The sequence below is a fragment of the Elephas maximus genome, chromosome Y, assembly GCF_024166365.1.
Source record: "Elephas maximus indicus isolate mEleMax1 chromosome Y, mEleMax1 primary haplotype, whole genome shotgun sequence".
Classification (NCBI taxonomy): Eukaryota; Metazoa; Chordata; class Mammalia; order Proboscidea; family Elephantidae; genus Elephas; species Elephas maximus.
The window spans coordinates 11655884-11777779 of NC_064847.1; the positions used below are offsets into that span (position 1 = coordinate 11655884).

The following is a 121896-nucleotide window of genomic DNA, read 5'->3' on the forward strand; positions in this document are numbered from 1 at the left end:
CCCCCCTAACACTTAACTGCCATTTCAGGGACTCCTGTAGAGAGCATTTTCTCTTTCTTTTTCTCAAGTGTGAGCTCTCCTCTTCCGCCTTATATCATCCATTTCCTCCCTTACTTTCTGGAGTACAAGTTCTCCCTCTTACATCTTTCCCCCCTCAAGTGCCATTCTTCCAAATCTCTGGAGTTGTTGAAAGGGTGTGGTCTGTCTTCTGTAGTTACTTCCTGCTTTTAATGGGGCATTAAGCTGGCCCTAGGAGAGGCATTTGTTCCCTAATTGGAAGCCCGCTTGACTTCAGTTGCTGAGAATGGAAGCATTGGGCAGCTTGATCCAAAGGGCTTTCCGGAATTGTATTACCTGATGATGTCTGAATTGTAGCCATTTGCAACTGAAATTTTGTAACCTGGAGGATACAAAATGAGTTAATATTTTAAGGAGTCAGAGTCCAAACAGTAAATGAGGAGTCAAAGACATTAAAGGTCAAGAAACGGTATCAGCCAAGATCCCCACAACCAGACGCATGATCAAGAGCTCCATTCTTGTTCGGCTTGTGTTTGGAGTTGTCTGGCCTTATCTAAAAAGTGGTGGATATGTTCTTGGACTTGGCCGTTTTGGTTCACCCAAAAGCAGCATTATTCACCTAGCATGGCACATATACCCCCATGGCTAGCTGCCAACATGTCTAATCCTCTTCGATTTTGCAGTACTACAGCTGCCAAATAATTTATTTTGGTTTGTAGAGTAGCTATAGAGCCTGCTACCTGGGTATTGAGCTGGGCTAGTTTAAGTGAGAGGTTTGCATTAACTTGAGCAGTTCCTAACACCCTAGTGGTTCTGCCTACGAGCCCAGCTGGTCCTATAAGACTGCTAAGTCCTGTTAATACGGGAATTAGGGGCTCTACTTTTTTGGCACTTTCCATCTCCTGTTCTATATTGAGGCTATGTGGTATTACAAAAGAAGAATAATCTCTTTTTATTCAGGGTTTGAGGGCCCAACCTGTCTCAGTTTTTGAGGGTACATCCCAGAGGTGAGGCTGGTGGTACTGAGTTTTGGTTTCCCATCTGGAAAGGAACAGAGTGAGTCATAGGAGGTAGGACATCTCCTTTACCCTCCTATGTTAAATCACTGCCTGGAGAAGGCACCACTTCTCAGGCCAGGGCTCCCAGAATTATCTAATCTTACCATGTAGCCCGCATCTGAAGTTTCTTGCCTAGAAAGTTCCTACTACCTCTGTCCTAGGGGTCCTTGCTCTTGTTCACATCTGCAGTTTTGGCAGGACATGGGCCTATATACTTGTTGATGTCCTGTTCTGCCAAGAAACAGATTATTGTACACCCTGCCAGCCATTTTAGGGTGGGGGTCCTTTGTGCCTCTGTCTGGTAAGTCTTCATTCCATTGGCAAACTTTGCTATCCATTGAAGCTGACACCTTGATTGCCTCGTTCCATGACACACTGCATAATCCTGAGGGTCCCTTTGAATTGGGCATAGGAGATGATTTAGCATTTGTGGGAGCCCCTCTTCTGTCCATACCTAAGAGGGGTAGTCTTATTATTCTCTGGGCCCCTCTCTTCTTTTTCTCTGCAGGAGCAACAAACCTGTTCCTCATGTCTGTCCCTCTCTGTATACTTTATGATTTGTTTCTGAACACTAAAAGAGGGACTCGGGGCACGGAGGCTGTCATAAGTAGACTCCTGCAGCCCGCTTCTTTGTATACTCTTGGACATTCATATTCTTTGCAAGGGGGGTAACAGATACAACTTTAGTTAGTCTAATGAATAACCTTAAGATTCTCAATTTGATAAGGTGGACTAGTGTGTCCCTATTCATTCTTTTATAATATGAAAGGAGGAGGAGCTGATCAAGGAAAGGCCTCCTGTGTTTGCTTCACAATGGTGGTATAAACAGGAAAGAGAGGGAGGTCCCTCGCTGGAAAAATTATTTCTTTGCCCATTACAAATACAGCACTGATTTCCTTTGCAAAGCGCACATGGGGGATATAGATGTAAGTATGTTAGCCAGAAGTTGTTGATGGGGCCGAGAGGTAAAAAGGTAGATGGATGGCTGGTGTCTTAAGGAGATTTGCCAGCTTGGCATGACTATTGCTGGGGTTAGTGGGGTCAGGTGTTCTGGGCTGAAGATGTGCTACTTTGTGAGTGGGAGTCCTAGACAGTGTGACCCCTCTAATCAGCCGAAGCTTCTTTTATGTGTCTCTGTTCCTCTCCCAGTTGTCTAAGACAGTCAGGAGGGCTCGGAGCAGAGGGCAGCCAACCCTTATGTGTGTAATTCCCGACAAGCCTGGTTGTTAATTAAGGGGAATTTGAAGCCCCTGTGAGGCCCCTGCAGGTCTAGGGTTTGACCCAGACACCTCTGCAAAGCAGAGGAAGGAAGTGCCTCTTTTCTTCGGAGTTTGAAAGAGCCAGACACTTATTATTACCATTTTCTTGTTAATAGACCAAGCCCCAAAAAATCCTTCTATCACCTTTCAGACCTCCCCCCTAAGAAGAAACAAAACACACATGTAGAACCAGGGGTACCTCAGCACTGGGCTGGAGAGGACAAAGGAGCCTATGCTCTGAGGTGGACTTAAAACCACGTTCCAGATGAAGGAGGAGGAGGTTTTTGATCCGAATCACAGCACCGGTAACCAGTCATGTTACTGGGTAGAATCCCCTTGGTTCTTGTATTCGGAGTAGGAAAGAATTCAAACACTGAGACAAATAGTGCCAAGCAAGCAGAGGTTTATTAGCTAGCAGAGGGTTAGTAGCGAAAGTACACTTGACCAGGGAGTGTCAAGCGGGCTACTCAGAGAGAGTCTGAGTGCCCTGATACAGTTGTTTTCTTAGGGCTTTATACCCTTTTCTCTTATCTCCCACTGTTAACTTTTAGCTTCCAAGTTAGGGACCCCTGTAGAAACCATTTCCTCTTTCTCTTTCTGAGGTGCAAGGTCTCCCCCTCCCCCTTATATCATCCATTTCCTCTGTTTCTTTCCTGACTGCAAGCTCTCCCACTTACATATGTATTTGTTAAAACATTGCAATAGTATAGTACAGATTGTTGAATAAAACCCTGCAATATGTCACTTTAACTTATAGAGTCTAGACTTCATAATTCCTTTAAAATAGGAAAGGAAATTAATTTAAAAAAGAAATTCAGGTACTTAATAAAATTAAAATATTCAAGGCGTTTTACAAAAAAGGATATGCATATGGCCATTGTGTACAAAGAAAATGCTCAACATCATTTATCATCATGAAAATAACAAGTAAGCCATAATGAGATAGCGGTATATGCACACAACAGTTGCTAAAAACAAACAAACTGAGAATCTTTGCCAAAATTTAGTATTAGGAACAAAAGGAACTTGGTATTTGTTAGTATTCCCAAGTGCTGAAGCTGAACATTGTAACACTCTATGACCTAGCAGCTGTACTCCTAAGCAGACATGCAATGAGATAAAATAAATAAAAACAGGCAACCTAGAATGAGAGAACTCAGAATGGTAGTTACCTTTGGGGAGGCGATAAATATGGAAATAGTGTTTGACAGAGCCTTCTGGGATGCTAGTAATGCTATACAGGTTAAATTTATATGTAAAAATTGAGGTGTGCACTTAGGATTTGTGTATTTTACCATCTGTAAATAATACCTTAAAAATAAAAAAAAAAAGACTTGGGGGTATTTTAGACAACTCTGAGTTTTTCATTAGTAGGGATGAATCAGTGACTGGAGGGGAGGTAGAACTACTATATATCATTGAATATTAAAATTCCACCAAATCCAAGATATACCATTTTTTGTCCTTTTTTTTTTTTTTTAAGAAAGCAAAAACACTGCCCATTGAACTAAGAAATGCCATCAATGGTAAGACTCACTTTGATTTCAGAGCTGTTAAAAAGAGAAAGAATATCTTATCAATGAAATACAGTAGGTAAAATGATAGAGGGAAAAAAAAATTATGTTGAAGTTCCACAGGAAAAATAATAGTTAAACAAGGTCAGGAATGAAGAGGTTACTGTTTTTAAAGAGTTTAAATCACTTTGTATCTCTTAGAATGACCAAAAAAAAAAATCAAATATACAAAAAAATCTTGATGAAGATGCAGTGCAACTGGAACTCTACATTATTGGTAGGAATTCAGTACAGTATAGCCTCTGTGGGAAAAGTGACAATTTTTTTTATAACAGTAAACATTATCTAGCAATGCTACTCCAAGTTATATGCCCTAAAGGAAATGAAAATTTAATTTTCATACAAAAACTTGTCCATTATGTTCATAGCGGCATTATTCATTATTGCCAAAAGTTGGAAATAACTCATATTCTTCAACTAGTGAATACATAACCTGTGGTACATACTTACAATGGCATACTAATGAGGAGTAAAAAGGAATGAACTGCTGCTTTATACAACAGCATAGATGGCTGTTAAATGAGTGTGCTAAATGCCAAAAAGTCAGTCTGAAAATCATACACACTGTATCACTCTATTTATTACACATTCTGGAAAAAGCAAGATAGGAATCAAAATAAAATCAGAAGTTGCCAGGGATTAGGTAGGGGTGAGAAGGTTTTGTCTACAAGGGGGCACATTTTGAAAGTTGGTGATATGGTTCAATATGCTCCCTGCCCCCACAAAAAAAAAAAAAAAGTAAACTTTTCTTTGTGTAAAAAAAGAATTTTTTTTTTTTTTTTTAAAGAGAGCAATACTTCATATATATATATTCTAACCATATATATTATATATATTAAGTTTTGCAAGCTTGGGAGTTTTAAAGTCTTGTGTTATTGATATATATTTTGCCTATTTCATGTCCTCATTTTTCCTAGTTGGTAATCAATGACGTGTAATGTAATATAGTAGCTATAATTAGAGAGAGCCACATAGTCATATACATTTGGCTTTATTACCAGCATTTAATGTTCTTATTTTCAGCCATTTCCAAAGCAGCCAGAATTATCAGGCAGTTATCTTTTTACCTCACTGTCTATATCCTATCACGTCACTCTCCCTCTGTGATGTAGAGTCCCCAGGTAAGATATTAGTTATCTCCTTGTTTCATTCCACTTTTAACTTTAAAACAAAGTCAAAAAGCGCAATAAACTGATAGGCTTTAGAGTATTTTTTTTTCCTGGACTGTAGATATTAGCAACGTATTCGTCTTGGCAGGATTGTGAATGTGTGATAGTGATTCTGCAGCCCTTTAAAGGATTTTAATTTAATGTGTCACTCACATCATGGTCTATGAGAATACTGCTACCTAAATTATGTGGTACATACTCTGTTCATTTAGGCAAAATGGGTATGGAGAGCATCTTTAAATTTACTGTAATGTTGCTTGAGAGTGCCAAAGTTTTACTTTAACACTTTAAAGGTAATGTTACCTATTGTGCACTTACTTTGTCTCAAGCGCACAGTTCCAGCAATGCAACAACGAACAAGTTATCATCACTTTTCCCTCACTTTCTTTATATCTTAGTCAGCTGTCTTTTTTTTTCCGTGAGGTCTTCAGTAAATTGAATTGCTTAATATGACATAATCTTTTTAATTCCCACCAAAGGACTGGGTGGGAATATGCACATGAGGTGCTTGTGGCCCACCAAGTGGATTGGAGGCTGTTCTGATGAAAGAACTGTGTTCTGAGTGTTTCTAAACATGTTTTCCCTCCCTGTTCTGGTACTCCAATCATTCATAGGTTATTTCTCTTGATAGAGTCCCACATGATTATTAAGGCTTCTTTATTTAAAAAAATTCTTTTATCTGATTTTTCTTCAAATACATTAGTGCCAAGTGATTTACCTTCGAGTTCAGAAATTCTAGCTTCTACTTGCTCAATTCTGCTCCTCTGACTTTCTACTGAGTTATCTAATTCTGTAATTTTATTGTTAATCCTCTGAATTTCTGATTGCTGTCTATGGATTTTCCCAGCTAATTAAAATTTTCATTATGTTCCTGAATAATCTTTCTAATTTCTTCAGTTCCTTTTAACTGTGTGTTCCTTGGCTTGTTCTGCGTATTGCCTCATTTCCTTCCTGATGTCTTGAAGGGTTCTGCATATTAAACTTTTGTATTCTGCATCTGGTAATTCCAGGAATGCACTTTCATCTAAAAGATCCCTTGATTCTTTGTTTTGAGAGCCTGTTGAGGTGATCATGGTCTGTTTCTTTATATAACTTGATATTGACTATTATCTTTGAGCCATCTATAAGTTATTGTATTAGTTTATGCTTGCTTACTGTGTCATAGCTGCTTGCTTTGTTTTGTTTTGGTATACCAAAACAATGGGTTGCTTGAGTGAGCTAGCTTCATTATTTTTGCCTTTGGAGCTCTGGTGTCCTGTCCCCAGTTGGCTAGAGCTGTTATCAGGTATCCTAGTCTGGGAGTCCATTCAGTTTTCTTGTATAAATTCAGCTCAGGTTTCCAGGTAGCTGATATCAAGTGTGTGGTACAGGCTCTGTCATACAGTCTTAGAGGGGCAGGGGTGATTGCAACAGGGGGTCATGCTCTGAACAAGGCAGGGGGGTGAGAACCGACCCCCAAGTGTCTCTGAGGAAAATGCGTATCTTTTCCCTAGAGCGTGCTGGTGGGTGGGTTGTCCCGAGGGACCATGGGCACCCAAAGTTTTTGGTTGTAAGGATTGGGAGGTACGAGTTACCTTTGGACCCCTGTTGTGGGTGGCTAGGTGACCTGAGTGGAGCTATCAGTCTTTAGGTCCCTGATATGGGTAGGTGAGGACCTTGTTTAATAGGCAAAGCAATGTCAAATGTCAAACACCCACCTCTCCATCATGCAGCTGAAATGATTGGAGTTTGCCAACAAGGGCCTCACAGGTCCATGCAGAAGGGAAGGTGCTCAGGGTCCACGGACTCTTTATGCCCAGACAGGAGCTGCTTCTGTCCTGAGCTCCCCCAGTTAATGGAGCTAGCAAATTCTCTGTTCCCCCAATTGCAAATTTTTTCCTTCTCCAAGGCTGGGAGGATGGCTCTAGGTGCTCACCAGGGTCTATCTGAATTCTGGCTGAATTCCTGGGTCTATCTCAGGCTCAGGAATTCAGCTACTGAAGCCAGCTTGGAGGTGGGGGGGTAGGTGGGCACAGTAAAATATATGCAAGTACTTAGCTTTTGCCAAGAGCGCTGTTCTTCTCAGGTTCCGGAGGTGTGAGTAGACTGTGTGGCTGGCTGCTTCTCCCTGAGAAACTGTGGCCGAATGCTAGTACCAGCCCGCTGCTGCCTCCGCCGCTGCCTCTGCCGCTGCTCTGAGAATGGTGCCTGAGGGCTCCCTGTGATTCAGGTCCAGTAACTCCTCTCCACTTCTGAACAGCCTCTTCCTTCCCTTGCCCCTCAGTTCGTTGTCTAAGCTTGCCTTTGATGCTCAGGGCTCCCAGCTTGTCACAAATATACTCGTTTCACTTGTTTTTTGGGGGTCTTTGTTGTAAAGAGGGCTCGATGGAAGCGTCTGTCTATTCCACCATCTTGGCTCCACCTCAGTGTTCCTAAACCTGAATTGTGACCTTTTACTTTGCTAATAAGCCCCATAATTGTGAGTATTGCCTGTGAGTTCTGTGTGACCATTGCAATGAAATATCAAACCCAGCAGAGTAGTAAAGAGTGCTGTGGTAGGGATTGTTGGTGTTAGAACTGGTAAACGTTGGAGGCTGGAGGTAAGTCTAACCTCCACGTTATAGGAACCAGGCTTGCGCTTTTGATCTTGATTCTCCTTCCCCTTTATAAGTTTGCAGAAAGTCAGACACCACTGCCACACAATTTTACAGTTGATGTCAGCAGTGCTATTTGTTGCAATGGCTGCAGATTTGTGGAAGCATAGAGCTTTGTAAGAGAAAGAACAAAGGAGTGTGGGAAGTGAAACTTTGAATCTTAGATGGTTACTTTGGCGTCTTAGTCATCTAGTGCTGATATAAGAGAAATACCACAACTGGATGGCTTTAACAAAGAGAAATTTATTTTCTCACAGCAAAGTAGGCATAAAGTCCAAATTCAGGGCATAAGCTCTAGGGGAAGGCTTTCTCTGTCTGCCAGCTCTGGAGGAAGGTCCTTCTCATCAATCTTCCCCCAGACTAGGGTGTGCTCTTCCTTCTTGGTGGTATGATGTCCCACCTCTATCTTTGCTCACTTCTCTCTTTTATATCTCAGAGAGATTGTCATGAATATAACTGCCACTAATCCATCTCATTTTGTCATAGTGATAGGATGTGCAACACATAGGGAAATCACATAAAATGGTGGACACACACAATACGGGGCCTAGTTAATTTGAAAGATATTTTTGGAGGACACAATTCAATCCATGACATTTGGTTATTGTGACCTATAGTGGCTGAAAGTAAATTAAGAGATGCTATGCTGCAGCTGATGAAGTCGGGGGTGGGGGGGTGGAGTGGATAAGCTACATCTGAAGTGGCCTGGGGCAAAAACCATGCTGATTAAACAAAATGATTGATAGGAGGCCACAGTCTACTGGTTCCACCCATTTAGAGGCCTGTGGACACATGCATATGAATGGGAAGATAATCACTGGGTGGCAAATGTGAAACTGGAATGTTTTAAAAAGGTTATGTGTTATTTGAATGTACTATGGATATTGAATGTTTCTCCTACCTTATGTTGCAAAACAGACCTCAATGTATGACAGAAATGAATATTGACTATTATATATTACAGAGAGCATGTAACTCCACCTTCAGCCAGTACTTGGTTGGATATGTTAAAAGGGAACTAGAATTTGCCCTAAAGAAACACAGGGTGTTCATTTCAATGCAGTAGGCCTGTGTATAACAGAAGCCCACTCTGTCTCTTCAGGGAGTCAAGATACTTGCATTTGTAAAGAAGTGAAGATCCACCCAGAGCTTTTGAGAATGCAGGAGATTTATATTTGAAGGAAGGGCCTGCAGAAGAAAAAAATGACTGTTTTGCTTTTTGAATTTGAATATACAGTTAGCCTTTGGATGCACCAAAGCAGGAAAATCAGTGCCCATCAGAGAAGCCCATTTCTAGAACTGGAAGTTAAAGGGAGCCAGCACATAGACAGCTTGGTATGCTTGCTTGTGGTCGCCAACTGGGTCCACTCAATGAGTGGAAGTGGGGAAAGCACAGCAATGAAGAGACAGGCTGAGTTTGGACATGTTCTATTAGCACTTGTTGACCTAGTCCATGAGAGTTAGGGATGAAAGAGAAAAAGTGCTGGCTGATGGGAAGTACAAGGAATTTTATGGACTCTTGAGTTTACGGGCGGTGCCCATTGACCTAGTCCATGGGGTTAAGGATGAGAGAGAAAGGGGGCTGACTACTCTGAAGTGTCAGTAAGTGTGCAGACTCCCAAGCCTATGGCTGGTACCCCTTGTGACCTAGCTTGGATGACTAGGGATGAGCTGACAAGAACCCGACCAAATGAAGAGAAAGATGTTTGCCACTGTAAACTGGTGTAAATTGATGCATTTTGATGGATTGCTCTGGACTGGACTTTGCTTATGAAAGCAGATGCTCAGAATTCCAACTGGAACAGAAGATTCTTCACCAAGGAACATGTTTGTCTTCTCAGAATACTGGTGTGATACTGATAGGCCATTTAAACATTGGCTATCTTAAATGGAGGGAGATAAGGCATGAAGTTAGCTTACACAATTTTGTATGTGTGTTTACACTCAAAATGAGGGAGACAGGGGAAGATACCCACTGAGTAGATTCCTCTTTTCCTGATGGGTCTGGGGATGAGAGAGTGGGGGCTGATGCTGGCAGGATTATATGATTCAACTTTGAGCGTTGATTATTAACAAGGTTAATTGTGATTGTAAAAATTGAAATTGTAGAAACTGCAAAACAGTGAGGCACTACTGGACTGGAGTAAAGAGGCTGAACTGAAAGTCCCTTAAAGGTTTTACTATGCTGATATCTTGTGAGACTTAGAGCAAGGGAATGATCTTCTCTCAAACCTGTTGCCACTGAGTCAATTCACACTTGCAGCAACTTTAAAGGAAAGTGTAGAACTGCCTGACAGGGTTTCCAAAAAATGGCTGGTGAATTTGAAATGATAGTCTTTTGGTGAGTAGCTGAGCTTTTAACTATTGCACCACCAGGGCTGTCAGTTAAATTTTATCAGACAGTAGAAAAGGTAAAGCCAAGATGAAATGCAGCAAGCCTGAATGGCTAGTACCTGAACAATCTTACTCTTTGCCTTACTGAAGGACTAATTATTAATGACTGTTTTGGACTCGTAAGATGATTTGGAGGGAAAGTTAATCTTCAAGTATGAAAGGGCCCCTGGTTAGAAGAGCCAGGGGTGGCCAACAGTGTAGTGAATTAGTGAATATGGTCTTTCAAGACATATTCTTTGTAACTCCCAAAATGACTGTGTGGGACTATGCAAATGAGGAGCTTGTTACCCATTAAGGGATTGATAGCTTTCTAATAATGTAAATAAGATGCATGGCATCCTTGTGGCGGTGGGATCATGCAATAAGGTGCATGGAACCCTAATAAGGGGACTGGTCAGTTTTGCCATCCTATTGGGTTTAAAATGAACCATCCCAGAAGTGAGAAGGGAAGATAACACCACCACTAAGAAAGACAAGTCACAAGTGGAATGTGTCTCTTGGACCTAGGATCACTGCACTGGGAAGTTCCTGGACCCAGGGGACAGAGAGAGAGAGACAGAGAGAGAGCTGTTAACGCTGAAGACAGTGAGAAATGGCATCAGAGAAACAACACAGCAGATGCAAGACACTAGTAGGAGACCAAAAGGATATGGTGCAGTGGGCTTCCTGGCCCATGGAGCAAGAAAACTGAGCGCCTTCAGTCAGGAGCCTTGCTGGTGGAGTAAAGGTGCCTCCAGGCACTTGGTGGAGCTAGGTTTGCTGAACTGTGTAGCTACAGCTGAGTGCCATTGGGCTGAGGCTTACTGGTAGAGTGGGATGCCTCAATGCTAAACCCAAAACCAAACCAAACCCACTGCCGTTGAGTTGATTCCTACTCATAGTGACCCTATAGGACAGAGTAGAACTGCCCCATAGAGTTTCCAGGGAGCATCTGGTGGATTTGAACTGCTGACCTCTTGATTAGCAGCCGTAGCACTTAACCACTGAGCCACAAGGGTTTCCTCAGGGCTAAAAGTGGTTTGTAATACTTTTCCAAGCAGGGTAGAGGTCGAGGGTCCAGAGACAGGCATGGCTCTGAGTATGGGTGTCCTGGTTGAAGAACCATATCCTGAACATCCTGAACCTGAATTGTAACCTGTTACTTCCTTAGTAAACCTCGTAATTGTATCACCAGAGTTCTTTGTGGTCATCGCAATGAAATGTCATACTCAGCAAAGAAGTAGAGAAATCTGTGGGAGGGACAGTTGGTGTCAGCATTGGTAAAGATTAGAGGGTGGAGGCATGTTTGACCTCTTCCTCATAGCTCTCAGCCTTTGGCTTTTGATCGTGATTCTTTTTCCACCTAGTAAGTTAGATGAGGTCAGACACCTCCCTCCATTACCTTGTATACAGACTGCTTAAAACAAATGAGTTTTGCTCTTTGACTACTACTTTCTGTTTATTCTCCCTTTCCTTCTTTGTTTCTCTGCACACATTGATACACACACACACACACGCCTTCAGGAATTGACAGAACACCAATTGAGATGTTTCAACAAACAGGTGCAGCTTGAAGTACTCATCTATTCCAAGAAATTTGGAGAACAGCTACCTGATCAACTGACAGGAAGAGATCCATATTTGTATGCATTCTAAAGAAAGGTGACCCAACAGAAGGCAGAAATTGTCTAACAAAATCACTAATACCACACCCAAGTAAAATTTTGCAATTGCAACAGCACATTGACAGGGAACTGCCAAAAATTCAAGCAGGATTCCGAAGAAGATGTGGAACAAGAGATATCACTACTGATGTCAGATAGGTCTTAGGTGGAAGCAGAGAATACTAGAAAGATGTTTACCTCTGTTTTATTGACTATGCAATGGATTATAACAAATTATGGATAACATTGCAAAGAATGGGAATTCTTGAACACTTAATTGTACTCATGAGGAAGTTGTACATATGTCAAGAGGCAGTCACTCGAACAGAACAAGGGGATATTGGGTGGTTTAAAGTCTCAAAAGATGTGTGTCAGGCTTGTATCCTATAACCATACTTATTTAAGATGTTTGATGAGCAAATAATCTGAGAAGCTGAACTATATAAAGAAGAACGTTGCATCGAGATTGAAGGAAGACTTACTAACAACCTGTGATATGAAATATGACACAACCTTGCTTGCTGACAGTGAAGGGTTCTTGAAGCACTTACTGATGAAGATCAAAGATCAAAGCCTTCAGTATGGATTACTCCTCAACATAAAGAAAACAAAAATCTTCACAAATGGGCCAATAAGGAACATCATGATAAAAGGATGAAAGATTGAAGTTAAGCATTTCATTTTACTTGGATCTACAATCAACACCCATGGAAGCAGCAGTCAAGAAATAAAAAAATGCATTGCATTGGGCAAATCTGCTGCAAAAAATCTTTTAAAATAAAAAACAAAGACATCACGTTAGGGACTAAAGTGTGCCTGAACCAAGCCATGGTGTTTTCAGTTGCCTCATATGCATGCAAAAGTTGAACAATGAATAAGGAAGATTAAAGAAGAATCGATGCATTTGAATTGCAGTGTTGGTGAAAAATTGAATAACAATGGACTACTAGAAGAATGAACAAATCTGTCTTGGAAGAAGTACAACCAGAATGCTCCTTAGAAGCAAGAGTGGTGAGACTATGTCTTGCATACTTTGGATATGTTATCACAAGGGACCAATCCTTGGAGAAGGACATCATGCTTGGTACATTAGAGGGTCAGTGAAAAGAGGGGAGACTCTCAATGAGATAAACTGAAACAGTGGCTGCAACAATGGGCTCAAGCATAGCAACGATCTTGAGAATGGCAGTATTTCATTGGTTGTACATTGGTTGCTATTGCAGAAGGCGAGAAGCAGTGGAAGAGAATCAGCATCAGCAGAGAACCAATAGCAACAGAGAACCAACAGCAGTAGAAATGGAAGACCAATGCAACACAATGCTGGGGCCCTCTCATGGAGCAAAAGAGTTGAGTACCTTTTTGCAGGAGGCTTGCTGGTGGAGAGGGATGCCGCTGGGTAGGTATTGTGGAGCTAGGCTTGCAGACCTATGGACCAAGAGAGATGAGTGCCTTCCAGCCCAAGTTTATTGGTGGAGCAGGGTGCCTCCAGGCACAGGAAGCTGAGCTGCCTCTGTCTCAAAGGAGTTGCCACTCAAATAGACTAAGACAATGGGGCTGTCCATAGCTGCAGTAGCAGAGTTGCCATTCCAGTGGGCCTGGAATTCGAAGCTGAAGCCCAGGGCTGAGGGGCTTCCGGTCAGAATCTGGAGAGTGTAGGCAATATCTACAGCCTGGAAGGCAGTGCCAATGTGTATCATTTTTAAGCCTTGAGGGCTAATGTAATGTGTTCTGCTGATATGATTGGTGCCTGTTGCTCCTTCTTTCCCTCCAGTTTCTCCCATTTGTAAAGGAAACATCTAGCTTGTGCCTTTGCCAACATTGTACTTGAGCAGCAGGTAATTTGTATTTCAGGTTTCACGCATGAAGAGGAATTTTTGAATTTTGGACTTGGAGTTAAGACTTTTGCTGTGATGGGGTGAAGGTGTTTTACATGTGGCAAGGACATGAATTTTGGTGGGGGCAAAGGGTGGAATGACATGCATTGAACTGTGTCTCGCAAAAGTATGTGTCACCTCAGCTAGGCCATGATTCCCATTATTGTGCTTTTGTCCACCATTTTGTCATCTGATGTGATTTTCCTACGTGTTGTAAATCCTATCTCTATGATATTTAATGAAGCAGAATTAGAGGCAGTTATGGTAATGAGGCAGGACACAATCTACAAGATTAAGTTAGGTCTTGAATCAATCTCTTTTGAGATATAAAAGACAGGAGTGAGCAAAGAGACATGGAAACATTATACTAAAAGAAAGTAGAGCCAGGAGCACACATCCTTTGCACCCCAGGCCTCCGCATTGACAAGTTTCTAGAGCAGGGTAAGAATGATGACAAGGACCTTCTACAAGAGCCAGCAAAAGAGAGAAGTCCTTCCCTTTAAGCTGGCCCCAGAATTTACACCTTTATCCTCTTAGACTATGAAAGAATAAATTTGTCTTTGTTAAAGCCATCCATTTGTGGTATTTCTGTTATGGCACTGCTAGATAACTAAGACAGTACCTAGCACCTGCAATAGTTTATACTGATATTTATTTATTAGTTACTTATTGTCATCATTCTTATCCTGATAGAATTTAAGATTCATAGCGTCAGGAATTTTTGTTTTGATAATTGATTAGAACAGTGCATGATAATTGTTCATTTATGTGTTCAGTGACAGAGCCATTAAGCAAAAATAGTACACAGGATATTAAAAACCAATCAGTCAATGCAGGACCTGGAATTTGGATTTCATAGAATTGATCTCCTCTCTCACATGTCTGTCAGTTTGTTGTACTGTGGGGGCTTGTGTGTTGCTGTGACGCTGGAAGCTATGCCACCAGTATTCAGATACCAGCAGGGTCACCCATGGAGGATAGATTTCAGCTGAGTTTCCAGACAAAGAGAGACTAGGACTAAGTAGACTGGGTCTACTTACTAGACTAAGTAGACCCAGCAGTCTACTTCTGAAAAGCATTAGCCAGTGAGAGCCTTATGAATAGCACTGGAACATTGTCTGATATAGTGGTGGAAGATGAGCCCCCCAGGTTGGAAGGCACTCAAAAGGTGACTGGAGAACAGCTGCCTCAAGGTAGAGTCGACCCTAATGATGTGGATGGAGTAAAGCTTTTGGGACCTTCATTTGCTGATGTGGCACAACTCAAAATGAGAAGCAGCAGCTGTAAACATCCATTAATAACCAGAACCTGGAATGTACGAAGTATGAATCTAGGAGAATTGGAAATCATCAGAAATGAAATGGAACACATAAACATAGATATCCTAGGCATTAGTGAGCTGAAATGGACTGGTATTGGCCATTTTAAATCAGACAATTATATAGCCTCCTATGCTGGGAATGACAACTTGAAGAGGAATGGTGTTGCATTCATCGTCAAAAAGAGCATTTCAAGATCTACCCTGAAGTACAACGCTGTCAGTGATAGGATAATATCCATACACCTACAAGGAAGACCAGTTAATATGACTGTTATTCAAATTTACACACCAACCACTAGGGCCAAAGATGAAGAAATAGAAGATTTTTATCAGCTGCTGCGGTCTGAAATTGATTGAATATACAATCAAGATGCATTGATAATTACTGGAGATTGGATTATGAAAGTTGGAAACAAAGAGGAAGGATCAGTAGTTGGAAAATATGGCCTTGGTGACAGAAACAATCAGGAGATTGAATGATAGAATTTTGCAAGACCAACAGCTTCTTTATTGCAGATACCTTCTTTCACCAACATAAATGGCCACTATACACATGGACCTTGCCAGATGGAACACACAGAAATCAAATTGACTACATCTGTGGAAAGAGACGATGGAAAAGCTCAATATCATCAGTCAGAACAAAGCCAGGGGCCAACTGTGGAACGGACCATCAACTGCTCATATGCAAGTTCAAACCGAAACTGAAGAAGATCAGAGCAAGTCCACGAGATCCAAAATATGACCTGGATTATATCCCACCTGAACTTAGAGACCATCGGAAGAATAGATTAGATGCATTGAACACTAGTGACCAAAGACCAGAAGAGTTATGGAATGACAGCAAGGACATCATTCATGAAGAAAGCAAGAGGTCATTGAAAAGACAGAAAAGAAAGAAAAGACCAGGATGGATGTCAGAGGAGACTCTGAACTTGCTTTTGAATGTCAAGCAGCTAAAGCAAAAGGAAGAATTGATGAAGTAAAAGACCTGAAGATTTCAAAGGGTGTCTTGAGAAGACAAAGTAAAGTATTATAATGACACGTGCAAAGAGCTGGAGATGGAAAACCAAAAGGGAAGAACATGGTCAGCGTTTCTCAAGCTGAAAGAGCTGAAGAAAAAATTCAAGCCTCGAGTTGCAATAGTGAAGGATTCTATGGCAAAAATATTAAACGACGCAGGAAGCATCAAAAGAAGATGGAAGGAATACATGGAGTCATTGTACCAAAAAGAATTAGTCGATCTTCAACCATTTCAAGAGGTGGCATATGAGCAGGAACTGATGGTACTGAAAGAAGTCCAAGCTGCTCTGAAGGCATTGGCAAAAAACAAGGCTCCAGGAATTGATGGAATGTCCATTGAGATGTTTCAGCAAACAGATGCAGTGCTGGAGGTGCTCACTCACCTATGCCAAGAAATATGAAAGACAGCTTCCTGACCAACTGATTGGAAGAGATCCACATTTATGCCTATTCCCAAGAAAGGTGATCCAACCGAATGTGGAAATTATAGAACAATATCATTAATATCACACAAGGAAAATTTTGCCAAAGATAATTCAAAAATGGCTGCAGCAGTATATCGACAGGCAACTGCCAGAAATTCAGAAATTCAGTTTCAGAAGAGGATGTGGAACCAGGGATATCATTGCTGATGTCAAATGGATCCTGGCTGAAAGCAGAGATACCGGAAGGATGTTTACCTGTGTTATATTGACCATGCAAAGGCATTCAACTGTGTGGATCATAACAAATTATGGATAACTTTGCAACGAATGGGAATTCCAGAACACTTAATTGTGCTCATGAGGAACCTTTACATAGATGAAGAGGCAGTCGTTTGGACAGAACAAGGGGATGCTGATTGGCTTAAAGTCAGAAAAGGTGTGTGCCAGGGTTGTATTCTTTGATCATACCTATTCAATCTGTATGCTGAGCAAATAATACCAGAAGCTGGATTATATGAAGAAGAATGGGGCATCAGGGTTGGAGGAAGACCTGTTAACAACCTGTGTTATGCAGATGACACAACCTTGCTTGGTAAAAGTGAAGAGGACTTGAAGCTCTTACTAATGAAGATCAAAGACCACAGCCTTCAGCGTGGATTGCACCTCAACATAAAGAAAATAAAAATCCTCACAGCTGGACCAATGAGCAACATCATGATAAACAGAGAAAAGATTGAAGTTGTCAAGGATTTCATTTTACTTGGATTCACAATCAACAGCCATGGAAGCAGCAGTCAAGAAATCAAGACGCACTGTATTGGGTAAATCTGCTGCAAAGAACCTCTTTAAAGTGTTGAAGAGCAAAGATGTCACCCTGAAGACTAAGGTGCACCTGACCCAAGCCATGGTATTTTCGATTGCATTATATGCATGTGAAAGCTGGACAATGAGTAAGGAAAGCTGAAGAAAAAATGACACCTTTTAATTGTGGTGCGGTTGAAGAATATTGAATATACCATGAACTGCCAAAAGAACGAACAAATCTGTATTAGAGGAAGTACAACCAGAATGCTTCTTAGAAGCAAGAATGGCAAGACTGTGTCTTACATACTTTGGACATGTTGTCAGGAGGGATCGGTCCCTGGAGAAGGACATCATGCTTGGCAGAGTACAGGGTCAGTGGAAAAAAGGAAGGCCCTCAACAAGGTGGATTGACACAGTGACTGCAACAATGAGCTCAAGCATAACAATGTTTGTAAGAATGGCTCAGGACCAGGCAGTGTTTCGTTCTGTTGTGCATAGGGTTGCTGTGAGTTGGACCTGACTTGACGGCTCCTAACAACAACAACTTTTTTTTTGATATTTTGATAAAAAAAAAGTTTTCATTTTTTTTTCTTGTCCTATTTATGAGAATTTTACTACTTGTTTCTTTAGTGAGTACAGGGATTCTTAATCTAAGGTCACTGGACAGGACATTTTATGTGTCCTGAAATATCATCTGTAATTATTTGCCTTTACTAGACATCTGCATTTTACCGGTGGCACTTTGAGAGCTCCATCACCAGCATCATTTGTTTCTTACATGGAATCACAGTGAGACCAGGAGCCAATATTTCTGGCCCACTTTTTGAGTCTTTATATGGAAATCAATATAGCAATAAGAGCTAGATACGAAAATAATTTTTGTTAAGTAATATTTTTTCTTATTCCAAGAATATCAGGTGTTCTTTTGAGGGAAAAGAGCAAAATTATTATTGGGGGACAGAATGAAAATAAATTTTCTATATTTTCATCATGCCGACATTCCTACCAGGAGAATTCTGTCTCTGCTTGTCAGAATTGTGTGTTCTTTTTCTTATTCTCACGGTCTTATCTTTCTGTCTTTCATGTACTCACTTCCTGTTGCCGGTGCATAGCTCTCTTGTTCTCTGCCTATATCTCTCTCAATCTCTGTTTTACCTCCAAGTCACTTTCCAAAAAATATGAATTATGCTATTTGTATTGTTTTGAGATTTGTTTTTTTTAATGGAGGAGGGGAGGAAAGCTTATTTTTATTTTTCACTTTTTTTAAAATTGTACTTTAGATGAAGGTTTACAGAACAAACTAGTTTCTTACTACACAGTTAGTACACATATTTTTTTTGTGTGGTTAACCCCTCGACGACATGTCAGCACTCTCACTTCTCGACCTTGGGTTCCCTATTATCAGCTTTTGTGTCCCCTCCTCCCTTCTGGTCCCTGCCCCTGGGCTGTTGTGCCCCTTTAGTCTTGTTTTGTTTTATGGGCCTATCTAATCTTTGGCTGAGGGTGGATGCCAGGAGTGACTTCGTTACTGAGGTAAAAGGCTGTCTGTGGGCCATACTCCCGGGGTTTTTCCAGTCTCTGTCAGGCCAGTAAGTCTGGTTTTTTGTGTGTGTATTAGAATTTTGCTCTGTATTTCTCCCCAGCTCTGTCTGGGACCCTCTGTTGTGATCCCTGTCAGAGCAGTCAGTGGTGGTAACTGGTTACCATCTAGTTGTAGTGGACTTGGTCTGGTGGAGGTTGTGGTAGATGTGGTCCATTAGCCCTTAGGACTAATCTTTCCCTTGTTTCTTTAGTTTTCTTCATTCTTCCTTGCTCCTGAGGGGTTAGACCAGTGAAGTATGCTAGATGGCCACACACAGGCTTTTAAGACCCCAGACGCTACTCAGCAAAGTAGAATGTAGAACATTTTCTTCATAAACTGTGTTATGGCAGGGGATGTTCGCCCAAGGCCATGGTCCCCAGAGCCCTCCGTCCAGCAATTCAGCCCCTCAGGGAGTTTGGATGTGTCTTTGAAGCTTCCATGACCTTGCCTTGTACAGGCTGTGCTGGCTTCCTGATTGTGTACTGTCTTACCCTTCATCAAAGTTACCACTTATCTATTGTATATTTAGTGTTTTTCCAGTGAGATTTGCTTTTAAGCTTTTAACTCAGAAAGTCTGTTTTTAATATTTGTTCCTAGAGGCATTTAGAATTGTTGACTTCTTATGTATACTTGCAGAGATATTTTATGCATAAACAAGCAGATATATGTAATTGTTCTTCCTTTTTCACACACACAATAGCTTACTATATGGAATGTTTAATGCCTTTTTGTTCAATATAGAATCAATATCATAGCATAAAGAGATTTCTCATTTTTATCAGCCATTATATGTAAATTTACTTTTTACTTGCTAATATTTGCAGGAACATTTCTGTCATTAAGAACCATATATCATCTTATAAATTGGCTTCACACTATTCCCTTGTCTGGGAGTACTATAATTTAACTGCTCTCCTTATACATTTAGGATGATTTTATTTTTTCACAGTTGAAATGGTCCCATCTCTGTTTATTTCTAGAAGGGAAATTGCTGATTTAAGGATTTGAGAAATTCTAAGATGCTTCAAGTATATCTCAAATTACTTCTCTGAAGGACTTATACCAGTTTCCACAAGTATCATATAAAAATGGCTGGTTTTCACATCGTTTCCAACACTGGGCATTTGTGTCTTTAAAAATCTTGTCCATTTTGGTGAGTGACAACATGCTAATTGTTTTTTTTTTATTACTAATAATGTTTTAGTTTTTTTAATGATGGTATATATACATGCCATTAATATTTCTTACTTTATGTAATATCCAATTTACATTCTTTATCTATCTTATAATGTGATTATCTTCTTTGTCTAATTGATTTTTAGAATATTTTTGTAATAAAACTATTTCCCCTGAAATATGGTTAAAACATGAAGTACATTTCTGCTCTTATTTGAAATTGTTTGATGCATGTTTTGAAAGATTTTTTTGCTTGTTATATTACTTAAAGGCTGACGAGACATGTTTGCAGGTTTCAATGTACCTTTCAACATATCTTTTCACAGACTTCACTTTTTGAATCTTGTATCATGTGAAATGCTAAAGTACATAAACCATGCAAAAGATATTTAGATGTAACATGTTAATAAAACGTAACATGTTATTACAGGTGACGAATCTCTGGAGAAGGACATCATACTTGAAAAAGTTCAGAGTTGGTGAAAAGAGGGAGGCCCTAAGTGAGATGGATTGACACAGTGGTTACAACAATGGCTCAAGCATAGCAACAGTAGTAAGGATGGCACAGTATTATGTCAGCTACATATAGAGATAATATGACTTATTTCTTTACCTGGTGAATATCTTTTACTTCTTTTTCTTTCCCCCTAATTGTTCTGGTTAGAACTTTTTCTCTAATGTTAAATAGCAGTGGTGAGGGTGGGCATCTGGGCTGTATTTTTGATCTTAATGGTAAAGTGCTCATTGTTTTCTACATTGATTATATTAGGTCTGGGTTTTGCATAAATACCTTTTAGTATATTGAAGAATTTCCCTTTTATTCCTAACTTGCTTAGTGTTTTTATCATGATTTTGTCAAGCGTATTTTCGATATAATTTGAGGTGACTGTGGTTCTTTTCCTTTGTGCTATTAATGTGGCGTTTTTACACTGATTTAGATCCTCGTGGTATACCACTCTTTCATTCCTCAGATAAATCCCACTTGATCATACTGTATGTCTTCATTATAAAGTGCTGCTGCCATGGGATGAATTGTGTCCCCCAGAAATATGTGTCAACTTGGTTAGGCCATGATTCCCCGTATTGTGTGGGTATCTTCCATTTTGTGATGATAATTTTATGTTAAAGAGGATTAGGGTGGGATTGTAATACCCTTAATAAGGTCACATCCCTGATCCAATGTAAAGGGAATTTCCCTGGAATGTGGCCTGTACCACCTTTTATCTTACAAGAGATAAAAGTAAAGAGAAGCAAGCAGAGAGAGTGACCTATTACCAACAAGAAAGAAGCACCAGGAGCTGAGCATGGCCTTTGGACCTGGGGTTCCTGTGCAGAGAAGCTCCTAGTCCAGGGAAAGACTGACAAGAAAGATATTCCTCCAGAGCCCACAGAGACAGAAAACTTTTTCTTGGAGCTGATGCTCTGAATTTGGACTTCTAGCCTACTAGAATGTGAGAAAATAAATATTTCTTTGTTAAAGCCACCCATTTGTGGTATTTTGGTTATAGTAGCACTAGATGAGAAAGACAGCTGCTAACAGAAATGTCACACGTGGGTAGTTTTAACAAAGCGAAATTTATTTTCTCGCAGTCTAGGAAGCTAGAAGTATCAATTTAGGATGCCATTTCCAGGGGAAGGCTTTCTCTCTCTGTGTCAGCTCTGGAGAAATGTCCTTGTCATTAATCTTCCCCCAGTCAAGGAGGTTCTCAGTGCAGGGGTACCAGGTCCAAAGATGTGCTTACCTCCTGGCTGTTTATTCTTAGTGGTATGGGGTCCCTCTACTTTCTGCTACTTTTTTTTATTTTTAATATCTCAAAAGAGATTGACTCAAGATATGACCTAATGCTGTAAATTGTCATGCCTCACTAACATAATTGCCTCTAATCCAGCCTCATAACGTCATAGAGGTTAGGATTTACAACACGTAAGATAATCTCATGAGATCACAAAATGGTGGACAACCACACAATACTGGGAATCATGGCCTAGCAAAGTTGATACACATTTCTGGTGGACACAGTTCAATCCATAACACTGTATAATCTTTTAAATATACTGTTGGCTTTGGTTGTTAATATTTTGATGAGGAGTCTTGCATTTATATTTATAAATGAAGTTTTCTTGTAGTGTCTTTTTCTGGCTTTGGGTTTAGGGTAATAGCGGCTTAATTTCTATTTCTATTTTTTCAGTGAGTATAAAAAGAATTTAAAGTCATCTGGTCTAGGAGTTTTCTTTGTTGGGAGGTTTTTAGTTAAGGATTCAATCTCTTGCTTGTTATGGGTCTATTGAGATTATTTCTTTTTGGCTTAAATGATGTTTCTAGGGATTTGTCTATTTCAGCTAGGTTGTCAGTTTGTTGGCATATGATTGTTTATAGTGTTCTTTTCTCTTTTTGTTTTTTTAATTTTATTGTGGTGAAAATATGTATAATGAAACACACTATGTCATCAATTTCTGTATGTACAATTTAGTAGCATTAATTACATTTTTCAAGTTGTGACGTCATTCTTGCTATGCTTTTCCAACTCATTCTACCACCATTAACTTAAACTCAATGCCTTCTAAGTGAACCTCTCCTTTACATCTTCTTGTCAACTGCTAACAAAATCTTTGGTTTCTATATACTGTCTTTATTTATTTCATGTAAGTGAGATTATATTTTTTATTTTGTAACTGGTTTACTTCATGATGTTTTCAAGGTTCATTCATGTTGTAGCAGGTCTGAGGACTTCATTTCTCAATAGCTGAGTAGTATTCCATAGTGTATATATACTATGTTTTGTTTATCCATTCATCTGTTAATATTTCAGTTGTTTCCACCTTTTGGCTATTGTGAAAAGTGCTGTAATAAACATTGGAGTACAGGTTTTTGTTTGTGTTTCTGCCTTCACTTGCAGGTACGTGCCTAGGATTGGGATTGTTGGGTCGTATGGTAATTCTATGTTCTACATTTTTAGGAAATACAAACTGTTTTCCACAGTGATTGTACAATTTTACCTTCTCTCCAGCAATGGTTGCGGGATCCAGTTAATCAACAATGTTGTCGATAGTTATTATTTCTTTTTTAATCATTCCCATTTATGATGGTATCTCATTATGATTTTGATTGCATCTCCCTTATGTCTAATGATGTTGAACATCATTTCATATGCTTGTTGACTATTTGAATATCCTCCTTGGTGAAATGTCTGTTCAGTTTTTGATTGGGTTGTCTTTTAGTTGTTAAGCTGTGGAAGTCTTATATAGATTTTGAATATTACACCCTTGCCAGATATGTTGTTGTGGTTTTTAGGTTCCGTCGAGTCAATTCTTGACTTTAGTGACTCCATATAACACAGCAGAACTACACTTTGGGATTTTCTAGGCTGTAATCTTTGTGGGAGCAGATTGACAGGTGTTTCTCCCTCAGAGCCACTGGGTGAGTTCAAACTGCCACCTTTTGATTAGCAGCTGAATGCTTAATGGCTGTACCACTAGAGCTCCTTAGTGCCTGATAGTTTTCTATCAAACTGTAGGTTATCTCCTCAGACTTTGTTGATTAAGTCATGTTGTTGTTAGGTGCCATCAAGTCTGTTCTGACTCATCGCCACCCTGTGTACAACAGAATGAAACACTGTCAGGTCCTGTGCCATTTTCACAATTGTTGCTACCCTTAAGCCCGTTGTTGTAGCCACTGTGTCAATCCATCTCACTAAGGGTATTTTTTTCACTGACCCTCTACTTTACCAAGCATGGTGTCCTTCTCCAGACACTGGACTTTCCTGACAACATGTCCAAAGTATGTGAGACGTAGTCTCATCATCTTTGCTTCTAAGGTGCATTCTGGTTGTACTTCTTCTGATACAGATTTGTTCATTCTTTTGGCAGTCCATGGTACATTCAGTATTCTTCTCTAACACCACAATTCAAAGGCATCAGTTCTTCTTGGTTTTCTTTATACATCGTCCAGCTTTCACACGCATAGGAGGCTACTGAAAACACCATGGCTTGGGTCAGGTGCACCTTAGTCTTCAGGTGACATCTTTGCTTTTCAACACTTTATAGATGTCTTTTGCAGCAAATTTGGCCAAAACAATGCATCTTTTGATTTCTTGACCGCCACCTTCTGTGGGTGTTGATTGTGGATCCAGGTAAAATGAAATCCTTGACAACTTCAATCTTTTCCCCATTTATCATGCTGTTGCTTATTGGTCCAGTTGGGAGGATTTTTTGTTGTTGTTGCAGTGTAATCCACTCTGAAGGCTGTGGTCTTTGATCTTCATCAATAAGTGCTTCAAGTTCTTTTCACTTTTAGTGAGCAAGATTGTGTCATCTGCATATCATAAGTTGTTAATAAGACTTCCTCCAATCCTGATGCCACATCTTCCTCATATAGTTCAGCTTCTCAGATTATTTGCTCAACATACAGATTGAATAAATATGGTGAAAGAATACAATACTGATGCCTGTTTTTTGTGACTTTAAACCACTCTGTGTCCACTTGTTCCATTTGAGTAACTGCCTCCAGATCTATATACAGGTCCCTCATGAGCACGATTAAGCAATTTGCAATGTTACCCATCATTTACTATGATGCACACAGTCAAACGCCTCTGCATATTTAATGAAACACAGGTAAACATCTTTCTGGTATTCTCTGCTTTCAGCCAGGATCCATCTGACATTAGCAATGATATGTCTGGTTCTGCATCCCCTTCTGAATCCAGCTTGAATTTCTTGAAGTTACCTGTCAATATACTGCTACAGCTGCTTTTGAATGATCAACAGCAAAATTTTACTTGTTTGTCATATTAATTATACTGTTTGATAATTTCCGCATTCTGTGGGATCATCTTTCTTGGGAATAGGCATAAATATAGATCTCTTTAGTAGTTTGGCCTGGTAGTGGTCTTCCAGATTTCTTGGCATAGACAAGTACTTCCATCACTGCATCTATTTGTTGAAACATCTCAATTGGTATTCCATCAATTCCTGGAGACTTGTTTTTCACCAATGCCCGCAGTGCAGCTTGGATGTCTTCCTTCAGTACCATTGGTTTCTGCTCATATGGTAACTCCTGAAATATATGAACATCAACCAGTTCTTTTTGGTGCATGTTGCTGGAAGTTATACCACCAGTATTCAAATACCAGCAGGGTCACCCATGGCAGACTAAGACAAGGAAGAAGAGCCTGACAGTCTACTTCTGAAAAGATTTAGCCAGTGAAAACTTTATGAGTAGCAGCCGAAAATTGTTTGATATAGTGCTGGAAGATGAGCCCCTCAGGTTTGAAGACGTTTAAAAGACATCTGGGAAAGAGCTGCCTCCTCAAAGTAGAGTCAACCTTAATGAAGTGAAGTAGTTTTGGGGACCTTCATTTGCTGTTGTGGCATGACTCAAAATGTGAAGAAACAGCTGCAAACATCCATTAATAATTGGAACATAGAATTATGAAATATGAATCTAGGAAAATTGGAAGTAATCAAAAATGGTTTAGTCATAGTATTCTTTTTTATTGTGCTTTATGTGAAAGTTTACAGCTCAAGTTAATTTCTCATAGTAAAATTTTGCACGTATTTTTATGCGACATTAGTTATGATCCCTACAATGTGACAGTACACTCCCCCTTTCCACCCTGAGTTTCTTGTATCTATTCAATCAGTTCCTGTCCATTCCTGACTTCTTATCCTGTCTCCAGACAGGAGCTGCCCATTCAGTCTCATGTATCTGATTGAACTGAGAACAATCCTCACTAGTATTAATTTATGTTTTATAGTCTAGCCTAATCTTTGTCTGAAGAGTGGGCCTCGGAAATGGCTTCAGTTCTGGCTTAGAAGAGTGCCAGAGGCCATGGTTTTGAGGGTTCCTCCAGTCTCTGTCAGACCATCAAATCTGGTCTCTATACATGAATTTGAGTTCCAATCTGCACTTTTCTTCCGCTCTGTCTGGGACCCTCTTGTGTTACCTGTCAGGGTGGTCATTGGTCGTAGCCAGACACCATCAAGTTTTTCTTGTCCCATGCTGAAGGAATATCTGGTTTATGTGGACCTTTAGTCTCTTGGGCTCATATTTTCCTTGCGTCTTTGGTGTTTTTCATTCTCCTTTGCTCCAAGTGGGTTGGGACGAATTGATGCTCACGAGTGGGTGCTCACAAGTTTTTAAGACACTAGATGCCACTCACCAAAGTGGGGGATGCAGAACATTTTCTTAATAAATTTTGTTATGCCAGTTGACCTAGATGCCCCTGAAACTGTGGTACCTGCCAAGCCCCAGCCCCAGCTACTCTGTCCATCAAAGTGTTTGGTTGTGATCATGAAAATTCTTAGCTTTTTTTTCGTCCAGTTATGCTGACTTTTCCTATATTTTGGGTTTTCCTTCACTTCTCCTAAGATGTTCCTTGTCTACTGTCTAATTACTGAATTCCCCTCCCCATACCCTTCTTGCCATTGTAACCATCAAAGAATGCTGTTTTCTGTGTTTAAGCCTTATTTTGAGTTCTTATAATAACGGTCTCATACAGTATTTGTCTTTTTGCAACTAATTTCAGTCAGCATAATGCCCTCCAGATTCATCCACGTTGTGAGATGTTTCACGGATTCAACACTGTTCTTTATCGTTGCTCAGTATTCCATTTGCGTGTGTACCACAATTAGTTTATCAGTTCGTCAGCTGATGGTCACCTAGGTTGTTTCCCTATTTTTGCTACTGTAAACAAAGCTGCAATGAACGTGGATGTGCATATATCTATTCTTGTGATGGCTCTTATTTCCATAGGTTATATACCAAGGAGTGAGGTTTCTGGATTGTATTGTACTTCTATTTCTAGCTTTTAAAGGAAGCACCAAATTATTTTCAAAAGTCATGGTACCATTTTATATTCACACTAGCGTTGCATAAGTGTTCCAGTCTGCCCACAACTCACCAACATTTAGTATTGTATGTTTTTTGGATTACTTCCTGCCTTGTTGCAATGAGATGGTATCTCATTGTTACTTTGATTTGTATTTCTATAATGGCTATTGATGGTCAGCATTTCCTCATGGGTCTTTTAGCTGCCTGAATGTCTTCTTTGGTGAAGTGTCTGTTCATATTATTTGGCCATTTTTTGAGTTATTTGTCTTTTTGTTCTGAGGTTTTTCAGTATCTTGTAGATTGTAAGGTTAGACACTTATCAGATGTGTCGTGGTCAGATTTTTTTTCCCAGTCTGTAGGTTCTCTTTTTACTCTTTTGGTGAAATCTTTTGATGAGCATAAGTGTTTGATTTTTAGGAGCTCCCAGTTACCTAGTTTCTTTTCTAGCGTTTGTGCATTGTTAGTTATGTTTTCTATTCTGTTTATGCCATTATGAGGGCTCCTAGCATTGTCCTTATTTTTGGTTCAATGATCTTTATCGTTTTAGATTTTATATTTAGGTCTGTTTGTTCGAGTTGTAGGGTTTATGTTTTGACTTTGGCCCTTTCTTCTTTTCAAATGTGTGCATTTATTGCTATAAATTGACTCTGAGCACTGCTTTTGCTCTTTCCTGAAAGTTGTGATAGGATGCATTTTCATTCTTCTGCTCTTTTTTGATTGTTGTTTGCTTGATATATTTTTCCCATCCTTTGCGTTTTTCTTTGTGTCTTTGAATCTAAGGTGTGTCTCCTGTAGGCCACATATAGGCAGGCCATGTTTTTGTATCCATCGTGCTACTCTCTGTCTCTTTATTTGTGCATTTAGTCCATTTACATTCAGCATTATTATCGATAGGTATGAATTTAGTGCTGTCATTTTAATGTACTTTTTTTCATGTTGTTGATATTTTCTTTGTTCCACTTAATTTTCTGTGCTGAATAATTTTTGTTATGTATTTTCTTTTCATCTTTTTCATTGTTGTTGATTTTGCACTTGCTGAGTATTTATGTTTTTCTTCTTTTTTATTTTTATGTGTAGGAATGTTAGTTTTTTTGTGTGTTTACCTTAATATTTACCTCTGTGTTTCTGAGTTTAAAACAATCTTTTATTTCTTTATATCACCTTCAATTCCTCTCCCTATGAAATATCTACGATTATATTATTTAGTCCCATTTTTTGTTTTGATGTTGTAATCTTTTACATATTGACATCTCTGTTTCCCTATTTTCAGCATTTTAACTTTATTTTTGTGACTTACCTATCTGGGTTGATATCTTGTTGTTCTTTCCTGTGTTCTAATCTTGAGTTATCAGAGGACTCCCCTTAGTATTTCTTGTAATGTTGCTTTGGTTTTTACAAATTCCCTAAACTTCTATTTATCTGGAAATGCCCTAATTTCCCCAACATATTTGAGAGACAGTTTTGTTGGGTATATAATTCTTGGCTGGCAGTTTTTTTCCTTCAAGGCTTTATGTATGTCATTCTATTGCCTTTGTACCTGCTGAAAAATCAGAGCTTATTCTTATTGGCTGTCCTTTGTTGATGACTTTTTGTTTATCCCTAGCCACTCTTCAAATTCTCTCTTTATATTTGGCTTTGGTAAGTTTGATTATAATACATCTTGGTGACTTTCTTTTGAGATCTACCCTGTGTGGGGTTTGATGAGATTCTTGGATAGATATCTTCCTGTCTTTGAAAATATCAAGCAAGTTTTCTGCTAACAAATCTTCAACAATTCTTTCTGTGTTTTCTGTTATTCTGTACCGCACTGCCCCCCATTCTGGTACTCCAATAACTTTTAGGTTATTCTTCTTTATAGAGTCCCACATAATTCTTAGGGTTTCTTCATTTTTAAAAATTCTTTTATCTGATTTTTTTCCTCAAATTGGTGTCAGGTGCCTTATGTTCAGTCTCACTAATTCTGGTTTTTATTACCTCAGGTCTGCTTCAGTGACCTTCTATTGAGTTGTCTAATTTTGAAATATTAGTGTTAATCTTTTGGATTTCTATTTGCTGTCCTTCTATGGATTCTTGTAGCCTGTTAAATTTGTCATTATGCTCTTGTATAACCTTTTTACGTTCCTCTGTTGATTTGTGTGTGCATTCCTTGGCTTGGTGTATGCATTGCCTGATTTTCTTCCTGATCTCTTGAAGAGCTCTGTATATTAATCTTTGAATTCTATATCCGGTAATTCCAAGAAATTATCTTCCTCTGGAAGGTTTCTTGGTTCTTCATTTTGGTTGCTTCCTGAAAACATCATGGTGTGCCTCTTTATGTGATTTGATTTTGACTTTGTCTCTGAGCTATCCATAAGTTATTATATTTATTTTATGTTTGCTTATTGTGTTCTAGCTTCTTGCTTTGTTTTGATATACCCAAATAAGCTAATCATATGAGTTACTTTGATTGCAGGTGTCTTTGAAGCTCTCTTGTCCTGTCACCAGGTGGTTGGAGCTGTTACTTTTCTTGTGTGGATTCAGCTCTGGTGACCAGGTCATCAGTTACTGAGTATGTGGTGTAGACTCTCATGTACAGTCCTAGGCGGGCAGGAGTGATTGGAGTATGTACAGGCTATCTGACTGCAGTAGGGCATCATGTGAACAAGGCAGGGGGATAATGGCTGCCTCTGAGTGTGAGGAAAGCATGTCCCTATTCCCTAAAGCACATAGGTGAGTGGGTTTTGCAGCTGGATTTGAGCACTCAATGCCATTGGTGTTAATGACTGGAAGGCACCACTTATTCCTAGACCCCTGTTGTGGGTGGCTATGTGGAGTGGGTGGAGCCACTAGCCCTCAGGCCCCTGATGTGGGTATGTGAGGAACCGGGCTTAATGGGCAGGGCAGTGTCAAATGTTACGAATCTGTCACTTCCCTGTATAGCCGATGGATTTGAAAATCAGCTTCAGGTATATACCCGGTTGTATATGAGGGCCTAATGATGGCCTTCACTTTTGAAATGGCACACACAGGTCTAGGCAGAAGTGAAAGTCGTTCAAATTCTGTGGACCCTTTATGCCTATGTCTAGGTAAAGGGTCTGTGCATGCCCCTGAGTTCCTGGTTTAGGAAAGCTGGCAGATTATTTTTTCTTCTTTGTTAAATTTATTCCCTCTCCAAAGCTGGGAGAGTGGCTCAGGGCATGCAAATGGTCCTACCTCTGGCACAGAGGCAAAGCAGTTGCTTAAATTGGATCAGGACCCAGAGCAGAGCAGGGAGGGGGCAGGTAAATGTGATAGAGGTTCTTCCCTAAAGGGGGGTTTTTTCATCCACATGGTGGATGAGACGCTTGTAATTATTTTTTGATAATTGAGCATTGCTTCTCCCTGCTTCTGGAGGCTTGAGTAGACTCTCTGCTGCTTGGTTTCTCCTGATGTGGAAACTGCTTCCTGAGCCCTACTTGTTGCCTCCACCTGTGCACACCAGCTGATCCAGCCTGCAGGGCACCGGTGCCATGTGGTTCAGGTCTGGTAAATCCTTGCTGCTTCTGAACTGAGTTTGACTCCTCAACTTTGTCTTTAATGTTCAGGGCTCCTAGGTTGTCATATACAATTGATTCACTTGTTTTTTTTTTTTTTTGATTCTTTGTTATAAGAGGGACCACAGGAAGTGTGTGACTACTCTGCCACCTTGGCCCCACCTCCTGTTTGCTTTGTCTTTATGCTTTTGTTCTTTTTTAAGTTTGGTGGGTAGATTTATTAGTTTCCTTTGTGGTTACCTGAATATTTTACCTTATTTTTCTAAGTTTAAATGATTATTTCTTGATATCACTTAACTTTTTCTCCATATGAAAGTGCTATGGCTACACTTTTTATTCCTTGCTTTTTGTTTTAATGTTGCCATCATTTACGTATTGACATCTCTATTTTCAGTCTTTTAGCTTTGTTCTTTTTTTTTTTTTCTTTTTTTGTGTGATGTCTGTGTCTGGGTTGATACCTGGTTGCTCTGTCCTGTGTTCTACTCTTGGGTTATTGTCTGATGTTGTTGGTTCTCTAGCCAGTGGGTGCTTTTTAGTATTTCTTGTAATTTTGGTTTGGTTTTTACAAATTCCCTTAACTTCTCTTTATCTGGAAATGCCCAATATTGCCTTCTTGTTTTTCATGATATTAGAAAGTTTCCTTCTTTTTTTGTACTTTTTTTTATACTTCAGAAGAAAGTTCACAGAACTAGCTTCTTATTGCACAGTTAGTATACATGTTGTTTTATGACATTGATTAATAACCCCATGACACGTCAACACTCTCCCTTCTCAACCTTGCGTTCTATATTATCAGCCTTCCTGTCCCCTCCTGCTGTCTAGTCTTTGCCCCTGGGCTGGTGTGCTCCTTTAGTCTCATTTTGTTTTATGGGCCTCTCCAATCTTTGGCTGAGCCGTGATTCTCCGGAGTGACTTCATTAATGAGGTAAAAGGGAGTCCAGGGGGCCTTATTCTTGGGGTTTTTCCAGTCTCTGTCAGGCCAGTAATTCTGGTCTTTTCATGTGTGTCTGTGAATTAGAATTTTGTTGTACAGTTTTCTTCAGCTCTGACTGGGACCCTCTATTGCGATCCCTGTCAGAGCAGTCAGTGGCAGTAGTTGGGCACCATCTAGTTGTGCTAGACTTAGTCTGGTGGAGACTGTGATAGTTTTAGTCCATTAGTCCTTTGGTCTATTCCTTCTATTGTGACTTTAGGTTTTTTTCTTCTCCCTTGCTCCTGAAGGTATGAAATTAGTGGATTATCTTAGATGGTCACTCAAAAGCTTTTAAGGCCCCAGACTCTATTCACCAAATTAGAATGTAGAACATATCCTTTATATACTATATCATGACGATTGAGCTAGACGTTCCATGAGACTATGGTCCCCACAGCCTTCAGCCCAGTTAATTCGGTCCCTCAGGGAATTTGCTTGTGTATATGGAGCTTCCATGAACTTTCCTTGGACAAGATGTTGTAGCTTCTCCAGTGGAGTGTACGATCTTACCCTTCATCAATGTTACCACTTATCTATTGTATATTAGGTGTCTTTTCATCCCCACTCCTCACCTCCCTTGTAGTCTTTAAAGATCTTTTCATGTGTAAACCTCATGAATTTTTATATTAGTGGTCTCATACAATATTTGTCCTTTTGTGATTGACTTATTTCACTTAGCACAACACCTTCCAGATCCATCCATGTCGTGAGATGATTTGCAGATTCAGCATTGTTCTTTATCATTGCATAGTACTCCATCATGTGTAAGTATCATAGTTTGTTTATCTATTCATATATTGATGAGCATCTAGGTTTTTTCCATCTATTTGGAACAATGCTGCAGTGAACACGGGTGCGCATATGTCTATTTGTGTGACAACTCTTATCTTTCTAGGATATGTTCTTAAGAGCGAGATTACTGGATCATATGCTATTTCTGTTTCTGGCTTTCTAAGGAACTGCCATACTGTTTACCAAAATGGTTGTACCATTTTGCATTCCTGCTAGCAGTTCCTCAGAATTCCGATCTTCCCAAAGCCTCTCCCACATTTGTTATTTTCTGTTTTTTTTTTGGATTCATGCCAGTAGTGCTGGGGTAAGATGGTATCTCATTGTCGTTTTGATTTGTATTTTTCTGATGGGTAGTGACCATGAGAATTTCCCCATGTGCCTGTTAGCTGCTTGAATGTCTTCTTTGGTGAAGTGTTTGTTTATTTCCTTTGCCCGTATTTTAATTGGATTATTTGTCTTTTTGTTTTAGAAGTGTTAGGTTTTTGTGTAGATTTTAGAGATTAGAACTTTGTTGGATTTGTCATAGCTAAAAATTTTTTTTCTCAGTCTGTAGGTCCTATTTTTACTCTTTTGGTGAAGTCTTTTGATGAACATAAGTTTTTAATTTTTAGAAGATTCCAGTTATCGAGCTTAACTTGTGAAGTTTGTGTGTTGTTAGTTATGGTTTATATCCCTTTAATGCTCTATATTAGGGCTTCTATTGTTGATTCCATTATTTTTGTTTTATATTTAGGCCTTGGATTCATTTTGAATTAGTTTTTGTGTGTAGTGTGAGGTATGGGTCAGATTTCATTTTTTTTTTTTTTTTACAGATGGACATCCAGTTTTGCCAGCACCATTGTTAAAAAGACTTCCTTTTTCCCATTTGATGGACTTTGGGTCCTTATCAAAGGTCAGGTGACCATAGGTGGATGGTTTTACATTTCGATGTTGTTCCACTGATCAGTGTATATGTTGTTGACCACTACCAGGCTGTTTTGACTACCATAGCTATATAGTAGGTTCTGATGTCAAAGAGTGTGAGTCCTCCCACTTTATTCTTCTTTAATAGTGCTTTACTTATCTGGGGCTTCTTCCCTTTGCATATAGAGTTAATGATTAGTTTTTCTGTCTCTGTAAAGAATGTTCTTGGTATTTGGACCAGGTTTACATTGCTTTGGGTAGAATTGCCACTTTCATAATGTTGAGTCTACCTATCCAAGAGCATCGTGTGTCTTTTTTTTATGTAGATCTCTTTGCGTTTCTTGCAGTAGTGTTTTGTAGTTTTCTTTGGATAGGTCTTTTACATCCCTGGTTAGATTTATTCCTGAGTATTTTATTTTTTTAAGGGGCTATTACAAATGGTATTGTTTTCCTGATTTCCTTTTCATCGTTCTCTTTATTGGTGTACAGGAATCCAACTGATTTTTCTATGTTTATCTATTATCCTGCTATTCTGGTGAACCTTTCTATTAGTTCCAGTAGTTCTCTGTTGGAGTCTTTTGGGTTTTCTATGTATAGTATCTTATCATCTGCAAATAGGGACAGTTTTACATTTTCATTACCAATTTGGGTGCCCTTTATTTCTCTTTCTTACCTTATTGCTCTAGCTAGTACTTCTAGCACAATGTTAAATAGGAATGGTGATAAAGGGCATCATTGTCCTGTTCCTGTTCCCAGGGGAATGTTTTCAGCCTCTCTCCATTAGGAATGATGTTGGCTGCTGGTTTCTTATGGGTGCCCTTTATTATGTTGAAAAATTTCCCTTCTATAGCTGTTTGAGAAGTTTTATCAGAAATGGATGTAAGACTTGGTTGAATAGTGTTTCTGGGTTGATTGAGATTATTATGTGATTTTTTTTTTTTTTTTAGTGGTGGATTACGGTTGATTGATTTTCTAATGTTGAACCTGGTATGAATCCTCCTTGGTCATATTGTCGTATTTGTTTGATATGATGCTGGATTTTATTGGCTAGAATTTTGTTGAGAATTTTTGTGTCTATATTCATGAGAGATATTTGTCTGTAGTTTTCTTTCTTTTTTTTATGGCGTCTTTGCCTGGTTTTTGTGTCAGGGTTATGCTGGCTTCTTAGAATGAATTCAGAAGCATCACTTCCTTTTCTATGTTCTGAACTATTTTGAGTATTACTGGTGTAAGCTCTTCTCTGAATGTTTGGTAGAATTCTCCAGTGAAGCCATCTGGGCAAGGGCTTTACTTTTTGGGGAGCATTTTTTATTACCTTTTCATCTCTTCTCTTGTTATAGCCTGTTCAGATTTTCATCATTATTTTGGGTTAGTTTGGGTAGGTAGTGTGTTTCTAGAAATTTGTCCATATCTTCTAGGTTCAAATTTATTGAAGTACAGTTTTGCATAATACTCTGTCATGATTCTTTTTATTTCAGTTGGGTCTGTTGTAATGTCCTGCATTTCATTTCTTATTTGGGTTATTTGCATCCTCTCCTGTTTTTCTTTTGTAAGTTCGGCCAGTGGTTTGTCAATTTTGTTGCTCCTTTCAAAAAATCAAATTTTAATTTTGTTGATTCTTTCTTTTGTCTTGGTGTTCTATATTTTATTTATTCCTGCTCTGATCTTTATTGTTTTCTTTCTTCTGGTGGCTGTGGACATCTTTTGGGGTTCTCCTTCTGTGTATTCAAGTTGTGAAACTAATGTTTTGATTTTGTCCCTTTCTTCTTTTTTTGATGTGCGCATCCATTGCTTTAAATTGACTTCCGAGCACTGCTTATGATGGGCCCCAAAGGTTTTGGCATGGTGTGTTTTCATTCTTATTTGATTCCAGTTTTTTTTTTTTTATTCCACCTTTGGTATCTTTTATTACCCAGTGGTTTTTAAGCAGGGTGCTATTCAGTTTTCATGTAATTGACTTAAAAAAATTTTTTTTTGCTTGCTCTTCCTGTTGTTAATTTTTACTTTGATGGCATGTGGTCCGAGAAGATACTTTGTGTTATCTCAGTGATTTGGATTTCACTGAGGGTTGCACTATGGCCTAAGGTGTGTTGTATTCTAGAAATTGTTGCATGTTCATTGGAAAAGAATGTGTATTTGTAGCTGTTGGGTAGAGTGTTCTATATATGTCTATGAGTTCATGTTGGCTGATTGTGTTGTTTAGATCTTCTGTATCTTTGTTGAGATTCTCTGTAGATGATGTGTCCTTTACAGAGAGCGGTGTGTTGAAGTCTATTATTATTGTTGAACTGTCAATTTCTCTTTTCAGTGTTGTTAGAGTTTTATGGGTGTGTGGATATTTATGGGTGTGTGGGTATTTATTAAGGTTATGTTGTCATGATCGATCTTTCCCTTAGTTATTGTATAGTGCCTTTCTTTGTCTTTTATGGTGTATTTTGTTTTAAAACCTATTTTATCTGAGATCAGTATTGCCATTCATGCATTTATTTGGTAGCTGTTTCCTTGATATATTTTCTTCCATCCTTTGATTTTTTAATAGATTTACGCCTTTGTTTCTAAGGTGCATCTCTTTTAGACAGCATGTTGATGGATCCTGTTTTTTTTTTTTAAATCCATTCTGTTATTGTCTCTTTATGGGTACGTTTTGGCCATTTACATTCAGTGTAGTTATTGATAGACGTGAGTTTATTGTCATCATTTTGTGGTGCTAACATTTTCTTTTTTCCTCTTATTGTCCTGTGCTAAATTGGTTCTGTTTGTGGATGTTTTTTTACTTCTTTTGTTTTTGTAGATTTTGTTTTTACTGAGACTTTATGGTTTTCTTCTTTATTTTAATGAGTAGGTTTGTTAACTTTCTTTGTGGTTACCTTATCTTCCTTGGTTTGAACCAGTCTATTATTACTTGGTGTCAACTTCCCTTTCTTTCCACTAGAAAGTTCTATATCTACACCATTTATTCTGCCATTTATTGTTGTAACATTTTTATCATTTACAGATTACTGTCTCTCATTTCCTGCAGTAAGTCTTTTAGTTTTGAATATTTTTTAAAATAGTTTTTATTGTGCTTTAAGTGAAAGTTTACAAATCAAGTCAGTCTCTCACATAAAAACTTATATATACCTTGGTACCTACTCCCAATTACTTTCCCCCAATGAGACGACCTGCTCCCTCCTTCTACTCTCTCTTTTCGTGTCCATTTTGTCAGCTTCTAACCCCCTCTACCCTCCCATCTCCCCTCCAGGCAGAAGATGCCAATGTAGTCTGAAGTGTCCACCTGATCTAAGAAGCTCACTCCTTATCAGCATCCCTCTCTAACGCATTGCCTGGTCCAATCCATGTCTGAAGAGTTGGCGTCGGGAATGGTTCCTATCCTGGGCCAACAGAAGGTCTGGGGCCATGACTACCAGGGTCCTTCTAGTCTCAGTCAGACCATTAAGTCTGGTCTTTTTATGAGAACTTGGGGTCTGCATGCCACTGTTCTCCTGCCCCCTCAGGGGTTCTCTGTTGTGTTCCCTGACAGGGCAGTCATCGGTTGTGCCTGGGCACATCTGGTTCTTCTTGTCTCAGGCTGATGTAGTCTCTGGTTTATGTGGCCCTTTCTGTCTCATGGGCTCATAATTACCTTGTTTCCTTGGTCTTCTTCATTCTTCTTTGATCCAGGTGGGTTGAGACTCATTGATGCATCTTAGATGGCCGCTTGCTAGCCTTTAAGACCACAGACACCACTCTTCAAAGTGGGATGCAGAATGTTTTCTTAATAGATTTTATTATGTCAATTGACTTAGATGTCCCCTGAAACCATGTTCCCCAAGCCTCTGCCCCTGCTACACTGACCTACGAAGCATTCAGTTTCTTCAGGGAAGGTATTTGCTTTTGGTTTAGTCCAGTTGCGCTGACCTCCCCTGTATTGAGTGTTGCCTTTCCCTTCACCTAAAGTAGCTCTTATCTACTATCTAATTAGTAAATACTGCTCTCCCACCTTCCCTCCGCGCTCTCGTAACCACAAATGAGTGTGTTCTTCTCAGTTTATACTATTTCTCAAGATCTTACAATAGCGGTCTTATACAATATTTGTCCTTTTGCAACTGACTAATTTCACTCAGCATAATGCCTTCCAGGTTCCTCCATGTTATAACACGTTTCACAGATTCCTCACTGTTCTTTATTGATGTGTAGTATTCCATTGTGTGATAATTTATTTATCCATTCATCCTTTGATGAGCACCTTGGTTACTTCCATCTTTTTGCTATTGTAAACAGTGCTGAAATAAACATGGGTGTGCATATATCTGTTTGTGTAAAGGCTCTTATTTCTCTAGAATATATTTCAAGGTGTAGGATTGCTGGATCTTATGGAAGTTCTATTTCTATCTTTTGAAGGAAGCGCGAAATCAATTTCCAAAGTTGTTGCACCATTTTACATTCCCACCACCAGTGTATAAGTGTCCCAATCTCTCCACAGCCTCTCCAACATTTATTATTTTGTGTTTTTTTGGATTAATGCCCACCTTGTTAGAGCGAGATGAAATCTCATTGTAGTTTTGATTTGCATTTCTCTAATGGCCAATGATCAAGAGCATTTCTTCATTTATCTGTTAGCCGCCTGAATGTCTTCTTTAGTGAAGTGTCTGTTTATATCCTTTGCTCATATTTTAATTGGATTGTTTGTCTTTTTGTGGTTGAGTTTTAGCAGAATCATGTGGATTTTAGAGATCAGGCATTGGTTGGAGATGTCGCAGCTGAAAATTTTTTCCATCTCTTTACTCTTTTGATGAAATCTTTGGATGAGCATACGTGTTTGATTTTTAGAAGCTCCCAGTTATCTGGTTTCTCTTTGGCATTTTTAGCGATGTTTTGTATTCTGTTTACGCCATGTATTAGGGCTCCTAATGTTGTCCCTATTGTTTCTTCCATGATTTTTATCGTTTTAGACTTTATGTTTAGGTCTTTGATCCATTTGGAGTTAGTTTTTGTGCATGGTGTGAGGTATGGGTCCTATTTCATTTTTCTCAGATGAATATCCAGTTATGCCAGCACCATTTGTTAAAAAGACTATCTTTTCCCCAATTAACTGACACTGGGCCTTTGTTAAAAATCAGCTGCTCATATGTGGATGGATTTATATCTGTATTCTCAATTCTGTTCCATTGGTCTATGTGTCTGTTGTACCAGTAGCAGAGTGTTTGACTGGTGGTATTATAGGTTCTAAAATCAGGTAGAGTGAGACCTCCCACTTTGTTCTTCTTTTTCAGTAATTCTTTACTTATCCGGGGCTTCTTTCCCTTCCATATGAAGCTGATGATTTGTTTCTCCATTTCATTAAAAAATGTTGTTGGAATTTGGATCAGAATTGCATTAAATCTATAGTTCACTTTTGGTAGAATGGACATTTTTACAATGTTAAGTCTTCCTATCCATCAGCAAGGTATGTTTTTCCACTTATCTAGGTCCCTTTTGGTTTCTTGCAGTAGTACCTTGCAGTTTTCTTTGTATAGGTCTTTTACATCTCTGGTTAGATTTATTCCTAAGTATTTTTTATTCTTGGGTATTGTGAATGGTATTGATTTGGTGATTTCCTCTTCAATGTTCTTTTTGTTGATGTAGAGGAATCTAACTGATCTTTGTATGTTTATCTTGCAACCTGATACTATGCTGAACTCTTCTATTAGTTTCAGTAGTTTTCCTGAGGATTCCTTAGGGCTTTCTGTGTATGAGATCATGTCGCCTGCAAATAGGGATAATTTTACTTTTTCCTTACCAATCTGGCTGTCCTTTATTTCTTTTTTCTTGCCTAATTGCTCTGGCTAGGGCCTCCAGCACAAAGTTGAATAATTGTGGTGATAAAGGCACCCTTGTCTGGTTCCTGTTCTCAAGGGGAATGCTTTCAGGGTCTCTGCATTTAGGATGATGTTGGCTGTTGGCTTTGTATAAAGGTCCTTTACTATGTTGAGGAATTTTCCTTTTATTCCTGTTTTGCTGAGAGTTTTTTATCATGAATGAGTGTTGGACTTTGTCAAATGCCTTTTCTGCATCAATTGATAAAATCATGTGGTTCTTGTCTTTTGTTTTATTTATAAGGTGGATTACATTAATTGTTTTTCTAACATTGTACCATTCTTGCATGCTTGGTATAAATCCCACTTGGTCAACGTGGTTTATTTTTTTGATATGTTGTTGAATTCTTTTGACTAGAATTTTGTTGAGAATTTTTGCATCTATGTTCATGGGGGATATAGGTCTGTAATTTTTTGTGCTGTCTTTAGCTGGTTTTGGTATCAGGGATATGCTGGCTTCATAGAATAAGTTAGGGAGCATTCCATCCTTTTCTGTGGTTTGAAATACCTTTAGTAGCAGTGGTGTTAACTCTTCTCTGAAGGTTTGGTAGAACTCTGCAGTGAAGCCGTCCGGGCCAGGGCTTTTTTTTTGAGGGGGAGCTTTTTGATTACCTTTTCAATCTCTTTTTTCGTTATGGGTCTGTTTAGTTGCTCTACTTCTGTTTGTGTTAGTTTAGGTAGGTAGTGTGTTTCTAGGAATTCATCCATTTCTTCTAGGTTTCTAAATTTGTTTAGAGTACAATTTTTTGTAGTAATCTGATATGATTCTTTTAATTTCTGTTGGGTCTGTTGTGATATGGCCCCTCTCGTTTCTTATTCAGGTTGTTTCCTTTCTTGTATTTCTTTGCTCAGTCTTGCCAATGGTTTATCAATTTTGTTAATTTTTTCAAAGAACCAGCTTTTGGCCTTGTTAACTCTTTCAATTGTTTGTCTGTTCTCTAATTCATTTAATTCTGCTCTAATTTTTATTGCTTGTTTTCTTCTGGTGCCTGATGGTTTCTTTTGTTGCTCTCTTTGTATTTGTTCAAATTGTAGGAACAGTCCTTTGATTTTGGCCCTGTCTTCTTTTTGTATGTGTGCTTTTATTGATATAAATTAACCTCTGAGCACTGCTTTCACTGTGTCCGAAAGGTTTTGACAGGAAGTGTTTTCAGTCTCGTTGCATTCTATGAATTTCTTTATTCCCTCCTTAATGTCTTCTATAACCCAGTCTTTTTTGAGGCGGTTATTGTTCAGTTCCTAAGTATCTGATTTCTTTTCTCTGGTTCTTCTGTATCGAATTCTACTTTTTGGCCTTATGGTCTGAGAAGATGCCTGGTGAATTGTCCCTTTAATCATTACGTAGCATCCGTCTTTATCCTTTGTGGTGGATTTAACTTTAGAGTCTATTTTGTCAGAAATTAATATTGCCACTCCTGCTCTTTTTTTGATTGGCTGTTTATTGCTGCATTAATCTATTTACATTCAGCATAATTATAGATAAGTATGAGTTTAGCGCTGTCATTTTGATGCCTCTTTTTGTGTTTTGACAATTTCATTTTTCCACTTAGTTTTTTGTGCTGAGAAGTTTTTCTTTGTAAATTGTGTGTTCCTCATTCTCATAGTAGTTGAATTTATTTCTGCTGAGTCGTTATGTTTATCCTGGTTTTTATTTTGAAGTATGGAATTGTTAGACCTCTTTGTGGTTACCTTAATTTTTACCCCTATTTTTCTAAGTAAAAACCTAACTTGTATCACCCTATATCACCTTGGTTTCCTCTGCATATGGAAGATCTATGCCTCCCGTATTTAGTCTCTCTTTTTTGATTATTGTAATCTTTTACATAATAACATCAATGATTCCCTGTTTTGAGCTTTTTAAAAAATTAATCTTTTTGTGTGTGTGTGATCTCCCTGTCTGAGTCGATATCAGGATGTTCTGTGACCTTGCGTTGTGTTGGTACCTGATATTATTAGTTTTCTGTCCAAAGAATTTCCTTTAGTAGTTCTTGTAGCTTTGGTTTGGTTTTTGCAAATTCTCTAAGCTTGTGTTCATCTGTAAATGTCTTAATTTCACCTTCATATTTGAGAGAGAGCTTTGCTGGATATATGATTCTTGCCTGGCAGTTTTTCTCCTTCAGTGGTCTATATGTCATCCCATTGCCTTCTTGCCTGCCTGGTTTCTGCGAAGTAGTCCGAACTTATTGATTCTCCTTTGTATGTGACTTTTAATTTATCCCTGGCTGCTTTTAAAATTTTCTCTTTATCTTTGGTTTTGGCAAGTTTGATGATAATATGTCTTGGTGATTTTCTTTTGGGACCTATCTTGTATTGGGTTTGATGAGCATCTTGGATAGATATCATTTCATTTTTCACTATACCAGGGAAGTTTTTTGCCAACAGATCTTCAACAATTCTCTCTGTATTTTCTGTTATCCCTCCCTGTTCTGGAACTCCAATCACATGCAAGTTATTCTTGACAGAGTCCCACATCATTCTTAGGGTTTCTTCATTTTTTAAATTCTTTTATCTGATTTTTCTTCAAATATTTAGGTGTCAATTGCCTTATCCTCAGTCTCCCCAGCTCTGCATTCCAATTTCTTGATTCTGCTCCTCCGACTTCCTATTGAGTTGCCTAGTTCTGTAATTTTATTGTTAATCTTTTGGATTTCTGAATGGTGTCTCTGTGGATTCTTGGAGCTTATTAAATTTTTCACTATGTTCTTGAATAATCTTTTTGATTTCTTCAGCTGCTTTATCTCTGTGTTCCTTGCTTTTTTTGTAGATTGCCTTATTTCATTTCTGAGGTCATCCCTGATGTCTTGAAGCATTTTGTATATTAGGTTTTTATATTCTACATCTGACAATTCCAGGAATGTATCTGCATCTGGGAGTGATTTTGATTCTTTAATTTGGGGGTTTGTAGAAGCAATCATGGTCTGCTTCTTTATGTGACTTGATATTGACTTCTCTCTCCAAGCCATCTATAAGATATTGTAATAATTTATTTTATATTTGCTCACTGAGTCTTATCTTCTTGTTTTGTTTCATTTCAATACACCCAGATGGGCTACTAGAGTATGCTAATTTGATTGTCAGAGGCTTTGAATCTCTTATGTCCTGTTACCAGCTGGTTTGGACCGTTACCAGGTGTATGAGCCCATTCACTATTCTTGAATAGAATCAGCTCAGGTGTCCTAGTTCTCAGGGTCACCTAGTGTGTGGTATGAGCTCTCACCTACTACCTTAGAGAAGTAGTGGTAATGGTTGTATGTGCCAGTTTCTAGTAGCAGCAGGAGGTCACACTCTGAGGAGGGCAGGATGCTGACAGCCTTCCCCTGGTGCCAGTGAAGTAGGAGTGTCTCTATTCTCTAGAGTACTCTGGTGGGTGGACTCTGCAGTTGTACCTTAGGCACGCAATGCTTGTATATCTAAAGATTGGTAGGCGTCACTATCCTCAGACCACTTTAGCAGGTGGCTAGGTGGTGTGGGTGGAGCCTCAGCCCTCAGTTTCCTGTTGTGGGTCAGTGAGGGCTCTGTTTAATAGGTATAGAGGTATCTGACCTCCAAAACTTGGCTTTCCACTGCTGAGCTAAAACAATTACAGTCATATCTTTGTCAGAATTGCCTTTGCATTATAAGAGCTACCTGTGTCTCTGTAGGGGTGAAAGCCAAAGACTGTTGATCTCTTATGCCTGGATGGAGCTGCTTCTGTATTGTTATTCCAGTTTAGGGGAGTCAGGGAAGGATTTTTTTCTCCTGATTGTTAATTGCTACTTTTCTCAGGTCAGGAGAATGGGTTAGAAAAAAAAAAAAAACACCCAGCAGAGCACTTCACTCTCTGGCCCATGGAATTCCAATGTTAATGAAGCTGATGGTGGTAGGGAGGAGAGGGATCAGATAGATAGGACAGAGTAGCATGGCAAGATAGACAAAGTTACTTATCTTGTTTAGCGAGGATTGTTTTATCTGAGATTCCAGAGGGGTGTGTATCCTGTGTGAGGTGGCTGGGTCCCTGCTGAGATTGCCCCAGAGGATTAGGGCTGCACCCCGTGCTTGCCCCGTCTCAGGAAGCCACGATCAGCCTCGCCGTGCTTAGTCCAAAGCCCAGCACCAAGGTCACCTGGCTGGGACACTGCAGTCCAGGGTCCGAAACCAGCCGCTGCTCCCAGTGGTTTCTCATTTCCCTGTCAGCTGTGTCAGTGTGCAGCCTGCATGCGCTGGGTGGCTCCCCGCTGAGGTTGCATCATGGGGTTAGGTCTGCGTCCTGTGCTTGTCCCAGCTCAGTAAGCTGCGATTAGCCCCACCAATCTGGCACCAAGGAACTGCAAGGGCTCAAGGCTGTGGCACGGCACGCCGGCTCTGGAAGCGGTTGCTAGTTCAGCGTGCTGCTTCTTGCTCCCCTGTCACTCAGGTCAACTCCTTAGTTCTGTGTTCGATGGTCTGGGTTCGTAGATTGTCATGTATGTAATCTATTCACTTGCTTTTTTGGGTCTTTTTTGCAAGAGGGATCAGCAGAAGCTTCTACCTAGTCAGCCATCTTGGTCCCAGCTCTGGTTTTGAATATTTCTTGAGAATTCACTCGCTAGGTTGGTATCTGGCTGGTGTGATCTTGCATCCTAGATTCAACCTGTTGTCTGATGTTTTTTGCTCTCAAACTGAAGGACTCTCTAATAATTCTTGTAGGTTTGGCTTGATTTTTTCCATATTCCCTTAATTTCTGTTCATCTGGAAATGCCCTAATTTCACCACATTTCAATGAGAGTTTTGTAGGATATATTATTCTTGGTTGGAATTTTTTTTCTTTCAAGGCTTTATATACATCATCCTGTTGCTTTCCTGTCTGCATGGGTTTGCCAAGTAATCAGAACCTAGTCTTACTATTTCCCCTCTGTATGTGGCACTTAATTTTTCTTGAGCTGCTTTCTTTCTTTGTGCTTGGTTTTAGTGAGGATGATTATGATATGCCTTGGTGATTTTCTTTTGTGATCTATTGTATATGGGGTTCGTTGAACTTCTTGAATGGTTAGCTTTTCATCGTCTTGACATTAAGGACATTTTCTGAAAGCAATTCTTCAAATATCTTCTCTGTGTTTTCTGTTTTCTCACCCCATTCTCTAACCTCTATCACTCACAAATTTTTGCTTTTGATTGTGTGGTTTTTCATTTTTCTTCATTATTTTTTCTGACTTTTCCCCAAAGTGGTACCCAAGTATTTGTTTTCAGTTTCGCTGATCCTGTCTTTCATTGTTTTGAACCTACTCCTCCGCCATTCTATGACACCATCCATTTCTGAAATCTTGTTTGTCTTTTTAACTTTTTTGTGTGTGTGATTTCTAGTTGTGGATTTATTTTTGAAATTTTGTGTCTGTATTATTTTCCTGAATTCTTCCATTGTTTTGTATGTTCCGTGAATTTGTCTTTTTCCTCATTTTTGTTCTGCTTTTTGCTTCAACTCTTTGACAGCTCTGAATATTGAAGATTTGAATTCCCAGTTACATAGTTCCAGTGCTTTTTCTTCTGCTGGAAAGTCATCAGGTGTTTTATTTTGAATGACTACTGGAACCATCCTGGCATGTTTTCTTAATATGTTTTGATATTGTTTTTTGGCTTCTGGACATTAAGTAGTTATTTTCCTCATTTATTGATTCACTTTTGTTTTGTTTCATCCTCCTTTTCTGTTTTATTCAGTTATGTCTGAGGAGATGGTCTGTGCATCCTTTGTTGCCTCATCTGTGGGTATGATATTTTTCACCTCCTTGTCCCATGGACAGGGCCAGTTGCTCAGCTATGGTGCAGCAGGGCAGGTCCAGCTGAAGGGGAGATGCTGGGATGGGTTGCTTGTGGCATGTACTGGAGCTGACAGGGTGGGCTGGGGGTCAATGTAGGACAGATTCCAGTAGTCTGTGGCTGTGATGCTCAGGGTGCAGTGTTCAGTGCACAATGTAGGTAGGCAGAAGGGAGGAGGGAGGTTTTGATGTGTGGAATTAAGATGGGAACGGGAGACATAAGAGAGGAAAGAGAAACAGGAGGGAAAAAAAGTGCTGGGGGAGTGTGTCATTTGAAACAGAGAAGTGATGAAAAACAAAAAAGGTAAAAAGAAAATAAATAATTAAAAAATAAGAAAAAAGAAATTCCCCTAGTGATCCCAGTGGTGACTGGGCAAGAGACTCTCAGGCCTTAGGGCACAGCCCATTTAGAAGATGTGGAGATGGCACATGGCACCAGGTATTTAGGAAACAGTAAAGAAGGAAAGTAGAGAAAAATGAGAGACTGAGACATGAAGAAAAACAAAATGGAAAAAAGAAATCTAGAAAAGAATAAATAAATAAAGAAGAAAGACCCCCAGCTATCCCACCAGCATAGGTTCACATACCAACCTGTGCAGTACAGCCTGGCTAGAAGGGATGGAGATGACAGTCATCACCAGGAAAAGAAGGTATGTAGAGAGAGACAAGAAAATGGAAAATGAAGAAAAACAAAAAGTTAAGAAGAAAAATTAAACAAACAAGAAACAAAAAGACCACAGGGTTCACACCAGTGTGTTGGCATGGACCAGGGAAGCCGCTCTCCAGGTGATGGGTGCTTCATAGCCTGTTAAGAAGAAGCAAAGATGGCAAAGAGAGTTTGAGAGAAAGGAGTGTGAGGAGGTGAGAGACAAAGAAGAAACCAAAGGAAGCCAAAAATAAAAGCAACACAAGCAACAGAGAAATAGCATTTAAGGAGCCAGCCGATGTGAATGGAGTGAATTCACGTGGCGTGGAGCCAGTGCTTCCTGGGCTACGGCTGCTCAGCCTGCAGGGAATTGACAAAGGCCAAGCAGGGGGAAGAAGTTGTGGGGTTTGGGAGATTTGTATTCTTGGTTAACAGGGGCTCTGTTTCCTGCTGGCAACTCTGGGAAGCTGGTTTCCTGTATTTCCTGTCCACAGATCTCAGACAGGAGTCCAAGATGGCAACTATGTGCTGTATTAACTGATAGGGGATCTCTGCTTGTATCTCTGCTTGCTGCCTGTTCTCTGTCAGGTTCTTATTCCGTTCAGTGCTTGGTTGAGTTCTTTATGTCTTCGTTTGACACTTACAGTTCCAAGACTGATGTTTGTCTCTGTTTCGCTTAATTTTTTCTGTCTGTAGTGCCATGTTAGCTCTACCTGTAAACCTCAGGGAAGTTTTTTGCCAGCAAATCTTCAACGGTTCTCTCTGTATTTTCCGTTATTCCTCATATTCTAGTACTACAGTCACATGTAAATTTTTCCTCTTGATAGTGTCATAATTCTTAGTGTTTCTTCATTTTCTTAAGTTATCTCATATTTCCTCAAATAAATTGGTGTCTTGGGTTTTATCCTCAATCGCACTGATTCTGACTTTCATTGCCCCCGTTCTGCTCCTATGACCTTCTGTTGAGTTGTCTAATTCTGAAATTTTATTGTTAATTGTTTGGATTTATATTTGCTGTCTCCCTAAGGTTTTTAGTAGCCTGTTAAATTTGTTCTGTTTTTGTACTGTTTTCCTCTTTTGCTTTGTCTGTGTGCTCCTTGGCTTGGTCAGTGTTTTTCTTACTTTCTTCCTGATCTCTTGAAGAGCTCTGTGTATTAATCTTTTGAATTGTAACTCTGGTAATTCCAAGAACTTCTCTTCCTTCAAAGGTTTCCTGGTTGTTTGTTTTGGTTGCTTTCTGGAGCTATTTTGACCTGCTTCATTCTGTGATTTGATATTGACTGTTGTCTCTGAGCCATCAATAAGTTATTATATTTATTTATTGTATGCTTGCTTACTGTGTCCTAGCTTTTCGTTTTGATATGCCCAGGAGGGCTCGGTGTATGGGCTAGTTTGTTTATTGGTGCCTTTCAAGCTTTCACATCTTGTCACCGGGTGGTTAGAGCTACTACTAAGTATAAGAGCCTAGGAATCTCTGTACTTTATTTGTGTGGATGCTGCTTAGGTGTCCAGGTCATCAATCGCCGAGTATGTGGTGCAGGCTCACCTATAGTCCTAGATGGGCAGGGCAATGCAGGGGTGATGGAAGCAGGCAAAGGTATCTGACTGCAGTAGGGGAGTATGTGTCGCAAAATGCAGGGGTCTGACAGGTGCCCTCAGTTCCTGGGTGATAGGTGTGTCCCTTTCCCCTAGAGCACAGAGATTTGTGGGTTTTGCAGCTGGACTTTGGGCACCCAGTGCTGTTGGCCGTAAGGGCTGGGAGGCACCCTGTATTCTCAGGCCTGTCGTGGATGGCTGGGTGGAATGAGTGAAATCTCTAGTCATCAGTACCCTGATGTGGGTGGGAGAGGTCCCTGCTAATGGGCAGGGTGATGTCAAATGTCATGAATCTGCAGCTCCCCCTTGGCTGCTGCATCTGAATATAGGACTTCAGGTGTGTACCCTGTTGTTCTAATGAGGCCCTACACTGTTGAATTGGCCCATACAGGTCTAGACAGGGTGAAGGGCATTTGAAGTCTATGGGCCCCTTATGCCAATACCTAGACAACGGAGCAGTGCCTGTCCTAAGTTCCCAGTTTTGGGAGTGTGGTGATTTTTTAAAGCCACAAGACTGGTTTTTGCGTGGATAGTTCTAAATCTCTGGCTTGGAGAGCTTGGCATTAGTGATGACCTGTGATGTTGAATCAGCCCACACAGTTCTAGGCAGGGCTGAAGGATGGTAACTCTTGTAGACCCCTTATGCAAGTGCCTCGGCAATGGGGCAGTGCCTGCACTGAGTTCCTGTCTTAAGGCTCGGTGAACTATTTTTGCTAAAGCCACCAGATTGATTTGAGTGCCATAGCTCTTAGTTCTGGCTTTGGAGGTGTGGCAGTTGTTGAATACTGCCAGACTGGTGTGGTAAGGGGGTTGGGTGAGGGGAATGTGGCACTTCTCTGCTGCAAAAGTCCCAGAAGGGAGGCGTTATTTTGATCCCGTGTGTAGGTTAGAGCTTGCACTTAACTTTCTCAGATCCAGCGCTGCTTTCTGGTGGCTCCAGAAGCTTATACAGGTTTTCTACCACCTGGTCTCTGCTGACATGGTGAAACCCATCTTTAGTGCTCCTTCTTGCCTCATCCAGTGTATGTCAGCTGACCCAGCCTACATGATGCCAGCTACCTCAAGAGTGGCACTTCTTTGCTGCTTCTGAACTGTCTCTCCCTTCTCCCTTCTGCTCAATCCAACTTCACAATTTAGTCTTTGATGCTCAGGCCTCTTAGATTGTCATATATAATTGATTCACTTGGTTTTTTTTGGTCATTGTTGTAAAAGAAATGACAAGAAGCATCTGAGTATTCAGCCATCTTGGCCCCACTTCCTAAAGTCAATCTCCTAATTCTTTTTTATTTCTGTAGGACAAATATAAATGTTTCCACTTGCATTTCTGATATTAATTATTCACATCTTCCCTCTATTTCTTTGTCAGTTTAGCTAAATGTTGATATTGCTGTTCTTTTTAAAGAACCAATTTCTGATTTCACTGAATCTCTCTTGGTTTTCTACTCCCTATTTCATTTATCTCTGCTGTGGTTTTTGTTATTTTCTTCCTTCTGTTAACTTTGAGTTTTGTTGCTCTTCATTTTTCAGTTCCTCAAGTTGTAAAGTTCTTGATTTCAGAGTTGTTTTTTTTTTTTTAAGGAGAACATTGACTGCCATGTTTACTTCTGTAAATTTCCCTCTGAACACTGCCCTGTGTGCATCCCACAACTTTTGGTCTGTGTGCTTCTGTTTTCCTTCATTGGTATTTTCTCATTTCTCTTTTGATATTTTCTTTGACCCATTTGTTTTCTAATAGAGTGTTGTTTAATTTTCACATATTAAATATTCTATATCTTTCCAGTTTTCCTTCTGTTACTGATTTCTACTTTCACTGTCACAGGATTAGGCAGTGTTTCGTCCTGTCGTACATAGGATTGCTAAGGGTCGGAGCTGACTCGGTGGCACCTAACAGTTTCATTCTATTGTAGTCAAAGAAGATACTTTGTGTGATTTCAGCCTTTTAAAAATTATTGAAATTTGTTTTATAACCTCTCATGTAGAATGATTCATATGCTTTGGGGAAGAATATATGTTGTTTTGTCACTGGGTGAAGTGTTCTATATGTCTGTTTCATCTAATTGGTTTATAATATTGCAGAAGTCCCTATGCCCCTAATAATCTTTCTAGATGTTCTGTTCATTATTAAAAGTGGTACATTGAGGTCTCCAACTGTTATTTTACAAATATCGATTTCTCCCCTCGGTTCTGTCAGTGTTCATTGTATATATTTTGTGGTATTTTGTCTGATGTTAGTACAGTTATCTGAACTCTCTTTTGGTTAATACATGTATGGAATGTTTTTTTCTTCTTTCACCTATAACCGTGTCCTTGGGTCTGTGCCTGGTGTCTTATAGACAGCATATAGATGGATAATGTTTTTTATTCATTCTCCAATCCTGCTTTTTGACTGGATAAATTATTTAATCTACATTTATTTACTGATAAGAACCACCACTTGTCTGTTAGTTTGCAATGGTATGGTGTTTTGTGTGTTGCAGTGATCCTGGGAGCTATGCCACTGGTATTACAAATACCAGCAGGGTAGTCATGGTGGTCAGGTTTTAGTGGAGTTTCCAGGCTGAGAATAAGAGAAAAGATCTAGTGAGCTACTTTTTAAAATTAGCTGTTGATACCTATGGATCACAATACAACATTGTCCAATGTAATGCAGGAAGATGAGCCCCCTATGTTGGAAAGTACTTAGAATACACAATGACCATAATAATGGGCCCAAGCCTACCAATAATTGCGAAGATGGTGTGGGATGAGGCAATGTTTTATTCTGTTGTACGTGGGTCAGGAAAAGTTGGAGCTAACTCAACAGCAACTGAGAAAAACCTTGATAAGGAAGTACTTAATCAAATCAAAAACCAAACCTGTTTCTGTCGAGTTGATTTCAACTCATAGAAACCCTATAGGACAAAGCAGAACTGCCCCAAAGGTTTTCAAGGAGCAGCTGGTAGATTTGAACTGCCTACGTTTTGGTTAGCAGCCGAGTTATTAACCACTGTACCACCAGGGCTCAAAGAAATACTTCTGCCATTTTGCTATTTGTTCTTTTGGTGTCTTATACCTTTTTTGTCCCCCTTTTCTTCCAATATTGCCTTCTTTTGTGTTTATTTTTTGTAGACAGGCTTTTTGATTCTCTTCTCCTTTCTTTTTTTATGTTTCTTAAATACTGTCTTAGTTGTCACCATAGGGATTATATTTAATGTCCTAAATTTATAACAACTTAGTTTATATTGATGCCAAGTTAACTTTAATAATATAGGAAACTCTATTCCTATACTACTCTGCTCCTTTTGTGTTGTTATCATAAAGAATATTTTTCTACACCATGTATCTAGTAACATAAATATATACTTATTTTACATGCGTTTTTATTGTTATAAGCCATGTAAGACTTAACAACTAGACTTACTGAACTGTGTGCATAAACATATGCCAATTGTTTCAGAATTATAGGCAGCAATAACTAATGAGATGAAGACTACTATCTGATATGACTGTGTCGTATTCACAAGACACTTCATGCGACATTGACAAGTGAACGCTGTTATTACTTATAGAAGATAAAATGTGAACAATAAGAACAGATTACTTACAGAAAGAAAACAGTTAACTACAGGAATAAATTTGAGGCCCCCTCCACCCCTGTGAGTGCCCGACTTGCCATTGCAGGGGAGGAACTCACTTATGTAAAAAAGGAGACCCACTCACCTTTTCCAAATTAGCCATGTCCATTTCTGTCACTGGGCAGGCATACCATGGGCCAGGTGTCAGCAGATGTCACTTTAAGCAGTTATATTATCAGGTTAGGTCGGTTGTGGTATGACTATGTTTGTTCTCTCCGTCTCTGTCTTTTTCCACAGCTTTTCCTGTATGGATCTGTCCCCTTGAACTTGCTGTTCTCAACCAGCAGCTTTGGGGCAACCTTGAACTAGTAGTAGCCTTAGGCTGGCATTACAACAGCTCTCAAGGCAAAACTATTTTATGTTCAACCCTGGAACCATGTATGGCCCAGCCTTTGCTCTGCTGGTGACCTGTTGCTTGGAGCAGAGGTGTCCAGCTCCATTGGTGACCTCATGCCTCGAGGCACCCAGCTATGAACGGTGGGCCAACTGCCCACCACTGCTGTTTGCCAATCTCATAGCTCCTGTGTTGTTTCTCTGCCATCCAGCTCTCTAGTACTTTCCATTGTTTCTCTTCATCTTCAGTGTTATCAGCTAACTACTAAGTGTTATCAGGTTAGTATTATAGCCCTCAACCTGTATTACAGATCTTCCAGGAAGTTCTTAGTGTAAGGCCCTGTGTCCAATGTACACACTCCCCTCCTGGCTCTTGTTCATCTTATTGTCATTGTTAGGTGCCGTCGAGTCAGTTCCGACTCATAGTGACTCTATGTACAACAGAACGAAACACTGCCTGGCCCTGTGCCATCCTCACAATCACTGTTATGCTCGAATCCATTGTTGCAGCCACTGTGTCAATCCATCTTGTTGAGGGCTTTCCTCTTTTCTGCTGACCCCGTGCTTTACCAAGCATGATGTCCTTCTTCAGGGACTGATCCCTTCTGACAACATGTGCAAAGTATGTAAGACACAGTTTCTCCATCCTTGCTTCTAAGGAGCATGCTGGTTGTACTTCTTCTAAGACAGATTTGTTCATTCTTTTTGCAGTCCATGATATATTCAATATTCTTCGCCAACACCACAATTCTGTCATCCTCATTCATTGTCCAGCTTTCACATGCAAATGATGTGATTGAAAATACCATGGCATGGGTCAGGCATGCCTTAGTCTTCAAGGTAATAGCTTTGACTTTCAACACTTTAAAGGGGTCCTATGCAGCAGATTTGCCCGATGCAATGCGTCTTTTGATTTCTTGACTGCTGCTTCCATGGCTGTTGATTGTGAATGCCTTTCACCCTTGCCTAGACCTGGGTGGACTCATTTTGACAGCATAGGCCTTCATTAGCATAGTACAGTGGGGTACATATCTGAAGCCTGTTCTCAACTGGAACAGCTAAGAGGGAGTGGCAGATTTGTGGCATTTGATTCTGCCCTACCTATTAAGCTGGGTCCTTACTTTCCAACATCAGGGGTCTGAGGACTGGTGGGTCTACCCCCTCCACCTTGACCCCAAAGAAAGGGGTCCAGGAATAACTGTTGCCTCCAAGTCCTGACAGCCAATATTATTGGGTGCCCAAAGTCTGGCTGCAAAACCCACCCACCTATGTGCCCTTAGGGACAGGGACACACCTTCTACCTTCAACAAGCAACCAAACCAATGAACCAAAAAACTTCCTGGAGGAGGAGAAGGTCTTGGAATTTCTTGAGGCAGAATTAAAAAGATTAATATACAGAACTCTTCAAGAAATCAGGCAAAACACAGACCAAGCCAAGGGACACACCGACAAAGCAACAGAGGAACTTAAGAAGGTTATGCAAAAGCATAATGGCAAATTTAATGGGCTACAAGAACCCAGACAGAGACAGCAAATAGAAGTTCAAAAAGTTAGCAATTGGATTTCAGAATTAGACAACTCAATAGAAAGTCGTTGGAGCAGAATTGAAGCAATGGAAGTCAGAATTAGTAAGATTGAAGATAAAGCACTTGACATCAATTTAATTGAGGAAAAATCAGGTACAGAACACTCCACCCAACAGCAGCCAAGTATATTTTGCTTTCCAGTGCACATGGAATGTTCTCAGGAATAGACCACCTATTAGCCCACAAAGCAAGACTTAATGGAATCCAAAACATCAAAATATTATGAAGCATTTTTCTGACCATAAAGCCATAAAAGTAGAAATCATAACAGAAAAAGCAAGGAAAAAAAGTCAAATACATGGAAACTGAGCAATACCTTGCTCAAAAATGACTGTGTTATAGAGGAAATCAAGGACTGAATAAAGAAGTTAACAGAATCAAATGAGGTTGAAAATGCATCCTGCCAGATCTTTTGCAAAAGCAGTGCTCAGAGATCAATTATCGTACATGAAGGAAAGGACAACACACATACAGGGGAAGTCAGCACAAGTGGACTAAACCTAAAGCTAAGAAGCTGAACACAACCATATACTTCGAGGGGAAAAGTAGCAGGGGCTGGGGTGTGAGGAACGTGGTTTTGGGGGACATCTAGGTCAATTGGTGTAACAAACTTTATTCAGAAAACGTTCTGCCTCCCACTTTGGTGAGTGGCATCTGGGGCCTTAAAAGCTTTCATGTGGCTATCTAAGATGCGTCAATGGGTCCTAACCTATCTGGAGCAAAGGAAAATGAAGAACACCAAATACACAAGGCAAGTATTAGCCTGAGACAAAAGGGCCACATAATCCTGAAACTCTATCAGCCCGAGACCAGAAGAACTAGGTGATGCCTGGCTACCACTAATGACCGCCCTGACAGGGAAAACAACAGACAGTCCCTGCTGTGGCAGGAGAAAAGTGTGGTGCAGAACTCAAATTCATGTAAAAAGACCAGACCTAATGGTCTGACTAAGACTAGAAGAACCTAAGAAGACATGGCCCCTGTACTCTCTGTTAACCTGGAACTAAAACCATTCTGGAAGCTAACTCTTCAGGCAAAGGTTAGAGTGGACTATAAGGCATAAAATGATACTCATGAGGAGTGTGCTTCTCAACTGGACTAAGCTAAAAGCTAACAAGTTTCTTGAATACAACCAAATACTTCAAAGGCCAGAGTAGCAGGAATGGGGTCTGGGAACCATGGTTTCAGGGGCATCTAGGTCAGTTGGCATAACAAAATGTATTAAGAAAACGTTCTGCATCCCACTTTGGTGAGTGGCATCTGGGGTATTAAACGCTAGCAAGCGCCCATCTAAGATGCATAAATTGGTCTCAACCCACCTGGAGCAAAGGAGGGATGAAGAACACCAAGGTAATTATGAGCCCAAGAGAACCCAAGAGACAAAAAGGGCCACTTAAATCAGTGAGTACATTAGCTTGAGACCAGAAGAACTAGGTGGTGCCTGGCTACAACCAGTGACTGCCCTTACAGGGAACACAACAGAGAAGCCCTAAAGGAGCAGAAGAACAGTGGGATGAAGATCTCAAATTCTCGTAAAAAGACCAGACTTAATGGTCTGAGTAGAGACTAGAGGGACCCCAGAGGTTATGGTCCTGGGATCCTCTGTTAGCCCAAGACTGGAACCATTCCTGATGCCAGCTCTTCAAACAGGGATTGAACTGGACTATACAAAAGAAAATGATACTGGTGCAGAGTGAGCTTCTTTGCTTAAGTAGATACATAAGACTTTGTGGGCTGCTCCTGCCTGGAGGCAAAATGAGAAGGCAGAGGGGAATGGTTGAATGGTCCTGGGGAATACAGGGTGGAGAGGAGGAGTGTGCTGTCTCATTAGGGGGAGAGCACCTACGAGTGCATAGCAAGGTTGTATAACTTTTTGTAGCAGAAACTAGCTTGATTTGTAAACTTTCATTTAGGGCAAAAAAAAAAAAAAAAAAACCCAGCAAACGAAAACAAAAATAAACTGTGTGATTTTTAGTTCAAGTAGACACAGGAGACTAAATTGGCAGCACCTTCCCGGAGGCAGGATGAGAAGGCAGAAAGGGATAGAGCTGGTGGAATGGACATGGGATACATGGGGTGGGAAGGGGGAGTATGCTCTCACGTTATAGGGATTGCAACTAGGGTCACATAAAAAATATATATTTTTTTTGTATGAGGAATTAACTTGAGCTATAATCTTTCACCTAAAAGAAAAAGAAAAAAAAAAGGCATAAATATGGCTCTTTTCTAGTGGTTGGCCAGGCAACTCTCTTCCAAATTTCTCAGCATAGGTAAGTATTTCTAGAGCTGCGTCTTTTTGTTGAAACATCTCAATTGGCATTCTGTCAAGTCCTGGTACCTTGTTTTTCCCCAGTGCCTTCAGTGCAGCTTGGACTTCTTTAGCACTCAATACTTGTTAGTTATTACTCACTCACCTTCAGTAGTTAACATATAGTCATTATTGCTACGTGCATTACCTGCATTAGTCTGGGTCTGTTGAGGATAGAGATACAAAACAGGGATAAGCTGCTGGTAGCAGTGTACTTTTGGAGGCAGACTACTGAGAGCCTGAGCCAGGAAGCAAAACTGTCTCCTCTTGCCATGTCTATGAAATATCCCACACCACCAAAGCTTAGTATCGCTCCACTGACAAAGGAAAAGCCATGTTCACATTTAACAGACACACACTGCATCCCTAGCTTGTGTTGCAGAAAATTAAACTTTCATTTCACTGTATAGGGTCCCTGGGTGGTGGAAACAGTTAAGTTCTCAATTTCTAGCCAAAGGATTGGTAGTTTGAAACTTCCAGATTTGCCTCAGAAGACAGACTTGAGACCTGCTTCCAATAGTCACAGCCTTGAAAACCCAGTGCAGCAGCTCTACTTTGCACACATGGGGTCACCATGAGTGGGAACTGACTCAACAGAAACTTACAACAACAAATACTATTATCATACCTAAAAAATGATAATTCTCAAAATGAAATAGTCAGTGTCCAGATTTTCCCAGTTATCGTAATTGTTTTTCTTGTTTACGACGTGAATTAGAATCAAAATGAGGCTTACACGTTGCACATGTTTGACACGTCTACTAAATCTCTTAATCAGTAGATTTCCATTTCATTTTTATTTCTTCTTACTCATTTTGATTAAGCCTGGTAACTGTAGGATTTCTCAAGACAAGTGGATATTATTGTTTGCATCTCCTTGTCATGTTCTTTTGATTCTGTATTTTCTGTAAAATTGTTTAGTCTTTTATTAAATCTGACTACAAAATTGTAATGTTCAAGTTTATTGTTGTTTTACAAGAATACTTTAGCAGCACTGTTTTTTTTTTTTTTTTTTAATACAATGCATCTAAGGTCTAAATATATTTCAACTTAATTGTTATTTTCTGTTTTATATCGTTCCCTAGGTAACATTTTCATTCTTTATTGTAATGGCATCTCACAGGTGTGGAACCCCTTTGAAGTAAGCAATTTGGCCTTTGGTCCTGGTTGCTGAGACCAGACCACACCAGATGCTAATGAGTAGTAACTGGCTGGATCAAGAGGGACCACCTGGGTGCCCAATGCTGCCTAAGCCTCAGGGCCTCTTGATGAGGCCAATAAAGTTTTGGAAGGCAGAGGCTTATTGTAGCTTCCTGGGCAGTGACAGCAAACATATGCTCTTGGGAGGTAAGTGTGTTCCCTGGGGACATGGAAACTCTGTTCCAAGATTCTTTCTTCTTGGACCTCACCCTATATGTTTGTATCTGTTATTATATATTTGAGATAGTCTTTTCTCTGGAGTTTGTGAGTCCTTCCAGTGCTTTATCAGACCGAAGAAACCAGTACCCACTGACCTACTCACAGTTGAAAGCGGATGAGAGAGAGAAGAGCTGTGTAGGGCAGCTGGAGTCTGAAGTGACCATAGAAGAGAAACAGATTTCTATAGGATGCAGCGTGTGTGTGGAGTGGGATTTCTTAAGTACCATATGTTTGACATCTGAGGTGTGTGATCTAAGCCTCCCTGGACTGGTGTGATACAGCATCTTACATGTTAATTTGATACATTCTTCTTGTTTTATAGCTACAACAAGTAAGTTTCAGTGAACCAGAAATAATTATGTGTCAGACTAATGCACTAAAATGCAGAGTAGTCCTTTAGTCCTAAAACCAACCAAACAATTCAGCTTAAAGTGACACCTGAAAGGCAGAACTGTGGAAGCCTGATGAACTTCAAGTTTTAGAGAGATTCTTTGAAGCAAGAGTATGCATTGAATAGTAAATAGTTTCAGCATATCTTACTAATTGTTAGGTATAAAATAAAAACCTAATCCTTCAAACTCCTTTAGTAGAATTTAACTTTAAACGTTTATGTGACTTTACAAGTTTTTTTTTTTTTTTTTCTTCTTAAACAGTTCCCTGACCAGGCAGCCGAAATGAGATGAAAGTTTAGTTTTGCCTTACAATCCTTCCCAGTGCACCACCAATTGTACCTCCTGGGACATCTGCTGTGGTACTGAAATCCAAAATCTTTTTTTTTTTTTTTTTTGAGTACTACCTAGCATTTGTGTGCACGCAGAACTTCTGAGTAAAAGGCAATGTGAAGAAAAAAGAGCAACTCTTGGATTACTGTATATTATCTATTGCTGCCAAATTTGGGACTCAGATTTCTTAAAAGCAGTTTGTTGTGATTAGATAATGGTGTGATATGTTGCATTTTAACCATAATACTAATTCTTCTGTTTGTAATGATTCCTAATCACTTTAGGTCTCTATATTTGATTGTTTAAAATTCTCTTGCTTGATGTCACTTTGAGGACTAAGGTGAACCTGATCCAGGCCATGGTATTTCCATTCACCTCATATGCACATGAAAGCAGGACAATGAATAAGGAGGACCAGAGAAGAATTGATGCATCTGAATTATGGTGTTGGCAAAGAATATTGTTTCATAGCATGGACTGCCAGATGAACAAACAAATCTTACTTGGAAGAAGTAAAGCCAGAATGCTCCTTATATATGGATGATAAGACCATGTCTTATGTACTTTGGACATATTATCAGAATGGGACCAGTCCCTGAGGAACAATATCATACTTGGTAAAGTGCAGGAAAACCCGCAACGAGATGGATTGACACAGTGAATGCAACAGTGGACTTAAGCATTATGGTTGTGAGGATGGCACAGGACCAGGCAGTGTTTCATTCTGTTGTACATAGTGTTGCTATGAGTCAGAACTGACTCCATAGCACCTAACAACAACAACAGTTACCTAATTTATCTTCTGTTTTTTGTGCATTTTTAGTTTTGTTTGATAGGCTAGTTATGCCCAAAATTAAGCCCCTGGTCTCAGCCCTCTGTTATCTTCCAGGAGGTGTTTGTCTTTAGCTTTAACATTTAGGGCTTTGATCCATTTTGAGTTAGTTTTTATACATGGTGTAAGGTATAGATCCTGATTCATTTTCTGCATATGGATATCCATCAATTGGTCATATGCAAGTTCGAGTTGAAGCTGAAGAAAATCACAGCAAGTCCACAATAGCCAAAATATGACCTTGAGTATATCCCACCCGAATTTAGAGACCATCTTAAGAATAGATTTGACGCATTGAATACTAGTGACTGAAGACCAGACAGGTTGTGGAATGACATCAAGGACATCATGCATGAAGAAAGCAACAGGTCATTGAAAAGACAGGAAAGAAAGAAAAGACCAAGATGGATGTCAGAGGAGACTCTGAAACTTGCTCACCAATACCCAGCAGCTAAAGCAAAAGGAAGAAATGATGAAGTAAAAGAACTGAACAGAAGATTTCAAAGGGCAGCTCAAGAAGACAAAGTATTAAAACAACACCTGCAAAGAGCTGAAGATAGAAAACCAAAAGGGAAGAACATCCTCGGTGTTTCTCAAGCTGAAAGAATCGAAGAAAAAATTTAAGCCTTGAGTTGCAATAGTGAAGGATTCTATGGGAAAAATATTAAATGACGCAGGAAGCATGAAAAGAAGATGGAGGGAATACACAGAGTCATTATACTAAAAAGATTTAGTTGATGTTCAACCATTTCAAGAGGTAGCATATGATCAGGAACAGATGTTCTGAATAAGTCCAAGCTGCTCTGAAGGCACTGGCAAAAAACAGCCTCCAAGAATTGATGGAATATCAATTGAGATTTTTCAACAAACTGATGTAGCCCTGGAGGTGCTCATTCATCTATGCCAAGAAATGTGAAGACGACTTCCTGGCCAACTGACTGGAAGAGATCCATATTTATGCCTATTCCCAAGGAAGGTGATCCAACAGACTGTGGAAATTACAGAACAATATCACTAATATCACACACAAGCAAAATTTTGCTGGTGATTCCTCAAAAATGGCTACAGCAGTATATCAACAGGGAACTGCCATAAATTCAGGCTGGTTTCAGAAGAGGACGTGGAACCAAGGATATCATTGCTGATGTCAGATGGATCCTGGCTGAAAGCAGAGAATACCAGAAGGATGTTTACCTGTGTTTTATTGACTATGCAAAGGCATTCGACTCTGTGGATCATAACAAATTATGAACAACACTGCAAAGAGTGGAAATTTCAGAACACTTAATTGTGTTTATAAGGAAACTTTACATAGATGAAGAGGCAGCTGTTCAGACAGAACAAGGTGACTGATTGGTTTAAAGTCAGGAAAGGTGTGCGTTAGGGTTATATCCTTTCACCATACCCATTCAATCTGTATGCCAAGCACATAATCCAAGAAGCTGCGCTATACGAAGAAGAACAGGGCATCAGGTTTGGAGGAGGATTCATTAACAACCTGCATTATGTAGCTGACACAACCTTGCTTGCTGAAAGTGAAAAGGACTTGAAGCACTTACTAATGAAGATCAAAGACCACAGCCTTCACTATGGATTGCACCTCAATGTAAAGAAAACAAAAATCCTCACAACTGGACCAATGAGCAACAACATGATAAATGGTGAAAAGATTGAAGTTGTCAAGGATTTCATTGTACTTGAATCCACAATCAATACCCATAGAAGCAGCAGCCAAGAAATCAAATGACACATTCGATTGGGTAAATCTACTGCAGAGGATCTCTTTAAAGTGTTGAAAAGCAAAGATGTCACCTTGAAGGCTAAGGTGCGCCTATTTTCAATCACATCATATGCACATGAAACCTGAACAATGAATAACGACAACAGAAGAATCGATGACTTTGAATTGTAGTGTTGGCGAAGAATATTGAATATACCATGGACTGAAAAAAAGAATGAACAGATCTGTCTTGGAAAAAATGCAACCAGAATGCTCCTTAGAAGCAAGGGTGGCGAGCCTGCGTCTTACATACTTGGGACATGTTGTCAGGAGGGATCAGTCCCTGCAGACAGACATCATGCTTAGCAAAGTACAGCATCAACAGAAAAGAGGAAGACACTCAACCAGATGGATTGACACAGTGGCTGCAACAATGAGCTCAAGTGTGACAACTGTAAGGATGGCAGAGGACCAGGCAGTACATAGGGTCTGTATTAACTGGAACTGACTCTAAGGCACCTAACAACAGCAACATATGGATATCCAGTTTTGCCAGCACCATTTGTTACAGAGACTGTTTCTTCCCCTAATGAATGGATTTTAACCCTTTGTCAAAGATGAGCTGCCTGGAGATGAATGGGTTTACTTCTGGGTCCTCAGTTCTACTCCACTGGTATATGTGTTGATTATTGAACTAGTATCTCTCCATTCTGATTACCATAGTAAGTTTTGAGGTAAGGAACTTCAATGTTGCTTTAGATTTTCACGGCCTCCTTCATTTGCATATAAAGTTGGAGATTACGTTTTCTGTTTCATTACTGAATGTTGTTGGTATTTGGACTGGGATTGTATTATATCTATAGATTACTTGTGGTAGTATCGACATTTTCACAAAGTTAAGTCTTCAATTCATGAGCATGGAATGTTTTTCTATGTACGTAGGTCTCTTTCAGTTTCTTGCAGTGGTGTTTTATAGTTTTCCTTGTATAAATCTTTTACGTCCCTGGTTACGTTTTTCCTAGGTATTTTATCCTTTTGGAGGGTATTCTAAAGGGTTTTGTTTTCTTGATTTCATTTTCAGAGTTCTCCTTGTTAATATAGAGGAACGCAACTGATTTTTATGTGTTGATCTTTTACTCTCCCACTTTGCTGAATGTTCCAGTATCTTTCTTGTAGAATCTCTGGGATTTTCTATGTATAGGATCATGTCATCTGCAAATAAGGATGGTTATTTCTTCCTTTACGATTTGGATACTTTTTATTTCCCTTTCTTGCCTTATTGCCGTAGCGAGAACTTCCAGCACAATATTGAATAGAAGTGATGAAGGCTATCCTTCAGTTTTTCCCATTCTCAAGAGAAATGCTCTCAATCTTTCTCCATTAAGAATAATATTAAGGTTAAGTGGGAGTATGGAGTAAGGTGTATATAAGCTTATATGTGACAGACTGAATTGATTTGTAAATGTTCACTTAAAGCTCAATAAAAATTATTAAAAAAAAAAAGAATAATGTTAACTGTTGATTTTGCATATATGCCCTAATTATGTTGATGAACTTCCCTTTATTCCTATTTTGCTGAGGGCTTTCATTAGGAAAGGGTGTTGGATTTTATCAAATGCTTTCTCTGTGTCAATTGAAATGATCACATGATTCTTATTCTTTGTTTTATTTGCTGTATTACATTGATTGATTTTCTGGTGTTGGACCATCCTTGCATCCCTTGTATTAATCCCATATGTATTTGTGATGTGTTATTATTTTTTATATGCTGCTGAAGTTTTTATAAGCTGCTGAAATTTTCTTTTATAGTGGTGTCTTTGTCTTTGTTTTGGTATCAGGATTATGCTGGCTCCATAAACTGGATTAAGGATTATTCCCTCTTTTTTATGTTCTAAAATGTTTAAGTAGGATTGGCGTCAACTCTTCTTTGAATGTTTGGTAGAATTCTCCAGTGAAGCTGTCTGGGCTGGGACTTATTTTTATTGGGAGTTTTTTCATGGCCCCTTCAATTTTTTTTTTTTGTTGTTGTTGTTATGGATCTATTCAAATTTTCTGCTTCTTTTGTGTTATTTTAGGTAGGTAGTATGTTTCTAGAAATTTGGTGATTTATACCTGTTCCCATTGCCATTGAGTCAATTCCAACTCATAGCGACCATGTCCACTGAGAGGTTTTCAAATTTGTTGGGGTACAATACCCAAAAAACCCCTCTGCCATCAAGTGGATTCCAACTCATAGTGACCCTACAGAACAGAGTTGAATGGCCCCATAGAGTTTCCAAGGAGCACCTGGTGGATTTGAACTGCCGAGTTTTTGGTTAGCAGCTGTCACTCTTAATCACTATGCCGCTTGGGTTTTCCTGAAGTACAATATTTCAAAATATTCTGTTGTGATTTTTTTTTTTTTTAAATCTCAGTTGGATCTGTTGTAATGTCACTGAACTCGGTTTTATTTTGGATATTTGCATTCTCTCATTTGTTTTTTCCTTTTCAATTGGCCCAATGTTTTATCAATTTTATTGATCCTCTCAAAGAATCAACACCTTCTCTCTAGACTCTTTCTATTGTTTTTCTATTTTCTGTCTCATTCATGACTGCTTTGATCTTTATTATCTCCTTTCTTCTGCTAACTGCGAATGTCTTTTGTTGCTCTTTTTCTAACTGTTTAAGTTGTGGGGTCAAGCAATTGATTTGGCCCTTTTTTCTTTTTTTGATGTGTGCATTTGTTGCTAAAAATTCTCCTCTGAGAACTGCTTTTGTTCTGTTCTATAGGTTTTGGTAACTTATGTTTTCATATACGATTAGGTTGTATTTGAGTCAATCTCTTTTGAGATATAAAAGAGAGAAGTAAGACAGCAGAATGACCTGAATACTACCAAGAAAGAAAAGCCAGAAGTGGAGCATGTCCTTTGGATCCAGGGTTCCTGCACTGAGAAACTCCTATACCCAGGGGAAAACTGATGACAAGGACCTTTCCACAGAGCTGACAGAGAGAGAGAGCTTTCCTCTGGAGCTGGATTTCTAGCCTCGCAGGCTGTGAGAGAACAAGTTTCTATTTGTTAAAGCCATCTGCTTGTGGTATTTCTGTTAAAGCAGCACTTGGTAACTAAAACAGTGACTGTTTGCTTTATACATTTTTTTTTCACCTTTTGATTTTTAACCTATTTATGTCTTTGTGGCTAAGGTTTTTCCCTTATGGGAAAATATTAATTGGTCTTTTTTTTAAAAAAATCCATCTCTGCCACTTTCTCTCTCAACTGGTACATTTAAACCATTTACATTTAATGTTATTATCGATAGGGATGAATTTACTGCTGCCATTTTGTTATTTTTTTGTGTATGTGTGGTGTTAAAAATTTCTTTGTTCCACTTAATTTTCTGTGCCAAGTTCTTTTTATTTATAGATTTTCTTTTCATTTCCTTCGTTGTTGATTTTATGTTTGGACAGTCATTTTGATTTTGTACATTTTGGTGAGTAGATTTATTAATTTGCTTCCATTGTTAACTGAAATTTACCTTTCTCTTCCTAAAACAGCCTGTTGTATCTTGATATTGCCTTTGATTTCCTTTCCATATGGAAGTTCTATAGCTATACCATTTATTCCCCATTTTTGTTTTTAGTTGTTTTCATTTACATCTTTGGTTCCCTGTTTTTAATCTTGCAGCTTTATTTTACTTTTGAGAATTTGTTTTCTGGGTTGTTATCTGGGTTATGCTGTCATGTGTCTTAATCTCAGGTTGTTGTCTGATGTTGGTTCTCTGTCCAAGGATTTCCTTTAATATTTTTTGTAATTTTGGTCTGCTTTTTACAGATTCCCTTAGTTTCTGTTTATCCGCCTATGTCCTTGTTTCACCATTGTATTTTGAAAGATATTTCTGCTGGATATATGATACTTGATTGGTAGTTCTTTTCTTTCAGGGTTTTACACTGTCATCCCACTGCCTTCTTGTCTGCCAGGTTTCTCCTGACAAGTCAGTTCTTAGTCTTACTGGTGCCCCTTTGTAGGTGACATTTCTTTTTTTCCTGTGGTGCTCTCAGAATTCATTGTCTTTGGCTTTGAATGTGTGAATATGATATGTCTTGGTGGCTTTTTTTTTAAATCGTGCTTTAAGTGAAAGTTTACAAATCAAGTCAGTCTCTCATATAAAAATTTATATACAGCTTGCTACATACTCCTAGTTGCTCTCTCACTAATGAGACAGCACACTCCTTCTCTCCACCCTGTAGTCCCCATGTCCATTCAGCCTGCTTCTCTCTCCCTGTGCCTTCTCATCTCCCCTTCAGACAAGAGGTGCCCATATAGTCTTTCATGTCTACTTGAGCCAAGAAGCTCACTCCTCACCAGTATCATTTTCTATATTATTGTCCAGTTCAATCCCTCTCTGAAGAGTTGGCTTTGGGAATGGCTCCAGTCATAGGCTAACAGAAGCTCGGGGGACCATGACCTGTGGAGTCCTTCTAGTCTCAGTCAGACCATTAAGTCTGGTCTTTTTTACGGGAATTTGAGGTCTGCATCCCATTGCTCTCCTGCTCCACCAGGGATTCTCCATTGTGTTCCCTGTCAGGGCAGTCATCTGCTGTAGACGGGCACATCTAGTTCTCCTGGTCTCAAACTGATGTAGTCTCTGATTTATGTGGCCCTTTCTATCTCTTGAGCTCATAATTACCTGTGTCTTTGGTGTTCTTCATCCTCCTTTGCTCCAGGTGGGTTGAGACCAACTGATGCATCTTAGATGGCCACTTGCTAGCATTTAAGACCCCAGACACCACTCACGGAAGTGGGATCCAGAGTGTTGTCTTAATAGATTTTATTATGCCAGTTGACCTAGATGTTCCCTGAAACCACAGTCCTCAAACCTTTGCCTCTGCTACTCTGGCCTTTGAAGTGTTTGATTTATTCAGGAATCTTCTTTGCTTTTGGTTTACTCCAGTTATGCTGACCTCTCCTGTATTGTGTGTTGTCTTTCCCTTCACCTAAAATAGTTCTTGTCCACTACCTAGTGAAAACCCCTCACCCTCCCTCCCTCCTCTCTCTTGTAACCATCGAAGAATATTTTCTTCTCTGTTTAAACAATTTCTTGAGTTCTTATAATAGTTGTCTCATACAATATTTGTCCTTTGTCAGCTGACTAATTTCACTCAGCATGCCTTCCAGATTCCTCATGTTATGAAACATTTCACGGATTCCTCACTGTTCTTTATCAATGCGTAGCATTCTACTGTGTGAATATACCATAATTTATTTATCCATTCATCCGTTGATGGGCACCTTGGTTACTTCCATCTTTTTGCTATTGTAAACAGTGAGGCAATAAACATGGGTGTGCATATATCTGTTTGTGTTTGATCTTCAGCAAAATTTTATTTGTGTGTAATCTTAATGATATTGTTTGATTATTTTCATATTTTGATGGATCACCTTTCTTGGGAATAGGAATAAATATGTGTCTCTTCCAGTAGGTTGGCCAGGTAGGTAACTGCCAAATTTCTGGGCAAACTCAAATGAGCACATTCAGTGCTGCATCTGTTTCAATTGGTGATTTTCTCAATTCCTGAAGCCTTGTTTTTCATCAATACCTTCAGTGCAACTTGGACTTCTTCCTTCAGTACCATTGGTTCCTGATCATATGCTACCTCCTGAGCTGGGTGAACAGCAATCATTTCTTTTTGGTATAGTAACTCTGTATTTCTTCCATTGTCTTTTAATGCTTCATGCATCATTTAATATTTTCTCCGTAGGATCCTTCCACATTGCAACTTGAAGCTTTAATATTTTTTTGAGTTCTTTCAGCTTGAGAAATGGCAAGTGTGTTCTTCTCTTGGTTTTCTATCTCCAGGTGTTTGCACATTTTAATACTCTTCTTTGTCTTCCTGAGCTGCCCTTTGAAATATTTTGTTCAGTTCTTTTACTTTGTCATATCTTCCATTTACTTAAGCTACTCACCATTCAAGAGCACATTTCAGAGTCTCTTCTGACATCTGTTGGTCATTTCTTTCTCCTTTTTTTTTTTATGATCTCTTCTTCATGTATGATGTCCTTGATGTCATTCCATAACTAATGTGGTGTGCAGTAATTAGTGCTTAATGCATCAAGTGTATTCTTAGATGATCTCTAAATTCAGGTGGGATAAACTCAAGGCTATTATGGACTTGTTCTAATTTTCTTCACTGTCAGTGCAGACTTGTTCTAATATTCTCCACTTTCAATGCAAACTTGCATATGAAAAATTGATGGTCTGTTCTGAAGTTGGCCCCTGGCCTCATTGTGACTGATGATATTAAACTTTTCCACTGTCTTTTCCCACAGATGTAGTCTATTTGATTATTGTGTATCCCATCTGACAAGGTCCAATGTACAGTGTTAAAAAAATGTATTTTGTAATGGGAAAGTTGTTGGTCTTGCAAAATTCTATCATATAATCTTTGGTATCATTTCTGTCACCAAGGCCCTATTTTTCAACTACTGATCCTTCTTTGTTTCCAACTTTTGCATTCCAATCAACAGTAATTACCAGTGCCTCCTGACTGCATGTTGGATGAATTTCAGACTGCAGAAGCTATTAAAAGTCTTCAGTTTCTTCATCTTTAGCCTTAGTGGTTTGTGTGTAAATTTGAATAATAGTTGTATTAACTGGTCTTCCGAGTAGGCGTATGGATGATTATCCTATCACTGACAGTGTTGTACTTCAGGATTGATCTTGAAATGTTCTTTTTTGATGATGAAGGCAACAGCATTCCTCTTCAAGTTGTCATTCCTGGCATAGCTTAACCTTGTGATTGTCTTATTCAGAATGGCCAATACCAGTCCATTTCCGCTCACTAAAGCCCAGGATATTGACCTTTATGCATTTCAGTTCATTTTTGATGATTCCCAATTTTCCTAAATTCATACTTCATACATTTCACGTTCTGATTATTAATAGATGTTTATAACTGTTTCTTCTCATTTTGAGTCATGCCTGAAAGCTTGACACCATTCATGGCATTAAGGTCAGCTCTACTCTGAGGAAACAGCTGTTCCCTGGTTGTCTTTTAATTGCCTTCCAACCTGGGGGGCTCATCCTCCAGCACTATATGGGACAATATTCTGCTCTTATTCATAAGGTTTTCACTGCCTAATTCTTTCAGACATAGAATGCCAGGCTCTTCTTCCCAGTCTGTCTTAGTCTGAAAGCTCATGAAACCTGTTTGCCGTGGGCAAGCCTGCTGGCATTTCAGTACTGGTGGTATAGCTTCCAGCATCAACAGCAACATGCAAGGTCCCATGGTACGACTGACTATGGCACCACTAGGTGGATTCAAACTGCCGATCTTTAGGTTAGCAGTTGTGTGGAAACCATTCACTACCCAGGTACCTTGATATCCTTATATAAGATTAAGAGCTCTTAATCCTCAATAATAAAAGACAAATACTCCCATTAAGAAATGGTTAATGAATGGTACAATCAGAAAAGAAATAATGAGAATGGTCACACATTGTGAAGAATATAACCAATATCACTGAGCAACTTCTGTAGAAATTGTTGAAGGAGAACTTAAATAGCTTTTTAAACCTTCAGTAAATATTATTTAAATAATAAAATATTATTTTTAAAAAAGTAAAATATAATGGAAAAAAAAGCTTTTAGCTTCATCACCTAGAATCAATCATTATTAAAATTTTGGTGCCTTCATTCCATCTTGCTTTCTAAACCTTGTTAATACATAACTTTATAGAATTGCTTATAAAATTATCTATTTTTCACTTAATAATTTTAGCTTTTTCTCATGAGAAGTTCCTCATATATCTCATTTTTATTAATGCCCGAGAATATAGAACATTATATCAGAAAAATGTGCTTTAAATTTTATTTTTCTAATTTAAAAATAACATTTTTGGGAAAAAAATGTTTTCAAAATGTGTAACGGAGTTGAGAACACATCTGCAAAGAAGATATAAAAATGACTAATGAACACATAAAAAAATGCATTAGCTGTAAGGGAAACTGAATCAAAACAAAAATAAAATACCACTTCACACCCACTAAGATGGCTAGAATAAAATAAACAAGAAATAAGAAGTGTTAGTGAGGATGTAGAGGAATTCACTGCTTTGAAAAACAGTTTGGCAGGTCCTCAAAACATTAAACATAGGACTACCATATTATTCAGGAATGGTAGATACTTGTATACCAACTTCCAAAAGATGGAAACAACTCAAGTGTTCATCAAATGAGGAATGGGTAAGCAAAACGTGGTCTGTCTGTACAATGATATATTACTCAGCCACAAAATGGAATGAAGTCTTTCTTTATAGATGCTACAGGAAGGATGGACTTTGAACACACTATGCTAAGTGAAAGAAGCCAGAGTGTATATGAAATTACAGAATAGATTAACGTATAGGACACAGTAGATTAGCGGTTACCAGAGGCTGAAGAGAAAAAGGAATGGATTGTGACTGCTTACTGGATATGTATTTTTCCTACAGAGTGATGAAAATGTTTTGGAATTTGACAGAGGCGATGGCTGTACAACACTGTAATAGATGTTATTGAGCTGTATACTTTTAAGTGGTTAATTTCATGTTATGTGACACTGACTTCAATAAAAACAAAAATCTCTGGTCCTCTTCATGTTTTGGGCAGAGATACATTGAGGTCTAATCACTTTTAACAGAATCTAATTTCTAGTTGGGAATAGAGGATCACTTTTGATCCAAAATTTACAATGTATCTTTGAATATCTATTTCAGAATAACAATGTTCATTCAATGTAGGTATCAGGGAATAAATTTTTTTTTTTTTTTTACCTTTTCTCATGGTTATCTCGTCTTCATTTTCACCAAGCACTAGTTGATCTATTTCTTTCTTCAGATCTTCTTGATTTAAGTTACAGGCTTCAAAGGTATCACTGACAAATTCACAAACACCTGGGCTAGTAGAAACCTCCTCCTTATCCTGAAATTCAACAAATAAACTCTTAAAATGACTTTGTAGTGTAATTTCTGTGGTAGAGTTCTTGCGTATAGTCATCTTATAGTTTAATGCAGCATATTTTTATTTCTTTCTCTCCTACCCGTATAATACAGAATGATCATTACTCTTCAACTTTCTAACTTATACAATTGACTAGTCATTAAATGAATTACCACCTGAGTCTGTTATTCTCACTCAGAGTTTGGATCACTCACACCTTTCTATCTAATTCCCAATGAGCACATCCAGAATTGTTTATGCTTTATATGGTTTTATGTCTCACTTGTAGATCTACGATTATTTAAAAAGGACATCGTTTCTCCAAGCAATATAAGACCTATATCTGTAAATTATTTTAAATGACATCTGAATTAATTCACTTCCAGACACCAAGTATTAGGTGTAATGTAAAGTCTACTACTTCTTGAGGTTTAGGCTGACATTTCATTGTGACAGGTAGTTTTTTGGCCATATTGCTGCCAAGAAGCAAGAAGAGAGATAATAATTGTTTCATTCAATTCTAAACAGATTATATTTATAGCAAAGATATCTACAAGTGTGATCACACTACATAATTTTCAGAAATGAGCTTTTATGTATACTTTAAGCTTTTCTCAATATTATAAAATATAGCTATGTGACACCATACTGACGTCTTTCTTTTGGGCATATTGTTTAGTATATTATTGTATTTACTACCACTCATTCAAGACTTAAAGCAGAAAATTTTTTATTTTAGTAGTAGAAAAAGTCATTGTACAATAGTTCTGCTGTTTCTTTTAGGACAATGAGAGTTAAATTATTTGTAACATTTCTCCTTCGTTGTGAAGGCTAGAAAGCCCAAACCAAGAACATTGTTGTTGAGTCAACTGTGACTGAGGGTTACCCTGCAAAGTCAAACTGCCACACAGCATTTCCAAGGCTGTAAATCTTTATGGAAGCAAACTGCCACTTCTTTCTCCGGTGGAGCACAAGTGGGTTCGAACCACTAACCTTTTGGTTCGCAGCTGGGTGCTCTAACCACTTTGCCACAGTGCTCCTTAACACAGTCAAAAGGAAGTAGAAAACCTCCACAGACCCATAACAAGTGAAGAGATTGAATCAATAATAAAAAAGCCTTACCAACTGCAGGAAAAAAAAAAAATCCTGGATCAGATGGTTTTACTGGGGAATTCTATCAAACACTTAGAGAAGACCTAATTTTGTTCAAACCTTTCCAAAAATACAGGAAGAAAGAATACTCCTTAACTCTTTCTATGAAGCCGGCATTGCTATTGTACCAAAACCAAAGACACCACAAGAAAAGAACCCTACAGACTAATATCCCTTATGAGTATACAAGCCTAAAAAATTTTAAACAAAATACTAGCAAAAAAGATCCAATGGCATATTAAAAGAAATATACATCATCATCATCAAATGGGATTTATTCCAGGAAAGCAAGGCTGGTTCAATGTTAGAAAATCAGTCAACGTAATATATCACATTAGTAGAACATACAAAAAGAAGCACATGATCATCTCAGTCCATGCAGAAGAGACACTTAATAAATTCCAGCATCCTTTCTTGATAAAAGCTCTTAAGATAGGTATAAAAGGAAAGTTCCCAAACATGATGAAGGGTATTTATGAAAACCAAACAGCCAACATTATACTCAGTGGAGAAAGACTGAAATTTTTCCTTTTGAAAACAGTAACAAGGTACGAATACCCACTCTCACCACCCCTATTCAATATTGTACTGGAAGTCCTAACCAAAGCAATAAGGCAGTAAAATGAAATAAATAAATGCTATCAAAATTGGAAAGGAAGAGGTAAAACTATTCACAGATGACATGATCTTATATATACAGAAAATCCCAAAGAATCTACTAAAAGGCTTCTAGAACTAATAGAGAAATTTAACAAAGTTACAGGATACAAGGTAAACACACAAAAATCACTTGGGTTTCTACCCACCAGCAATGACAAACCTGCAAAGGAGATTAAAAAAGCAATTCCATTTACAACAGCATGAAGAGAATAAAGTATCTAGAAACAAATTGGCAATAGGAATGTGAAAGATTTATACAATGAAAACTATAAAACACTGCTGAAAGAGACTAAAACCAAAAGCCAAACCAAATTCAATGCCATCAAGTAGATTCTGACTCATAGCGACCCTAAAGGACAGAATAGAACTGCCCCATAGGGTTTCTAAGGAGCATGTGGTAGATTCAAACTGCTGACCTTTTGGTTAGCAGCCATAACTCTTAACCACTATGCTACCAGGATTCCCAAAAGAGACTAAAGAAGACCTTAATAGATGGAAAGATGTTCCATGCTCACAGACTGAAAGGTTTAATGTAGTCAAGATGTCAATACCACCCAAAGTGATCTATAGATACAACATAATCCCAGTCAAAATTCCTACAGCATTCTTTATGAAAATGGAAGAACTAATCCACAGTTTCATAGGAACAGACAAAGCTCACTGCTGTCAAATCAATTTCAACTCATAGCAACCCCACAGGGTTTCTAGGGCTATAAATTTTTTACAGAAGCAGAATGCCACATCTTTCTCCTGCAAAGCTTCTGGTGGGTTTGAATCACTGATGTTTCAGTTAGCATTCAAGCACTTTAACCACTGTGCCACCAGGGCTTCTAGGGCATGAGGGAAAGATAAGAGATGCCAAGTAGCCAAAGCACTTTTCAATAAGAAAAACTAAGTAGGAGACCTCACACTTCCTCACTTCCAAACATATTATGCAGCTACAGTAATCAAAGCAGCCTGCTACTTTGTGATAGAACTGCAATTCCAGAAATTTATCAAACATCAGATCATTTTTGACAAAGCAGGAAAATCCATTCAATGGGGATGGAACATTCTCTTCAACATAAGGTGCTAGCAAAACTGAATTTCAGCATGTTGAAAAATGAAGTAAGATCCATATATAATACCATAAACAAAAACAAATTCAAAATGGACCAAGGACCTAAAAGTCGAATTTAAAACAATCAAGGTCTTGAAAGAAAATACAGGAACACAGATTTGGGACCTCATTTATTTTCAATGGTAGATTACAAAAAGGACAATGAATACACACAGTCAACAGAAAACAAAATAGATAACTGGGACCTCATAAAAGTTAAATATGTTCACAAAAAGACTTTATCAAAAGAAAAAAGACACAACTAACCGTACTAGAGAAAAATCTTTGGGAATGGTATAACTGCTAAGGTTCTAATATCTAAAATATACAGAAAATTTTTACAACTTAACAAAAAGACGTAATCCAGTCAAAAACAGGACAAAGGACATTAACAGACATTTCACTGACGAGAATATCCACATGGCAAAGAGACATAAGAAAAGATGCTCAATGTCATTCACCATCAGAGAAATGTAAATCAAAACCTAAAACACAAATCATTTCACTCCCACTGTGATGGCCAAGATTAAAAAAACGGGAAATAACAAGTGCTGGCAGAGATGTGGAGAAACAGGAACCTTCATCCGTTGCTGGTGAGTACAAGGTAGTATAGCCATTATTAAAAACTGGTGGTTCCTTAAAAAACTAGAGGTAGAGCTATCATATGAGCCATCAATTCCACTCGTACATATATGCCCTAGGGGTCTACTAGAAGTAACACAAAGATATTCACTGAAGCACTATTCACAAGAGCAAAAAGATGGAAACAGCCTAAGTGACTATCAGCCAATGAATGGATAAGAAAAAAGTGGTGTATATATACAGTGGAATCTTACTTAGTGATAAAGAGAAATGAGTTACCCAAAACATCTTAAAACATGGATAAATCTAGGGAAAACATTATTATGAGTGAAATAAGCCAATCCCAAAAAACAAACATTGGATGTTTTTGTTTTTATTAAATGTCATGAACAAGTAAATACACACGTGTCCCACTGACAGGCACCAGTCCAAAGTTCAGTCTGTGTGAGGCTGCCTGTAAGTCAATCAAAATATAGGAAGTGCTTCTGGAGCAAAAGAGAAAGAAGGTAATAAAAGACTCAAAGAAGACACTAGCTTACAGGACTAATAGTCTACACTAACAAAAGCCTCATTCACCCTGAGACTCGAGGACATAGATGATGTCCAAGACTGCCAGTAGAACATTTCTAATCAGGCCACAATATACCCTGATAGAATGGGAGAAAAATGTGAAGAAGAATCTCCAATTCTTGTTTAGATAATAACAACAAAAAGCCCAACAAATAGGCCTACAAACTGGCTGAGACAAGAGGACTTCCCGAGTCTATTGCCATGAGATACTCTTCAAATCTCAAACAGAAACTGACCTGTGAGGTCGTCTTGTTAGCTAGGTATCAGGTTGGCTTACAAAATAATGAGTATCACCCTTTAAAAAAATCACTGATGAGATCAAGCAGTCAACAATTTCTTTAAAGTAAAGGTGAGAGTGTAAGGGGGCAGGGAAACTAGACTAATGGAAAAGGAACAATCAGAATAGAAATAATGAGAATGTTCACACATTGTGAAGAATGTAACCAATGTCACTGAAAAATTTGTGTAAAAATTGTTGAATGGGAACCTAAACTGCTATGTAAACCTTCACTGAAAACACAATAAAACATTATTAAAATTCTTTCACCATACTTATTCATTCTGTATGCTGAGCAAATAATCCAGAGGCTGGAATATATGAAGATCACAGCATCTGGATTAGAAGACTGATTAACAGCCTGCAATATGCATATGACACAGCTTTGCTTGCTGAAAGTGAAGAGGACTTGAAGCATTTACTGATGAAGATCAAAGCCTTCAGCATGGATTGCACCTCAACATAAAGAAAACAAAAATCTTCACAACTGGACCAATAAGCAAAATCATGATAAACAGAGAAAAGGCTGAGGTTGTCAAGAGTTTCCTTTTACTTGGATCCACGATCAGTACCCACAGAAGCAGCAGTCAGGGTATCAAACAATGCGTTGGATTGTGTAAATCTACAAAACACCTCTTTAAAGTCATGAAAAAGCAAACATGTCATTTTGATCACCAAGGTACACCTGACCCAAGCCATGATATTTTCAGTTGCCTCATAAGTATGTGAAAGCTGGACAATGAATTAGGAAGACTTAAGAAGAATTACGGTGTTGGTGAAGAATACTGACTATACCATGGACTGCCAGAATAACGAAAAAAATCTGTCTTGGTTGAAGTACAGCCAGAATACTCCTTAGGAGGAAGGATGATGAGACTTTGCTTCCCATAATTCTGGACATGTCATCAGGAGGGACCAGTCCCTGGAGAAGGAAATCATGCTTGGTAAAGTAGACACAGGAAAAGAGGAAGACTCTCAACAAGATGGATTGACGCAGTGGCTGCAACAATGGGCTGAGGCATAACAACGGTTGTGAGGATGGTGCACGACTGGGCAGCATGTTTGTTGAACATAGAGTCACTATGAGTTGGAACCAACTCAACAGCAGCTAACAACAACAATAACAACTAGAAAGGAGGTAGCAAGTAAAGGACTGCCATGGAAAGACATTTCTAAGCTGGGTCAAGAGAGGGCTAAGAATGGGTATATCCTCTGGAAAAGAATTCTTCCATAAGATGATGACAACATTTTTGGTATATACAAGGTGACAAGCTCATTAGTGTCTTTAAGCTAAGTTTAAACTTTTTTTTTTTTTTTAAGAAATTCTTTCCACAGAGTGAAGTGTTCTTCTCTGAACCTACTTGTCAGTGGCAAATCAACTTCTCTGCCATTGGTCTTCTCTTCCTTTCTCATGGTGAGTGGCTGAGCAGCCAGGACAGTCAGCTGGGCCAACTGCTTGATCAGGGATATATGGTAAAAGTAATCTCTCCAAAAGACTTCTTCCTTCACACTGGAAAAGAGAGAACAATGCATTTGTGAATCCATGCAAACCAATACATACAGAGGATATCTATTTAGAGGAGACTGGAATAGATGACATTTTGGAGCATTTTCAAACCCAAGTGGTTCAAACTAGTTTCTCCAATGCCTTAAAATTGAAAAACTGAATAGGATAGAAAGAAAAATTATCTTCTCCACAGCAGCAAAAGGTAAGTTACAGAAAACCTGTGAAGCCGCAGCATTTCTTGGTATTTTAATAATGCTCTGTTCCAAGCACTGGAAAATTGGGTATTGTTGAAAAGTAACGTTATAAATTTGGTAGATGGGAAACAGAACAAGGCCTTCATCAGTTAATTGCTGTTTAGTGTATTAAATACTTTCAAGGTCTGAGAAGAAAAGATTATGGATGCGGTTCTTTGTGAAATAAAATGTTTTTTAGCTCTCTTAATAAATAGCAATTGATAAGAGTTAACAATGAGGTAGGAAATGGTCGATAAAAAGATTTAAGTATAGTTGTGCCTGAGAATTTGACAATGCTTCTCAAACTTGGCTGAATATTAGAATAACCTGGAATGGTATACTGGCATCCACTGGGATATAAAGTATTCCCACATGGGGAGTGGAAGGAGTGGCCTGGAACTGGAGTCAGAGTTTAGGCAGGGAAAGGAGGGTATCTGTGCAAGGGAAGTAGGTAGAATGGAAGTTTAAAACTAAACATATTAAGGATTGTGGAACTATGTTCCTTAGTGTTGGCAATGGGAGTTACAAACACAGAAAGGAAAATGCTAGAATAATCCCCATCATGATGTATTGTAAGGTGAAATACAGTTGGTGTTCAATATACAGTCATGTGCCACATAATGTGCATTTGGACAACATGCAACTGCCTATATGTCTGTGGTCCCATAAGGTTTTTTTTTTTTAAGGGATAGCTGTTCTCCTTTTGTTTTTTATTTTCCTCCAATGGTTTTCAAGACCCCAAACCTAGACTTTTGTAGTACTGGATGTGCTTGCATCTCATATCCAGAGGATGCAGCTCTCAGGCTGTGTCTGGTAGGCAAGCAGGTGCTGGCAGTTGAGACTGCAAGGCTAGAAGAACATCAGCTGGGGCTGGATGCATTCTGCTTCCTCCTCACTGGCTTCCTCTTGCTCTGCTCCCACTGCTGCTGCTATTGCTGCCCCTTCCTCTGGCACCCGTCAGTGGCTCCAGAAGCAGCAGGGTTGAGGATGAGTAGAAGTGAGCTCCCATAAGGTTAGAATAGAGTAGAACAGAATAGGAATAGAATACAATAGAATACAATATATAGTATATAATAGGCTAACTATGGGTTGTATGAAAGTTGGACATTTGTAACCGGGAAAATGCCCACATGTAAAAAGGGTGTTTGCACAACATATAAATCACATAATGTTTTATTTCACAGAACATATTGTGGACATTAAGCAACACATGACTGTAGATGCAAATGAATGCATGCATGTATACACGAAACACACATCATCCCCAGTTCTGTCCACAAAAAGGGCCAAGGATTACTAACACTCCAATAGTCATGACCACAACTAGCATCCAGATCTTGGTTTCTGAATATGACTCTCCACTAGGAACCAGGCTCCTTAGATAAATGGTGATTCTAGGTATCTTGTGCCAGAAAGCAAGGAAGGCTTAAAGAATTATGGGACACATCCAAAGGACACAGAAGCTAGCCTGAGTAAGCTCCTATGACCTCCTACAGTGATAATTTGAGCATCAAAATAAATAAGATGGAAATGAATTATAACCCACTGACTAAAAGGGGACCATGAGTTCACAGTGATTATAAATAAACACAGTAATGGAAAATAGAATATTTATATAGTTTTGAAGTACCATATTTTTGCACAGATAATTCACACCTTTTACACTTGTTTGCCAACCATTCCCTCCCCTCCAAGATATTTTTGTAATTGCATTATGCTAATTATTTTTCACAGCATCATGTAAAGAAAATTGGCACAGCAGTGCTTACAAAAATACCTTGCAGGTGGAGGGAGCAGTTGGCAAACAGAAAGCGCATGTTATTTGTGTAAAAATACATACTAAGTCTAACACGTGAGTCTAAATTGGGTCCTTTTGCTAACAAGGGCAACACTGGGACAAAGGAGAACTTGTATGGAGTCCGAAAATTAGATGGGAATAACATATAAATGAAAATTCCTGATTTGGATGGTTATATTGTGGTTATGTAGGAAAATTCCTTTCAGAAATATACACTAAAGCTTTCAGGACTAATGACATCAGGTCAGCTACTTACGCTCAAATGATTCAGGAACAAAGTTCTTTGTACTCTACTTTCAACTTTTCAGTTAAGTTTGTGATTGTTCCAGAATAGTAACAATATTAATGATTTTGCTAGCTTTAAAGCAATTAAATAAAAATCCTGAAGGTAAAAAAGAAAAGATGACTAAGCAAAAACATAAAACTTACACACACATATGTACAAACATGCATACACACTACAAACCAAGGACACCCAAAGGAACAGATGCACTTTCTTTTTTTTTTTTTAGTGGGAGAGTGGGTGGTGATTGTTGGTTGTTTTGCCAGAGGAGTTATTAATTGTATGTTCTAAAAAGGTTTTCCTGATGGGAACGTCAGATAGGTGGGAGAATGCCTCTCTGCTCTGTTTTATTAGAGAGGATGTTGGGATCTTCAAATTGTGAGACATCCAGAAAGAAAGAATAATAGAAGAAGGACTAAGAGTGGAATTAAGTGAGAACTATTAGAATACTAATACAGGTTTGTGACTCATGCAAGGCTTGCTTTACGTGAAGATGCTAGGACACATGATGACATCTGTGAAATGTGATGCTGGGTAAGAAAGCTGTCTTTTTAAGTGACAGGCAAAATGCAAGACTATCTGTGTAAGCTAGGCCAGATAACAAGATGCAGCCCGTCTCTCTTGTTCATTATTCCACAAATATTTACTAAGTTTCACACGCAAGATGACCATGCTAGGTGCTGGGGGTGTTCAGGGATGAGTAGAAGGAGCAGATGGTCCTTCCAAAGGCATAGCCTCTGACCTTTTATGTTCTCACTACTTGCCAACCATCATTTTCCAAACTTCTGAGGCTACACAACTCTCTTTTTCTGATAACATCTCTTGGAAGTAGTTCTGCAGGAAAGAAACCTGGCTTAACAGCAGTTTATAAGGAGTTATATAGCTTACCATACGTTTCAGCTGAGTAAACAAAAGTATTCCACAGGTGCTAAAAGAACAAAGGAAATCTTAGGCAGTATTAAAAAGCACACAATGTAGTAGGTTGTGGTATGCTATTGGCAACTGGACAACATCTATTCATTTCTGGGAACCCTTGCAACAATAACACCGACAAACCTAATGGTGTTCAGTGGTTAATAACCAAATGGTAAGGGGTAGTAATAGAGAGGAAGTGTACCTCTGCAGACAAGCAAGAGTACTTCAGGCAATAATTCATAGAAGACAGTATGCTTAAGCTAGATCTTAAAAGATGAGCAGGGATCTTCTGAATGGAGAGTGATGTTCAGGTAGAGGTAAAACTATGGGAAACTATATGTACACCATCAATGGAGGGAAGAGTCTAAGTGGAAAACATAGCTTAAAAAGAAGGCAGTGTTGGTCATGATAGGCCTTGTACACTTGAATTTTATTTGGTAACATATGGAGCACATTTGTGGTTTCTGTAGGAACATGTATGCTCCCTCTAACAGAATACAAGAGCACATCTCACTTCCACCCCAGATGTCCCTGGGAAGCCTGCTCTTGGTTTAGGTTCCCTGGGGCACTGCCAGGGGGCTGCAAGGGTTGGCAGAGTCCCTTGTTGTGCACAGAGTCAGAGGCAACCAGACCTCATTCAGTGACACTCTTGTGACACTGCATATCAACAAAGCTATCAGGAAATGCACATGTCCACTCGTGGGCGGTGGTGCACCAGCTTACAGTTTAGAAACCAGGGCAAATCTCATTCTGCTCAGCAGCTCATCTTCTTAGAGCATGACCAGGGCGACTGGGTGCAGCTGAACAAGCTCAAAACTGAACTGCACACCAGCTGGGAAGAACTGTAGGAAACTCCTCTGCTCTTTTGAAGAAAAGAAAAAAACATGATATGAAAACTAGAGAATGCAATTATGCTGTAACAATGCATTGTTAATGTGACAAAGATTAATTTCTTCCTAAGGCTTCAGTCACAAAGTCCAGTGAGCTATCATTAGCCCATCCACCTAAGAAAGACCTGAGAAAAACAAATACTTTCATATATTTTCTAACAATCTAAATTGGAAAGTTTCTTGGAAGACCAGGAAATTCAATCATGGAACTAGCTACAATTGTAGTAATTTCAAATCCTATGAACACATTTGCTTGCTTTAAGGGGCACCTCTCTGAATGTGAAACCTAGTGTAAATAATTTTAAAACATTTTGACACAAAGTTGAAAATTTAGCTGCCCACAGAGATTATTTCAGAAAAATGAAGTCCATGATCCAACTCTTTTCTGAAATGTATACATGCTTTTGGCATCCCATCTCTCAGGCAGTCTGGGCCCTGCCCCCAGTACCTCTCTACCAAGCTAGGCTTGGTCAGTTCCTGTGGGCTGAGTAAGTCCCTGTGCTAAGTACTGGTGAAACAGTGGTGACTGTTCTCCTCTCAGAGCGCATCCAGGCTGAGGGTAGGCTGATTAGGTCCTTCATCAAACATATGTGAGCACTGTATCAGGACCAGGGGTTTCCACCTGAGTGAGCACTTTTATCCTTATTTTACAGATATACAAACAGGTTTGTGTTGTTGGTGGGTGCTTTTGAGTTCATGCTGTCTCATGTAAACCCGTGTAACAGAGCAGAGCTGCCCCATAGGATTTTCTAGGCTATGATATTTATGGGAGCAGGTCACCAGGTCTTCCTGCTGCAGAGCTGCTGGCTTGGTTCAAACTGATTACCTTGGTAGAGAGGGAGAAAACCCAAGAACTGAATTCAAATTCTTAAGAATGTCAGGCCTACTGGACCAGTTGAGACTAGAGGGCTCTCTGAGATTATCTCACTATAAGCCTTGAATGAAAAGTACCCTCTGAGGTCACCTTTTAATAAAGTAACAGATTAGCACATAAAACAAAGGATATTATCTGTGACTATGGTGCCCCATTAAAAAACCATTTAAAAAGGTCAATAATTACTCTAAAGAAAAGAGGAAAGTTAATGGATGAGAAACTAAAGTACTGGAAATGGAACAACCAGAATGCATTTAAAAAGAATACTGACACATTGTGAAAAATATAACTAATATCACCAATTTGCATAGAAACTATCGAATGGAAACCTAATTTTCTGTGTACGCTTTCACCAAAAACACAATAAAATATTACTAACAGAAAAAAATGTTAAGCCCCGATATTAATTGTTCTGCAGCAGCTTAAAAATTGCCTCTTATTTTGATTGAAATAGAAAATAAAAATAAACACTAAGAACACATTAGTATAATTAAACTGATAATGGACTCAAATGACAATTCAGGAACCATATTTGCCAGCAAAATTTGATTGTGTCAACTCTTGCATTGTTCCACCACCTTTGGAGATGTCAATATGTCAAGGAAGCAATCTCCGGATTTTGAAAACTAATACATTATTTTGAAAACTAATATTTTGAAGACTAATAATAAACTAATATGAAAGGAGGTACCAAATGAAGTACTAAATTAAATAGCTCCAAGTACCAAATTGTTCCAGGCAACCAAATAGTTGAGTTCCCTTTAGATCAGTATTCTTGCTAATTGAAAAAGAAACAGTAGAATTCAAATATCATTTTGCAACACTCAGAAAAAAAAGATTTTGGTAATAAGCATCAATGGTCATTAACCAAAAAAACCCAAACCCATTGCCATCGAGTTGATTCCCATTCATAGTAACTGTACAGGACAGACTAGAACCACCCACAGGGCTTCCAAGGTGTGGCTGGTGGATTCCAACTGCCACCCTTTTGGTTAGAAGCCACAGATCTTAGCCTCTGCTCACTTTACAAAATAAGGCAACACCAGGAAATACAAAGGACACAGGAACAAGTTAAATGATACCATGGGGATGCAATTAACAAAATCCAGGATAATCTTTGGATTACAGACTTGGGACGTATCAACTAATAGAAATGTGTGGACCTTATTTGAAGCTTTATTCAAGCAAGCTGTTAAAAACAAAAATAAATTTATGAGACAATCAGGAACATTTGAAAATTGACAAGCATTTGATGACATTCAGAAATTACAGTTATTTACTGGGTATAAGAATCACATTAGGCCTTTGTTTTTCAAAATATTTATTTTTTAAAGATACAGGAATATTTATAGATGAAATTACATAATATCTAGAATTTGCTTCAAAATACAGATGAAACATGGTTGGCCATGAGTTGAGTGATGGCTACATTGACATTCATTATATAATTCTCTATATTTTCATATTTGTTTTCAATAACTGATAATAAAGCTTTGAATGTGGAAAAAAGTTATTAGGTTTAGAACCCACACTACACACTGGTGTGACCTCATTAACACAAAAGAAAACCCCTATTTCCAAATTAGGTCATAGTTACAGGTAAAGGAGTTAAGATTTCAACACATATTTGTGGAAGACACAATTCAATCCACAGCATTATACACTGTGGGCCCCCAAATTCATGTTCTTCTCATGTGCAAAACACATTCATGCTATCACATCATCCACCCAAAGACTTAATCCAGCATCAAATAATCCCAAAATCTCATCTTCTGAATCATCTAAGTCAAATATGGGTGGGATTCTGGATTTTTCCACCCTAAAGCAAAATGCCTTTCCATCAGCGGACCTGTGAAACCTAAATTACAAGTTATCTACTTCCAAAGTACAATGAATGGTGGGTGAGGCATATAAATAGACTCCTTTCTAAAAGAGATAAATTGAAGGGAAAGAAGAGGCCACAGGTACTACTAAGCAAGTAAAATCCCAGCCTGGACATATCTCGTTAGCTTTTTAAGGTTGAAAATAATCCTGTTTTTCAGGCACAGCTGGGCATCAACCTTACGTTTCAGGCTCTGGGCACTGGCAATATTCTCTGAATTCAGGGTAGGAACCCTCAGCTCTAAGCATTGGCTCCAATCCCTTCAATTCTGGGTAAACACCCCATTCTCTAAGTCCACTGGAATGGCAGTCTCACCCTCCAGAACCAAGGTAGCAATAACCACACTCTTTCAAATACACGGCCACCTTTGAAATGACGGAAATGCTGGCCCTGCCCTTGTGCTCTTTTTGACAGTTCTGATCTCTAAACCTCCTTTTCTTGGAGGACAATAGGTGTTCGTCACCAAATAGTATCAATGGCCCAATTCCTGCCTTTAGAATTCTATGAAAAAGACAGCTTTCCTTCATTTCTTTCCATCTCTGTCCCTTTCAATCTATTGTGACAGGATTTCCATGCAGATGGATGATTAGATCCATCAGTCACAGGCCTAATCTCTTTAGCAAAAAGTTTATAGCCACACCCCTGATATCTGTTCTAGGACATGCTCCTTTAATTTTTTAACAAAAGAATTTTCTAGGTCTGTCAGTTCTTTTTTATTTTTAAATAATAGCCTATTTCTACATCTGTCTCTTTCCTCATGTATTTTATAACCAGCAAGAAAAAACAAGGCTGTCCCTTTATGATCTTGCTTAGAAATCTCCTTAGCAAAATAGAAAAGTTATGGCTTACAATTCTACTTCCTACTAAACATTCAAACATAATTCAGACAAGTTCTTTGCCACTTTATAACAATAATCACCTTTCCTCCACTGTTCAGGAACATGTTCATCATTTTCTTTTAAAGCCTCACCAGAAGGCTTTAAAATGTTCACATTTTAGCAACATTCTGTTCATGGCAACAGAAGCTTTCCCCGTGCTCTGTTCCTTCAGAGTCTTCATCTGAGCTAACATCAATGCCCTTAATTCTACCAACAGTCTCTTTAAGGCAATCTACACTCTTACCATCAAATACATCAAGATTCTTCCAGGCTGTATCTATTATCCAATTTCCAAGTGACATCCACATATTAGGGGTTTGTTAGAGCAAAACATCCACTCTCTGGTAACAAAACAGAAATACTGTACCTAACAAGTTGCTGTTAAGTCAATTCTGACTCATGGTGATGCCATGTGTGCCAGAGAAGAACTATGTTTCTAGGGTTCTCAGTGACAGGATTTTTCAGAAGTAGATCATTAGGGCCTTTCTTCCAAAGTGTCTCTGGGTGGACTAGAATCTTCGACATTTAGGTTAACAGTCAAGCATGTTAGTTATTAACCAGGAAACCCTGGTGGCGTGGTTGGTTAAGTGCTAGAGCTGCTAACCAAGAGGTCGGTAGTTTGAATCTGCCAGGCGCTCCTTGGAAACTCTGTGGGGCAGTTCTACTCTGTCCTATAGGGTCGCTACGAGTCGGAATCGACTCAATGGCACTGGGTTTGTTTTGGTTTGGTTTATGGACTACGTACCACGAGTGAGTTGCTTTAAAGGACAGAAATTAATTTTGTCGTAGTTCTAGAGGTTAAAAGTCATAGTTTGTATTGCTGGGCATTATTCCATCACATTCCTTGGTTTGTAGATGAGCCTTCTACCATGTACGTGTCTCTGTGTCTACACTGCTCTTTTTGTAACTCAGAAGTTATTAGATTTAGGATCCATCCTCGCTGTTAACTCATTAATGTAACAAAATAAAATCCCTATTTGCAAACAGGGCCATATTTACAGACATGGGTTGGGACTTCAACATGTATTTTTTGGGGGACACAATTCAATCTGTAACAACTATGTAAAAAAGCTGCTATTTTGGACCATTCAAACAATTAGGAGTGTTCACCTTTTTGCTTATAAATATAACATCTGTTTTTTTTAAAAATTTAAATACCAAAGAAAGCAAAGAGTAAAAAATTTCACTAACCACAGATAATACCATTCAACACGTTTTTGTGGATCAGCATATAATATTTTTCTTGTATCAATTTCAAATAAATGTAGAAAGTGCAGAAAAAACTAGAATACAGTAATTCCATACAGAACTAAAATGCTGCCTTAGAGCTTCATCTGACCTCATACCTGAAAAGACTTTCTTAATTATGGAAAATAATAAGATTCAAAGAATTATTTTGTGTGATTGGCTATACATTTACATTAAAAACAAATTAAATGGGGGATAAACTTAAGGATAAGCAAAATAAATGTTACTTAAAAACAAATAATGAGCTGGGAGGATGGCAGCATACACAGCTGGATGTTCTAACCCTCTTCACAAATAAAACAAGGAAACAGTGCTCGACTTTGAAGAACTCTAAATGGAGAAGCAGAGGAAAGCAGTAGGGAAAAAAGCAAGCTTCCCCAGGGGTCTGTTAGGAGTGTGCTAGCATTTCCCCTATCTGGACACTGTCAGCTGCAAGCCTACTGTTAATTGCTACATTAAGCCCATGCACTGGAGCCTGCTTTCATAGCTGACACTCCACCTGCCTTCCTGTACACTGTATAGCTCAGGCCTCTGAAACCAAGAGGACAGGCCTCTTGCAGAGTAAGTTTGGGTCTGTCTGCTCCCTCTTCCAGTTGGTGCTGTGGACTGCTAACTGAGGCTGCTGTGTGCTAGGAAGCAGGCATCTTGAGCAGAGGCTACACACACAGCCAGGATACTATGGCAGAGAGTGTGTGACTCTGATAGAAACAAAGCAGACCTACCTAGGAATCTGATCAGAGCACAACAACCCCTCTCCTAGTTGGTAACTCTCAGCTGTTGGACTGATAAAAATTCCTACAGAAGCTTCCCACAGTGGAGTCAGGAGGGTCACCTATGTGGAGACTGGTCTTCCAACAACAGGGCGACTGGTGTTCTGAAACCAGTAAGACAGATCTCTTGGTGTTTCTTCTGGGTTGCCAGCCTCTCCTTCTCCTGACATGGAGGAAAGTCTGCCTGTGGTTCACCTGAATGCCAGCTCAGATATAAGCAACCCTCACAGAACTGGGAAGGAAGCCTCTGGCAAAACCAAAGGGCAACACCAACCCTGGGTGTGGGTTTTTTGAACAAAAACCTGGTTGTAAAAACAGAAAAGGGAAGAGATTCACAATCAGAGAGAAATGTGCCCTGTGGTGGACAGATTGATTACAGGATGATTATCTTGCCTGAGTGGTGAAACCCATGTGGAGTTGTTCACTACAGATTATTAAGTAGGCACAAATAAGCTTGTGCTTACCTTTGCAATGGTTAACTGCTCAGCTGCTTACCAAAAGGTTGGCACTCAGAATCCACCAGCTGCTCCTTGGAAACCCTACAGGGCAGTTCTACTCTGTCCTACAGAGTTGCTATAAGTTGGAATTAACTTGACAGCAGTTTTTTTTTTTTTTTAACACTTGCTTACTGGGTCAACCACCCCTGTTGGGACAGTAAATTTGAAAAGAGGTTTTGATTCTGTAGGAAGGCTCTTTGATTTTGGGAGACAGACACATGCCAGCCAGACCTAGAAGCAGAATCTTTAATGTGGTGAAGAAATGTGGAACTGTTCACTACAGATGATATGGAAACCCTGGTGGCGTAGTGGTTATATATTATGGCTGCTAATCAAAAAGTCAACAGATGATATGGTAAGCAAGGTAAGCAGTGGATATTGGTTAATCTGCCCGAGTATAAGGGCTAGTAACAAAACATTCATGTTTGCTAATGTTTTGTCCTCGATTTTTTCTTACAGCAAATATATAAAAAAACAAGGATATAATTATTATACAGGGCATGTGAAATATAAAGACGTAAATAGGGAAAATAACAAAAAGGGGTGAAAATGGGATAGGTACAGAGTTTTTAATATGTTACTGAAGTTAAGTTGGTACCAAGTTACAACATGATACTTCTGGTTACCACTAAGAAAGTCATCTAAAAAACACACGTAAGGAAAGGAGATAGGAACCAAAAAGGCTCTATAATAAACCAATACAACACAAAAGCAAGCAGTAGTAATGAACAAACACAAAGAAAGCTTAAGACACACAAGAAACAAATAACAAAATTGCAGAAATAAGTCACTGCTTAGTTGTAATTAGTGAATGTAAATGGACTAAATCCTCCAATCAAAAGGCATAGAATGGCAGAATGAATAAAAACACATGACCCAACTATATGCTATTTACGAGAGACACACCTTTGACTCAATGATACAAATAGGTTGAAAATAATTGAAAAAAAAAAAATTCCTTGCAAAAAAATAGCCAAAAGAGAGCTGGAGTGGCAATCTTAATACCACACAAAGTAGACTTTAAGACAAAATGTGTTAGAAGAAATAAAGATGGACATTATACAGTGATAAAAGGGTGAGTTAATGAAGATTTAACAATCAGGGGACCTAAATATATAAAGCGAACACTGATAGCATTGAAGGGAGAATAGATAGCATTATGATAATTCTAGGAGATGCTAATACACCACTTTCAATATTGAACAGAACATCTACACAGAAGGTCAACAAGAAAACGGGATCTCAATGACACCATAAACCAAGGAGATTAATAGACATAGTAAATAGAATACTCCAGCCAACAATAGCATAATATACATTTACTCCAGTGCACATGGGTCATTCTTTAGGAGAGATCACATGTTAGGTTACAACACCAGTACTGACAAATTTAAAAAGACTGAAATCATACAAAGTACTTTCTCTGACCACAACAAAGGGAAGCTAAAAATCAATTACAGAAGAAAGAAATAACACACAAATGCACAATATACATCACTATTAAACCCTATTTACCTAATAGGAGAAAATAAAAAGAGAAATCACAAATTCCTTAGACTCAAATGATAATGAAAGGAGAACATACCAAAACTTGTAGAATGGAGTGAAGCAGTACTGAAAAAATTTATAGCAGTATATGCCTATATGAAAAAAGAAGAAGGATCTCAGATCAACAGCCTAATTCAACAACTCCAGGAAATGCGAAGAAAAGAACAAGCTAAGTCCAAATGTACTAGAAGAAAAGAAGTAACAAATATTGGAACAGAAATAAAATCAAAACCAGAAAAACAATAAAGGGAATCAATAAAACTGGAAGAAGATGCTTATTTAAAAAGATCAATAAAGTCAACAAAGCTTTAGGTAGACTGACAAAGAAAAAAAAAAGATCAAATAACAAAAATAAGAAAAGAAAAAATGGACATTACAACTGACCTGATAGAAATAAAAAGAATAATGACAGTATATTATGAAAAACTGTACAGCAAGAAACTGGATAACCTAGACAAAATGGACAAATTCTTAGAAGCACACAATCTACCCAAACAGAATCAATGGGAGAGAGAAAGTCTCAACAGACCCATAATAAGTGAAAAAACTCAGTTATCAAAAACCTCTCAACAAATAAAGTTCTGGACCAGATGCTTCACTGAAGAATTCTACCAAACTTTCAAAGAACTGATAACCAATACTGTTTAAACTCTCCCAAAAGATAAAGAAAGGAATACTCCCTAATTCATTCTATGAAGAAAGCATAACCCTGACACCAAAACCAGACAAACACAACACCACAAGAAAAGAAAGCTACAGGCCATACCCACCCAGTGCCGTTGAGTCAATTCTGACTCATAGCAACCCTATAGGACAGAGTAGAACTGCCCCATAGAGTTTCCAAGAAGTGCCTGGCAGATTCGAACTGCCGATCGTTTGGTTAGCAGCCGTAGCACTTAACCACCACGCCACCAGGGTTTCCACAAGCCATATGTCTTATAACATAGATGCAAAAATCCTTAACAAACTACTACTAAACTGAATTCAATGGCACAGTGAAAAACTCATACACCATAACCTAGCTGAATTTATTCCAGGAATGCAGGGATGGTTCAACACTACAAAATCAATCAACTAATACACTCCATCGATAAATTGAAGGAAAATAACCACATGATCATCTCTATTGATGAAAAAAAAAGCATTTGCTAGAATCCTTGAGGAAAACCCTAAGGAAGATTGAAATAGAAGGGAAATTCCTCCATATGATTCAAAGCATATACGAAAAGTCAACAGCCAACATTATACTTAATGGAGGAAGACTGAGGCCTTTCTCCCGGAAATCAGGAACAAGACAAGTATGCCTCCTCTCAGTACTTCTATTCAATATTGTGTTGGAAGTCCTAGGCAGCAAGAGGACAAGAGAAAGAAATAAAAGGTATACAGGTTGGAAAAGAAGTAGTAAAATTATCTCTATTTGCAGATGATATATTCTATGTATAAAAATTCCGAAGAGTCTACAAGACAACTTCTAGAGGTAATAGAGAAATTTAGCAAAGGTGCAAGGTACAAGGTCAACAAAAGAAAATCCACTGGGTTTTTATACACCAGGTATGAGAAATCTGAAATGGAAATTAGGGGAATAATTCCATATACAATAGTATCTAAGAGAATAAAATACTCAGGAATAAATTTAACAAGGGAAGTGAAGGGATTATACAATGGAAATTATAAATTCCTGCTGAAAGAGATTAAATAAATGCAAAGATGTGCCATGTTCACAGATTGGAAGAATTAATATTAAGATGGCAATACTACCCCAAGTGATGTAGATTCGATGCTATTCTGATCAAAATTCTTTACAGAAATGAAAAAAAAATCCTCAACTTCCTACAGAACAGGAAGAGGTCTCATTTAAAAATGGTGGCATGGCACCTGAACTTGTCTAACTTCACAAAGTGGAGGAGAGAGAATCAAGATCATCATCAGCCCAGAACTGTTTCCTCTGAGGTGGATGTAAGACATACCTCCGCTCTCCAGCTTTTTTTACCAATTCTGACACCAGCTGTCCCTCTACTTCTCCGCTGGGTTTGTTAATTCCTTGCAAGGGCCACAGAGAACTCAAAGGCAATACTCATGATTCTGAGGTTTATTAAGGAAGTAATAGATTAGAACTGTGGATCAGACCAGGAAGCATGCAGCATGCAAGCATAATTTCCCTTCTTCAGTACAGTACAGCTCTCTCACCCATGCAAAGTTCCTCTTGGTCCTCTGAGGACAAACTCTTCTCAGGCTCCTGAGGACCAGCTCCTTTCTAGCCCCCAAGGACAGGCTTGACCCTCAGCCAGGCCTCTTCCCTGTTCTGGGAACTGTTACAGAGCTCTTTTAGCTCTGCTGATAACTCCCAGAGACACCTGACTCCACCAAGAAGCCTTCTGCCCTCAGGCACTCCGGTCTCTCACTCTGTGGGTTGGCATGCCCACTGTGATGGTTAAGGTTGTGTGTCAATGTGGCTAGGTCCCAAAGACTTGGGACATTCCAGCCTCTACAATTGCAAGAGCCATTTCCTTGAAACAAATCTCTCTATATATTTATATGTTTTACTGGTTTGGCTTCTCTGCAGAGCCCAGCCTGAGATACCCACTCTAGCTGCCTTGCTTTGTGGATCAAGAAGCCCACCATGCCCTCTCATACCAGATTTCTGCTTCTGCAACCATCATTTCTCTGCTGCTGCTTCTTGCCACCTCTGACATTATAGCTCTCTCTGTATCCTGGATCTAGAAGGTTCTCAGTGCACGGACTGCAAGTCCAGAGGATAAGCTCAGCTCCCAGGTCTTCTTTTTTGATGGCAGTGAGGTCCCCCCTTCTGCCTCTGGGATGGCTCATTTTAAACATAGCAGGAGGGCAAAACTGACTAATCCCCTCATAAGGGTTTCATACAATTATTTGCATAGTCTCACCTCCACAAGAGTGCCATGTACCTTATTTGCATAAGTAGCAAGCTGTCCAATCCTTGGTGGGCCACAAGCACCTTATTTACATATTCCCACACAATCATTTTGTAGGAGTCACATGACCACCACATATTAAGTAATTCAACGCATTGTGCCCCAAATAGCTAAAGCAATGTTGAAACAGAAGAATAAAGTAGGACTCAGACTTTCTTATTTTAAAACATACCATGCAGCTACATTGTGAGGAAGGTACACGACCAGGCACACCCTTCTCTAGTGCATAAGGTGGCTATGAGCCTGAATTGACTTAATAGCTCCTAACAATACAGCTACAGTAATCAAAACAGCCAATACTGGTATAACAACGGGCATACAAACCAATGGAATAGAATTGAGAGTCCATAAATAAACCCACACATGTCTGGTCAACCAATTTTTGCCAAGGGTGCTAAGTCCATATGATAAACATAGAAGAGTCTCTTCAATAAATAAAACAAACAAAAAAATCCAAATCCGTTACCATCGAGTCAATTCTGAGTCATAGTGATCCTAAAGAAAAGAGCAGAACTGCTTCCAAGAGTTTCCAAGGAGTGCCTGGTGGATTGGAACTGCCAACCTTTTGGTTAGCAGCCATAGCTCTTAACCACTATGCTACCAGGGTTGCTCAATAAACAGTGTTGAGAAAATTGCATTTCACATGCAGAAAAATAAACAGGATCTAAAACAGGGAGCAGAGGGCCTGAGGTCAGAAGGTGCCTGTTTGAAAAATAGCCAAGAGACTGGTGTGGTTAGAAGAGAAGCAAGTAAAAGAGAAACAGACTATACTATCAGGGAGGTAATGGGGGTTGAGTGTGGAACCTAGAGACCAAGTAAGACAGAAGACAGAGGGGCCCCAAAATCTGCAAACAAAGTAACAAGAGGTGGGCCCCAGTGCAGAAACAAAGCCATTCCACAGAACAATGGAGCAGGGTAACTAAAAATAGCCCATAAACTTCTTTAAAGTTGCCTTTCAGAAGCAGCTGGAGAAAACCAGGCCCAGGGACATGCACGGAACATCTACCTGTGACCGCTGTGTGACCTTCCACCAGGGGCAGTGAGGGGCTGCAGCCCCAGCCAGGGAATAGAACCCAGGGAGCGGGAGACTGTGCAGGCGTGAGACCCCATAATAAGTCCTGCTACGAATCCCAGAGGCCTCTGGGACAGGAGCAAGCTTGCAGAGATGCTGCCCACGCACCTTAGTTAACATATCCCCGCCTCTGCCTATGAATAAACTTGAATCTTTTCCCACCCAAGAACTTTTAAAAACTTGGGCCTGTCTTTTGTTCTGTGAAATGAGGGTAAGCGTTGGTCTAGGCCCTCCTCGTCTCCGCTTGCAGGCCTCTACAATAAAGCTTTGTTCGTGTGGAAAACTATGGTGCCTTGCCTGCTCATTATTGACCAGTGGGAGGCAAGAATCTTATTCTGGTAACAGATCCATGCCTAACACCATACACAAAACAAATTCAAAATGGATTAAGGTGCAGTGGATTGCTTTTGTGTGGCTTTTCTTGCTGGGGTCTTGTAATTCTCACCCAAGCTATCTGGTGGGACTGTGCAAATACAGTAATTGTGGCCTACCAAGGTGACTGGTCAATTTTGCCATCCCTCTAGGCTTAACAGGGAGCCAGTTCCAGGGCAGAGGGAAGATACTGCCACCACCTAAGAAGAAGGGCCAAGAGGGGAGAGCTTCCTTTAGATCCGGGATTCCTGCACTGGGAAGCTCCTGGAACCAAGAGCCTAGTGTTGCTGATCTCGATTCTCCTTCCCCACTGAGAAGTTAAAGGAGGTCAGATGCTATCCCCAAGCCATGTTTACAAGGACCTAAATTTGCGAATTAAAGCCATAAAATTCTTAGGAGAAAAAACAGGAGCAAACTCTCAGGCCTAGCTCTTAACAATGGGTTATCTAATGTAATAACAAAAGCCTAGACAGCAAAAGACAAGTTAAATAAAAACTAATGTGGCAGAGCTGATTCCAACACATAGCAGCCCTACAGGACAGGGTAGCACTGTCTCATAAGGTTTCCAAAACGCGCCTGGTGGATCCTAACTGCTGACCTTTTGGCTATCAGCCATAGCTCTTAACCACTATGCCACTAGGGTTTCCAATTAAATAAAGAGCCTTATAAAAATTAAAAACTTTTGTTAATCAAAAGACTTTACAAAAAAAGTGAAAAGATAAACTGGGAAAATACCTTTGGAAATCATATGTCTGATAAGAATCTAATAACTAAACCAATATAAAACTTCCATAACCTAGCAGCGAAAGACAACACAATCATAAAATTGCCGAAAAATTTGAACAGACATTTTGCAAAGAACATTCAAATGTGAAAAGATGCTCAACATCTTTAGCCATCAGACAAGGTGCAAATCAAAACTACAATGTGATACCATTGCAATCCTATCAGTATCGCTAACATTAAAAAGACCCCACCTGTCTGTCAGTTTGTTGTACTGTGGGGGCTTGCATGTTGCTGTGATGCTGGAAGTTATGTCATCGGTATTCAGATATCAGCAGGGTCACCCAAGGAGGACAGGTTTCAGCTGAGCTTCCAGACTAAGACAGACTAGGAAGAGGACTCGGCAGTCCACTTCTGAAAAGCATTAGCCAGTGAAGACCTTATGAATAGCAGCAGAGCATTGTCTGATATAGTGCTGGAATATGAGCCCCCCAGGTTAGAAGACACTCAAAACATCATGCGGGAAGAGTTACCTCCTCAAAGTAGAGTCGACCTAATGACGTGGATGGAGTAAAGCTTTCAGAACCTTCATTTGCGGATGTGGCATGACTCAAAATGAGAAGAAACAGCTGCAAACATCCATTAAAAATCGGAACCTGGAATGCACGAAGTATGAATCTAGGAAAATTGGAAATCGTCAAAAATGAAATGGAACGCATAAACATCCATATCCCAGGCATTAGTGAGCTGAAATGGGCCGGTATTGGCCATTTTGAATCAGACAATCATATAGTTTACTATGCTGGGAATGACAACTAGAAGAGGAATGGTGTTGCATTCGTCGTCAAAAAGAACATTTCAAGATCTATCCTGAAGTGCGACGCTGTCAGTGATAGGATAATATCCATACGCCTACAAGGAAGACCAGTTAATACGATTATTATCCAAATTTACGTACCAACCACTAGAGCCAAAGATGAAGAAATAAAAGATTTCTATCAGCTGCTGCAGTCTGGAATTGATTGAACATGCCATCAAGATGCATTGATAATTATTGGTGATTGGAATGTGAAAGTTGGAAACAAAGAAGCAGGATGAGTAGTTGGAAAATATGGCTGTGGTGACAGAAACAATGCCAGAGATTGAATGGTAGAATTTTGCAAGACCGACAACTTTTTAATTTCTTTCACCAATATAAACGGCGACTATAAACTGAACCTCACCAGATGGAACACATAGAAATCAAACTGACTACATCTGTGGAAAGGGACCATGGAATAGCTCAGTATCATCAGTCAGAACAAGGCCAGGGGCCGACTGTGGAACAAACCACCAATAGCTCACATGCAAATTCAAGCTGAAACTGAAGAAAATCAGAGCAAGTCTATGAGAGCCAAAATACGACCTTGAATACATCCCAGCTGAATTTAGAGACCATCTGAAGAATAGATTTGACACATTGAACACTAGTGACCGAAGACCAGACGAGTTATGGAATGACTTCCAAGGACATCATCCATGAAGAAAGCAAGAGGTCATTGAAAAGACAGGAAAGAATGAAAAGGCCAAGATGGGTGTCATAGGAGACTGTGAAACTTGCTCTCGAACATCAAGCAGCTAAAGCAAAAGGAAGAATTGATGAAGTAAAAGAACTGAACAGAAGATTTCAAAGGGCAGCTTGAGAAGACAAAATAAAGTATTATAATGACACGTGCGAAGACCTGGAAATGGAAAACCAAAACGGAAGAACATGCTCTGTGTTTTTCAAGCTGAAAGAACTGAAGAAAAAGTTCAAGCCTCTAGTTTCAATAGTGAAGGATTCTATGTGGAAAATATTAAACAACACAGAAAGCATCAAAAGAAGATGGAAGGAATACACAGAGTCATTATACCAAAAAGAATTAATCGGTGTCAACCATTTCAAGAGGTGGCATATGATTAGGAACTGATTGTAGTGAAGGAAGAAGTCCAAGCTGCTCTGAAGGCATTGGTGAAAAACAAGGCTCCAGGAATTGATGGAATATCGATTGAGATGTTTCAACAAACAGATGCAGCGCTGGAGGTGCTCACTCGTCTATGCCAAGAAATATGGAAGACAGCTTCCTGGCCAACTGACTGGAATAGATCCATATTTATGCCTATTCCCAAGACAGGTGATCCAACCGAATGTGGAAATTATAGAACAATATCATTAACATCACACACAAGCAAAATTTTGGGGAAGATAATTCAAAAATGGCTGCAGCAGTATATTGACAGGGAACTGCTAGAAATTCAGGGCAGTTTCAGAAGTGGATGTGGAACCAGGGGTATTATTGCTGATGTGAGATGGATCCTGGCTGAAAGCAGAGAATACCAGAAGGATGTTTACTTGTGTTTTATTGACTATGTGAAGGCATTGAACCGTGTGGATCATAACAAATTATGGATAACATTGAGAAAATGGGAATTCCAGAACACTTAATTGTGCTCATGAGGAATCTTTACATAGATCAACAGGCAGTTGTACGGACAGAACAAGTGGATACTAATTGGTTTAAAGTCAGGAAAGGTGTCAGAGTTGTATTCTTTTACCACACCTAATCAATCTGTATGCTGAGCAACTAATAGGAGAAGCTGGACTATATGAAGAAGAACAGGGCATCAGCATTGGAAGAAGGCTCATTAACAACTTGCGTTATGCAGATGACACAATCTTGCTTGCTGAAAGTGAAGAGGACTTGAAACACTTACTAATGAAGATCAAAGACCATACCTTCAGTGTGGACTGGACCTCAACATAAAGAAAACAAAAATCCTCACAACTGGACCAATGAGCAACATTATGATAATGGAGAACAGACTGAAGTTGTCAAGGATTTCATTTTACTTGGATCCACAATCAACAGCCATGGAAGCAGCAGTCAAGAAATCAAAAGACCCATTGCTTTGGGTAAATCTGCTGCAAAGGACCTCTTTAAAGTGTTGAAAAGCAAAGATGTCACCTTGAAGACTAAGGTGCGCTTGACCCAAGCCATGGTATTTTCAACAGCATCATATGCATGTGAAAGCTGGGCAATGAATAAGGAAGACCAAAGAAGAACTGACACCTTTGAATTGTGGTTTTGGCAAAGAATATTGAATATACCATGGACTGCCAAAAGTACGAACAAATCTGTCTTGGAAAAAATACAACCAGGATGCTCCTTAGAAGCAAGGATGGTGAGACTGCATCTTACATACTTTGGACATGCTGTCAAGAGGGATCAGTCCCTGGAGAAGGACATCATGCTTGGCAGAGTACAGGGTCAGTTGAAAAGAGGAAGACCCTCAATAAGGTGGATTAACACAGTGGCTTCAACAATATGCTCAGGCATGACAATGATTATGAGTATGGTTCAGGACCGGGCAGTGTTTTGTTCTGTTGTGCATAGGGTCGCTATGAGTCGGAACCGACTCAACAGCACCTAACAACAACAACAAGATTAAAAAAGATTAAAAACAGAGCATAACAAATTTCGGTGATGAGGTAGGAAATTGGAATCCTTTACCAGCCCTTTGCAAACTCTGGTCGCGTAGTGGTTAAGTGCTACAGCTGCTAACCAAGAGGTCAGCAGTTCAAATCTACCAGGTGCTCCTTGGCAAATGTACGGAGTAGCTCTACTCTGTCCTAAAGGGTCGCTATGAGTCAGAATCGACTCCACAGCAGGGCTTGGTTTGGTGTCTGGTACCAGCCTTATGTGGCAGTTCTATTCTGTCCCACAGGGTTGCTATAAGTCAGAATTAACTCATAGCAATTTTTTTTTTTAAATCCATTGCTGGTGGGAAAGCAAGATGGAAAGCACTGTGGAAAACAGTGTGGTGGTTCCTCAAAAAAACTAAAAGTAGAACAACCATATGATCTAGTAATTTTACTACATATATACCCAAAAGATGTGAAAGCAGAGACTCAAACAGAGATTTGTATTCCAATGTTAATTGCAACATCATCTGTAATAGCCAAAGGTGGAAACAACCTAAATGCCCATCAACAGATGAATGGATAAACAAAATACAGTACATACACACATACTTAAAAAAAAAAAAGCCAAATAAATTCCCGTCAAGTCAATTCCAGCTCATAGAGACCCTACAGAACAGAGTAGAACTGCACCACAGGGTTTCCAAGGAGCACCTGGTAGATCTGAACTGCTGACCTCTTGGTTAGCAGCTGAGCTCTTAATCACTACACTACCAGGGTTTCCACACGCACACATACAAGGGAATATTACTTAATTAGTAGGAGAAATGAAGTCTTGACACATCTATCACGTAGATGGAGCTTTAAGACACTAAACTGAGTGAAATAAGTCAGTCACAAAAGGCAGATATTACATGACCTCACTTATATAAAGTCAAGAAAAGGCAAATATATAGATGCCAAAGTTTGTTACTAGTTATTTGTGATGGGAGAAAGGGGAAAGGGGCTTTTACGATGATGAAGAAATCACATTGATTAAAAGTAAGGTTAAATAACCCATTATTGGATTTCCTGCCATTAAGAAGTAGATGTATAAAAGGTTGAATTGACAACAGTCTTGTGATAGATACACTTACATCAACAATGACAATAAAATAGTTGCTGAGGCTGTTTATGTAAAACCAAAAACCTCACGGGATTTGGTTCCTTGATTTGGAGGTTGAGGGTCATGGTTAATTGGACTAGTAACATGTTTAGTACTTATGTTCTGTTTCCTAATTCATTGCATAGAGCCTCGGATCTTAAAAGCTTGCAAGCAGCCAACGAACACACAACACTTAGTCTCTATTTGCAAGAAGCAACACAAGTAAACTAAAGTTCAGAAATAGGAGGAGGGTATGGAATGTGTGGCTAGTTGCCTACAAGAACAACTGCCTCCTTTGCCATGAGACCAAGAACTGGATGGTGCCCCAGCTACCATAACTGAACATTTTGATCAAATAATCTATGGAGGAATTCTGATTAAAAGGGCGCAAAAGCAGAACAGGATTTCAAATTCTCTTAGACTCCAGGCTTTCTGGAACTATGGAGGCTGGAAGAGCCTCTGAAACTACTGCCCTGAGACAATCTTTAAACAAAAAATATTTCCCAAAGTCTTCTTAAAACCAAACAATGGTTTAGCATAACTAGAAAAGAATATCTACATTGAGCACTGTGTTTTTTAAAGAACTATCTATATGGGATTAAACTGACTATAGCACTTCAGAAGGTTAGATAGAAAACTTAGCAGACTGTGAGTTTATGTTAATGGAGGCGGAAAAACTAAGAAAAGGAGGGTTATGCAACTTGAAGTATGTAATCAATGTCATTGAATTGTAAATGTAGAAATTATTACATCCATTGTTGTATGTCTTTGCTGTATACATTCTCAACAACAAAATTAATAAAATAAAAAAATAGTGAAAGTTTCTAATACCTCAAAATATTAAAAAACATTATTAAAAAAATCTTTCTTAAGGATAAAGTCATAACAACAGAGATAAGAAACTTATATTTGATAAGGCCAGAATTTGCTCTTGAATTGTTTCTTCATTGTTACTGTTAAGCCATGGGGCACTGCTGCTTCTTTAAGGTTTTTAAATGATAAAGTGGTAAAGAGAAAAGGGGAAAAGAGGTTACAACTGTTACACTCCAATCCTTGAAAAATAAAAGGAAATTCCTACAGAGCCATTTAAGAAAGCAATGCACAATGAGTTACAAATAATGATCATGTACCCAATATAACACCCATACTTAATTTATGAGTCTTACACATATATGCTTTGGTAAAAAATTACTTGAATTACACAGTGGAGAAATCAGACAATACTTTGGCCACATGATGATCAAAATTAACATAATGAATGAGTAACAGATGAACATCATGGACCTCTAGATATTATATTACGTCAGTTTTAAATTTCCCAAAGTGGCCAACTATATTTAATGATATAAAAGAATATTCCCAATTCTAAAGAAATATGCACTGAAGTGGTCCAGAGATAAAACAAAAACACACATAGAGACCCAGTACATAAGACAGACCACAAATGATAAACTAAATGGGATAAAACTAATGTAAGTAAGGGGTATATGGTATTCTCTGTACTATTTTTATTCTTGCAACTTTTTCTATAAATTGAAATTATTTCTAAATAGAAAGTATTTTTAAAAAGCTACTGTACTCGATACATGACCAAAAGTGATGAGGAGGGTGTAAGGTAGGTAATTAGGAATTGGAAAAAGGATTTTCAGAAGGGAAATGAAAAAAAAAAAAAAAAAAGAGCAAAATGGGGTCAGTTAACAATAGGGTTGAATTCCAATCCTCAATGAGCTGTCAGAAGCTAAATACTGGGGATATGAAGATAACTAACACCCAGTCTTTGTTATCTGGAGCTCACAAGAAAAAGAGAGGAGTGTAATCCAGTGAGGTAAGTGAAATGTCAGACTAGAAATGGCAACAACCTAGAAAAACGAAATTGTTCTTTTTAATATGAGCAGTAACCACCTGCTTATCCAAATCTGTGGACATTCTACTTCTTTTATCTCTGAGAAAATGTCTTTATCTGGAAAATGGAGCTTAGAGTAATTATTTCACAGAGTTTCTGTGGTAAGTGAACTCATGCATGTAACACACTTGGTACAGTACCTTACTCCTGGGCATTGCCATTATTGGATCTCTCTGGATTTGTCCCACTGTCCTTGGAAGTTCCCTTCTCCTTGCTTCCAGGGCTTTTTTCCCTCCAAGTGTCCTCTTATTTGGGCAAATGGGCGCAGGTTTTAAAGCCATATTTCAGTTTCCTTACTCACCAGCTGAGTGACTTTCAGCAAATCACTTAACCTTGATGACTGCATCATCTCCCTTTTATGAAATGAGCTATTATAGGAAAAATGCCCGCCACTCAGCAGGCACAGGGTAACTGCCCGCTCCCTTCCTTCTACCCCTCGACTACACACTGTGGATCTCTCACATCTTCGTGTTTGACAAACTTTTCATAGCGGATCTCCCCTGCTTTAGCAGATTTAACATGATTTGGCTAATCATCAGTACCAACGGGCTGAATTCTCCATCACACTTGAGACTAAACCACATTCATTTAATTTCCATCGGTGCTGAATAAGAGAATTTCAGCAGTGATGGAAATGATCTATATGGAAGCCACTAGCCATATGTTTCTATTGAGAACTGGAAATGTGGCTAGTGCAATGCAGTGCTATCTCAGCAACTGATTCAGTTATCTTTTTTGTAACAGCAGTTGCACAGTTCAATAGAAAGTCTATAAGGAATAAAAAGTCTATGTTTCCATTCAAATACAATGATCTGTATTTATGAATTTTTCCTGAAGAAGACTTTCTAAGAATCTGTAATTACAGGACTTGGTCTTTGTTAATTAGGACTGGAGATAAGGACTGAAAATTATAGAATTTAAAATTTTGTTCATTCATTTATAAATTTATTAATTCATTTAAACTAAGTTGGCTAGTGGTTACTGCACCCGAACACTGCTGATCTAGATATTCCACAGGTATTTTAAACACCCTGCTTTCTCCTCCCTGCCTTTGTACATGTTCTATGTGTGTGGATATCTAATAAACACTTCAAAATTGAAATTGCCTCCAAACCTTTCACCAACCCCAACAGTTCTAATCTCAAAGGCACCAGCAACAAGCCACCAAACTAGGATCAATTTTACTACCTCTAACGAATCATTCAGTCATGCTAACCTGTATATTTTTTTGTGCAAAAGAGCTGCTTCATACTTTTGAGTTTACTCAGGCACATAATATTTGTTTTGAATTGGTAGCACAGCTAAACCTGATTGTATTATCTTGTACTACTTTTGCCAGATTAAAAGACACCAGGCTACTTTTGCATTTGAGCACCAATGAACAGATATTTTGAGGCTTTATAACTGCAAATATTTAAACAGGAACATTTGTCAGTAAACAGATGTATCAGCTAAGTTTCCTGACACTTCATGGCTTTTCAGGCCCCATCGTTGCTGGCACTGGTCAGTCTCCTGGGAAGCTCTCCTAAAGAGGATGGGGAGGGAGCCAACATTTGCTAGTATGTAAATATCCATGGTGAGAAACATGTTCCATGTGAGAAATGAAACTTACTCTTGCTCCTTCACAGCGAGCTCCCCAGAGGGGCTGGCACTGGCTGGCCTCAACCATCACTCCAGCTACAGGGATTGATTTACTCCCTTACTTTAAACTTCAAAGGTTTATGGGTTTACCTCTCTGACTAGTCTTGGTGCTATCCAAATGATGGGGCTATTACTTGTGCACTTTTGTACTCTCAGAGCCCAAGCTTAGTGTCTACCCTGTAACAAGGGCACAATAAAATGAGTCACATAACATTAACATGTACCATACCTGATGTTTTTATATGTTGCTCCTGAACAAACTTTGTCTGCTCCTTCTGGTAATCTCCTAAAATTGTCTACTAAAAACACATTAAGAATCAAGTTACCATGAAAAATTTAGTTTTAGATAAAAAAAATTAACAAGATTTTAGAAGTCTGTTCAAAACAATTTACTCATTTTCCTTGAATAAAAATGCTAAAAAAGTGATATCTCTCCATTTCTTAGAGGGGATCTCCAATGTTTTGAATTTTAAGCATATAAGCAACCCTCTTTATGAAAAATTATTTTTGCACATGGAAAAATAAAGATTTAATTTACTAGTATTCCATAAATAATAAAAGGCTGAATCTCATCCCAACATATAGAAACAAGAATATCTAAATAACAATATATTTATAATTTAACTGATGACCTCTTTAGTTCAAATAACAACATGATGAAATTTCCTAGACCTGTACCCACCACTGCAAAAAAAACAAACTTATGTCTTACAGTTTTAAAAGTTTCTTTTCCTAATTGGTTAGGACTTAAAAACTTAACCTAATAATGTAAAGGCATAAACATATTACAAAATAGTTATATTTTAAATTTAAACACACAATATGAAAAGCTTAATGTAATTCAAAAGCATCACTGTATTTTAGAACATGTTAAGATGAAAGTCAAAGATATTTAAATCAGATAATTTATATAATAACTACTTGAACAAAAAGAAATAAACCAAGATTCTCAAAAGTTATTATCTTTTATCAGAATATATTATATCTCTTTGGACTAGTAAAGTTCATAAGAAAAAATGCTTTATATTAGCTATTAATGAATTTCATAAACTTCTACTTCCAAAGATATTTAAATGTACCTTATCAATGATGTCACCTATTTTCCCTTCTTCTGCTGATTTCTTTATCCTTTGTACTGTTTCAGTAGCTGATTCAGTTATTTTTTTCATAGCAGCAGTTGCAAAGTTAAATAGTCTCTAGAGAAAGAAAGTCTACATTTCCATTCAAATATAACGCCTTTGGTTTGTGATTTTTCCCTTAAGACCTAAGAATCTATAGCTATAGTCTTTGGTCTTTTTTAATTAGGACTTGAGATAAGGAATGAAAATTGCTGACAGTATTCTACTTTCTTGGTCGTGGCCACCATTAAATTAAAAAACCAAACCCATTGCCCTTGAGACAATTTCACCTTACAGCAACCCTGTAAGACAGAGTACAACTGCCCTATAGGGTTTCCAAGGCTGTAATCTTTACAGAAGCAGACTCAAATCTTCCTCCCACAGAGCTGTGGGTGGGTTCAAACTGCCAACCTCTTGGTTAGCAGCTGAGCACTTAACTGCTGCTTCACCAAGGCTCCTTGGCTATCCATACTGAGTCTTTCATTAATCTCTTTCAAAGGCTGTTAGCATAACCTCCGGGAGGTTTTTTTTTTTAAACTTTTCTTGCCCTTTTTAAATCTTTAATTCTAATTTATCTCAGTAAGTAATCTCCATTCCTACTTTACGAATAAGAACAAGGCAACTTTCTCTTTTTTTCTAGTTTCTTCTTTCCTCTTAGTTAAAAAAAAAAAAAAAAAAAAACTCCTTACTTCCCGAATTAACACATCCCATGAAAATTTTTAATAGAAATCTTGGCGAGCCCTAATTTAAACATGTATATTTTATTTTTATTGTCCTTTAAGGGAAAGTTTATAGTTCAAGTTAATTTCTTATTCAAAAACTTATACACACATTGTTATGTGCCCCTAGTTGTTCTCCCTATAATATGACAGCACACTTCCTCCTTTCCACCTGAATTTCCCATGTCCATTTACAAGCTCTCATCCACTTTTGCCTTCTCATTTTGCTTCCAGACAGGAATTGCCCATTTAGTTTCATATATTTACTTGAGCTAAGAAGCATGCTCTTCATGAGTGTCATTTTATGTCTCATAGTCCAGTCTAATTTTTGTCTGAAGGGTTGGGTTCAGGAATGGTTTTAGTTTCTGGGCTAACAGACAGTCTGGGGTCCATATTTTCTGGGATCCCCCTAGTCTCAGTCAGACCATTAAGTTTGGTCTTTTTACCAGAACTTGTATAAATACTTCTTAGCTGATAATAATGAGTAAATATGTAGAAGATTAGAAGTGGAATACTATACAATTTCTTACCTTCATAGAGCGGAACTATAATACAAAATTAACTTCCTTGAAAACTTGAGATGACATACATACAAAGACTCCAAGAGCCTTGGCGGTGCAATTGTTAACACTTTGCTGCCAGTGGTAAGGTTGGAAGTCTGAACTCACAAAACTGCTCCCCAAGAGAAAAGATCTGGCAACCTGCACCAGTAAACATTAGAGCGTTGAAAACTGGGCAGTTCTACCCTATCACACAGGATTTGGAATTGACTTCATGGTACACATCACCACCACCAAGGCTCTACTGCATTCTAATATAAAAGTCTGTTGGTTGAATAGAAGTCTGGAAGCCTAAACTGTGGTCAGTAGAACTCAATTTGGATATTTTACTTTACATCAAAGCTAATATACACTTTCCAACATACCCAATAACTTTTGGAGCTCTCTTAGTTTGCAAGTGACTCAACTGGAACTTAAAAGGTATTTTCACCTTAGGAAAAAAAAGGAGGATGGTCTAATTAAGTGCAATACTAACAACATTCTTCAAGAGAGAAAGAAGAGAAGGTTTTTCCTCCACTCCTGGGCATTGACTGATCTTCAGAACAGTTTTAGAACAGCTGAATTTCTTCTTTAATCACTCTCACTGATTTAAACTGTGAATGGCTCAGATATTTAACACTCTCAGAGGTACAGGTTTTTTGTTTGTTTATCTGATGAAAGAGTACCTATAGATAAAATTCTGATTTGATAGAGAATGACAAAGACAAATCAATTCATGTTCAATAAGTAAAGTTACAATTAAGTATGAGACTTTCACATAATGCGGACCTTTTAAGTGACTTCCCCTATAAACGGTTCCGTCCATCTAAAGAGGTGATAGTAGTTTATCAGGAATTTTATTAGGTTGGTTTTAGGGGAGGGACTGAAATAGAGGACTGAGGCCCTACCACAGGTGACATAAAATAAAAAAGATGTCTTCCTTTGAGTTCAAGGGGCATCTTTTACTCATGCCGAAAATTAAAAGACTGACTCAAAAAACTACTAACTTACCTTTTTTTTTTCCTGCCAGTAACTGCTAAACTACTTTGCAGCATTGTTAACTTGTGGGGTGTTAATAATAAAGAAACAGAGGCCCAGTTAAATACAGTGGTTAAATCTTTGAGAATTCATTTGTAACAAAGATACTTGTTAATCTACTCGGAGTTAGCCCAGAGTCTATCTAATGCAAAGTATGTAGCTGTGGGTAATTCCCCTGTTTCCTGATATATGAAGTACCATTTATCACTTTAATCCTCTGGACTGCACTGAAGAGTTGTGCAAATAAAAAGAGGAGTGTTGTGTTATTGTTGATTGTCATGAAAAGGAAAATCACAGGGTTAGAACATAGGCCCTATAAGCCTGTTGATAGAAATAGCCAGTGTACACTTGGACATGACTTATTGTGGGATGTTTTCCTTCTGTATCATTTTTGTCTTGAGAACTTGGTCTTAATCCAGAGAGAGCATTCTGAATACACCATGGACTGACAGAGGAAGGTGCAATTCTGCTCCTTAGAAGCCAGAATGGCGAGACTTCATCTTAAGTACTTTGGACATGGTATCAGGAGTGACCAGTCCCTGGAAAAGGACATCATGCTTGGTAAGGTTAAGGGTCAGCAAAGAAGAGGAAGACCCTTAATGAGATGGATTAACACAGTGGCTGCAACAATGGGCTCAAACAGAGCAGCAATTAGGAGGACAGTGCAGAACCAGGCAGTGTTTTGTTCTGCTATACATAGGTTTGATATGTATAATGGCACCTAACAACAATAAGAAAAGGTTCTTTAAAGTCCACAGCACTTTAAAGGTATTAAATTAGATTAGATTATAATTTCCCTTCAAAGAGTTTGATTCTGGTAGGTTTAAAGACAAATAAGCGCTTACATAAATTGAGTATTCCTAAAGTTTCCAAAATTAAGGAAATTAAAAACCAAATACAGCATGTGTCTGTCAGTTTGTTGTACTGCAGTGACTTGCATGTTGCTGTGATACTGGAAGTTTTGCCACCGGTATTTCAAATTCTGACAGGGTTACCCTTGGTGGACAGGTTTCAGTGGAGGGTCTAGACTGACACAGCCAAGGAATAAGGACCTGGTGGTCTACTTCTGACAAAACTGCCCAGTGAAAACCTTACAAATAGTAGCCGAACATTGTCTGATATTGTGCCAGAAGATGAAACCCTCAGGCTGGAAGCCACACAACTGGGGAAGAGCTGCCTCCTCAAAGTAGAGTTGAACTTAATGGCATAGATGAAGTCAAGCTTTCATTTTCTGACATGGCATGACTCAAAATGAAAAGAAACAGCTGTAAACATCCATTAATAATCAGAACATGGCATATAGATGTATGGGTCTGAGAAAACTGGAAGCCATCAAAAATGAAATGGAATGTACAATGATCATTACGCTAGGCATTCTTCAGCTGAAATCAACTGGCACTGGCCATTGTGAATCAGACAATCACATGGTCTACTATGTTGGTAATGGTAAACTGAAGAGGAATGGTGTTGCATTCATCATCAAAAAGAACATTTCAAGATCTATCCTGAAGTACAATGCTGTCAGTGACAGGATAAAATCCATACACCTAAAAGAAAGTCCAGGTAATACAATATTATTCAAATTTACACACCTACCTCTCAGGCCAAAGGTGAGGAAAATGAACATTTTTACCAACTTCTTCAGTCTAAAGTTATTCAAACATGCAATCAGCATGCATTGCTATTACTAGAGCCTGGAAAGTGAAAGCTTGAAATGAAGAAGGATGAGTAGTCATAATATATGGCTTTGGTGAAAGAAACATCACCAGAGATAGCTGCAAGACCAACAACTTCTTCATTGCAAATACCCTTTTTAAACAACATAAACAGCGACTATACATGTGGACGTCACTGGATGGAAAGGATAGGAATCAAACTGACTATATCTGTGGAGACTATGGAAAAATGCAATATTATCAGTCAGAACAAGGCCAGGGGCAGACTGTGGAACAGGCCATCAACTTCTCATATGCAAGTTCAAGTTGAAGCTGGAGAAAATTTTAAAAAGTCCATAAGAGCTTCAAAAATTAGAAAACAGAAACAAAAGCTGAATTCATGTACTTAGATAAATCCTTGGCAAAAGGCTAGTTTAACAATCTTGGCTTTAATAAAAACAGTTATGTGTTTTGAGTTACCTTTGTTAAGTAAAATATAAGCATGCATTTTATTCTAGTCGGGATCTTTCCTAACTTATACAAGTATACTGATAGAAAAGACCTCCATTCCTTCTACTACATACTTAACATTACGAAAAATGTATATTTGTGCTTAATCAAATCAAATCATAATTCTGACAAACTTTATTTCCATAGTAATTAAGTTTTGTGTTATAAGGACTTGAAGATAATATCAAAAATCTTTAGGTAACTTAAAACCCTGGTCTGATAATAAATTAATAGATATTCATTATAACCTGAATCTAGGTGCTTTAGCTCTTTATTTTTTCTACGTCACAGAAAACATATATATATTTGGGTCTGTTAATGAATGTGTTCATTTTGTCACTTTATGACACTGTACTTTAAGAGTTTTATATGAATGTATAGGGTTATAAATGTTTCACAGGGAAATGAGGAAGCTTTGATTCTTGGTTACTTTGGTTGTGGTTATCTTAATGCAAAAAATAAAGGCAAGAGATGAGCGAAGTTCTGATTCTGGCCAGTCCGAACCCAAATCCAAAGTCAAGAGATTCCTCCTGAAAAAATGTGTGGGGGTGGAATCAAAGCAAGGCTTAGCTGAGTTTGGAGAAGATCCTGAGGTAGGGCAGAGATAAGATTTAAAACCTATGGCACAGCCAGTCTCGTCCTTCCACAAGAAGTTATGCTAGAAAAACAGATTCTGAAGGAAGCTAAGTTGATTTTCAAGGCAAAGGTTATAGAGGTGATAGTAGAGAAAATCTCTCCAGCAGGGTAGAAAACTGAAAACAGTTAAGAAATGAGATGATGCAAGAATAGCTTTAAACACAGAAGAAAACATTCTTTCATAGTTACCAGGGTGAGGAAGGAGAGGAACAGGTATTCACTAACTAGATTGGAGACAAGAATTATTTTTGCTGAAGGGAAAGGACCACAATACAGGGCAAGTCAGCGCAACTGGACTAAACCAAAAGCTAAGAAGTTTCTTGAACACAACCAAACACTTGGAGGGACAGTGTAGCAGGGGACAGGGTATGCAGATCAGGCTTCAGGGGATGTCTAGGTCAACTGGCACAACAAAGGTTATTAAGAAAATGTTCTGTTTCCCACTTTCATGAGTGGTATCTGGGGTCTTAAAAGCTTGAGAGTGGCCATCTAAGATGCATCATTTGGTCCCAACCCACCTGGAGCAAAAGAGAATGAAGAACATCAAAGGCACAAGGAAGAAGTCCATATAAACCAGAGACTCCGTCACCCTGAGACCAGAAAAGCTAGATGGTGCCCAGCTACCACCAATGACTGCCCCAACAGAGAACACAACAGAGTCCCTGATGGATCAAGGGAAAAGTGGGTGCAGAATTCTATTTCTAGTAAATAGACCAGACTTAATTGTCTAACTGAGGCTGGAGGGACCCCAGAAGATATGGCTCCCAGACTTTCTGTTAGCCCAGAACTAAAACCATTCCTGATGCCAACTCTTCAAAGATTAGACTGGAAGATAAGACATAAAACGATACTTGTGAAGAGTGTGCTTCTTAGTTCAAGTAGATACACAAAACTAAATGGGTAGCTCCTGTCCAGAGGTGAGATGAGAAGGCAGAAAGGGAGAGGGGTTGGTTGAACAGACATAGGAGATCTGGGGTGGAAAGGAGGAGTGTGCTGTCACATTATAGGGATAACAACTAGGGTCACATAACAATGTGTGTATAAATTTTTACATGAGAAACTAATTTTAGCTGTAGGCTTTCGCTTAAAGCACACACACACAAAAAAGAAATGAGATAATGAAGCAGAAAAGGATGGCGTTAGAATGGAGGTTGTAATGCAGTGCTATTTGAAATTGGGTGGGACAACAGAAACTTCTTTTGCTTCCTGAATGGTAAAAGGGCCTAAGAAAACCCCTTCTTTACTCTAAAAAATACCAAACCTGTTGCCACTGAGTCAATTCTGACTTATAGTGACCCTATAGGACAGAGCAGAGTTGACTCATGGGGTTTCCAAGGAGTGGCTGGTAGATTCAGATTGATGACCTTTTGCTTAGCAGCCATAGTTCTTAACCACTGTGTCACCAGGGCTCCTCTATTTACTCCAGTTGGGAGAATTTAAAAGGTCAAAAGAAAATCCTTCCCCCTTTTAAAAGAGCTAATGTTGTTTATAATCTATTTACTTTCTAGCACACTTTAAACATTTTTAATTTTTACTTTGATTTAATAGGTAGGAAGTATTGCTCACAGTAGCCCATGATCCAGTACAGTTAAGTGTTGAAACCCCTGAAAAATTTGATGCTTTGGCCTCTTAAATCCTAAATAATATATTTTGCACCTAAAACTCACTTTGAGATTTCTCAGAAGGTCACTGGAAGATCACAAAGGATGTGTTTTTTCGCCTTGTAAGAAGAAAGGTGCTAGAAACAAGTTTAATGTGTTACTATTGATAAGTTGAATTGGAAAAGCTGTCAGATCAGAAGAGGTGCTTGGCCTTCCCCAGGCTCAATCTGTATGGGTGAAATGTTATTAATATAAATGTTTTACAAAATGTAACTATATAATCAGAACATATACTGTATGACATATAAATCGAGGAAAATTGGAAGTTGTCAAAAATGAAATGAAACACTTTAAGAAAGATATTCCAGGTATTAGTGAGCTGAAATGGAGTGGTACTAGCCATTCTGAATTGGGCAATCATATGTTCTACTATGCCAGAAATGAGAAATTGTAGAGTAACAGTGTCACATTCATTGTCAAAAGAACACTGCAATATCTATCCAGAACTACAGTGATAGGATAATATCCGTGTGCCCTCAGGGAAGACCAGTTAATATGACTATTTATTCAAATTTACATACCAACTACTAATGCCAAAGATGAAGAAATTAAAGATTGTTACCAGCTTTTGCGGTCTGAAATTGATCAAACATGTAATCAGGATGCATTGATAATTACTGGTGATTGGAATGTGAAAGTTAGAAACAAAGAAGAAGGATCACTGGTTGCAAACTATGGCCTTGGTGAAAGATGATGCTGGAGATAGCATGATAGAATTTTGCAAGACCATGGCTTCATCGCTGCAAATGCCTTTTTTCAACAACATCAACAGCAGCTCTACACATGGATCTCACCAGATGGAATACCCAGGGATCAAATTACTACATTTGTGGGAAAAGATGATGGAGAAGCTCAATACCATCAGTCAGAACAAGGCCAGGGGCTGACTATAGAACAGGCTATGAATTGCTTATATCCAAGTTCAAGGTGAAAATGAAAAAAATTTTAAAAAGTTGACCAGAGCCAAAATGTAACCTTTGGTATATCCCACCTGATTTTAGAGACCATCTCCAGAAGAGTATTTGATGCACTGAACTCAAATGTCCAATGATCAGACAAATTGTGGGATGACATCAGGACATCACAGGTGAAGAAAGCAAGATATCCTTAAAAAGACAGGAAAGAAAGAAAAAATCAAAATGGGTATCAGAAGAGACTCTGAAACTTGTTCTTGAACACAGAGTGGCTAAAACAAACGAAAGATACGAAGTAAAGAGCTGAAAAAAAAACGTCAAAGGGCAGCTTGAGAAGACAAAGTAAAGTCTTATAATAAAATGTGCAAAGATCTGGAGTTGAATGCCAGGAAAGGAGAACATGCTCAGCATTTCTCAAGCTGAAGGAAAAATTTAAATTTCAAGTTGTGATACTGAAGAATTCTATGGGCAAAATACCAAACAACGCAGGAAGCAGCAAAAGAAGACAGAAGGAATACGCAGGGTCACTATACCAAGAAGAAGTGGTTGATGTTAAATGATTTCAGGAGGTAGCATAGGATTAAGAACCGATGGTACTGAAGGAAGAAGTCCAGGCTATATTGAAGGCAGTGGCAGGAATTATGGAATACCTATTAAGATGTTTCAAAAACGGGATACAATACTGGAAGTGCTCACTCATGTATGTCAAGAAATTTGGAAGACAGCTACCTGGCCATCCAACTGGAATAGATCTGTATTTGTTCCATTCCAAAGAAATGTGAGCCAACAAAATACAGAAATTATCAAATATCATTAACATCACAGCCAAGTAAAATTTTGTGAATTAAAAAATGGTTTTAATAGAGTATCAACAGGGAACTGCTAGAAAGTCCAGCCAGATTCAGAAGAGGACATGGATCCAGGGATATCATTGCTGATGTCAGATGGATCTTGGCTGAAAGCAGAGAATATCAGAAAGATGTATACCTTGTTTTACTGACTATGCAGAGGTATCCGACTGTGGGATCACAGCAAATTATGGATAATATATCAAAGGATGGAAATTCCAGAACACTTAATTGTGCTCATGAGGAAACTGCACATAGATCAAGAGACAGCCGTTCAAACAGAACAAGGTGATACTGTGTTGTTTAAAGTTAGGAAATGTGTGCATCAGGGTTGTATCCTTTCAGCATACCTATACAATCTGTATGCTGAACAAATAATCCCAGAAGATGGACTATATGAAGAAGAACAGGGCATCAGGATTGGAGGAAGACTCATTAACAACCTGCGTTATACAGATGACACAACCTTGCTTACTGAAAGTGAAGAGGACTTGAAGCACTCACTAATGAAGATCAAAGACCACAGTCTTCAGTATGGATTGCACTTCAACATAAAGCAAACAAAATCCTCACAACTGGACCAGTTAGCAACATCATGATAAACAGAGAAAAGATTGAAGTTGTCAAGGATTTCATTTTACTTGGATCCACAATCAACACCCATGGAAGCAGCAGTCGAGAAATCAAAAGACACGTTTCATTGGGCGAATCTGCTGAAAGGTCTTTTAAAGTGTTAAAAAGCAAAGATATCAGGGTAAGGACTAAAGTATGCCTAATCTAAGCATGGTGTTTTCAGTCACCCCACATGGATGTGAAAGCTGGGCATGAATAAGGAAGTTTGAAGAATAATTGATGCCTTTGAATTATGGTGTTGTCGAAAAATACAGAATATACCGTGGAATGCTGTAAGAAGGAACAAATCTTAGAAAAAGTACAACCAGAAAGCTCCTTAGAAATAAGGATGGTAAAACTATATCTCATATATTTTGGACATGTTGTCAGGAGGTATCAGTCCCTAGAGAAGGATGTCATACTTGGTAAAGTGGAAGTTCAGCAAAAAAGGGGAAGATCCTTAGCCAGGTGGATTGGCACCGCAGCTGCAATAACGGCCTCAAGCACAAGGATCATAAGGATGCCACAGGACCAGGCAGCGTTTCGTTCTGTTTTACATAGGGTCACTATGAGTGGGAACAGGCTGGGTTGCACCTAATAACAACAACAACAAAGAAGCTAATCTACTCAGTGGGAGTCATATTCAGAGATATTTAATTTCAACTTTCAAAACATCGATATTAGGATCAATACGTAAGGGAAGGAAAAAAAACCTGATGATTTCTTTGTCTCTTTGCAAGTTTGTGCATAAGTTAGACCTTCTGTGTCTTTCTAAAATCACATATAGTTCAGAAACAAAAAAGCTCTCATGGTTTGTTTGGACATTTGAGTCCATAAATGATGTGTGTTGTGGGGGAGGGGTGAAGGAGAGAAGGAGAAGGACTTCCATCTAACCTGAAAAAACCTGTTGCTCTCTCAGTCAGTTGCAAGTCATAACGACCCTGAAGTCGTAATGAGCAGAACTGCCCCGTCGGGCTTCCATGTAATCTTTATGAGAGCAGACTGCCATATCTGTCTCATGTGGAGTGACTGGTAGGTTCGAAAACAGATCTTTGACTTAGCAGCCAAGTGCTTAACCACGGTGCCACGAGGGCTCCTTCATCTAACCTTAAAAACAAAAACCTATTTCCAATGAGTCAGTTCCAACTCACAGCAACCCTATATGACAGAGCAGAACTGCCCCATAGGGTTTCCAAGCAGCAGCTGGTGGATTCAATTTGCCACCTTTTGGTTAGCAGCCAAGCTCTTCAACATTGTGTTAGCCTCACCAAATATCAGAAATAAGATGAAGAAAGAGATGATGGCATTTTAAAAGAGAAGCTCCAGAGAAGCTGCCATATCAAAAATATATTCATTAAAAAAATATTCCGAGTTATTTGTTATTAAACACAAACACAAGAGTTGAAAATAAGGCCAAACCCTCACTAAGTTTTACAAATCCACTTTTGATATTCTACTGCTGATAAATGAAAATACATCTCTATAGATATGAAATCAAGTAAACACACATACTCTCCATTTCCTAACTTGGTCCCCACTTTTATCTATCCCAGTAACCTCCCTTAGCCTCTCTGTTCCAGTCAAACTCAACTCCTTAGCATCTCCTGAATATTCCAAGTACATTCCTTTCCAATATTCTACACTGGAAATAGTCATTCTCTGTTTAGTGATTTTATTACACACCACTTAGTTTTATTTCTCTTGTACATTATTTGCAGGCCTTGGGCTAAGATTATATGTAGTTATGATATGGGATGGTCTGTCTTCCAGAATCAGAATTACCCCAGCATGTGTTCATTCTTCAGGCTTCCTACTACTCTTTACCCTGCCTTACCTAGGCTGTAAGCTCAGAAGTAGAAAAGGCTTTGAAACTGGCCAGATGTAGTTAAAATTCTACTTCTATCACTTAGTGTTTAACTTTGGACAAGTAACTCTAGACGTGTACCCGTACTTAATGAAATACTTAACAGATGGAATGACACATATCATTTATAAAAATCTAATTTAACTGGCATATAGCACCTGGAAAAAAAAACAGCCTTTTTCTCACCTTCTTAGCTTAAGAAAAAAGGTCTTACGGTACCTACAAAAGGAAAGTATTAATGATGGAGACATTCATAACTGTTAGTTTACCTGGGATACCAGATTCTCTCTAAGGGCAAAAGGCTGTTTGCAACAACTCAAATTGACCAGAATACTTCTTCTTGGGGAGAAGAAAAAGGAGTTGGCCAGCTGAACAAGAAATATTCCTCATCAAACCTGCTGTGGGCCACACAGATTATAGCACAGCCCCTGAGGTTTACAAGCTTTGCCAAGACTGACGTGTCACCAGAAACTTCAGGCACAGGACTTGAACCCACATGAAATTTCGGACTTTAAGATCCCCATAAAACCCCCCTCCCATTCAGGCCAGGACGGAAAGACTGACAGACACATCTTCTCCCCCTTTCCTCTACTCCCCACCCCTCTGGCTGGTCGGGCCTGTATCCGAGGAACATCAATAAAGAGGGATGAGGGCATTTGCCCACAGTCTCCAGCTCTGGGGGTCAGGAGAGACTTACTACCGAGGACTTTGGCCTGCTGGAGAGGGAGCACCTGGTTCTCGGCTTGCTGTAGCTCCTACTCCTCTGACTCTACCACAGGTCCTGCGCACGGTTCAGGCAGAGCGTGACCATGGGGCTGCCCGTTTTCCTCACACCGCTTGCTGTCCTGCTGCTGGCTGCTCTAGGGCAAATAAATTTTTTGGGACCCCGGAACATCCCTCCAGCTGGGCCGCCGATGCCGGAACCACTACCACCCTCGCCTTGATTCGGGTCCTAGTACAGCCTTCAGGTTCGGCCAGGTCCCAAGTTGTTTCAGCCAGCAACCAGGGGAGATGCCCAGAAGTCGGAGAGCAGCTCTCTGCCTGTCTCTGAGCCTCTATGGCAACTCGCATGACATGTGTCGCTTCTGTCCCCACTGACTGTTCACCTTGATAACTTCATTGTCTGTGCAGAAAGTGGACAGAGGGCTTTTTCCGGCAGCCAAGTCCCACCTTTTGAGGTGCTGGAAATCTAAACTAGGACTGTGGTAGGCATGATCTTTGCCACAACCCTACCAGGTGTCTTATTTTATGATTACCTCTAAGCAGCTTGGCTGGAGATTTAGCCTTGCCTTTTCAGGTCTTACTGGGCAGGGCCTCCAAGGAAATGAATATTTTTGTCTCATTCTTAATCTAAATAAAAACTGGCCCAAAGACTCAATTACCACCTTAGAGTGAATACAGAGAATGGAGCAATGTGTTAAATGATAACCTCAGTCTTCCCTGAATTCTCATTTTCTCACAAGTTGACATGTGTATCCCTACCTCCTGTTTCACAACACTACTCTCTCAACCTTGGTGGCGAAAACTTACTTTTGTTTTGAAACTTAATTTTGCCATCATCTAATAGCTTTAGAGCTTCATTCCGTATCATCTGGAATTATTTCCACTTTGAAACTTTCAGCATTACACTGATGACAATTTGCTAATTCTGTGACCCCAATACTCCCAGCATGTTTTCTCCTTTTTCAAAATTGGTGACTGAGAGCTTGACATAACTAACACCATGATGAACCTTTAAGTTTTTCTCTTTAGTCTGCCTGCCTCCTCCTTCACATACCTCTGTTAATTACTTTGTTTTCACTTAATGTTAATGGCTTTGTTCTTTGTTTTAATCTGATGCAAATAACTATTTTGTTCGCTCAGGCTAAGACAGGAAACAGAGGGCCCCCCAAATCTACAAAGTAACAGGAAATGGGCCAGGGCACAGAAACAAAGCCATTCCCCAGAACAATGGCACTGGGTATCAGAAAATAGCCCGCAAACTTCTTTAAAGTTGTCTTACAGAAGCAGCTGGATACAACCAATCCCAGGGACAGGCACAGTACATCTACCTGTGACCACCGTGTGACCTTCCTCCACGGGCAGTGAGGGGCCCTGGCAGTAGCCGGGAATTGAACCTGGACAGCACACTGTAGTTAACACATCCCTGCCTATGCCTATGAGTAAACATGTATCTTTTCCCACCCAAGAACTTTTAAAAACCCAGGCTACTCTTTTGTTCTGTGAGTCGGGGGTAAGCATTGTTTTAGGCTCTCCTCATTTCCACTTGAGAGCCTCTTCAATAAAGCTTTGCTCTTGTGGAAAATTCTGTGCACTTTATCTGTTTATTCTTGACCAGTGAGAGGCATGAACCTAATTCTGCTAACAAGACCACCTGTGACTTACAAGCCCCCACAGGAAAATCTGAGCCCAGGCATCTGATATATATTTCTGATAAAGAGTCTTTTGTCAGTATCTTGTAATGACTAACTCCTCTGGCCAGGCCATGTGCAGACTACAAAAGACACTTCTAACCCTTGTAATATTCTATAGAAGCTCTAATGTAAAATTCCTCTTGGGACTCCATAGAGACAGGCTGTGTTGCTGCCATGTCCTCAGTGATGTATACATCTCCTTAAACTTTCTCACTCTAACTTGGAGTATGTTTCCTTGGCTCAACTGCTTCAGGGCATGGACTCTAATCAGGTAACAATTCTCTCATTCTTATAGACCCTTTTGAATTCAGCCTCTAGCCTACTGACCATTTTGTTTTCTTTCTCCCAGTGTCTTAGTTCCTTGCTGGTTTTACTACCTTTTCCTTTCAGGACAAGGCTCCTGGTCCATTATTACAATCACATTCTTCTTGCACTAGGTACAGATTTCCCAATAAGCAAGGCATGCACGGGCTTTCTTGTGCTTACTTAATAATTGGCAGTGCACAATTTCACCTCATCAGATAGGGCGAAACCTATGTGAGATTGTGCACTACAGATTAGCAAGTAAACACAATTAAACCTGTGTGTACTTTTGTGGCCGGCGCCTCTATGTCCTTAATTAAATATGGTTCTCGCCTCTCACTGGTCTAGAATGAATGGGTAAAGCAGAGAGAATTTTCCACACAAGCAAAGCTTTATTAAAGAGGCTCGTAAGCAGAGACGAGGAGGGCCTAGGCAATGCTTCCCCTCATCTCCCAGAATAAAGGACTTGCATGGGTTTTTAAAAACTCTTGAGTGGGGTGAGGGAGGGGGTGGATTTCATGTTTATTCAGAGGTGTAGGTGGGGTTTTTCTGGCAAGTGGCCGTTTTGGGCGGGGATAGGTTAACTAAGGTGCATGCCCAGCAGCTTTTTAAGATGGCTTTAAGATGGCTCCTGTCCCAGAGGCTTCCAGGATCTGTAGAAGGACTTATTATGGGGTGTCACACCTGTGCAATGTCCTGTTCCCTAAGTTTGATTCCCAAACTGCAGCCCCTCACTACCCCTGGTGGAAGGTCACACAGTGGTCACAGGTGGATGTTCTGTGAATGTCCCTTGGGCTGGTTTCATCTGGCTGCTTTGGAAAGACAATTTTAAGGAAATCTGTTACTCTGCCCCATTGTTCCAGAGAATGGCTTTGTTTCTGCATGCTGGTCCATTTCCTGTTACTTTGTTATTTTGATTTGTTTATGTGAATTGTAGGAGATTTGTTCCTTGTCTTACTTTGATTGCTATAAACCCGTAAATACCTTGCTTACTGGTTAATCTCCTGTTTTGTACCCACAATTTTCTCAACCTCTTGTGTTTCTACTCTACCCAACAGCAAACTCTGCTTTTCTCATAAGTATCTATGCTTATAGTTTTATATATAGCTGTTTTACAAAATTGTAGCTGGACATTACTACAAATTATAGTTTCTAAATAATGACCTGTGATTAACTTGCCCCTTGAGTAACTCACACCGGTAATTAAAAAATTTCACCACTTTCCTAAAACTTCCATCTCACTTTAAACCCTTCTGTTTTCCTCTGACTCCTGAACTATGGTGCAAACATAAGTCTTCTAGGGTAAATGCCCTCAAGTTCCGATCTGATACATACATTTGTGCCTTTGTTTATTTCTTTTCCCCTAGTCTCTATGGAAGAGACATTCCTTCTCTGACTGAAGGCTAATGCCATCTGACTGTACTTTGTATCTCCTTCCTGGAACTCTTAACTTCAGTCATGTACCCTCTTTGCTTTACCTTCAAGCTCTCCCTCCTTCATTCAAACCCAAAACATTCTCAAAATATTCCTATCTTACAATAATTCTTCACTTAGTACTCTATTCTTCTTTAGCTTTCACTGTTTTTCTACTGTTTATTTCCAATTCACGCTTTCCAAAAGGTAGTCTCGATTTACCATCTCCATTTGCCTTACTCTTTAATCCATAAATATGGTTTCTAGACCTCACTACACTGTTGAAAGGGTTCCCGTGAAGGCTCCAGTCATTTTCCCATTTCTAAACTTGAAGTGTGCTTTTCTGTCCTTATCTCCCCGTGTTCCCTGAGGTACCTTGCCAGCTCAGGAGCACCCAGTCTTCTGAAACATGATCTCCATCAGCTTCTTTCCCTGTTTCTCTTTGCAACTACTCTTCCTCAGTCACTTTTGCTGGTTCTTCTTCTAGGCAGGGGTTAGCTTTGAGGACCAGAGAAAAATGTCTTCTTTTGAGATTCCAGGAGAGCAGAACAGATAAAAATGAGATAATTGGCTTTACTGGTTTAGTGCTTTAAAAGAAATTCCATTTTAAATGTTGCCTTCCAGTATATGGTCAACAACTGTCATGGATTCTACTACAAACCACCTCTATACTAGTGATTGTTGCCAATAATCTCTCCTGAATTTCAAGTCCATAAGCTAATTGCCTACCAGACTTTCCTCCCAGTTGGTCATAGATACTTTAGACAGATTCACAGCTGAATGAGTTATCGTCCCTGGCTTAATCTGATTTGTTCTTCCTATACTGCCTGGTTTGGTAAATGACTGCTATCCATCTCTGCCTCCCCTCGCTTTCTACTTGGACCACTTCAATGCAAGTCAACTGTTTAGGTTCCCTGAAAGTTCCTATTATATGTATTATATGTACTTTTTATTTTCATGAGGTAGGAATGAGGTAGGTGGCCTCAGAGGCCAACTATTTTGAGAGACATTTGCTCTGGTTTATCCTCCTACACTGAGCAGAGTAAGCTGCACATTCTTCTAAAATTCTTCTTGAGAAACTTTCCACAGAACGGGCCATGGATGGCCTCAAGCCACGTCTGGGTAGAGACTTAATATCCTAATGAAAGAAAATCAACCTCTTCCTCCATCCTGGGGATTGAACCCTTGTCTGAAGAAAGTGCATAATCATGCCCAAGATCTGAGCACCTGTGTGGAGGTCAATCCTGAATATTCATGACGTATTTGCATTCCCTCGTGTGCTCTCTGTAGTGGCCCACCTCTCCAAGCTGCCTGCGAGCAGTTTTAGAGGCAACAGCTCCAATTGCTCCTACAAAATAAAGGCATCTTTCTTATCTCCTGTCTCAGTCTCTTGTTTATTTGCTGTAACAAGTCACACTGAGCAAAACCTGAGGTTTTCACCTGGCAACAGGAAGGTGGAGTGTTAACAGTAAGAACTCAGGAGGTAGAGAAGGCCTGATCGTAGACAAGATGCCTAATATCTTTAAGGCCAAGTTCCCTTGTTTGAAAAAAGAAGGTGACAATACAAATGAGAAATTGCCTTTCAGGGGAGTGTTTATCCATTAAGTTCCCAACAACTGTGAGATCTCTCCTTTAGAGTTTTTTCTTTTTTGCAAATAATATGCCCTTCCTTATAATACCCTCTTCTGTTATTTCCCAACATCAGCCATCCTCCAAACACTTGAAAAAGTAACCCAGTGAAGCCCTATTTGTTCCTCCCGTGTTACTTAACCTTGATTCTAGTAGATAAAGTAGCTCTCTGAGCAGATTCTAAGCCTCTAAAAGGCAGGAATCCTGTTTTCTTCTTATCCGCTCCTTAGCACTCCAGCAGTTTCTGGAACGTAGCCCGGGACTAACAAACACTTGTGAAGGAGTGAAGCTCTTCACAATGGAGACAACTGGACGGGAAGACACAAGCAAGGATTTCGTCTTGCAGAGGGGCTGGGACTCACCGGGAACTGTGGAATTCACCCTTGCATCCAGAATGCCTGTACAAAGTCAGTCACAGCAGGTGCGGAGCAGTTCCCGGACTAATCCGTGCCGGGGGCATCTGCATCGGAAGAATCATTTTAGGAGCTTGGTGTTAGGCATTGTCCAAACAGGGCATCAACCCTAACCGCCCCAGCTTGAATCAGCTGGGTCAACAGCAGAGCCCCAGGAATGAAAGACTCGAGCCAGTGGTAAGAAGGCCGGTAGGGACTCCGGACAACCTTTGCGCCCGGTCCCACAGGTGAGTGTCAGTCAGCCCACGGGGCTCAGCCCTACCGTCACCAACGGCCACACAGCCTGGCGCCACCACCACCACTGCGTAGGTAAGTACCCACCTCGGCCTCCCCATCACTTCTGGCCGTCAGGGTCCCCCAGAACCTTTGCGTCTGCGTCCTCTCGCCATCCCTGCCTCCTGCCCGCCCCGCGTCCCCAGCCCAGGCAAGTCAGTGGTGTCTGGGCGTCTCTGTCCCCCTGACGCACGACGCCGAGAGTTTGGACATTTGCGACTGTGAAGTATGGTTCTCCTGACGCCTTGGCTGCAGAGCTAGGCTCCTAGTGTGAAGGTAACGGCCTTTCTGATGAACTTTCTAATGGACTTCTGTCCTACCCCAGTTTCCAGGTTTATTCTTTGTGGTAAAAAGTACAGTCGTCTCTGGTCCCTGAAGGATTCGTTTAAAAACTACCCTCGCACTTCCCATTTGCCTCTCTTGGAGCTTAACTTCGCTTTGAAATAGCATTTTTTCTTTTTCTGTACCGGCCTTTTAAAACTTATTAATAACTTCATAAAATAAAATGCCCATTTTTAGTATGCAGATCAATGGAATTTGACAAATTATACATCCATGCAACAACTATTCTAACTAGACAAAGTGTAACCCAATGCCACTCAGATTCTTGTCCTGTCCTACTAGCTGATTGAAATAAGACGGACATTAATTGCAAGGGAAACAGAAAGTGGCAGGTTTATTGTCAGCACATACAAGGTGCAATGAGAGGCCTAGCTACCATAAGGCCATGTGCTCACTGTCTGAGGGGGCTGGGGAGCTTTTTGTTTCCAATGGCCTCAGGGGTTGGGTCTCCTACCTGGAACTCCTTGGAGGTCCAGATGTTAAATGGTCTTCTGATGGGTGTCCCTGTGGTGGGACCCCTATCTTCTAAAATGGGATCCGGTGAAATCATGGGCTGGGAAATATAGTTCTTTCCAGTGACAGTTGGGTCCTTAGCTAGCTAAACTGTGGGAACTGCTACCCTCCCTTTAAGTCACTGGTAATCCTGGACAGACTGTTGGCGGATATGAGGGTGGTTTGCAGCTTTTTTAACCAAGCTGCTTGCTCAGGAATGTGCTGAATATCGACCTTGACTTTGGGTCAGTTATTAATACATACACAGCAGGAGGTGTTAGCTGTGGTAAACACTCCTCCTTCTTTAGTGAGAAGGAAATCTAGCATCATATGGTTGTCTTTGACCATGTTAACAAGGGAATCTATGGACTGTTGAAGCTTGATGGAAATTCCTGTTGCATTAGCAGTGCACTTCAGGGTGTGAGTGAGATTGGCCAGCATGAGCTCATGATTTAAAATACCTGCCCAGGGCACTGCCAGGTCGAATGCCCTAAAGACAGTGCTATCTAAAATTTCTCATTTTTGACAGTGAGATCTTAGCAGTCTCTGCTGCTGTTAAAGATAGTTATGGGTAATCCTATGTAAGTTAGGGCACACTGTTCATTTGTGAGGAGAGGGTTTAGGTAATGGGCAGCTACAACTTGGAGGTCATCTCACTTAGGGACATATAATTGAGGAAGTGAGGATTGCCCACCAATGAAGATGTATCCAGGTGTGGCACATGTTTGATGAGTATTTAGGGTGACATTTGTTTGGTTATACCAGGAATCAGTTCATACACACCCTGGTAGGAGGCCTGGGGGTCTCCAAATGGTTCTTAGCTGACATGCAGGCTCCCAGAGTTTCTGAAGGGTCTTATTAGTGAAGGGGAGAAAATACATTTTATCTAGTGTTTTCATATTAAAGTAGAGGGAATACATTTTCTAGGTTGTTTTAGTATAGCTATATAAGCTGTGATTAATCTCTAGTCTTGGGAAACGGTGCAGGTTCTGTTTAAGATACAGCTGAGCAACCTGTTCCACACTTAAATGTAACACCCTAATACCTTACAACAGGTTTTCTCCTATTCAAAATGGGTGATTGAGAGCTTGACATAACTAACACCATAATGATGCTCTAAGTGATCTCTAAACATTTTTTTTATTGCACCAGGTGCACCAGTCTGTTCCAAAGGGGTGCCGAGCTCTCTCAGCTTCTGTGGCCTTGGTCTTGCTTCTATTTTTTGTTCTCTTGAGGAATGGCCTTCAGCCTGCAAAATGGCAGAAAGGCCATCTGGCATTTTTAATCTACAACTTTCTTTCTTTCTCCCTATCTCAGCCAGAGTGGACTTGGCAGAACAGTTCCACTAGCCAAGAGGTTCTTATGTGAGTTTTTTCCAGCCTGTTACATACGTACTGATTAGAATGCAGATGTCCAACATGCATATCTTCAGTTTAATATAGAGTTTCTTGTACTTGTTTTGTGATGTAGAAGACCATCTGTGGGCTATGTGCTCAAAAACATTAGGTAATCCTGACCTTCCACCTGTAACTCCCCCACTAGCTATTCAGAATTAGACAGAATTTGGGAGAAATTTAACTCTCTCTCTCTCTCGAATACTGGTATTCAATAAATCTCTCATGCTGCTTACATCCTCTGCGATTTGTGATTTGGGGTAACATTAGCACAAGTCTGAGACAGCTGGGCCCAGTTCCTGGGACAGTGAGGTAGTAAGGCCCAAGGACACACCCTTGTATTAAATATTTTTCAAGGCATTGGTTTAGAGTCATTTTTACAAACATTTGTATCATTGTTAAGACAAGCATGGGTTGTATTCGGGGAACAGGAGATAAAGTTCAAACCTGACACCTGTTCCCAGGTTTTATTGGTAAAGGTGAAGGAATCAGTAAGCTGAGAGAGCATGTGATTCCAAATTAGGTTTTCAGTGTCCACACAAGTAGACCAGTTGTCCTGTGTGTAGTTATAAAACTCAGTCACATTAAAACAAGTATATTGCTGTGGTACGTTAAGGAGGGTCACGATGAAAATTGAGGCTCTCTCTCCTTGGACTACTTGGGGTATATTTGACAAATTGGTTACAGGGATAGCAGTAGGTAGGCCACGCCCCTCACTCTGGGCATGTTGATGACAAAACAAACAAATTTATAACTTGCCCCTAGTGGCAGCGACCTGAAAAATTTGAATAACAGTATTTTCACCTCATGGGGAAACTAGGGTTTTGAGTCGGTTTTAGTGGAGGCAGTGACAGGTCTCCCACTCCAGGCCAAGACAAAGGTGAGAGTAGGCTGAGCATCATACCTTTTAAAAGTAGTAGAGGTGATTAAAAATAACTATTAAACAGGTTATATGGAAGGTTGAAAGGGGTGTTTAAAATAGAGCGATTCAGGTAAAAACCTGTTTTTTACTTGTCTCTTAAGGGTTATTTTTCTTGAACAGCTATCTGAGGTCTCCTGTCTGTTCTGCTTTCCAGGAGGGTCACACTGAACTGTTTCTGTGTCTCTAGAAGTTCTGGCCTCGGTGACAGGTGGAGCCTTCTTTATCTGGGTGTAATGGACCCAAGGCCTCACTCCCTCTAGTTTTACAGAAGAGTGGGTGGTTAATAAAACAAGATGGGGTTCCCCCCATGCTTCCTGTAGGCCACGATCTGTCTCCCAGTGTTTAAAGAGAACCCAGTCACCCAGTTAGAAAGAATGGAGAGACATATCAGAAGGAAAGGACAGAGCTGCTTCAGAGTATTGAGTTATTGATGATAACTTGTAGGTAAGCCTACATTGCTTGTAGGTAAGCTTGGATAGAGGCCTTCTGTTTTAAATGAGGGTCCCAGCCCATATAACATTTCAAAAGGGCTTAATTTAAGCCCGCTTTTAGGAGCAATGCATATCCTCAAGAAAGCCAGTGGCAGAGCCTTTACACAAGGTAGGTAGGTTTCTTGATACAGTTTGGCCATAGTCTTTTTTAAGGTATGATTCATCTTTTCTACTTTTCCTGAGAATTGGGGACGCCAACCTGCTTGTAATTTCCATTTAACTCCCAACACAGAGGAGATGGAGTTCATTATTTCAGCCATGAAGGTCAGCCCGTTGTCTGATTGGATGGAGGCCGGGAGCCCAAACTGCAGGATGATTTGTTCTAACAAGGCCTTTGCCACTTCTGCAGCTTTTTCTGTCTTGCAGGGGCAAGCTTCAGTCCAATTTGTAAAGGTGTCTGCCAAGACTAGTAGGTATCTCAGGCCTCCAGGTACAGTGGGCATGCAGTGGGCTGTAAAGCCCACCTGCCCATCTTCTCCTGGGTATTGTTTTC

At 39.3% G+C, this 121896-nt stretch overlaps 1 pseudogene; it reads right to left on the reverse strand.

The window, feature by feature from the left end:
- Nucleotides 1-45310: 45310 nt before the first annotated feature.
- Nucleotides 45311-101576, reverse strand: LOC126069853 (synapse-associated protein 1-like; annotated as a pseudogene).
- Nucleotides 101577-121896: the final 20320 nt, after the last annotated feature.